We start from the raw sequence: 137194 nt of genomic DNA, 5'->3' as shown, positions 1-137194 counted from the left end.
GCACTGCACTTGGCAGGTGGTAAATGCTGCTAACAGTCAGCCGATGATGGTGATATGACTCGGTTCCTGTGGGCTCAGGTGGGGCATCTAGCCTGAAGGAGGGGCTGTGGGGTGAGCTGTCTCAGGGGCAGCACTTCTTGCCCGAGGCTTGGTCATTAGAACCTTGATTGAATATAGAGGAAAGTGTGCTGGCCCCAGAAGCAAGAGGCTTGGAACTCAGATCCTTACTCTGCCACTGGGACAGGTCTGTTTGTTTCCTGAGCCTCAGTGTTTGCATCTGTAAGATGGGAAGCCTTATACCAAACACACCATGGTGCTGTGAGTGTTAGATCAGATCAATGTGTGAAATGCTTATCACTTTACCTGGCATGCTGGAAGAGGCATTTGGAAAATATTAGTTCCCCTCCCAAAGAAAACAGGTAGGAGAACCCTGGGTAATGTATCACACAAGATTCCTCTTTAGAGTTTGGGGAGAAGTTGGCAGTGGCAGCACCAGGAGCTAAAAGAGATGGGAGCAGGTGGAGAAATCCGGTGAGACAATGGAAACTTTCATTTTCATTCACTGAGCAACTGGACAAGAACTGTGTCTGGCCCCTGGGCTGGGTCCTGAGCAGATATAATCTCTGCCAATGGGAGCTCCCAGACTGGAGGAAGCTGGGTGAAGATGTCCCCTTAACTGAATACCATGTCAAGTGTAGCTATAATGGGGGCTGAGGGCCCTTTAAGCCGGAGAAGGTAGGGGTTTTGTTTTGTTTTGGTTGGTTGGGGTTTGACAGACAGCTTTTATAGAAGACATTTTGGTAGGACAGGTAGGTTGAAGGGCATGCCACGCGCAGGGAGCTCATGGGCAAGGGGACTGGTGGGGAATTATGAAGAGTGTTTGGTAGACTGAATGTTGGTCTAAATTTCGAAGTTTTCTTCCCCAAAAGGAGGCAAGCCTGAAACTCTGCTCCATCCCCAAGGGTTGCTTAGATCACCATATTCAACCAGATCAGAATTTTTTCTGGAGGAATTTCTTAATATACAGACCAAAGCTGTAGGACTGCACAGGGGAATATGGACTGCAAGTTCATCACAGGCCTTGGGAGGGTCCAGAGAAGGCTGTGGTGAGCCTGGGTAGGGTCAGCCTAGGCCTGGAAGTCTTCTTGGAAGAGGTAATACATATGGAAACCTGCCCTTGTGTCAGGAGAAAGCCAAGCTAAACAGATGATCATTTACTTCGTACTGCATATCAGAGCTGAGAGTTTCCCTCAGATTACTTCTCACTAAGAAGACAGGCCTCTTTTCAGGCATGGCAGTTCTGTTTTCCCCAGATGAGGATAATCAGCTTGTTTGGGAGTCAGGCTGACAGCTCAGGCAGCAGGCAGGGGCTGGGGGCGGGAGGCCCTGGGCTGCAGGCAGCTCTGAGGGAACCAAATGATGCTGCCGTCTGGGTGACAACCTGGGGCATGAGGGGGTTTCTCTTGGCACCATGGAGGAGTAGGCTGCAGGGCAATGAGCTCACTTACGTGAACCCCAGAGCCTGCCTGGCCGTCTCATGCCTGAGTCCTGCCACCCCTTCCTCCAAGAAAAGACACCCATCAAGATCTATGCTTGGAGCTATGCCAGGTCTTTTCACACCTCCTGCAGGGAAGGACCTGATGCCCCCTCTCCCTCCCCTTCTCTGGGAAGACATCCCTTGCTGATGGCCCCACCCATGTGCCCCCACAACCCTGAGAGGCCCAGCCTCAGACTCCAGCCCAGACAGGAATTTTCATGGACCCATCAACTGGGGGGCAAGGGGGGCACCTGCCAGACTTGGGGTCTCCATAAGCAGGCCATGGATGAGCCACTCTTCTGCTTGAGGGTCGGCTCCAGGCCCTTGTACTGCTCGGCACAGCTAAGCGCTTGACTGGAGAGCTTCAGTACTGAACACAGCAGGGCCGCGGACGGCTATCTTAGAATCACCTTCAGCAAAACAACCATATGTACCCTGAGGACGGCGACCTCGACCTCGTCTCTGCAGGTCTGTGGGAGGCCCCACAGCTGCTTCACCAGCTTTAAGGAGGCAAACCTGGCCATACAGCCTTTCTCAGAGGCTTGCACTTTCCCCTCAACCCAACATACCGTTTGATTTCCTGCTGTGTGGAAGGAAGGGGGTGGACTTGACTGGCTCCAAGGTCCCGCTGCCCCCATCTCAGCACCCCTTCTCTGGTTCCCCTCTCGAGGCCCAGCGTCCATCTCTCAGTGTTTGCTTATTCACTTCCAGGGCATCCAGATCTGGGAGATTTCCTCAGACTCGGTGGGTGCACATGCCGATGGTCCCAGGGAGCAAGGTTTAGTGGGGACCTTTAACAAAGCCTGAGGTCTTTCCGGAGGATGCAAATGGGAGAACTGGCCATGGAGACCTGTATGCCCCTGGCTGTGTGTTCTTGGGTGGTGGCCCCTGGAGGTCTGTAGAGTCCAAGGCTGAGGGGCGGGGCTCCTTGCTCTGTGCTGGTTCCCCCACCAGTGACCCTCAGTGTGTCCATCTGTCAGGTCTTCCCCCATCGGTGCCTCAGTTTCCCCATCTGCCTCCTGCATGTGGAGGAGGGACCTGCATGGTGTCCTTGCGGCCGTGGCCCCCTGGAGAGGTACCTCTGGGACCAGCGGCCATTGGCCCTCGGTAGCCATGTGAAGCAACTCTCCTTCTCCATGGTCTCCAAGGCAACACCGAGCTGCCTGCCAAGCTCGCTGCCGAGGGTTGGCTCGCGCACACGTCTTTAGTGCCTCACTGAGATGGCCGATGGCAGGAGCCAGGGCGAGGCCCAGCCTCACCAGCTGTCACAGGAGCAAATCGGACAAAGGCTGAGCGGGGTCGAGGAGGGCGGCGCCGGGGCAGGGGGCCTGGGAAAGCGACGCAGAGGCTGCGCTGCCCTCAGCCTGCCTCATCCTCCTAACACTGCCCTGTCAGTGACCCCTGCTTTCTAGAACACTGCGTTTGGAATCTCAGTTTCCCCATATATCAAAGGGATGGGGGCCAATCTGTAGCCCTTCAGACACTAATGGCCTGAGACAAGAGCCCAGTTGGGATGTCAGAGGTCTAGGGAATGGGCCCTGAACAGTCTCTGGACAGCTGCCCCAGCAGGACTTCAGAGGGTATATCTCTCCATGGCATTTACTAGACAAAGTCTCCAGGAGCATTTGCTCCAAGGTCCAGAAGCTACCCTCTGCTCCTCACTCAACACCCCTTGTGACGAGCCTTCTCCTAGCTGCCACTCCCAGGACTGGCAGGCTCTGGGGGCCAGATTCTTGTTTCTTAGAGTCACTCCTGCATTAAGGCCACTATCCCACTCCCGTTCTGGGAGGTGTGGAAGTTTGAGCTGGCCCAGGGAGTTGGGACCAGAGGGGGATGGACAGAGAGGAGAGTCTCCTACAGATGGTTGCCTTGGTATATGAATAGCTGGGGTGGCGGGAGAAGAGACCTCCCAGCATCTACAAGACAAAGACAGGGAAAGGAGGTGCCATCCCACCCCCAGCAGATTGCCAGGTTCAGAGCACAGAGGCAGGCATTCCCCACCCAGGCTGAGTGCCCTGGGTCCTGGGCCAGGCTTGGGGCACTAGAAGGGACCATCGCTGTTATGGAGAGTTCCACTGCGACTGGGCAGCTGACAGCATTAGGTCAGGATACTGCCAGCCCCAGCGGCCCCTTCGTGTGAAATAGAGAAAGACTCCTTCCCTCGGCAGACCTAGCCCCGCAGTGCATGGATTTCTCTCTCTGCCACGTGCGCAGGTGGCCATTGCTCAGGGCTGAACCTGAACTGCCATCCAGAGCAGCTGGCCAAGCAGCAATTGGAGAGGCAGTGACGCTTTGACCAAACCCCTGGAGAGTCAAGGGTGGTTCCTGGCACAGCTGTGTGGGGAAGGGTTGGAACTTGGCGTGAGGCTTGGAGGCTCAGAGAGAAAGGGCACTCGTTCCTTCAGTCCGAGCTGAGCACACTTACTCTGCTTGGCTCCCCTCAGGATGCTGGGAGGACAGTGGTCACCAAGACAGACAAGGTCCCTGCGGTCCCGAAGCTTACGTTTCAGAGTGAAGAAACAGACAACAGTAACCCAGGAAAACACCAGGCAGCGCGCAAAGACTTACACTCTGGGGATGGGGAGTGAGTGAAGAGCAGTGGGAGCTTGGAGGTGGGTAGAGATGTCTGACAGTCTCCATAGAGCCTGTCACTGAGGCCTGAGTAATGAGAAGGAAGGTGGGAGTGGGGTTGCTTCTGGCCTCTAGGGAGTAGAGGTCAGGAAAGAAAGAAAGTATAATCGCTTAGTCATGTCCAACTCTGCGACCCCATAGACTGTAGCCCACCAGGCTGCTCTGTCTATGGGAGTCTCCAGGCAAGAATACTGGGTGGGTTGCCATTCCCTTCTCCAGGGGATCTTCCTCACCCAGGGATTGAACCCGTGTCTCCCGAATTCCAGGCAGATTCTTTATCATTGGAGCCACCGGGGAAGCCCCAGTAGAGGTCAAGGACACTGTTAGAAATCCCACAAGGCCCAGGACAGTCCCCACAACCAAGAACTGTTTGCCCCAAAATTTCAATAGTGCTGAGGTTGTGCTCCCCAGGCTGCTGTTCTTTTTGGATAATCCAGGGCCCCTGTACTCACATTTGCAGCACTTTCTCTATATACTCTGGGTTAAAATTCTGTCTCCACCACTTGCCCAAAAAATATCTATGGTGCAGAGGCTGAAAAACTCTGCTGTAGAGGAAGAGTGGAAGCCTTGAGAATACTTAGACCTGCACGGGCCTAGGTAGCAGCCACTGGCCATATGGGGCTTTAGAGCATTGAAATGGGGTAGGCGCAGCTGAGATGTGCTGGGAGTGTAAAACACACAGTGGATTTAAGAAATAGTACAAAAAAAAATGTAAAATATTCATCTTTTAAAATTAATTATATGTTAAAATCATAACATTTTACATATAGTGGGTTGAATAAAACATTAAAACTAATCCCACTTCTTTTTATCTTTTATAATGTGGCTAGTAGAAAATTTTAAATCATATGTACAACTTCTGTTTGTAGCTCAGGTTATCATGTTTCTATTGGGTGGTGCTGAGTTGGACAGCGATGATATTAATTGCTTCCTATGTGCTGAGCACTATTCTTTTTTACATACACCATTTGACTTAATTTTCATAATGACTTCATCAGGGATATATTGCTATTATTTTCACTTTCCATGTGAGAAAGCTGTGGCTCAGAGAGGTCAATTAACTTGTCCAAGGGCACACAGGGAGTAAGTGTAGAGCTGATGCACTGGGTTTGTTTTGAACAGCAGGTGGAGGGTGATGCTGACCACTGAGTTGGGGAAGTTGGGGGAGGAAGCAGGCATGGAAGAGGACTCGTGTTCTGAGCGGTCCTGCTAAGCTTGAGATGACTGTAGACATCCAACCGGAGACACCAAGAAGGCAGGGGGTTTACAGGGAGACATTTAGGGTAGAGATACACAACTGGGGGTCAGCAGTAGAAAAATGGAATTTAAAGCCATAGGGGGCAATGTGACCCCGTAGAGAGGGTTTCTTAGGATGGAGCCTGGAGCACACCAACATTCGAAGGGGAGATGTGGAGAAGGAGCCCCAACAGGAGGCTGAGAGAGAGAAACAAGTGAGGCAAGAGGAAAACTAGACAGGGAAAGAAGTGATCTCAGGAAAGAGAGTGGAATCAGGCCGACCTGGGAGCCTGGGAGCCTCTGTTCGGTGGGAGCAAGACAGGAGGAGAACTCACTGGCCCAAGGTAAGACATCTGGGGGACTGGGCTCACCTGTGAGCTGGAGCCCTGCAGGCTGGCCAGACCCATGGGTGAGTTCCAGAACTAGACATCCCTGGTCCCTGGAAAGATCAGGGAGGGGCCATGCCAAGTGCCCCCAGCTAAAGTGAGAGCCAGGCCCTGGAGTGTGGGAGTGGGAGCCAGACAGCTCATTTTGTTTGGCAACCAGGAAGTCCTCCCTTATATCTGACTGTAATCCTAGGGGCTTCAAAGTTAGCCTAACAGTTCTTGGTAGCTCAGCTGAGCAGATGCCCTCATATACATCCTTTTTATGGCTGGAGACAGAAAATGCTTCTTCCCCCTCCACCTTCTCATAAATCCATCAGCCCTTCTCTCCCGGGCTACTACTGCTTCTTTTGCTCCTCTTTGCAATAGCCCATAAATTTAGCTCAGAGCTCAGAGTTTGGCATTTAGGACACATGGGGAGATATAGGTAGAAACTGATCTGAGCTTCCAGTGTCCTGTCTCTTGTTCTAGAAGCTTCTGGCCCCCAACCTTATTCCCACTGTCTCTTTCAGTTGATTTGAAAGTTCTCTGTGTCCAGGAATCTGTTCTCAAGAGCACTTGTTTCTGCTTTGGCAACCTCCTCGCTGGCACCTGGCTCCTGACTACAGCCTGACCTGGCTTCTGTTTTCAGTGTACCCACCCTGGATATTTCGGGCAGCTCCCGCCAGGAGCCCATGCCTAGTCTGGGCTCTCCTGCGGCTTCATCAGAGCCATCTCCCCAGTGCATCAGCCCCTGCATGTCCCCAGTCACTAATCTTTTCATCAGCAGCTTCTCTTCAACCGCATTGCCCACAGAACCAAATGCTTTGTCGATGAAAAACTCCTTTGGGGGCAAACACAGGAAATTAAAGACTCTGAGTGCAGTAAGAAAATCCATTCTTTTTCATAGATTTCTGCAGTCTGATTGCTTCGGCTTCTGCTGAGTGGCTAGGATCTCTTGGTTGGAGCTCACACCCAAGGGGCCTGGCGAGAGGAGGTGATATCGCCAGGAGAGCAGGGCTCTGTTTGAGATTCCACCATCCATGTCCATGCCTCTGGGGCTGTAGGGCTGGCCACCTGGTCAGCAGGATGTCCTGGGCAGGAGGGAGCCTTCAGGGCACCATCAGAGCTCACACCTAGAGTGGATCTACCCATGGCCAGCTGGGAAAGAACATGTTCTGCCAGAGGAGAGCTTTGTGACTCTGAGTGTAAAGTGTCCAGGGATGCGAGGGGACCGTGGCCCTATCTCCTAGTCCCAGTGGGTTAACGCTGCTCTGTGACTCCATGGCTCAGTCTGTAAAATGAGGGAGTTTGGATTGATGGTGTTTAAGGTCCTTTGGGTATATAATTGATGCAACAAATGCTAGTTGAGCTCTGTCCATGTGCCAGAACTTTCAGGAACCTCAAGCAACAGCTTCCAGGGCTTCAAGTCAATTGGCCTCCCCTCCCCTCCTGAGTCCGGCCACCGAGAAGACCAGATTCAACCTGCCGCTCAGCTCCCAAGCTCACTGGTCCAGACCTTTGGAAGTGCCTGTAACACCAGGGGGCCTCAGGGACACTGGGCTCAGGTGGGTATTGGGTATCTTCTCTGAGAGCCCCCGAGATTCCACCAAGGCCCTTCACTGTGGCTGGGCTCTGCACCCAGAGGAGGAGACTGGGTCACTGAGAAGGCATGCCCGGTGTGGAGTGATGGAAGCAGGGGATGCCCCGCAGGGTGGAGGCAGAGGGCAAGGAGACACAGCCTACATCCGGGACCCCAGCTCACCATCTCTGGGAGCAGAAAGAGGAGCAATGAATGCAGAGGGCCAGCAGAGCAGAATCTGGAGTAGGACGCAGGGAGCACTCTTCAGGTCACTCAGGCCCTGCCACAGGCCTGAGTGTGGGGACTGGGGGCTGGGGTTGCAGCTGGCCCTGGGACAGCCTCCCAACTCAGGGTTCCAGGGAGTGGCCCAGTCCAGACACGGGGAGAGCAACTCCCACAGGGTAGGACAGGCCACCTAGGCCCCAGGGGTGCAGCTACGGTCAAAGATGGTGGCTGGACAGCCTGTTAACATCAGGGTAGGGGCTCAGCATCATCTGCCCAAGCCTGTCAGGTCTTCTAGTCCCAGCCAGACCCGGGCTCCATCATCCCATTCATCTGTCCACTGACTCATCCAGGGAACATTTCCTAGTTGTCCTGCTTTTGCCGCTACCACCCTCACCCCCACTGTCTCTTGCCCAAGGGGCTCCTTCCCCACTCACAAGCTGTCGATGCTATTCCCTGTGGGCCCTCCCTTGTGTCAGACAATACTTTCTGGTCGTGTGTCTGACCTTTCACATTTTCTCTGGACACCCCAGGTGGAGTAACTGATTTCTCACCTTGGAGATGGTCATTTCAGGTGCTGGATCCGTAAGTCCTCTTCCTGCCAGCCCATAATATTGCCAGAAATCTCCTGGTTACAGGGAACTCATAGTCCTCAGATTTTACGTTTGTACCACACTGAACAGTCACTTGATTAATGTAAAGGAAAAAGAACTGATAGGCAGCTACTCTGGGTCAGGCCTTTTCCTGATTCATTCACAATTTCCTTTGTGTAATCCTGTCAACAGCAAACATAGCTAATATTTACTATTGGCTACTGCGATGGTCTAAGCTTTATGCGAGGTGATTTGCAGATGAAGAAGCATCTTCTGAAGGATAAGTGCTTAGTAACTTGCTTAGTGTCACATAATCAAAGGTTGGTAGCACTGATATTTGAATAGGTCTGGTGTTCCTTGCCACTTTCCACCTTGACCTCCCAGGACAAACATGGGTCACATGCTGTGGGGGACCCAGACGAGGGAAAAACATGTTTGATTTCAAGACAATGCTGCAGCTGGGACATCCTTCTGGGGGACTTCCTATCATGACCTCTACCCTCTCGAACTGCAGGCTCCTCCTGACCAAATGCTAAGGGCTTTCCCTTCATGGCTTTCACTGAAGTCAGGCGCGTTCTTCTGTAAGCATAGGGGTCACTTTCCCCTCTTTGTCTCTCTCCCTCCCTCTGTCTTCCACCAAACCTGGAGAGCAGCAGAGGTAGGGGAGATAAAAGGTGTTCATAAATCCTTATAATTTCATTACTGGCCACTTTGACGCTCACCAAAAAACTTACCGTCTTGGTAGGAATGAGTAGAACTAGGCTATTTTATAGAAGAAAAATAGGAGGCTCAGAAAAACAAAATGTCTGGAAAGAAAGGGAGCAGTAGGTACCCGGAGGGCTCCCTGTGTGTGAGCTCACAGAACAGGCAGCTGGGCCCTGCAGACAGGGAGCCCAGCTATGGCCACAGCCTTGGTGGAGTTCCCCGGGGCAGGGCCTCCACCCCAGCAGGGAAGGTGGAATTTCCTCCCTTGCAGCTTCTGGCCAGCTCAGCTGTGAGGACTGGAGCAGCTTCCTGAGTGGCGGCCAGGCAACCCCAGGAGGGAGGGAGGAAGGGAGAGATGAGAATCCATTTTGTCACTCCAGAGCCTGGTGACGTCGAGAGGGCTATTGCATTGCCTCTTTGCCTCTCCTTGCCTTGAGTCATGTAAGAACTGGGGTAGAGATGGCTGGGCAGTTGCTCTGTGTTGTCTGCTCTTTCGCTTCTCCCAGGGGGTCCAGGTGGTATGAGAGGGCCTGGAATTGATGGGACTGGAAGATGGATTCTTTTGTCATTCTCTACTCCTTCCCTTGGCCATCTCATCCATCCGCACAGCTTCATTACCATCCACACTACTGGTTCTCATCTCTGGCTGCACGTTAGTACCACCAGAGGGGATTTTTAAAGATGCCAAGCCCTGTCCCAGACTGAACAAATCAGAATCTCTGGGGTTGGGCCTAGGTATCTGAATTTGTTAAATGCCCTTGTGCAGTAAGAGCTGAGAACCACAAATTCGTTCTCTGATCATACTTTCTTCCAACTCCAATCTTTCTTTTAAGTTTCCCACCTGCTCCCTGGACATCTCTTTTTGTTTCCTTCCAGGAAACAACTTGCCCAAGTTACATTCACAATATGGACAAATCCCACCTCGTGCCACCTTGAAGCCTGTTTCTCCCCCAGGATCTCTGTCTTAGTGAGCTTGACCCCCACCATCCAGTGGGGTAAGCCAGTGACCGGATAGCAGCCCTGTCCCTTGTGTCCATATTCTTCATGTCCAACCTGTCGTTCTATGAAGATATGATTCAGCAGCTGTAACAGAGAGACCCAAATAGCAGTGCCCACACAAAATAAAGCTTACATAAAAGGGTGGGTGGAAAATTCAGGGCTGGCATGGCCACTCCATAATCACCAGAGGCCCTGTCTCCCTCTCAATCATGTCTTTGCTCTCCAGCATGAGCAGATTTCTTCTTTTTGTCCAAGATGTTCTCTTTAGTTCCCACTGTCATGTCCCAATTCCAGCCATCGGAAAGGGGCAAGGGAGAAAGGGAGGTCACAGCCCTTTAGGGCACAAGTTGGATGTCATTCACATCACTTCTGCTCATATCCCATTGACCTGAATCTAGACACAGGCCCACACCTGGCTGCAAGGAAAAGTGGGAAATGTATCTTATCGATTTCATTTGCTCAGATGGTCTCCGGCTCCTCCACTTCCTCTTCCACCATCCCCTTAGTCCAACCCATAATCTCCTACCTCATCTACTGCAAGAGCCTTCTAGTGGGTCTCCCCACATCCTCCAGCCTGGTTTTAAATGCAAATTAGTGATAAGCTTTAAAAGCAAACAAGACCAGATCATCTGTTCAGCAACTTCCCACTGCTCTCAGGATAAGTCCCAGAGGCCCTCATGATCTCACCTGGTCCTCTGGCCTCAGATCAAGCCTCTCTCCCTTGCTGTCTTCCAGCCATACTGATTTCAGCCCAGTGGGTTGAGAGCAGCTGGCTCCGTCTCTCTGTTCATGGTCCTGGTTCTTGTTGCTTTCTCTGCTGCAGTATTTTCTCCCCACCCTGACCCCCTACCTCCCCTCACTCCCAGCCCCGTCAGACCTTGTCCTTTAGAACCAAGATAAGTGGACCGTTTCTCTGGAAAGCCTCTTGGACTGCGTGGATAAGATCAAGCCACCTGTTACTTGGGCTTACTGTATCATTTTCTTTTATTTCAGTGTCACAGGTTGGATAATGTTGCTTGTGTGATCATTGTTTAACTTTGGTGCCCCTCATCTGACCCAGAGCTCCAGGGGGGCAGGGACTGTTGTGACCCCCGTGCCTGGCATGCTGCCTGGCCCACAATGGTCTTCACTAAATGTTGGCTGCCTGGGTGAATTATGAGGCATGGCAAAGTGTGAAGAATGACTCCCAGGTTTCTGGCTCACACTGAATACCAAATGTGCAGTCAGGGCCCAGGGAGGTGGGTGCAGATTGGAGTAGGATCCCGTGTGCAGTGTTGGAAATGGTGGGCCACGGATGTCAACTAGGCTGTTGGATAGTGACCCTGGACTTCCATGAAGATGTATAACTTGAATCAACTGACATTGGATTCTCCTCTTGGTTGAAGGTTATCATGGGTCAAGTCTGCCACAAAAGCAGTCATTTGGTGGGGGCGAAGGGTGGTAAGAAAAGGGGTCCTGGTCTTGTGTCTAAGTTTAGACGAGAGGAATTGAGAAAGAGGTACCAGAAGAACTCCTTAATGCAATTTTCTCTACTGAATTCTATTCTCAAAAGAGCCTGTTCGAGGCCTTAGATTGTCAGGGAAGCTGAGGGTCTGGGTAGCAAGCACAGCGAGCATGGAGGGGCTGGAAAGGTGGGGACAGCGCACACTTCTCACCACGCTCTACACCCATGAGCAGCCTTGTTCAGCAAACACATACGGGATGTGGGATTATCCATGAGGTGGCAGGATCCCCATGAGGCCTGGGGATCAGCCATGATGGTGGCAGTGGCAGAATAGCATAGCTGCTCTTATAGAGCCTCACTCATATCAGACATCACCCTAGGCGCCAGGCATAGAAACACATTTAATCCCTAAAACAGCTCCATGTGCCATTATTCACATTTTACAGCTGGGGAAACCATGTTCAGCTGCTCAGTTGTGTCTGACTCTTGGCGACCCCACGGACTGTAGCCCTCCAGGCTCCTCAGTCCATCAGATTTCCCAGGCAAGAGAAGTGGGTTGCTGTTTTCTTCTCCAGGGGATCTTCTTGACCCAAGGATCGAACCCACAGTCTCCTGCATTGGCAGGCAGATTCTTTACCACTGAGCCACCTGGGAAGCCCAGGGGAAACCAAGGCAATAAAAAAGTCAAAACAAGATCACAGCTACTTGGTGGCTAAAAGAAGAACAACTATAGCCCCTTTGTTTAAAAATGCTTAGAGACGTGAGATTATCTTATACAGTGAGGCTAGATAGTATCACTCCCCTTAGGTAGATGGGGAAGAAGATCTGGAAGCTGTAACACTTTCTAGCTGTACTAATTCTCTCTGTCATTCTCTTGCCCTTTCCCTTTTGCACCCATTATGACTACTCAAGTTTTCTCTGGAACAGGAAAAAACTAGTTTTAAGAAGACAGCTGGTGGGCTGTCTGCATTTCAGTGAAAGGTGAAGGGTGATCATGGCAAAGCTAACTTTCAGCAACCTGCTGGGATAATAACCCTTCACAGAGCTTGACAGTTTAAAAGGTCCTTTATAGAACTCAATCCTGTGAGATAAATAGTATCATCTATGAGGCACATATGACTCCAAGAAGTTAAATGACTTGCCAGGACCGTGGGGCTGGTAAGTTGTGGATCCATTAGAGACGTAAACTCTGTTCCCCAGACTTTCTGTCCGGAGCAGTTTGTTCTGTCTGCATCACTTTCTCCAGATGTCCAGCTTCATTCCCACTTGCGTCTTTCATTTTCCTGGTGGTACATTTTTCTTTTGCCTTTCCCTACCAGGTTTTCTTAAAACCTACTTTTGCTAAATGTCAACAGCTCCATGGATGAATGGCTAATTCATACTAAAGTGTTAATGACTGATAATGGCACTCAGCTATTCCCTCTCCAGAAAGTTTTATATTTTAAGACAATAATGATAACAAAAGCTCCTCTTATGGGTCTTGCCTCTTGGAGTCTTCACAAACAGTTCCTATTGATTCATCTTATTTTTTATTTCAGATCCACCGCTATCCTTCCGCATCTATGTCCACTGTCATAGTCCAATTCAGCCCTTCATCATCTGTCCTCAGGACTACCTCAGTAGGTTCTTAACTGTTTCCCTGCCTCTCATGCATCCTCTATCCTCCTCTCCAAATGATTCTGTTTAGCATGCCTTGCTTTAAACCCTTCCCTGGCTCTATATCCTCCATAAATAAGATCAATCTCTTGGTGTAATTCTTCCTACACATTGGGCTGGGACACGTCTCTCGGCAGTCAGCTGTCAGTCTCTGTGCCACCCAATTTCAGCAAAAACTGCCAAGCTCTCCAAGAGAGTCTTTTCAAGCTCCTTTCATGGGGCTGGAATGAGGGCAAGTGCCCTTTTCTACGTGCCTTCCTTTGGGAGCCCCCACCACAAACACATCCTCAGTAGTTTTAACATGTCTTCCTCATCTTCTCTCATATAGCTTGGAGGTGGTGGTGGGCTGATGTTGGTTAAATAGGTTTGAGGCTCTTCCCTTTGCAGTTACTGCATAGACAATGTCTCTGAATAGTTCTCAAGCGGGTAGAGAGTGGGTAGTGGAGGGTTTTTAATGTCACAATAACTGCGCAATGCCGTTAGCATTTAGAACTGGGGACTGGACTAATGCTTAATGGTGTGCATTTCAAGGCAAAGTCTGGCAACAAAGAAGAAGTAGCCTAACCAGGATGCCCACCATGTGAGGTTATGTGGCAGAGGTATGGGTTAGAAGCAGTACTGTGATCCAGATTAGACTGCAAGGCCTCTCCTCATCAGGCCAGAGCTCTTTGCACTGCATATTTCCTCTACCTTCCAGAAGAAAATGAGTCTCAGTGGAGAGATTTTTGTGCAGCACTGAACAGGGAGGATGGCCCAGAGGATAGAGGGTTTTTCCTTGTGACCCTCATATCTTGTGGTCATCTGAGCCAAGTGAGGCTGGACCTTAGTAGAGGAGCTGCCGCAGCCCCCGGAATATGGGTGATGGTTTCTCGCTTCCTCGTCCAGCTGACTGCAGCTCCAACAGGTTGGTGGGTCCATCTGTCCTTTCACTGCCTTACCTTCCTGGGAGTGAGCAGTGTGCATGTCAGACATTTTAAAGTGCCTAAGGCGGGGAGCCTCCAGTTCTGCTGGGCACCATATTGATGGGAAGGAGGTAGCTGTCCTTCCACCGTGGAGAAGCTAAAAGCAGAAGCAGGGAATACACAAAGACTCCAACTTATTTGTTATTTGGATTATTACAGAGTTCCTCCTCCAAAAGCACTGGGCTCATTAAGGAAAAACAGTGACCTATTCCAAGACACTAAAACCAGGCCAATCAAAACCAAGATGGTGAGTGACAGAAGGGCAGAGAGGTGTGCAGTTGAGGAAAGAGCAGAGAGGTTGGGAGACCTGCATGAGGCACGTGTCTATCACTAGACTTACAAATGTTCATCGATACCACCAACTTCATTTGTCAAGACCACCCAGGCAAGCATCACCACAGCTATCTCCACCTCCAATACCACCAGCACCACCTCTGCCGATGCTCCTCCGGCTCTCATGCCGCAGTTTGCATCTCCATCCCCAGCAGTGTCTTGATGGGGTCTGGTCCACCAACCTCCTTCCAGGTTCTTCTCATGTTGGAAAGAGCTCAGGTTGGAGCAGGACTACATCTGAACTGAAGCCCTTCCCACAGCAGGGAGGGGAGAGTCCACTTCGTCTGGGCTTTGACAGGGAGATCAGTCCGGGTCTTTTCTAGAAGACCAGCATGTTTTAGAAGCTGTTTCTAGAAGCCAGCATGCTTTAGAGATGTGGGGCTATTTTACGGTTTAAGGAATCCTCCTGGCCTTTGGATTATTTGAGGTGAATTCTATTTTCAGGGATCTGAGGACTCATGAAACATTGTTTGGAGGAAAGTGTAGCTGGGATCAGTGGCACTAGTGGTGAAGAACCCGCCTGCCAATGCAGAAGACATAAGAGACACAGATTCGATCCCTGGGTTGGGAAGATCCCCTGGAGGAGGGCATGGCAACCCACTCCAGTATTCTTGCCTGGAGAATCCCCATGGACAGAGGAGCCTGGAGAACCACAGTCCATAGGGTTGCAAAGAATCGGACAAAACTGAAGCTATTTAGCATGCACGCACGTAGCTGGGATCAGGGCTCAATCTAGAGGTTAGTCTGTAGCTGGGATAGGGGCTTCCTATGGGACTGGGACTGGGGCCTAATTTGAGAAAAGTTCAGGGTTCAGTGTCTAGCCCAGGTCAAAGGGCTGGCTGGGATTGAGTCAATATTCAGGGTAGAAGTAGTGTCCGGGGCCTATTAATTGAACCTCTGTTTAATATGCAGAATTTCTCATCAAGTACCATATAGTCTACCCTAGGTCTACCATTCTACCCTAGGTCAATCCATTTTCTTGAGGGATTCCTCCATTCTCTGCTCCCTGGCCACCTTCCCCCTTTTAGCCCTGGGTCTCCTGGGACTCATAACATAACCACTCTCCTGCTCTAGGGTGTGGACTTCAGAACAGGATGGGGCACCTGTCTGAACCCCAAGCACTGTGCAGCCCGAGCCTGCCTTTGGAGGGGAGGGCAGAGCCAGACCGGGGGCCCAGCCGGCCCTGGCAGCTGGATGGCTAGCTGTAATGGGACTAGGGCGGGCCAAGCCCAGGCCCTGCATGCTGCTTCAATCCCCTCCCTCCCTTTCTCCTCCTGCGTCCTCATTAGGATGCAGTCTTAGGCTCCACCTACCCGGCCTGCCTCATTGTCTCAGCCGGTGCCAGCGCCTAGCAACCCTCACAGGGGAGCCCTTTCCCACCGCTGTCCTGACCCCTCTCCCTGCCCCTCAGCTCTGAACACCAGCGCAACTTACGTTTGTTTTTATCACTGCAAAGAAGCCAACAACGCAGGGCCACCTGGTCTCACCGGATTCTCTCAAAGACCTGGTTCTGAGAGCCTCTTCTGAAATTCTGGGTGTCCTCTCCAAGATTCCTGGGTTCTATCAACAAATCTCAGATTACATTCTGAGCTTCCAGAGTTCCACTCTGGAATTCTCCAAGGCCTGGAGTCCATTCTAGGAATCCATGAATTCTAGACTTCCAGGATTTTATGACATAGGTTTCAGACCATTTCATCACAGGGTAGAGTTTGGTTATTATGGGACAGAGTCGCCTTGTGGTTCCAGAAGTGAAGTCTGTGGTCATGAATCAGGGTGACAGAGGTTAGAAGATGATGGAAGTTGCATCTTTATTCTCTTTGAGAATTTCTGAAGTACACAGAGAGACATGAAACCTCTGCCAGAGAAGAGAGAAGGTGAGATTCACTCATTGATTCAACAGCTGCTGGAATAAAGCAATGAGCAAAGAAAAGCCCTGCCCTCAAGCAGCTTCCATCCTCTTGGGGGAGACAAATAATTCAACAAATAGACAAATAATATGCAACATATTATTTGTTCCATAGCAGATAGTGATAAGTGCTAGAAAGAAAAAGAAGAACAAAGGAATTATTAACACTTTAGTGTATTTATTCTGTGTTAGACTCTGTTCTAATGTTCTTCTTATTTATTTTTGGCCACATCATGTGGCATGTGAGATCTTAGTTTCTTGACCAGTAGTCTTACCCAGGTCCCCTGCAGGGGAAGCATGGAGTCTTAACCACTGGACCTCCAGGGAAGTCTAATGATTTACATATATTAACTCTTTTACAATCATAATAATGTGATGCTACTGTTTAGTCTCACTTGATAGGTGAGGGAACTGAGGCACAGAAGGTTAACAATTTGTCCAAATGGCAGAGCCAGGATGGGAACCCAGCAGTCTGGCTCTAAAATCTGGGCTTACCCACTGTGTTATAACTCGGGGTCAGGAGCCGGACAGTGATGAATGCAGTGACATTTGACCAGAGCCTTACAGAAGGAGGGGCTTCCCTTGTGGCTCAGCTGATAAAGAATCCACCTGCAATGCGGGAGTCCTGGGTTTGATCTCTGGGTTGGGAAGCTCCCTGGAGAAGGGAAAGGCTATCCACTCCAGTATTCTGGCCTGGAGAATTCCAAGGACTGTATAGTCCATGGGGTCACAAAGAGTCAGACACGACTGAGCAACTTTCACTTACAGCGGAGAGGCAGTGATGCGTGAGGACCTCTGGGGAAGGATGCTCCCCTGTGGAGTAAGGTAGGTCCTGTCTCCCACGATGCACAACGTGTTCTCTGTGCTCTGGATCTGGGGGAAAAAAAAGGCTCCCATGGGGATCTGGTGGGAGGGGTAGGCTTGGTGAGATACTTATCTCTGTGGTCATGAATGACCTGACTGCCCAATCCCAATCAGATTCCCCTGCATCCTTTCTCTTGGTTATGCAGACGGGTCCCCTCCTTTCTAGAGAAGTGTCCCCAGAACACAAAGGAGAGAGCTAACAGAGACAGTCCCATGTGACAGGACTAATCAGCTTGCTACTTATGAGTAATTAGAAAGACCTCCCTGCCTTGTCAGGCTCTGGGTGGCCCAGTGTGATGACTTAATCCCCAGGGGAAGGAAGAGGGAGCGGCGGGCAGAGTCACGGGGGAAGGTGACCAAGCATCCGCAAGCATCTCCACACACATGGCCTCCTGGTGCTGCTCTCAGTCTATCCCACCTGCAGACACAACAACTCAGCATGGAAAACGGAGCCCCAGGGACACGGGGATCAACTTGAGCGAGCTTGAGTCCTGATTTATGATGGTGCCAGCAGCATCTTTGGAAAAATTACTTCGTCTCCCTGAGACTTGGTCTCTTCATCTGTAAACCTGGGGTATTCATCATTCCTAATCACACAGCTTTATGACAATTCAATGAGCTGGTAAAATAACCAAACGTGATGTCTGGCACACAATAACTGCTCAGTTAATGGCAGGACTTATTGTTGTTCCGACTTTGCCATCGGTTGCCTTGGATGACTTGAAAAAGTACTTTCTTTTCTCTAGTCTTGGCTTCCCCACATGCACATTGGAGGCAGGAGTTGGTGATGCACTTATTCAATTGAAAAATATTTCCTGAGCACTGATTTCACGCCAAACACTTGGATGGAACAAGACTGACACAGGTTGTTCCCTCTGAGATCTTTGGTCAGTCGGTTGTTCCCACCCCATCTCTCACATTCAGTCTCTAGATGACAGGGACCTCAGTAGATAGGACTGTAAGGTGCCCTGGGATACAAGCCCACACAAGTCCCTCCTCTCAGATGTGGACAGGACATAGAAATAGAATGGATTTTACTTTCCTGGTTAGGCTAGTTACACGGCAAAGGGGAAAGGATTTTGCAGAGGTTGTTGGGCTTCCCTGGTGGCTCAGATGGTAAAGAATCCGCCTGTAATGCAGGAGACTTGGGTTAGATCCCTGGTTCAGGAAGATCCCTTGGAGAAGTAAATGGCTACTTACTGCAGTATTCTTGCCTGGAGAATTCCCGGGACAGAGGAGCCTGGCGGGCTACAGTCCATGGGGTTGCAGAGAGTCAGACACGATGGAGTGACTAAGCACTCACACATGATGCTTTGACTTTAAATTTGTCACAAGGGAGATTAACCCAAGACAATTTGAGATAATCAGAAGAGCCCTTTAAGAGCGAGTCTAGACTTCAAAGACGGAGGCATCAGTCTCTCTCCTCTTGGCCTTCAAGAAGCAAACTGTCATGTTGTAGAGAGGACCAGATGGGGTCCCGGGAGCTGACTGCTCTGCCCTCAACCATGTGGAATAGATTCTGTCGACAAGCTTGGAAGAAGACCCTGAGCCTCAGATGAGACCCCAGACCTGACTGACACTTTGATTGCAGTCTTATGACACCCTCAGCAGGGGACCCCACTTGTACTCCTGCCCTAGGGGAACCATGACATAATCAATGTGCATTATTTTAAACTGCCAAGTTGGCGGGAACTTGTTACCCTGCAGTAGAAGCCTGATCTACATACCCCGCCCCTGAGTACCTACAAGGTCTTGGGTCAAGGTCACCCTGCCAGCTCTATCTTCCCAGCCCCCACTCAGGGCCCAGAGCCCCCAGCATCCCCAGCGAATTCCCAGCAGACAAAGCTCCCATCAGCCGTGGCAAAGAACTGTTTCATCAGCTGCCAACCTGCTCCCAAAGTTGGTTGTCAAAGAACGTTCTATTTGCCCTACTTTTAATATAATTATCAGCATCGTTTGCACCACACCGAGTCAGGGCTCAGCCCGTCACAGGCCCCCTATTATCCCAAGTTGCTTTTCTGGGAACGGCTGGATCCATGCCTCACACTTGCTGCCTCCTCCCACATGAATTATCTGTAATTTCCACACCTCCGTGCTTGCTTGCTGGGGTCCCGCGTGAAAGCCAGGACTTGCGCTGGGCCAGGTGCGCTGTTATTTTCCAGGCAGCCAAGTCAGGCTCCGAAGAAACTGGAACAACAGCAAGCAGGACCAGACTTTTTCTCTGGGACCTGCAAGGGGGTGGGGAGGGCCAGCGAGGGGGGTGGGTGTCCAACCCAGCAGGAGCTGGAGCCAGACTGAGGGCAGTGAGCAAGCAGCTAGCAGAGGGCAAGGCGTGAGCAACGTGGCTCTTGAACAGCAGCAGTGAGGCCCGTTTGTAGACTGCCCAGGAAGGGGCCTTTCTCACAGTGGAAGACCACACACCAACTCCAGGGTGTGCCAGTGAAGATGGGGAGGATGGACGTGCAGGGAAGAAAAGAAAGTCCGGTGAATAGAGAATTGGAGATGGAATGGAAATACGCATTCTCCTTCCACCAGAGTTCCCGCAGGGTATTCGGCTCTCGTGGGTAAACAGCTGAGTCCCTGGGGAGGGGACTACGGAAGGTGAATGGGAAACTCTGCTTTACGAGGCGAGCTGCCCGACAGTGATGAAGCTCTGCCTCTGCAGAGGGGCCCACTGCCTGGCTCAATTCTGCAAGAGAGAAAAGGCCTCTCTTGGTAGAGACGGTGTACTTTTGCCCGGCAGATCTGTGGATAGTGCCCGTGTGTGTGCGTGAGAGCATGTTTGGACCCTCGGCGAATGCACCTCTGGGCATACATCATGGGCAGAGAAGCACATGTGCGCCTGTGCCGTGAATACTCCCATGCAGCAATGCGTGCTAAGTCGCTTCAGTCGGGTCTATCTCTTTGCAACCCCCATGGACTGTAACCTGCTAGGCGCCTCTGTCCATGGGAATCTCCAAGCAAGAAAACTGGAGTGGGTTGCTGTGTTCTTCTCCAGGGCATCCTCCCCACCCAAAGATCGAAACCGTGTCTCATGTCTCTTGCATTGGCAGGCGGGTTCTTTACCACTAGCACCACCTGGGAACCACCCTCTCCACGCAGCAATAAGTATGTGTATTTGGGTGTGTGGGAGGCTTCCCTTGGAGCTCAGCTGGTAAAGAATCCTTCTCCAGGCCAGAGGCTGCAGTTGGGTACTTATGTACATGGGGGATGGAGATAGGACATTTGGCTCTTCACATGTATCTCTCACTTTTGCCTCTTTTTAAAAAACTTTTTATTTTGTATTGGAATACAGCTGATTAACAATATTGTGATGGTTTCACGTGAACAGTGAAGGGACTCAGCCATACATATACGCGGATCCTGCTGCTGCTGCTAAGTCACATCAGTCGTGTTTGACTCTGTGGGACCCCATAGATGGCAGCCCACCAGGCTCCCCCGTCCCTGGGATTCTCCAGGCAAGAACACTGGAGTGGGTTGCCATTTCCTTCTCCAATGCATGAAAGTGAAAGGTGAAAGTGAAGTTGCTCAGTCGTGTCCGACTCTTAGCGACTCCATGGACTGCAGCCTACCAGGCTCCTCCGTCCATGGGATTTTCCAGTCAAGAGTGAAGTAAGCCAGAAAGATAAACATCAATACAGTATACTAACGCGTATATATGGAATTTAGAAAGATGGTAACGATAACCCTATATGCAAAACAGAAAAAGAGACACAGATGTATAGAACAGACTTTTGGACTCTATGGGAGAAGGCGAGGGTGGGATGATCTGAGAGAATAGCATCGAAACAGGTATATTATCAAGTGTGAAACAGATCTCCAGTCCAGGTTGGATGCATGAGACAAGTGCTCAGGGCTGGTGCACTGGGATGACCCAGAGGGATGGGATGGGGAGGGAGGTGGGAGGGCGGTTCAGGATGGGGAACACATGTAAATCCATGGCTGATTCATGTCAATGTATGGCAAAAACCACTACAATATTGTAAAGTAATTAGCCTCCAACTAATAAAAATAAATGAAAAAAAAAAAAAAGAGAGTACTGGAATGGCGTGCCATTGCCTTCTTCCATACATGGATCCATTCTCCCCCAAACTCCCCTCCCATCCAGGCTGCCACATAACATTGAACAGAGTTCATGTGCTACACAGTTGGTCATGGGTGGCTCTCCATTTTAAATATAGCAGTGTATCATGTCCATCCCAAACTCCCTAATTATCCGTGCCCCATCCTTCCCTCCCAGCAACCGTAAGTTCATCCTTTTGTAAGTTCACTTGTATCATTTCCTTTTAGATTCTACATATAAGAGAAGTCATACAATATTTCTCTGTGTGACTTACTTTACTCAGCATGACAGTCTCTAGGTCCATCTATGTTGCTGCAGGTGGCATTATTTTATTTTTTTAATGGCCGAGTAATATTCCATTTTCCTTTTACCTCTTTTGATGACTACTCACAGTTACCTACACTTTCCACCTCCCAGGAAGCACCTCTTCCTTTCTAAGAGTTATGGTTCAGGGGACAGAACTCAGGACTTGAAATCCAGAGACCTGGTATGTGGTCCCATCTCTGATACTAATTAGCTTTTATGACTTTGAGCCAGTCATTCCTGATGAGCCTCATTTGCTTTCTCTGTGAAATGGGATGCTTAACCAGTCAAGTCTGCACTTAGAATTTAGGATTCCCAAATCAGTGACCCCTGGTCTCTTTCTCCTCCTCTGACAGTCCTCCCCTTGCTCACCCTCATCCATCACCATGCCCCGTGGGCATGGAACAGAGAGGACGCAGAACTCCTGAGCTCTGAGGAGCTCCCAGGAGGCTCTGAGAACATGCTTTCCTCCTGTCTGTGCTCCAGGTTTCTGGTGAGGCAGCTTCAAGTATTCTAGAGTTCCTGGAGAACAGTCTGAAAACCATGGGTCTAAGTAGCCTGGTGTTTATTGCCTTGGTTTCTTAGAAAATTTCAAGGGTCCTGGGGGTAGCTGAAAAGGCTTTGGAGGGTACTGGTTTATCCACTGAGGATGCTGCCCCCTGGGTGAGAGGGCACAAGCCTGCTTATGGAATGGTGTTCTCCCTGGAGAGCCCAGGCCTGTACCTGGATGTCCCTACAGACTGCCTATCTGCTGGAGAGGGGAGCTTCGGAGGCACTGGACTTGCCCTACGCACCATCATGGGACTGACCTTCCGAAGCCTCCCTGCTCACCCCGCTGTGTCTCTGGGCCTTCCAGGGGCCACTCCCTGATGTACTTGGGTCGACTCAGAGCCTCCCTGGCTGTCTGACTCCAGCATAGATGCAGGGGGTGACCAGGGGCCCTTCAGTATCAAACCTTCCCCGGAACTATGCACTGGCTTGCGTGAGAAGTGGCCCAGGGTCAGCATTTTGCTCCTTCATAGAAAGAAACCCAGACTCCATAGCCTGCCATGCAAGGCCTAGCACATTCCCCAGATAGGAATTAGATGGGCAAATGCATGGAAGGCAGTTACTTTCCCATCCTTTTCATGGCCCGGAGCATGTAGAAAACAAAAACATGTATATGAATAGTTCCCAGAGGAAGTAGAAGAGGCTGCTGACGGTTGCTGAGTGCACTGAGGAACGGTCCCTCGACACACCTCTCAGGGTTCCGGACGTGTGAGCATGCCACCTTGTGACCTGCACAAGGAAGGCGTTTAACAGAGGGCTTATGACAGCGGTTCTGAGCCTGGCTGCACATTACAATCCACTGGGGAGCTTAAAAAAAAACCCGTTTGCCCAGGCCTTATCACAGACTGTCTACTGATCTCGGTGGTGAGACCTAGGCACGGGGACATTTTTAAAGCTCCCCAAGGATTCTGCAGCACCGGAGGGTTGAGAAGCACTGGCTCCAGATAAGGTGAGCCCTCAGCAAACGTCAGCTGTTTATTGTACAATAAAAACGCCTCGGTGTCCTCGAATGTGCTGTTCTTCCTGCCGGCGCAGCTGGACTGGTGTGGCTGGCGTGGGGTGGGGTGGGTGGGGGCTGAGAGTCACGGAGGGAACCGGTGCCCAGGAGAGACGATTGCTGGGTAGGGCAGCCTGGCATCCATCTCCCTCTGCCACATCTCAGAAAATTGAATTAAAATCCATCTTTTTCAGCTGCTGCCCGCCTGGCTGGCTGGCTTGTGGAAGGGAGCTGAGGCAATGAGCACCTCAGGGGAGGGAAAAACTGTTGAGGAGACCCCAGTCTCCAACCCCAGGGGAGAGAAGGAAACTCCAGGGGTCCTCTGGGAGGAGTGGGTGGTCTCACGGGTGGTCCCTCAGCCTCCAGTCTCCCTGAATGAAGCCAGGCAGGCTGGGTGAGGAGGAAAAAGAAGGAAGTCTGGTCCTGTCCTTGGGGAGGCCCAGTCTGGGAGACCAGAATTGGCATAGCTCCTGCTGAAGGAGAACCAGGCTTGTCTGGAGAGACCAGAGCTGTATGCCTGCATGTGTGGAGAACAATCCGGGGCATGAGAGGTCAGCCTGCTCCAGAATGATCGGGGCTGTTAGCAAGGTCAAACAACACCAAACTGGGCACATGGACACAAACTTTAGTCCCCAGTCTAAGTGCGTCCTTGGGCTAGTCCTGTGGCCCCTCCAGGCTTGGGTGCTTCATTCATAGAGAAGGGGACTAGTCAGCCTTCCTGGATCCCAGCTCTGATGATGCTCATTCCTGTGGCTCATCTAAGCTGATGTTATTAGGTACAGCAGGGATTAGAGGCCATCTATAAGGACTGCAACACCTTGGAGAGAGTAGAGAGGTGCCCTGTCCAGAGCCAACTATAAGAAGTGTCCCTTATGGTGGACCCTGTGTGCCTGGCTTAGCGGGCAGCAGGCAGAGCAAGAGCTGGATTTCTACCCCTACCTGCTCCATGCTGGGCATGGATGGCACAGTGGGACCCAGAGCCCTGGCTGACCCCTAGCTGTAGTCAGCTAGAAGCCTGCCCTCTGGCTAGGAGCCTGACAGCAAAGGGGGAAGAGGTGAAGGGAAGGGATGTGAGTGGAGGATTGCAGGTTAATTCCTGTCCGCTGGCTGCCCAGGCAGAGGTGGGAAGGGATGCTCAACCTGCTCACTACCCACACCAAGCAAGACGCACATCTGGGACACAAGACAGAGAGCAGGTGTTCCAGAGCCCAGAGGGGGACCTGGAGTATGGAAAAGAGAGTAAACATTGAAACAAAGGCTGACTCTGAGCCAAGGGTCCTCATCTAGTGGCCTGACCATGGACATTTCCAAGGACAGCTGGCTTGCCGCAAGTGACCTTCCTCACACTTCGTGCCTCTAATGTCCTGAGTTCCATGCTTCCCTCCTGACTCTGAGACTGCTGTAGCCCCTCCTTTCTCCTCACGTTTCACAGTTTATAGAGCACTTCCACACACAGCATCTCATTTGATCTTCAAACAACTGGGTTGAAGACCGATGAAAGGAAGCTGCCAGGGGTCAGGCAACAATCTAGAAAGGGGTCTACTCAGGTCTGGAGAGAAGTCCCGCTGGTCTTGTCTGTCTGACTTGACCAAGGCACCGAGCCCTCTTCTCTCCAGAGGGGTCTCACTCTTTATTGATACAGATAAGAACTAACATCCTCCTCTTCCAGGAAGCTTTCCTGGACTGAAAGAAATGTGATCCATGCAGACCAACAATGTGGCATACCAGAGGGGGCCAGGGTTCACTGTGTTGTAGACAGAAACCATCAGTTCACTGAGCAGACTTTCTGGACACTCAGATACTTCCTTTAAGTTTCCCCTTATGGAGTCCTGCTCCATCCTCCAGTCCTCTCCTCCTCAGTTGGGCAAGAATTCCCAAGGAAAGGCTCAAGTCTCTCTCTCCCTCCTCCTCCTTCTTGAAGCTTCCTCAACAAGATGGCATACCCAAAACTCAAACCCACTTGGAAGGCGAACAACAACTTACTCGAATAAGGAAAGCCAGAGCCTGGTTGCAGAGCTGTAGGCTGGGGTATGGAGGGAGCTCTTCAGATGCTGACATCTGGGGTAGGATGGAGAAACCATGAGCAGGGGCAGGTGGGAGCAGTGGGTTGGCTGGTGGGGGTGGACAGAGGGTAAGTGCTTGGCATGGGAGCATGTAACTAACTGTTCTCAGTTGGGCTTTGGCTTTGCCATCAACTGGCTACCTGACCTTGACCCGATTGGGGTTTCCCAGGTTGCACTAGTGGTAAAGAACTCATTTGCCAGTGCAGGCGACACAAGAGACACAGGTTCTATCCCTGGGTTGGGAAGATTCCCTGGAGGAGGGCATGGCAACCTACTCAAGTATTCTTGCCTGGAGACTGCCATGGAGAGGAGCCTGGCAGGCTGTAGTCCTTAGCGTTGCAAAGAGTCAGTCAGTTCCCCTCACTAAGCCTCAGCTTATCCATCTGTACCAGGAGGAGGTTGAGCAGTATAATAACAGTTGTTCAGGCTCTAAGTCATGTCCAACTCTTCGTGACCCCACAGACAGCAGCAAGCCAGGCTTTCCTGTCCCTCACTGTCTCTTGGATTTTGTTCAAACTCATGTCCATTGAGTTCGTGTAGCAATAGCAATTAATTCATTAGTGAGGAAATAAAATCAGTGAAAACCTACTTAGTCCCGGTCTTGTTTAATGCTGTGAGGAGGTGGGGGGTGTCGGGGGAAGGTACTGTGATGCCCCTATACAGGGAAGTAGCTGAGGCTCAGAGACACCGAGTCCCTTGCCCCAGCTCACAGAGCTAACCCTGGCACAGCCGCGATGGGAGCCAGGCAATCTGACCCCAGAGCACTGTTGTTTTAAGCTGCTGGAGGGCTCCCCTGTAAGGCACCCCACCTCCCTTTTCTGGCCTTAGAGGGGATCACATTTGAAGACATTCAGACAGGCTCCAGGAAGCTAGCTGACGTTCCCAGGCCAGGGCTGTGGGGGCAAAGAAAAATCCCAAGGGGAGTCTGGCATTTGCCCTGTAAGGAAGGCTTCCTGGAGGAGGAGGAACTGGTTCTGACAGGGAATCAGAAGGACGTGGGAGGAAGAAGACTGATGGTTTCTCGCTCTGGGTATTTCGGGAGGGTTGAAAGGAGGGAGGTGAGCCCCGGGACTGAGTCCCGGAAGCCGGGCGACAGAGGGGGATTGTCGCCTCCGCATCCTCGCCCCCAGGTCTCCGCGCCAAAGCTCCTGCTCTGGTCTGCGGCGGGCGGGGTCCGGCTCCCCTAACCCCTCCCCCGGGCGCCCATTGGCCTGCACCCCACCCCCCAGCCTGCGAAGCACGGGGGGAGGCGGTGGTCGGTCGCCTCCCTCCTGCCCCCGGCCTGGCTTCGCTGTGGAGGCGGCGCCTCTCCGGCAGGGCAGACGAGGCTGGGCGGACGAGCGGCGCGGGGCGGGCTAGGGCAGGCCGGGGGCCCCGCGGTCGGGCCCCGGGCGGCGACTGACAGCGGCGGCGGCGGCTCCAGGCGAGCGTGGTCCCCGCGTGCGCACAAGCTCACGCCGCCGCGCAGGGACCCACGGACCCCGGCGCCCGGCGGACACACAGACGCGGAGATCCGGCTCTACGCGCGCTACTCAGCGCACGAGCTCCCCATCTCTGGGCGGAGCGGGGCGCGGACTCGCCGCTGGGCGCCCTCCCCGCGGAGCCTGCCCAGACCCGCAGCCCGCGGCCCCGCCGCGAGGCCCCTGGGTGAGCAGGTAAGCGCCGCCCAGCCGCCCTTGCCCCCCTACGCCCCGTCCGCCCTCCCCTGACTCCAGAACCTTCGCCCCTCTGGGGCCACGGGACCCCCTCCTCCAGCTCAGTTGTCTCCGCCAGCCGCGTCCTTCACCGACGGAGAGCGGGCCAGGGCCAGAGCGGGGCCAACCTCCCGAAACCTAAATGAAGCCCTCTCCCGCCGCTGCTTCCTTCCTGCGCGACACTCTGCCACCCTCCGTCCCGAGCCACCCCCCCTCCACCCAGTGTCTGGGATCGCGCTCCGGAGAGACCGATCCCTGCAGCCCGCAGGGGGTGGGATCGGCTAGCTCCCGGGCGCCCCTCCTCGTGCCAGAAGGGAGGACCCGGGGCAGGAAGGCACTGCGACCGGAGGGACCCAGAGGGACCTGTCTACCTACTCCTGAGGCAGACGGACGCGGCTACGCGGATCCGATCGGGAAGGCAACGCTGGAGGGTTCCCTGGGGGCTGGGTACCGCAGTCTTCACGGGGTGTGAGGGGTGGGCTCGGGACATGCTGTGTAGGGGGTGAAGTACGGGCCAGCGTATATAACGTTCCCGAGTAGTGACACCTTCGCAATGGTTCAAAAGAGCGTTGTCTCTGGGTTTCCCGCGGTGCAGAGGCAGGGGTCGGGATGCCTGGGTTTCTGCGGTTCCGCGAGGAAACGGTCCCTGGGAGCCTGTGGAAGAAACCTGTCGTCTCCCCTGGCTGGAGTGGGCCCGCCTGAGATGAGACCCCTGCCCGATTCCTTAAAGGCACAGGCTCCCGCTGCAGCTGTGGGAGGCAGGGGCTCGCAACCTGGGCTGGCAGGACCTTTGCAGGTTTGCAGGAGGGGGTTCGGGGCGGGTTTGGGGGGGGGGAGGCGGAAGCGGGGGTGGTGGGTTAGAAGCGGCCGGAGTGCCACTGGATGGAGCTAGACACTCGGGAGGGAGCCCAGCCAGGAACTGATTGTATTTCATGTGGAGCTGGGAGTGGAAGCTCGCCCCTAGAAGGTGCTGAGACCCCCTTTGAAAGCTGCTGGGGGAGGGAGGGTGGACCCCTGCCAATTCTCCAGAGGATTTCTATGCTTTTAGTACAGGTGCATCAGTCTCCTTATCTCCTCCAGCACCCTCCTCCCCACTACCAAAAGGAAAGACATGGCATTTGGCTTTTCCAGTGAGCAGCCCTGCCGGGGGGTGGGGGGGTGGGGGTGCAGCTGAGGAGTGAGAGGGGGCTACACAGTCAGAGAGGGGCAACTTTCCCTGGAGAGGGGCAGAAAGGCATTCTGAAGGTCAGGCTAGAGGCTTTTGAGTGGCTGTGGGCCTCTGGAGGGGTTAAAAAAACTATATGAGCCTTGGAGGGGTAGGGGGGAGTGGGGAGGAGCAGCACTCAGATTATCTCAGAAGGCCAGTTTGAGTTGGTGTTGGGTGCGGGTGGGGTTGGCAGAACCCCTAGTCCCTACCCAGATGAATCTGGGGCTCCTGCTGCCTTCTGACCTTGGGGAGGACAAGCAGAGGTGCCAGTCTGGACACCAGTCAAAATTTGAGTTTATAAATTAGAAATAGAACACACTGGGGCAGGCCCTGGCTGGATCTTCCAAACAGTTCATCAACAAGTGTGTGTGGGGTGACCAGGGAGGCAAACCCGCTGCCTTCCTGCCCCTGCCGTGGGTCATTCGTCCATGATTCTGTGCCTGGGACAGGATGTATGACTCTGCTCCTGTTTGCGATGAGAGGGAATGTCTATGGGGAGATTCCTGAAGGACCCTTGCCTACGTTCTGGGAACTAATCAGGCTGAAAGATCCATTGAGTGCTGTTTTCTGTCAGGTTCAGGTGGGCAGGGAGTTGATTGGAGAAACACTGGAATCCACCCCTTTTATGCAGCCACCCCTCTCTGCCATGCCCCTACTTTGGGACACCCCCTCAATTCGTGTTGAATAATCCAAATAAAACAAAATGGGGGTTTACAGATCAACATAGACATCTAGAAGACTAGGGGAGACAAGACTTCAGGCCACAGAGTGGCTTTCTTCCTGGGGATGTGGCCTCAGGTTATGTGTCCCAGGTATCCGGTCTCACAGATCTCCCTGACCAGGGCCGGCACTAGGTGGGGGACTTGTGCTGTCTGCTGGAGGGCAGAACCAAGGAGTGCCAGTCACAGAGCACAAGCTCAGCTCGGTGCCAGAGAGGCCTCGTCGCTTCCCCGAGAGCCACCCCAGCGTGGAGCCGACACTTGGGGGTGACAGTGGGTTTCCTGTCTGGGGAGGAGAGTGAGCAGAGATCCCATGTCGCACACAGGTAGGCCTGGAGCCCCTGGAAGCCTTGATTACCCCTGAATGGAGGAATCTATGAGTCTGGGGTCTGAATGGGCTGGGACTAGTGGTCTGGCTGCCTGGCAACATGCAGTCTGGAAACTCATCAGCTGCAGCATGCTTGTACTGAGCCCTGGATGCCGTCAGAGGCACGTGGTGGCAGCCACCCCCACAGTGACACACAGGGAGGCAGTGACACACCGCTGGGGTGGCATCAAGGCTTCCTGTGACACCTGCCAGAAAGCCAGGGCAAGCATGCAACAGCAGAGAGCAACATACGTAGGGACATGGGGACACACACACGGACATGGAGACACACCCTCTCACACAAATCTGGACACGCCTGGGGATGGAGGTGTCTGCTCCACGAAGATCACAGTCTTCCTTGATGAGTGTCCACGTGCACGGCATTGACACTGAATGGAGAAAGTGTGTGTGTTGCGTGAGGCTGGAGCGAGGGTTGGCAGGCTTTTTCTGCAAAGGGCCAGATAGTAAATTATTTTAGGCTTTTGCTGGCTGTACACTCCGTTGCAACTGCTTCATTCTGCTGTCATAACGTAAAAGCAGCCGTAGATGCTACTTATGCAAATGAGTGGAGCTGTGCGCTGATGAGCTTTATTTATGGCCACAAATTTGATTTTCACACAGTTTTCCTGTGTCATGAAATATGAGCCTTTTGATTTTTTTTCCTGACCATTTGAAAATGTAAAAACCATTTTGGGCTCCCTGACTGTATAAAAATAGGTGACAGGCTGGATCCAACCAGCTGGAAGGGTTTGTGATCTCCTGGGCTATAGGTTAGCAAAGAGAATTTGGTTTAAGAGGTGGAAGAAGGGAGGAGCTTTAGTCCTGGGAGCCCACAGTGCTCTAGGGGGCCCTGGATGCCTGTCTTCACCCTGCCTGGAGCTCAGGGTACCCATTAACGCCTGACTTCAGCATCCTATCCTAGACAAGCTTCTGCTGGGTTCACGTTATACATCTCCCACGCTAAGGACTCCTGGAGACAGTGTTCATGCCTGAAAATGAAAGGATATCATGTCACTGGACTCACCAAACAGGTCCTGAGCCCCTCTCCCATTCACCCTGTTGGCCAAGGACATGCCCACCTCCACCAGGAGGAAAACCCGCAGGGAGACCTGGACATGCCCCTTGTTTTCAGACAAGACTTCAAACTCACAAAGACAAGGATGAGACCTGAAACAGCCCAGGCAGGGGTGAGGGGTTTCCTCATCTAGGGCTGGTAGTTGTCAGAGGAGAGTGAGGCCAGTAGAGGTGGGTGCAGCCAGGCTGGGCTTCCTGGAGGTGGTGATAGGAGGTTGTATTGGCCTTGTGGAATACCTGGACTCTCTCATCCCAGCTCCATGCATTGCCTTAGCTTTCACCTTTCTCCCATGACAAATGAGCACCACAGAGGGCTGGCTGGGGAGTAAAACATAAGAGTTCCTTTGCGGATACCTGTGAATGTTCCAGCTTCTGATTTAAGGCTGTGTGGTAGACTGGGTCCTATTCAGTTTCTTCTTATCCCTCCTGTCCCCTTCTGACATTTCTTTCCTGCTATTTCCCTAGAGGAGGGGCCTGGGAGATCTTTCCCCACTTTCTCAAGTCTCTGAATTCTGACCTCCACTTCCCATTCCAGCTGCCCTTCCCTGCCCAGACCCCCATCTCCTCTACCTGGATTCCAGGTTTTCTGTTTGTGTTTTCTCTTCCACTCAGCTCACCAGCCTTCTGAGGAATACTCCCTAAATGAGAAGCTTAGCACCTCAGTCCCCTGCGTGAAACTCTTCAGTGCCCCAGCCCTCTCTCCTGTAACTAGGCTGCTGCGTCCCTGGCATCCCAGACTGGCACCGACCTTCCACCGTCTCACCACCCCCCACCCTGCTGGGTCCCTCAACACTCTTCAGTCACCTTTCTAAGCTCATCACTAGGCACCCCTCAGAGTTTTAGGGTGCCCACCGAGTGCCTGACTTGTGCCGGGTGCCAGTCAGAGCTGGCCCTCCCTTCCAGGGGTCAGCATCCCCTCCAGAGGGACGGCTGGTTAGCAAGAAGGGCAGTGCAGATGGCCACGCTCTCCATCCCACCTGCCCCGAGCCTCACCCCTGCCTCGGAGGTGCACAGTCACCCATCCGAAAACCAGCGCCTGCTTCCTGTTCCCGCTCCCCCACTACTGCCCTCTTCTCCCCACCCACCACCTCCCACTGTCTTCCATCACTTCCCGCCCCTACTCATGCCTTCCCCTTTCTTTTATCTTCTTCTTTATTTCCATTCTTCTCTCTTCCTCTTCCAGGCCCTGGGGGGCTGTCCCTCAGAGAGGATTCCTAGGACCCTTCAGGGATAGGAGATGCGCCTGGACTAGCTAGTGTGGAAGGGTTTGGCAGCATGACCTTGGGAAAGACTCTGGGTCACTTTGGGCCTCAAACCCTCACCTGTGAAACAGGACATTACTAACAATGGGCGGACTTCCTTGGTGGCTCAGACAGTAAAGAATCCACCTGCAATGCAGAAAACCCAGGTTCAATCCCTGAGTTGGGAAGATCCCCTGGAGAAGGAAATGGCAACCCACTCCAGTACTCTTGCCTAGTGAATCCCATGGACAGAAGAGCCTGGCGGGCTACAATCCATGGGATTGCAAAGAGTTGGATATGACTGAGTGGCGAACACACACACACACACGTGCTACCGGTGCCCATGCGTGCCCAGCCTTTCCTGAGCCCAGGTTCCCTATGTGTAAGAATAGTAGGAGACCTTTTCAGGGACACGACTTCTGTCTCCTGCTGTGCATAGGCCTCTGGGAACCAGACTTTGAAAGGGGAACATCTGAACGTCAAAGAAGAACATTCGCATTAATGATTAATCTGTCCATTGCCAGAACACCCCTCACTGCAGCATTGGGCACTGACCTTTATCAGCTCTGACCTTATTGGTGAGAAAAGAGGTTCTTCTTTCCCAGAAACAAGTTAAGTTCCCTCCATTTGAGGGGTGAGCTGGAGGGGCAGTGTTTCATCTTCCAACCTTCCCTCACTGGTCCCCTGTACTAGGAGGGAGAGGAGGAAGTGGGGGGTGGGTGCTGCTCAGGTTTCATGAGTAAATGGAGCTTGTGTAGAGAAAGGGAGATGAATGGTCCACTTTCTCTGGGTTGTTTTTGATCTGGTGTCCAGGCTTGGCACTGCCCTGTGATGGGGACGGATGCTGAACGGCCAGAGGAGATGCCAATAGGAGATGCCTCAACTCCATGAGGACAGAAGAGGGACCCAGGGCTCTGCAGCTCCACGGAGAGGAAGAGTGAGATGCTGCCCTCCTCCAGTGGGTGCTCCCAAGAGGCAGAAGAACCTGTGCTGCTCAGGGCTGGCCTGGAAGGATATAGTGGAAAGACATCAAAGCTTCCCCTGAGGGCCCTAAAGAGGGCTGAGCTCCCCAGCCCAGGGACTGGACCATCTCAGCAGCGAGGGCTACAGAGAGGGTCGTGCAGGGTTGGCCAGCGTGGGAGATGCTGCAGGGTCTCCACGTCCCCTCCCGCTCCATGCGGAGCCCAGTGAGTCACCGCTGGCTCCGGTGTGCTGACTGATGATGCCGTCTTCCTGTGCGCCCGGCGCGGTGGCTGCTGGGGGACACCTGTTCCTGCCCCAGGCCAGTCACTGGGCTTGTGGGTCCTGAGGAGGGCAGGCCCTCCCAAGTCTGGAAGGGGGAGCCGACTCCCCTGTAGTCTGCATGTTCGTCACTCATCTATTCCTGCCAGGCAAGGCTCTGGGACTCTCTTTTGGGTGACCTTGGGAAGTGTCTCCCCCACTCTGGATTCAGTTTCCCCACAGGAGGTTCAGTACCATGGGGAGGTGGCCTTCAGAGTCCATTTCAGGTCTGAAATGCTATGTCTGTCATGAATTCTTCCTAAGGAGGGTGCTTCAGACATAGAAATGTGGGTAGAGGGGTAGCAGATGGCCTCACTAGTCCCAGGGGCTGTGAGAGGGATTGCTATTAGGATACCCATGGATTCTGAGCTTGTCTTCCTTTTAGCAGTAACAGAGAGTGGTGGGAGCATAGGGATGGAGTGCACAAGCTTTGAAGCCAGGCTGTTTCGGTTCCCTCCCCAGTTCTACCACATGCTTGCTGTGTGACCTTGGGGAAGTCGCTTACCCTCTCTGTGCCTCAGTCTCCTCAGCAGTAGAGTGAGGATGATGACGGCATAGGTTTGGGGCAGGTGAAATGAGTTAATGTATATTTATTGTTTGGAAGAGTGCCTGGCATGTACTGAGTGTTTAATAAATGTTAGCCATTAGTGAACAAAAGTGCAGCAGACCTGATGTTCCCATTCTGAATATGACAGAGGGCTTCCCTGGTGGCTCAGATGGTAAAGAGTCTGTCTGCAATGCAGGAGACCCAGGTTCAATCCCTGAGTCGGGAAGATCCCCTGGAGAAGGGAATGGCAACCTTCTCCAGTATTCTTGTCTGGAGAATTTCATGGACAGCAGAGTCTGGTGGGCTACAGTTCATGGGGTTGCAAAGAGTCGGACACGACTGAGGGAATAACATGGGGGTAGAGATGACCGTAGGATGGTTAAAAAAAAAAAAACCTGAACACAGGTGGTAAGATAATAATAGTTAAAAAAAAAAAAAAGATAATAGTTAACTATGGATAGTCCTTATTGGGAGCCAGGATATACTCTACTGTCTATAGTTTATTGTTGTTTAATTGCTAAGTTGTGTTCAACTCTTTCGGGACCTCGTGGATTATAGCCCACCAGGCTCCTCTGTCCATGGAATTTCCCAGGCAAGAATACTGGAGTGGGTTGCTGTTCCTTCTCCAGGGGATCTTCCCGACCCAGGGATTGAACGTGGGTCCCCAGTGCAGGTGGATTCTTCATCACTGAGCACCAGCGAAGCCCTGTCTATAGTTATTAACTTACATGAATTGGTTGATGCCTCCTAGTAACGTCTATGAAGTAGGTATTATTATTCTCATTTAACATATAATCAAATTAAGGCACAGAAAAGTTAAGTGGCTTGCCTGAGGTCTTTAAGTTTAAAACTCTAGCAAAATGGTTCTCAAGTCCACCATACTAAATGTCAGTATGTAGTTTAATTGCCTTCAGATCAATTTCAAAAGCCGGTTTATCTCGGCAGAGCCTGGACCCAAGAGAGAGAGCCTGGGAATATCGGTGAGCTGGTCATCCTGAGCCACATGTGTGGTGGGGCTGAAAGAGCCAAGCATCCATCCTGAGGGAGGGGAGAGTCCAACCCCAGGCTGCAGTGGCCAGGCTTGACTGTGGCGCTTATGAAGGTTATTGACAACTTGGGGGAGTCCAGAAGAGGAAAGCAGCCTTGACAGGGAGCAGAGGACAGGGCTGGGAGTGGCAGACCCAGGAGTTACATTTGGAAGGGCTTTCCTGGGACAGAGGACCCCCCCGCCCCCGCCATGTGGTCCAGATGTATATGAGGTTTGGGGCAGGTGGCCTCACATTGTAAGCTCTAAGCGTTGTACAGTGGTCTTGGGGTGGGGGGTCTGGGAAAAGAGGTGGGCCTGGGATTACATCTTGAGACCAGGTTCCCAGTTGAGGTTGGGGAGGGGGATGATCAAGGCCTGGGAGCCCGCAGGTTCCCTCTCTCCATGCCTTGGTGAGTGATGTCTGTGTCCTGTTGGGCAGAGGGTAGACTGTAGTTGGGGAAGGTGAACTAGAGAGGGCAAAAGTGGGAATCAGGAACCCAGCTCTCGTTGCAGAGGAGGCCTCATATTGAGAGTATCCCCTCTACCCTGAGGCACAGGGTGGGGGTGGGGTGGGGGTTACACCTCTCTCTTGGTTCTCATATTGTCTGAGCAGCCTGGTGACAAAGCAGAGAGCTGGGGGATGGTTAAGCAGTTAGGCTGGGGCCTCTGCTCCAGCTTGTTTTTAATCCACTGCAGGGATAAGCATCCTGCAAGTCAGGGCTTCGTGGGTATGTGTGTGTGTGTGTGTTTGTGTGTGTGTGTGTGTGTATGGATGTGTTTGTCTATGTGTCTGTGTGTGCATGCTCATATACTCATGTGTGTGTACCTACAGTTCCATCTGAATCCAGATAAATCTGTTGCTTCTAAATAACTGAATGCTTTTGCAGAATGAGTGCGTCTGTGGTTATATGTGTTAATAATCCGATAAAGGTACCTGAAGATGTAAATCTCTGTGATGCATCTGCACATACCTTTGTTCTGTGCTCTGTGAGGGTGCCTTGGCATTTCTGTGAAGGTGTGTGGATTGTCTGTCAATCCCTGAAGGAGTCTCCACCTTCGTTATTCCACACTTGGGTGTTTATATTGATGCCTTCAGGTGGGTGCCCTGGGGGTAAAGGCTCTCTCTGTGGAATTGATGTGTCGTTATGCTCTTCTCTGTAGACCTGTTTCTGTGTGTGTGTGTGTGTGTGTGTGTGTCTGAGAGAGAGAGAAAGAGAGCACCAGTCCTTAAAAACAAACTCCTTCTGCTTGCCTGCTGCCACGCACTTGCCCCCTAGAACAACCACAACGGGGCCAGCCACTTGCTCTTCTTCCAGGCTAACGCTTTTGGTTCTATTAAGTTAAGGTTAAAGCAGAGGCTTATAATCCTGTCTCTGCATGAGAATCTCCTGTAGAATTTAAACAACACTGGTACCTAGGCCCAGCCTGAGGGAATCAGACTCAGTTGGGCAGGGGTATTTTTAAATGCTCCTCAGCGATTCTGCTGGACAGCCCAAGTTGAGGACTGCCATGGTGGTTGACGGAGGTGTGGGGGGCACCAGCCTTGTCCTGGGTGGAAGCCTCTCTGACCCCAGGCCCCATCAGCCGTTGCTCCGCATTGCAGCACATGCAGGAGACTCAGTCCAGATATCGGAGTCTTCCTGCCTTAGTAGCTTTTCTGAGCCCTTAGTCTCCAGCATCTGCTGAGGCACTGTGGGCCCAGCATCCTCTCTTCCAGCCAGTTGTGTAGGAAGCACCAGCTGTCCGAAGACAGGGCCTTGGCCTCCCTAGGGTTAGTGGAGATGACGGATCCCCCTGGGGACCACCAGTGCCAAGTTGTGCCAGAGGCAGCTGGTGGCCCCAGGAGTATGGAGGGTTCTGGGAGGGGGTACAGAGGCTGAAGCCTGTGCCTGGGGTGCTGGGGCCAGTGTTTCCCCAGCCTGCCCAGTCCTTCTTGACCTGCAGAGGAGAGACTGGGCCAGCATCCCTGAGGCCCCTCTGGCCTTCTCAGAGCATCTCTTGGGGATACCCGGGCCCCCAAGTATTTCCAAGTCACCCCCAAAAGGCAGAACAGCAGGTAGGTAGAGAAGGTCCCCCCTTCCTTGAACCTTCCTAAAATTGGTTTTCTTTCTCCTTTTTGGGTGCTTATTTGTCACCAGATTGAGATTGAAGAGGTGAGGAGAGGAGGGAGGTATGAGGAGGCAGAAATTCGGGGGCACAGAGGGCCCTGGAGTGATTGCTGCTCTGCCCATTGATGGGGGTGTGCAAGGACTCATGGTTGGGATGCAGCCCCTTGAGTCTCCCCATGGATGCAACCCCGGCACCTGTGGGTTAGTGGTGGCCCTGATATGGACCTAGTCAATATTTTTAGTAATAATTTAATAGTAATAATAACTTTTAATTACTGTTTAATACTTCATTGTGTGGCTATGCAGGGGTCTATTAACAGTGCCTGCCTGATGGTTGGCTGCCCCATTTTTTTTTTTTGCTGTTGATGCTATTTTAAATGATGCTGAACATTCTTGCATATGCTTCTTTCTGTACAAGTGCAGTTATCTCCCTGGGATAGATACCCAGATGCCGAATTGCTGGCATGCAAGGCATATCAACTACTCATTGATTTTAGAAGCAGACCAAACTCTTCCTCTGGGCAGGTGCTGGGGCTCCCTCAACCTCCTCACTCGACCCCCTTTGCCCTGTCTCGTCCCTGGGAGCTCTGACGGGGAGATCCTCAAGGTCTGAGCACATCCTCCATAGCATCATGTTTTGTCTGTTGCATTGGTGATGGTTTTATCCTGGAAGCCAAGTGGGCTGAGGCAGGGTGAAAGGATGCTATGTTTGCTGGGGACCAGGCTCGGCTGCTGGAACAAAGCGGCCCTGTATGAGCCAGTGAGTTGGAGAGAAGAGCAGCTCCTTGTCATGTAGCAGCCGGCAGCTAGGTGGGCCTTCAGGCTGGCAGGAAGGCTCAGTGCCTTGGGGCCCACTCCATCATCCTGGCTGCCGCTGGCGAGTTGTTCCCCATCCCTCAGGTGTTATCCTGACTGATCCGTCCAAACAGGGTCTGAGGTGGGGGAAGAGCAGCAGGGGCAAGCACGTGCTGCCTTAGGGATAGGTAGTATTGAGGTGGCACGTGTCATGTCACCCACATTCCATAGGTGGGAAACTCATCACATGCCTGCACCCAAGAGCAGGAGGGACCCAGAAGTGTCCTCTCCGGGGGGGCATGTATGTGCCAGCTAAAACTTTGCCCCTGTGGAGGGAGATCCAGGGACACAGTCATCTGCTGCGGAGGAAAAAGCCATCCAGACCATGCTCGTAGTCCAATGGGCACCAGGGCCAGCGGGTTCCCTGCTGTGGCCCCAGTGCCCGGTACTGAGCAGGTGCTCGGCAGCTGCTTGTGTGTTAGAAGAATAAAGAACCGCACATACAAAGGCATGGACGGGGGTACCCTTGGAGGCTTTGCTGTGCCTAGGGGAGAGGGACTGTCCCTGCCCCTCCTGTGCCACCGAACCTGCGGGACTTATGCTTTTCCTTTCTTTCTAGCCTGTAGACACCTGGGGTTGAGCAGTGGCGGCTGTGAATGACAGGCGGGCGGCACTGGCCTGAGCCGCCTTCCAGGCTGAGAAGCGTCATGGCCAGCATCACGCAGGCCTCCCTGGCTGCTCTCCTCCTGCTGCCTATGGTAAGGACCCAGGACCCGCGCTGCCCCCCGCGCCCGCGTCCCCCCGCCACCCCCATGACCAGCCAGAGCCCCAGGCTCACTTGAGCCCCCACCTCAGATAACCTGTGTCTTTTGTGTCCTTTCAGCCAAGCTCAATTCGCATGGCTGGTATCTCTGCCTGTACCCCCACTGGACCATCCCACACCAATGTGTGCAATAAAAAGCGTGCTTCTTCCTCAAGACCGTGTACCAGTTTGACAAGAAATTGTTACATAATTTACAAATTGATTATGATAGTAATATATGTGGGCTTCCCTGGTGACTCAGATGGTAAAGAATCTGCCTGCAATGCAGAAGACCCAGGTTCAGGAAGATTCTCTGGAGAAGAGAATGGCTACCCACTCCAGTATTCTTGCCTGGAGAATTCCATGGACAGAGAAGCCTGGCAGGCTAATAGTCCATGGGGTCACAGAGAGTCGGACACGACTGAGTGACTAACACACACACATTTGTGGCAGCCTTTAGAGTTATGTAGTATACAACCTGCTCAACTGTATTCACGGGCCCTCATGAGGGCTGCAGAAGGCAATTTTGATCCTGGTTCCCAGCCTACTAGTCTCTGGCAGGCTAGAACTCAGAAACCTCTCCCTGACCAAGAGGGATAGGGTGGACGGTTCCCAGGCGTTGGCCCCCTGCTCTTCTACCTGGGAATTCTGACCAGCATAGATGCAGCTCTCTGCAGAGCCCTGGATGCCAGTCCTGCCTCTGGCCTGCCTTACTGTGTGACTCCAGAAGAGCTCAGCCCTTTCCCTACACATCTGTGGACAGTCAGCACTAGACTGGGTCCCTGAGCCCTGCTCTTGGCAGCCTGCGATGCCTGACACCTGCCTCCACACTTGCCAACATCCCCTTGTGAAACCATCCCTGCCCTGGAGTTTTAAGCAGAAGTGACAGCATAAGTATGCCACTGTCGTGACAGCATTCATGGGCTTTGAAGTTATTTGATCCTACACTTAAATCCAGTATCTGCCGCTAACCAGCAGGCACTATGACCTTGAGCAGGAGTTGTTTTTAACTTCTTTGAGCCTCAGTTTCCTCTTTTGTAAAATGGGGCAGGAGTGAATGAGCGTGGTTAGTAAGCACCATGCAGTGCTATCACTGTCCTTCGCCTGCAGCTCCTGGGCCCCCGGTGGAGAGGAAGGATGAACTCTCTCAGCCAGCTCTCTCCTCTCTCTCACCTGCTGCTTGCTCCCCTAAAATGCAGTCATAGCCTCGGGGTCTCTGGAGCTGGACTGCATGAATTTGAATTCTGGCTGTTCAGTCTACTAAGCTGTGTGACTCTGAACAAGTTTCTTAACATCTCTGTGCTTAGGTTTCACATCTGTTGAATGGGAAATGGTAAAAATAGTGCCTACTTTGTAGTACTCTTGATATATATGTATGCATGGATAGGACAGAGTAATGCACGCACTTTAGTATGGTGCTATCTATGTATTTGCTAATGTTATGATAAAATGTGGAAACAGAGCCAGGGAGAGGGGTGGGATCTGCCCGGGTCCCACATTGAGCTGGTAAAGTGGAAGAGTCCTCATGGCATTTGTGACAAAGCGGAGGCACCGCTGCTTCTGAAATCTCTCAGTCACTGTCCTCTTCCTGCTTCTTTTGCTCCCCACCCCCACTGCCCCTGAGGCTTAAGTAGCCGGGCTTATCAGTGAACCTCCCTGCTCCTCACCACCATTTATCCCCTGTGTCCCCTGCAGGCCACCGCCATGCACTCCGACTGCATCTTCAAGAAGGAACAAGCCATGTGCCTGGAGAAGATCCAGAGGGTGAATGACCTGATGGGCTTGAATGACTCCTCCCCAGGTGAGGATGGTGGTGGGGAGGGCCATCACCTCTGGCACTTCTAAGGTCAGCCTTAGAACTGATGTCTCTGCCTCTGGCCACCTACAGAAACTGGTGGAGGATACAGGCCCCTGGGTCCTTCAGAAAGCCCTTTGGGGCGATGGAGCCCTGGATCTGCTCTGGGCAGTGATGCTGGGGTTGCCCTCCTTAGGGATGGCCTGCCTGAATGCCTCCCTCTGAAAGGGGCTATTCCAGGTGACTGGATGTGGCCGCCTTCTCTCCCATGGGGGCCGAGAATGAGTTGGTATCTGGGTTGAGCAGCCAACGGCTGTCAGAGAGCTCATTAGCAGGCAGCCTGGGTCTCGTGGCAGAAGGGACACAGCTGTTGCTGGTGGCCAAGCTAGAGAGCACCTGGTTAACTCAGAGCGTGGGGTGTGGGATCTTGCCCATCTCCTCTGCTCACTCCATCAGAGGGCAGAGAACAGGGTGGCAGAGGAAACCCAACCCTGTGTGTGTCTGGTGCTGCTGTTCTGGGGCTGCTACGAGCATTGGGGGCAGGAGGCTGCTTCCTTAGGCTGGATGGTGCCACTCATTGCAGGACATTTAGTGGCCCTAGCTCTCCCATTAGATGCCCCTAACACCCCCTCATCTCAGTGACAGCCCCCAAAGCCTCACATTACCAGATGTCCCAAGGGAGTGGCATGGCCCCTGGCTGCTAACCAGTGGTCCTGTGTACCCTTTCCTCCTCTGGGACACTGAGGCCCATAGAGCAAGGGCACCGTGACCCCAGCAGAGCCAGGAGGAGGGTCTGCCTGGGAAGCTGGGGACTTGAGAGTAGCAGGCATCACTGGAGAACTCAGACTTTCCCATGCCTCAGTCACTGGAAGGTGGGACTCTCTGCCCCCTCTAGAGGGATCTACTTTTCTCTTTGGTCCTCCCCATTCTCAGGGAGCTCTTCTGAGTACCATTTATTTAAATACTTGGTTAGCCTGCAGATCAGTTAATTGTAATGGTCCCTCTGGGCTGAACTCCCTAGCCAGTCAGCTCAGCGAACAGTAACTAGTAATGGAGTCCCTCCCAGCCATGCTGGCCTTTCCCTCCAGCCAAGCTCTTGTTCAGCCCTGCCTGAGGCCAAAAGTGGATCTGAGGCCCCACCAGCCAGGGAAGCCAAGGCAGGGGCCCAGATGGGCACACAGTTACAAGAGACCCAAAGAATAGCCGATCCAGGCCTTTTGTCTAGAGGATGGGAATGTGGAGCCCAGAGGGCAGTGATTCTTTGGAACTGTGGGAATAGGGAGTGTCAGGCTCAGGTGGGCCTGGAACCCAAGCATCCTGTCTCCCAGCACAAGGCCATTGTTCCTGAATCACAGAGCTCAGATATACTTGGGACTGAGCGGTAGGAAGCCTCAGGTAGGGACAGGTAGAGATGGGAGGTGGGGTGGGGACTGGGCCCACAGGTGTGCAAGTGAATTGTGCCCGTGGAGCCCTGGGCAGGAGGAGGACAAGAGGCCCTGCCTGCAAGGGTATCCTGGCAGAAGCGTGAATGTGGGCGGGGCAGGTGTAATGATGGGTGCCACCCAAGAGCGGCAGGTCAGAACCGCTGGGAGGGGCTCTTACCCCAGGTGTTCTCAGGAGAGGACAGATGAAAGGAATTCTCTGTGGGGAAGGATTCATGGAGAAGGTGGCATTTAAACCAGATCCTTGGTCCTCACACCTGGCTGCGTGTGCCTCAGGCCAGGCAGCTTTTAGGAAAATGTAGCCAAGACCCAATCCAAACCAATTCAGCCAGAACCTCAGTCTGTCATAGTCGCCATGATTTTTAAAGACTTCCCAGGCGATTCTGATGAGAAGCTAGGCTGAGAACCCTTGAGTTAGGCCCTGGGGAGGGGTAGCTCTTGAGGGTAGGTGAGAGCTGAGGGATGGCTGATTGGGGAGAATGTTCTAGGCTGAGGGAACCACAGCAGCAAGAGGCGGATGGGGAAGGGGAGTGAGCAGATCCCTATCTGGAACCCTGGATTGGAGTCGGTGGGGGTGGGCTAGAGGGAGGTATGGCTGAGGGCCAGGGAGCAGGAATCTGTATTTTGTGTGTCCACTGCCACTGGAGCTGGACGGAGGAGGGGATGGCACTGGGGGTGTTTTCCCCCAAACTACTATCTCTCCAGCTTTTCCCAGGATACCATCTGGACCTCCCTCCTCTAACCCTGCCTCGGGGACCCTGTGAGTTAGGTCACCCTCAAACCTGAACTTGAGCAAGGGATCTCAAGCCTCTGGAAGAATTCCACTGACCCACCCACCGGCTCATTCATTCCCTCACTCACTCATCCCCTCGCCCTCTCACTCATTCAGCTCCCACGACGAGCTGGCACCTTGGGTCCTGCCTGGTGGAGTGCGGGCAAGGTCAGGGGAAGGATGGGGGCCTGCCGAGAGAGAGGTTCACACACTGATAGCCCTACCTGTAGAGTTCTCCTGGGGAGTGTGGATACATCTCTAGGGAATAGGTCAGTGCAGTTCAGACCATCTGGGAAGGCTTTCTGGAAGAGCAGAAAGGGGTTAGGGACCAGATTTGGGCCTTGGAGGGCAGATGGGGAAGCCAAGGAAGTTCCAGGTGGGGGCTGACCATAGTAAAAGTAAGAAGGGGGCAGTGAGTATGGTCAGAGGGAATTGTGACAGCTGGCAGTCAGATGCCAGGGGCCAGGTTCTAAATCATTACACATTCACAATTGCATAGCATAGCTCATTTAAACCTCACCAGCCTACTAGCCGGGTAGTATTTTCCTCCCATTTTCTGGATGAGGCTGTACAGACTCACAGAGGGTAGGTCACTACCTGTTACACAGGTAACACACAAGTTACACAGCCTGGAAGGGTGGAGCCAGGACATGCCTTTGATCGTTCCAGAGTTCTTGCTCTCCGATCACTAGACTGCATTGCGGCTCAGAAAGGAGGGAGGAGTCAGCCCCACCCCCGCATCCCCCTGGCTGCGGTGAAAGGTCACAGGGCAGAGAAAGTTGAAATGAGGCTGGAGAGAGGACTTGGGAGAGAGGGGAGCCTTACATCTGCACCCCTCACCGCCCACCCCCCTGAAGGCCTGCAATTTTCTTGGCTACTAAAGGCCAGAGGGTGTTTGCGTTTCCATTGGCCAGGCTGGCTGGGAGGCCCCAGCCTCTAGTGACCTGCTTGGCTAGGTCTCCCAGGCCCCAGCTTCAGCCTTGTGGAAGGAGAGGGGCAGGTAGAGGGCAGGCGTGAGTGTCCAGCTCAGCTCACTTCAGGGGTCCTTCCTGCTGGCTGAGGTTGGAGGAGCCCCACCTTGAGGGTCCTTCAGAGCAGGGGGCCTCTAGGCACTCCAGTGCAGATGTCCTGGGAGATATCGGCCATCCTATCAGCTGCCAGAGCTTGGGCTTGACTCAAGACTCAGGCTGGGTCCTCGGGGCATCCTCAGCTTCAGGTTAACACGCTTTTGAACCATGGGTAGCCATTCATCCCATCGCGCCTTATAGAGCTTCCGGGAGCATTTAAAGATGCTGATGGTCAGGCCCTCCCCACAGCAATGTGGGGAGTATTAGGGCAGCGTGGCTTGTTGAGAGTATGTATTAAAAGCCTCTCAATGATTCTAGAGTGTATCCAAGTTTTAGAACCACTGGTTTGGTCAGAGAAGACCATCCTCCAGGGTGCTCATGTCAGCTCAGGCCAGAGAGCAGTGCTCAGGGTCCAGGCAAACCCGTCTGGGAGCCAAGAGTCCAATCTGACCGTAACCAAGGGCCAGCAGTTGTGCATTCTGGTATTGATATCTGTGCCTGGGGTGAATGAAGAGAGACCAGCTCTTCTGCTACACCCCTTCTCTGCACCTCCCTGCCCCTTCTGTCCCAAGCGTGTACGCTATGCATGGAGCATTGGTCAAGGGTCAGCCAGTGTCACTGAAACACACCTGAACAAGGAAATCTGTCAGCCTCTTCCAATGACTGTGAGTGTGAATTCACGACAACACTTTTATATATGTTTTTATGCTGATGGCTGAGCAGTAGAGAATCCACCTGCAGTATAGGAAATGTGGGTTCAATCCTGGATCAGGAAGATCCCCTGGAGGAGGAGATGGCAACCCACCCCAGTATTCTTGCCTGGAGAATCCCATGGACAGAGCAGCCTGGTGGGCTACAGTCCATAGGGTCACAAAGTTGGACATGACTAAGCAATTGAGCATGAGCACATACTAATATTTATATATTTACTACTTGTGGGCTTCCTTGGTAGCTCAGCTGGTAAAGAATCCACCTGCAATGCAGGAGACCCTGGTTCAATTCCTGGTTCAGAAAGATGCCCTGGAGAAGGGATTGGCTACCCTCTCCAGCATTCTTGGGCTTCCGTGGTGGCTCAGACGGTACAGAATCTGCCTGCAATGTGGGAGACCTAGGTTAGATCCCTAGGTTGGGAAGATCCCCCAGAGAAGGGCAAGGCAACCCACTCCAGCATTCTTGCCTGGAGAATCCCCATGGACAAAGGAGCCTGGCGGGCTACAGTCCATGGGGTCTCAAAGAGTTGGACACAACTGAGCGACTAAGCACAGCATAGCATATTACTTGTACGTCCCCATGATCTTTTATATCCAGTAAAGTGAGTGCATTGGAATGAGGACACTGGTTTGTTAGAGACGAGAGGTGTCTGTGGCATGTTGTAGCTGTGTAGCTGTAGGTGGGGGGCTCCCAGGTGGGCATCTGCATCCACTTAAATCTTTACTCCTCACTGATCCCAGGATACCCACCCCCTACCCCCAAAGAGAATATGGGATGGTAATATATATAGTGGCCTTCAGAGTGGAAGCGGAGGGACAGTGATAGGCTGGGGAGGGGCATTGGAGCTCGGCAGAGGGCTTAAGCGAGTAGAAAATACAGGGAAGATCATGGAGAGTGAAAGCAAGTTTCTGACTGGGTGGTTTCGTCCGCACCATCCTTGGCAGGTTTTTAAGGATGTTTATTGGGACCGTTGTTGAGGCGATATATTTAGTGGTTTTGACCCTCATTCCAAACCCCTGTGTGCGAACTAGATCTTGCGACAACACCAAGTCCGGCTTCCTCGTTGTGACGCGCGGAGAGGCCGAGGCCAGAGGTGGCCGTCACTGGCCAAGTCACACCGAGGGCCGGAGCCAGCTCTGGGACTGGCCCCAGGTCTGACGTCCCAGCCGGGCAGTGCTAGGAGACAGGGAGACCAGACACAAGGAGAAAGGACTCCTGTGCGTGGGAACCGGAGTCGCCTCTCTGAAGCGTCCCCAGGCCCACGCAGGGCACAGGCACCGCCCGCTGGGCTGGCCGCTTTATTCTCTCCGTTCAGCCCAGGCAGCCCTGCCAGCCCCGGTGAGTCCTGCCAGCACCTCTTCTTTGTGAGGCTGCGGGCTTGCATCAGTCTGGAGGCCTTCCCTGCATTTAAGTGGGCTGGTCAGGTGTGGTCCTCCTTGGGGGTCCCCCGCCCCATACTCTGGAGGAGATGGAAGAGGGAGGCCAGCAGTGGCTTTGGCATGAGCAGGAGGAAAGCGGCTTGGAGGAGACACAAGCAGCCTGTTCATTGCTATTCTGACCCAGCCGCTGAGGCCTGTCCAGGGTGCAGAGTGCATATCCCAGCCTCCACTTCCACCCTCACCAGGAGAGCGGCCTGAAGGAGGGAGGGGGAACCTCTGCAAGGCTGGGCCCAGGCTCGCCATTCTTGGAGCAAGATCAGCTTCTTGTCTGAGCCTCCCAGCAGCTCTGAGAATGAACAGACTCCCAGCAAGGGGGTCTGCAGGGACCCTCCCTCTGAGGAACTCACTTCCCAGATCTGACAAAGGGTTCAGTTTCTGTCCAAACCTGTTTCCTTTTGGTCCTGTAGTTCTCAGACGTAAGCCTGCATCAGAAGTTGCTGGAAGGTTTGTTAAAACCCGGATTGCTAGGCCCAGTGATTGCTGACCCAGTGGATCTGATGGGGCCCGAGTATCCGTACCTCTGGCAAGCTCCCAGTGGCGCTCCTGCTTGGGGGTCCACACTTTGAGGACCACTGACACCCACAGAGAAGGGCTGCGTCTTTAGTCCTCCCTCCACTCCCCTAGCGCTGAATTCACAGCTGGTCCTCATTTTATGGATCAGCAACATTGGCTGTAAAGTAAATTTCAGTATGTTGAATCATTTTTTACCCTTGAATCATGTGCTGTGATGAGGGACTTGTTCTAACAATACCCAGGCACCCTCGGGCAGCTTCTCAAAAGAGGGGACTGCGCCTTTGTGTGACTCCCCCTGGTCTCACAAGTGTTGAACGCTGTGTGGAACCGGATGGAATCATCGCCATGACAACCCGAGATTAGCTCCTTATTTTGTTCCAGTCAGGGCTAATGGCTCTTGCATTCTCTCTCCATTCAACCTGCCCAAGTGGTCTTTCCCCCTCCTGCTGTCACAAGGCACTGTATCTCCTTGGCCGCTGTGCGTATCAGTGTCTCGGTGGGAGCAGCTCCGAGAGTGTGCCCACCATCACCGCCCACCCCAGCAGAAATCCCTCTGGGCCTGAATTCTCACCGAGTCCCCATCGAGGCTTTTAGTGGGATAGACTGAGCCAGGAAGGTGTAGGCAGGCTTCATGGAGAATTGGGAGGCTTGGGGTGTCCGAGTGGAGAGTTCTCCCAGGGAAGAACACTGGTTCTGGCTTCCTCTGCACGGGGAAGAAGAAGACGGGAACTCTCTTGACCCAGAAACCACGTCTGATGCACTTTACTGTCTCCTCCTTGAAGCAGAGTTCCTTTGGCTGTGTCATCAGTATCTTCCAGTTTTCCTTGTGTTTTTGGCCACCTTTCCAAGTCTTCTTTGCCAACTTCTCTTCTGAGTGGTGACCTTCCTTTTGTTGGGGCCAGGCCCTAGTCTCTTCTCTCTTTTTTTCTTCTCAAATCTACACCCTCTCACTGGACATATTATCTGGGCCCATGGCCCTACATAACTTCCTTGTGCTGACCGCTTCTTGTTCTCTTCCTCCAGTGGCAATTTCCCCTCTGAACACTAGAATGTTATCTAACTGCCTATTTGAAATCTAGTTCTGCTTGGCTGTTTGCATCATCTCAAACTAAACACACCCCAGATGACACTCTTGAGTTCCAGCTTGCTGATTCCCTCCACCACCTGCCTCTCATCCAGCCCTCCCCACTGTGGCTGGTGGCTCAGTCAGCTGGCCATCCAGACACTCAAACCCAGGTGCCATCCTTGATGCCTCTCTCCCCTTCACTGCAGAAGTCAGGGTAGCCTAGACCATGGTGCAGTAGCAAATGAACCTTAACATCTCAGAGACTTAGTACTATAACGTTTATTGCTTGCACATCACAGGCCAGTGTGGTGGGCAGAGTGGGCAGGTGAGTTTGACTCTACTTGGTCCTTCAGAGCTCCATCTCGGAACCTGCCACACTGGATATGTGGCCTCCAGGGATGCTGCAGAGAGGGGAGAGAGAGAGAGTTTGCGGAGTCTGCAAGGGGTATTTTTGAGACCCATTTGTCATCCCCCGCCCCACTCACCATGAGTGAGTGCTCAGTCACATGAGATGGATGAGCATGAAGGGTCCCTGGCACACTCACCAGTTGTGTCCAGCCAGTCTGTCACCAAGTCCTGCCTCCAGACCTTCCTACACAGCACTCCATTCGATCTTGGCTGCCATCGCTCTTCATCAAGCCCCACCACCCTCCTCCCAACTGCTGCCACATCCTGACAGACGTGTCTTCATGTTTGCTTTCCTGCTCTTGAAGTATATTACCTTCCCACACAGCCAAATCAGGCCACGTGCCTCCTTGTCTTAAAACCCGTCTGAGGGAGGTAGAATAATGCCCCCATCAAAGATGCCCACGTCCTCATCCCCCAAAGCCTGTGGACTGTGTTGCCTTAAAAGACAGAAGGGACTTGGCAGGTATAGTTACATTAAGATGGGTGAGTAGCCTGGATTATTCAGTATAATCACAAGCATCCTTATAAGTGACAGGAGGCAGCAGGAGGGTCAGAGGAGAGAGTTTTGAAGATGCTATGCTATTAGCTTGGAAGATGGAGGAAGGGGCCACAGGGCAAGGGATGTGGGTGGGCTCCTGAATCTGGAAAAGATAAGAGAACAGATTCTTCGCTAGAGCCTCCAGAAGAAATGCTGACACTTTGACTTTGGCCCCTTTCTGACTTTTGACCTCCAGAACCGTGAGACAAGAAATTGGGTCATTGTAAGCCACTAAGTTTTCTGTGTTACAGCAGCAACGGGAAAATGATACACCATCCAAGGTCTTCTTCAGCATTTGGCATTAAATCCAGATTTACTCCCGTGATCATAGACCATAAGCCCTGGGCAAGCCAAGACCAGGGGTGCTTATTCAACCCACTTTTGCTCTTCAGTGTCTGGCTCTTAATAGACACTTAATACTTCTTGAATATGTGAGTGAAGAAGAGGGAGGGAAGGAGAAAATGAGAAGATGAAAAAAAGGCAAAAGGAGGAGAGGGAGGAGGAGAAAAGGCATCTTGAAATCTTCCAGCCACAACAGCACTAAGCTTTGTTGGGGCTGGAGTCTGGAACAGATGGGGAAAGAGAAACTGGACGTATTGTGTGGGTGTGGAAGGAAGATGAATTGTCGTCCTTATTGAAAAAAAAAAGGTGCTCTCAGGAGCCCAGACCCAGTTCTCATCTCCCTGGAAAGTGTTCTTAGGAGCACTCGGCTCCGAGGCTCCCGAGGCCAGAGCCGACCCATCGAGAATGGGAGAGAAGACAGACCCCATCTCCCTTCTCATCTGGGTCCAGCTGAGAGGTGATAACTGTAGGGAAAATGTGCACGAGGCATCCTGGGAAGCCCTGAGGAGACCTGCGTCTCTTTTGACCCCAGTGATGCCAGCCAGAGGGGTGGGTGGATGGCTGAGAGCTCCCTATGGATCGGGGACATTGTCCCATAAAGCAAAACTGTTTATCTATTCACAACATTTCCGACACCAAACGTGTGCGTTTTCCATACCAAGCAATTCTCCAGTTTTCTATGGACACTCACTGGATGTCCCTACAATTTAATTCAAATCTGACCCTAACTATCTAGAGTTAGCACAGACCCTACAGGTGAAGGTTCAGTTTCAGGAGACTGCTCCCCCATTTCAGATGCCAGTTGCACATCGTGGGTCCTCACACTTAAGGTAACCCACACTTCAGTCTGACTTGGCTACCGATCAGGGGTTCCCATGGCCTCCTTCTCACACTCAATAATTTGCTATTGTGACCCACAGAACACGTTTACCAGTTTTTTTATAAATGAACCAGGATTTTATAAATGAACAGCCGGATGAAGAGGTCCATAGGGTGAGGTCCAATAGAATCCCAAGTGCAGGAGCTTCTGTCTTTGCAGAATGTGCCACTCTCTGGCATGTGGATATGTTCACCAACCCAGAAACTCTCCAGATCCCATTGTTTAGGGGTTTATGGATGTTCCATTATGTAGGCACGATGGGTTAAATCGTTGGCCTTTGATGATTAACTCAATTTTTGGCCCCAACATGAGAGGTGGGGCTGAAAGTTCCAGTTCCTTAATCCCACAGTTGGTTGCCCTGTGGACCAGTCCCTATCCTCCAAGAGCAATGTCATGAGCATACACTCAGGTATGGCTGAAAGGGGCTTATGAATAGAAAGCTGCTCCTCTGACACTATCACTCAGGTTGTTCCCAGGGTTTTAGGAGCTCTATGCCCGAGTGCCGGAGAATTGACGCTTTTGAAATGCGGTGCTGGAGAAGACCCTTGAGAGTCCCTTGGATGGCAAGGAGATCAAACCAGTCAATCCTAAAGGAAATCAACGCTGAATATTCATTGGAAGGACTGATGCTAAAGCTGAAACTCCAATGCTTTGCCACTTGATGCAAATAAACTGACTCATTGGAAAAGACCCTGATGCTGGGAAAGATTAAAGGCGAAAAGAGAAAGGGCCAGCAGAGGATGAGATGATTAGATAGTATCACTGACTCAATGGACATGAGTTTGAGCAAACTCTGGGAGATTGCAAAGGACAAAGGAGCCTGGTGTGCTATAGTCCATGGCGTCACAAAGAGTCGGACACAACTTAGTGACTGAACAGCACCAAACAGTCAGGAATCCGGGATGAAGAACAAATGTGTAATTCTTATTATATCACAATATCATAGTCTCACAATATCAGAGTCATTGTGATTTATTATATCCCGATATCAAATTTATTTTATCACAATATCATAGTCTCCTAAACCCAGACACTAGACTTGGGCCCTAAAGTTTGGGTTCTACTTTTAGGCTTCCTACATGCTCTGGTGCCACAGGAATTATCCCACTAGGATCTTCAGTCTATGGAGGGAAGGCAGGCCAGGAACCAGGAGGGCTTGTAGAGCATGGTGGGCCATGGGGCAAGTGAGGGGACCTTGGCAGATGCCCTGTTGAGGATGTCTGTCCTGGCATTGGGGCCAGGGAAGGCAGCCCCAGCCTCCTGGCCATCCTTCCCAGATCCCAGCAGGTCCTGAGTGACTCTCTTCCAGATCTGAGCTCTAATCATTCAAGGAGTTGGGAGACCACTCAGTCGCCCAGCCCTTGATGTGCTCAATGTGAAACTGAGTCAGGCTGGAGGGTGTGGAGACTTGCCAGAATCATGCTGTGAGCCCTTGGCAAACCTCGAGTTTGTGACACCCTGTCGATGTGGAGGGGGTGCCTGTCCTTTCCCTCCCACTGCCCTCAAATGAGAACTTCTCATATTTGTTTTCTCCCCCACTGTAGCCCTGGGCCTAATGGGTGCTGGTACATGCTAGCTGCTCAGTAAACAGTTGTTGGGAGGATGGATCCCTCACTGCCTCCATGTCTCAGACCTTCAACCTGGGAACCCTCTCCCATTGTGCCACCTACACCTGAGCCCCTCGGCCCTTGTGACTATGTTCCCTCGCTCATCTAACAAGTTCTGGGCCTTGGGAACATCAGCTGGCAGAAGCAGCTGGCTGTGCCAGGGCCTAATGTTCCACATTAAGGAACATCTGTTGGCGAGGGCTCCCAGGGTGTGGGCCATACACAGCCACGCTCCATGGCCATCCTATGGTCAGTATGGGCCATGTTGCCCAAAGATGTACTGTTAGGTCTCTTCCAAGGACATGTTGTCATGACTAGCCACGTGTAGGGGGGAGTCCTGCTGTAATGGGTGGACAAGAATCATCAGTAACAGGCTTGGGGCCCATCTCCCTTCATGTGGCCCTCAGAATCGTCATCATCTTGGTTTGTCATCCTGAGAGCTTTCTGTGATGCTTCTAGCTCCCAAATGCAGTCATTCTGGAAGCAGTATACTATGGGCTACTGTGACTGCATGTGAGTTCTGAAGTTGTTGTTATTCAATTACTAAGTTGTGTCTGACTCTTTGTGACCCCACGGACTGCAGCACGACAAGCTCCTCCGTCCTCCACTGTCTCCCGGGGTTTGCTCAAACTCATGTCCATTGAGTCAGTGATGCTATCTAACCATTCTAAAGTAGCCAGGTCTGAATTCTAAGAGATAGGGTTTTTTTTGCACATTGGCAACCTTGTATGCTTTCTGATCTCAACATGACCCGAAAGTCAGCCATCGGCCCCAATAGAGTGGCTGTGAGCTCAGGAGGCCCACCCCAAGCCCCCACCCCTGCCCAATGCCTGCCAGGCTTCCTCTGTGTCTGCCCAGTGACCTTCCACTGGCCTTGCTCACCTGCTTGGGCTCTATTTCATCTCTCTGCCTAGGTCTGTCTCAGGGGAATGATTCCCAGGGATACCTAAGTGAAATAATGAGATTAGTGGTAATAACAATGGTGACCAGGCACTGAGTGAGTCTGCCTTTCTTCCGACAACTTTTCATGTATGAACTCATTAATCCTTCCCACAGCCCTGGGGGTGGGACAGGCACAGGCTGTCTTGTACCTGGCAGAGGAGCCCTCCAAAGTCCTGATTTAGAGCCTGATCAGCCAGGTGAGGTCCCTTTCCTGGAAGTCTGCACTCTGCCATCGGACACACCACATATTGCCTCCCATCTCTGCCTTTGCCCCTCTGTCATGATTATATCACTGTATGCACTTCCTCTGCCCACGTGGAACACGAGGCGTTCCCTGCTCCTCTCATGTGTCTTTTTCCTGATTGACCTCTCACCCCGTGGCCTCGCCCATGCCCCATGTGCTGGAGTATAGAGCAAGGACCAGGCTTCAGGGATTGTGTTAAGGAGCTGAGGTGATAGGGCCACTGGCTGGTGCTCACCCATAGTGGTGGCTGTGTGACCTGGTCAGATATTTCTTTGGAAGAGCTTTTGGTCACAGGTATGTGGGGATGAGTGAGGAGACCAGTGGGGAAGCTGTAACCAGGATCCTAGGGAAAAGTGGTCTGCTCTTGACCAGGTGGAGGTGCAAGGATAGAGAGTAGGATAAGTGAAAAGTGAAAGTGAAGTCACTCAGTCATGTACGACTCTTTGCGACCCTGTGAACTGTAGCCTACCGGGCTCCTCCATCCATGGGATTCTCCAGGCAAGAATACTGGAGTGGGTTACCATTTCCTTCTCCAGGGGATCTTCCCGACCCAGGGATCAAACCCGGGTCTCCCGCATTGGAGGCAGACGCTTTAACCTCTGAGCCACCAGGGAACACAAATATTGGACTCTCAGACCAGCAGGACTTGGTGACCAATTGGCTATGGAGCACGAAGGAAAAGGTGACAAGTGAGAGTGATTCCAGGGCTCCAACTGAGGCTGAGGCAGGAGATCAGGTTTTGTAGGAGACGCTCAGTTGAGTCTTGGACAGGCTGGGTGTGGATTGTCTTGGGCCTTTCAAGATGGGGATATCCAGCAGGCACCTGGCTGTGACAGGCAGCCCTCAGGTTGTGCAGGAGATATGCTTGGGAGTTGCGTGTATAATTCTGTCAGGAAGCCCTTGAGCCTGGTTCAGTTCAGTTCAGTTCACTGATTGAGGCGTGTCTGACTCTTTGCAACCCCATGGACTGCAGCATGCCAGGCTTCTCTGTCCATCACCAACTCCTAGAGCTTGCTTAAACTCATGTCCATCGAGCCGGTGATGCCATCCAACTATCTCATCCTTTGTCGTCCCCTTCTCCTCCTGCCCTCAATCTTTCCCAGCATCAAGTCTTTTCTGATGAGTCAGTTCTTCACATCAGGTGGCCAAACTATTGGAGCTTCAGCTTCAGTATCAGTTCTTCCAATGAATATTCAGGATTGATTTCCTTTAGGATGGACTGATTGGATCTCCTTGCAGTCCAAGAGACTCTCAAGAATCTTCTCCAACACCACAGTTCAGAAGCATCAATTCTTTGGCACTCAGCTTTCTTTATGGTCTCTCATAAAGAAGGCAATGGCACCCCACTCCAGTACTCTTGCCTGGAAAATCCCATGGGCAGAGGAGCCTGGTGGGCTGCAGTCCATGGGGTTGCGAAGAGTCGGACACAACTGAGCAACTTCACTTTAACTTTTCACTTTAATGCATTGGAGAAGGAAATGGCAACCCACTCCAGTGTTTTTGCCTGGAGAATCCCAGGGATGGCAGAGCCTGGTGGGCTGCCGTCTATGGGGTTGCACAGAGTCGGATACGACTGAAGCGACTTAGCATATCCGTATATGACTACTGGAAAAAACATAGCTTTGACTATATAGACCTTTGTCAGTAATGTCTCTGCTTTTTAATATGCTGTCTAGGTTTTCTTTCTTTAATTTTACTTGCTCCTTGGAAGAAAAGCTTTGAGCCTGTTGATCTCGTCTAAGATGAGTGGAGCAAAGGGCCGAGGGCAGGACAGATGCAAGCCCCTGCATTCAGTCAGATGGGGCCCAGTCAGTAAGGGCGATGAGGTCAGTAAGGTCAAGAGGCCTCCCAGTGGAGAGGAGTGATGAAGTCAGACGAGGGGTGAAGCATGAAGGGGATGTGAGGACAGAGTGACAAGGAGTGCAGAAAACAACACCAGGAGGCTGGTAGGGGCTGGAAGGAGAGTGGGTACAGGGGTAGGAGGATCTACTGAGTGCCCCAAATCTGAAAATCTAGCCTTCAAACTTGACCTCTTCCTCCTCCTGGGCAGGTCACGTGCCATGAGTCACTGTCTTAAGGATTCCTAAAGAGCTCTGAGTTTGTCCTTACTCCTCTCCATCCCTCGGTGCTCACCTGATCTGGGCGTGTGTCCCCACCATGGTGGCCTCTGAGGGGGTCCCTGCGTCCTGTCCCTTTGTGCTCCGAGTCCTTTCATAGTCCGGGGACTTGGCTGTGTAGGTCTCTATCTGGCTGACTCTGCTCTCCTCCCCAACCCCATCTGACCAGTTTGTGCTCCTCCTTCAGGTTCCTCCTTCATTTTCACTCCATCTCTCTGCTCCAGGCCTGTCCTGAAAGGCAGTGGGTGGCCGGGGCATGGGGTAGTGGTGGCAATGGAACATCCTCAGGCCAGCCAGTTCCTGCCTCTCCCTCCACCCAGGAGGTTGATCTGAAGCTGGACCTCACAGTGATGTGGAGCCTGGGGGTGTGGAAGAGCTTGTGCAGGGTGCTGTGTGTGTGTGTCCTGTGTGTGTGTGCTCCATTTGTGCTCTGTGTGTGTCTATGCTCTATGTGTGTGTGCTGTGTGTGTGTCTGTGCTCTGTGAGTGTGTGTGCTCTGTGTGTATGCTCTGTGTGTGTGTGTATGCTCTGTGTGTGTCTGTGCTTTGTGTTTGTGAGTACTATCTGTGTGTGTGCTGTGTGTGTGTGCTTTGTGTGTATGCACACTCTGTATGTGTGCTCTGTGTGTGTGTGCTCTGTGTATGTGCTCTGTATGTGTGTATGCTCTGAGTGTGTGTGCTCTGTGAGTGTGTGTGCTCTATGTGAGTGTATGCACTCTGTGAGTGTGTATGCTCTGTGTGTGTGTGCTCTTTGTGTGCTCTGTGAGTGTGTGTGCTCTATGTGTGTATATGCTCTGTGTGTGTGCATGCTTTCTGTGTGCATGCTCTGTGTGTGTGTGTGCTCTGTGTGTGTGCATGCTTTCTGTGTGCATGCTCTGTGTGTGTGTGTGCTCTGTGAGTGTGTGCATGCTCTGTGTGTGCTGTGTGTGTGTGCTCTGTCAGTGTGTGTGCTCTGTGTGTGTGTGTGGGGACTACTGGATGTGCTCTCACCATGGTTTTCATCCCCACAGGGTGCCCTGGGATGTGGGACAACATCACATGTTGGAAGCCCGCCCACGTGGGTGAGATGGTCCTCGTCAGTTGCCCCGAACTCTTCCGGATCTTCAACCCAGACCAAGGTGGGTTTCCCCCGGGCCTCTTCAGGCTGCACTCAGTCCAGCCTGTTCCCCCAAGTCAGACCCCAGGCGTTCTGGGGGACAAGCACCGAAGACCGGGGGCACCCTGCGGGGAGGTGGTTCCCGTTTCGGAGCCCTGTGCTGGTGAGAGGAAATCAGGGACCCCTGTGCACAAAGGAACACAGAAGCACCCTTCACACACAGCAAGGCCCCGTAGAGGCACGTCATTGTGCTGGGGCAAGGCTAGGCGCTCGGATGTGGGCTCCATCACGTAACCCAGCTGGGGACCTTGAGCAGGGCAGTCACCCCTCTGTCCCCCCATTTCCTAGTCTATCAGATCGGAATGTGGAATGGTGACTGGGAGAATTTAAGTGGAAATCCCTTAGCAGGACTGGGTGCAGCTTGATGGGCAATTATAAGTGTGAGCTGATGTTATCACCATGATCACTCATACAGGGAGGCCCAGGTGACTGCTCTCCATGGGGAGGGAACTAAGGGGAAAGTGTTCGGAGGGATCTCTCCTTTGGATGTGAGTCTGGTGGGTTCTCCAGGCCTATTTCTGCCTTGGCAGAGACTCATTTGCCCCCAAAAGAAGGTTGGTGTCTGCTTTTAGTGAACATTGACACTGGGAGGGGCCTGGAGCCAGACTGGGCCTCCACCCCGACTCTGTGGGTGTCCCAGGAAGCAGGGTGGCAAGCTGGGGGTCGCTGAGTTAGGCTGGGCAGAGGGAGATGGAGGGACTGGGCTCCAGGCAGGTGATGTACTGAGAACCACACGTGGACCACCGAGTCCTGGGTTGGGGCCTTGGTTTGAGGAAGGAGGGTAGGGACCCCTGCAGGGACAAGAGGGTCTGAGACACTTGTGTGGCCACGCACGAGTCCCTTGAGATCTGGGCCTCAGCTTCCTCCCTCACCTGCCTAAGGTCTTGGGGAGTGTCCGTCTAGAAGTAGAGTCTCCAAGCTGCGTTTCACTCCACTGTCCTCTAGCCCATGTGTCAGAGGCAGAGGCAAATGTTTTCACACCTGAAAGCCCAGCAGCCTTGTTTCTGCCTGCAGGGGAGTCTGCGTGGAGGAGGAGGTGCAGGGAGATGGAGGCAGTGTGTTGGGGATGCCCGGCCCCATCTCTGGCTCCCCACCCAGGACTAGAGAAGGCCGGGTCTAGCTATGCTGTCCCCATCTCACCTCCCCGACTTTCTGTTTGGGCCCGTTAGCCATACCGCCCACCTCCAGAATCTCAATCCAGGCCAGTCCAGTTAAACTCTTCCATCCTGACAGTGGCGTGAGGACTGGATGCAACCCAGAGTAGAACGGGAAGTGCTGAAAGGAGAGGCACAGTGTGAATGGTGGGGCGTCAAGTGGGGTGGCAGCCCGGTGATTCAGCCCCGATTTCTAATTCATTCCTATAGAGACCAACTTAATCACTTCCTCCATTCACGTACTCCTTTCATTCAGTCATTTATTTAAAGTTGACAGAACATCTACTCTGGGTCAGGTACCGTGGCAGGACTACTTTTCCACCACGCACAGAAAAGGTAAAATGAATCAGCAGTAAAATAAAATTTTCTTAAGATATGCTTTCTTTCAGATTCTATGCCTCCCTCTGGCAGTTGCACAATGAATGTGTTATTTACACCTGCCTCTTAATGGTTCATTAAGGCAGGGCCTTTTAGCATCTCCATTCACAAAGTTAGACTTGACTTAAATACTTAGAAAGCTGAGAACTGCAGTTTTCCTTTTATTTCCTGGTTCCCAGGGCTGAATCTCGTGCTCATTGTAATAGTTGCTGCTTTACAACTGTTGGAGATGCAGGAACGCGATCTCGCTCCTCCTTTGGAATGCCTCTCTTTCTCAGTAACTGTGCCCTGTTCTTGCAGGAATGGTAGAAGTCTCTAGTAGAACAGTAGAATCCCAGCTTGTAGTTCTCAGGCCTCTGGGGCCCCAGCACAACCTCTCTTCAGAGTCTGGGAGTGGGAAGGAGGAGGGCACCATCAGCAGGGCTCAGAGAGCAGATTGACTTTAGCCGAACTTGCTCACCTCTGTGTTTTCTCTCTCGCTCTGTTTCAGTCTGGGAGACGGAAACCATCGGTAAGAGGAACCTTGGAGAGGACAGACTGCTGATTATCTGTCCATCTGTCCATCTTCCCATCCAGCAGGAGCCCAGCTGACTATTAGGAGTGGGTGGGGGTGGAATGAGAGGTTCATCAGGGGCTGGGCTCATCCCTCCTTTCCCTGTCCTCCCCCCTTGGCCATCTGGAGGCTGGGGAGACACAGGGAGATGGAGAGATGCAGCCCTTCCTTGGTCTCAGGGTGCTCACGGGCTTGTTTGAGAAGATGGGACTCACCTATAGAGGGCTCAGCAAGCAAAGACATCTGTGTGCTTTGGCATGAGCTTCTGTGTGTGTGAGCCCATGCCGATACTGACATCCCCAGGGCCATGGAGTCAGAATGCTTGGCAGGCTCCGGAGCAGAAGAGACCTAACCAGGTGACATGCAGGCAAACTAACGATGGTGTCAGGGAAGTCTTCCTGGAGGAGGTGACGTGTCAGTTGGACCTTGAAAACAGAATTTTGAAAAGTAGAGGGAAATGGGAGTTCATTGCTAGCAGAGGATTCAGTCTAAAAAAAGGTGGAAGTGGAAATAAAGAATTGGGAGAGAAAGAGAAAAATATGTCTGAGGAGAAAATCTTTGGAGTTTTGGGGTTCCTTTGATGGGAGCGGTTTGTGGGCTGAGATGGAGGGTTGAACACCAAACGAAAAACCCAAGCTCAGAACCCATATTGCTATTTTTTGTCCTTTTTCCTGAAAAGAGCCGGTTAATGAGCTTTTTTTTTTTTTTACAAAATAGAAATAGACTCAGAGACAGAAAACAGACTTATGATTATCAAAGAGGAGAGCGGAGGTGGAGGTAGAGATAAATTAGGAGTTTTCCACGAACATATATGCACTATTTTATACAAGTTAGACAAACAACAAGGACAGACAAAAAGAGAAAAGGCCAGTCACCCTCTTCCAGTCCTCTCTCACTCCAGAGGTCCTCCCCTCCTCCGGACAGTGTCTCATTTCCATACCCTGTCGTCCAGTGGGGAGAACTGAGTCATGAGCCACCATTAGCATCATAGAAACACAAAGCAAATGGGATGGCCCTGGAAGGTGCAGTGTGTATGTGGCTGCTCTGTGCGACGCTTCCTCTTGGCTGAGACCCCACCTCCCCCAGCCCCCCATCTCTAGACTAGGGGCAGCTTTGACCTTCCAGGAAGCAGAGTAAGGAGTGGATAGCCCTGGCAAGCTGATGGTCAGGTGTCCTGACTCATGCCCACGTCTGTTTTGCAGGAGAGTTTGGTTTTGCAGACAGTAAATCCTTGGATCTCTCAGGTAAGAGACGAACTGATATTGACCATGGGCTGGCTGGAGGGAGGTCGTCTAACCTGTAAGGTCACAGGGAGGTAACCTGTGAGCTTGGGGACCCCCTTCCAGGATGGGCTATGCCTCTCTGTGGCTCTGTGATCTTTGTTAGCTCACTTTCCTTCTCTGATGAAGCTGTGGATTTTCTCCATGGAAATTTGCATGCAAGTGCTCAGACAGAACACTGCATATAATTTCAGGGAAGGACAGATCTCAGTAAAAGAACTCCTTTGATGGAGTTTAAATGGCCCGTGATAGCTTGGAGCTCCCACAAGTAGAACAGTGGTTCTCATACTTTGTGATCACAGTCACCTGTGTGCTAAGTCACTTCAGTCATGTCTGACTCTTTGTGGCCCTGTGGACTGTAGCCCACTAGGCTCTTCTGTCCATGGGATTCTCCAGGCAGGAATATTGGAGTGGGTTGCCATTCCCTTCTCCAGCACAGTCACCTATTGGGCTTGTTAAAACAGATTCCTGGACCTCGCCCCTGGAGTCTCTGATAGAGCAGTCTGGGTGGGGCTTGAGAATGTGCATTTTGGCCAGTCTCCCTGGTGATGCTAATGGGCCCGTCTAGGGAGGGCACCCACTTTGAGAACCTCTGCCCTAAGATTCTGTGCTTCTATGAAGTTGCCGGAGCAAAACAGCCTAGTGAAGTAGGCGCAGCCACTGGAGGGTGTTGGCAGTCTGGAGAGTACTCCATCTTCCGGAGATTTCTATCAGAACAATAGACTAGCAGATTCATGGAATAGTTCTAAACAAAAAGGTTTATACTTTTCTGAGCCCACACTATATTTTGAAAAGGGTAAGAAAGAAAATAAAAGAAAGGAAATGGCTTGTATCTCCAGGATACTTTTTAAAAAAAAGATGTTTTTCAGCGCGGCTTCCCTTTCCTCTTCCCACCACCCTGATGTGGGCAGAGCAGAGAGGAGACCCAGGGAAGGGAAGGGCTTGGCCACTGCCATGGTCCCCTAGGACGTGCAGACTTTCTGAAAGAAATGTTCAGAGGGACTTGGAAGGAGGTTGCCAGCAGCAGCCTGAAACAGATTTGCTGGAAGAAAAAACCATTTGGCATTAAACTGTGGGACAGAAGTGACCTTGTCTCCCTGGGTCTGCTAGACGTCCTCCTTGTGCTGGGTCACATACTACCCAGAATCTGAGCTGCAGTAAGAGACCAGTCTCCCCGCTTTGGGCAGAGCTCTCTTTATGGCAGGATCACTCACCCTCTGCTGCTTCCCAAAGCCCCAGGAAGTGCATTTCTGACTCTTGGTTGAAAAGAACTGGCCTTGGATCTTCCAACTCAGTCAGAAGGACATGAGGTTGGAAAAGTGTTGGAGTCGCCTGTGTTGGCTGCTGCTCTTGTCCCTGTCCAAGTTCCCGAGAGATGGCCTTGGACTCTGAGCAGGGGTTCTTCCAGCAGTATGGATGCTGGAGCCCCTTTTATGCAGATGTCTCTTTTTTATGATTTCCTGGTCCCTGAATCCTGTGAAAGGAAGAGCCACCCCCAGGTGTCCTAATACACCAGGTAAACTCCCAGGAAGCCAGTCGGGGAAGAGGGGTCAGCCTGGGGCCACACTTAGGGGCTGGGCTGAAGGCAGAGGGGGCTGCTGCCTTTTCCCCTCCCCTAGACATCATGGTTCACCCTTAGACAGTCAGGAGCAGAGAGGATACAATGAGCAATCATTAAAGGCTAAAAGGCCCCAGGCAGGGTGAAAACCAGACTGGACTCCACTCTGCAGCCAACAAATGACTCCTGCCTCCTCTGGTGTCCTACAAAATGGCCTTTAAAGTCAAGCTAAAGAAAATGAAAGTACATTAGTGATAGGAAACAGACCTCTAAACTTGAAAAGGCAGAAGTCTTTTTTTTTTTAGCCTGAATATGTATCTTAATAAGATCTGATGCTAGGTTAATGGAGGTCTGGTCCTTGTTAATTAAGCAAGCCACGTGCCCCCTGGATACCGTGGAAGCTGCTGGAAGGCCCAGAACTCCCAGTGAAAGCCTCACCTGGAGCTTCTCCAGATATGACGAGAGCTCCTGCCACACCACTGCCCAAGGTGATTCCTGGGCCAGGAACTCTGGGCCTGGAATCTGCATCTGTGATCCCAGGTCATTCTTGTGCTATTCCAGGGCCTCCAGGAGAGGGTCAGGCCTTTTCCTAGAGGGAAGGAGGCTGGATTCATCCTGGCTCAGTCCTCTCATTCCTTGTTTAGAGATCAGCTTTCATTGGTCCCCCCTGCATCCCACGTTCTTAGTATAAAGGCTAAGCAAGTATTATTTTCACTCGGACACTGGAAGATCTCATGAACCTGTAGCTGCCATGCTTCTCAGATGGACATGTGGATTTCCAGGAATTTCTACTTAAGGAGTAATAGGCCATTAAGAATTTTAGACCCCTCTTACATCATTTCTGTGCCTCACCATGTTTTTGTTCTGCTGCAGACATGAGGGTGGTGAGCCGGAATTGCACGGAGGATGGATGGTCAGAGCCATTCCCTCATTATTTCGATGCCTGTGGGTTTGAGGAGTACGAGTCTGAGACTGGGGACCAGGTGAGTATCTGCTGCCCTCCTAAAGGTGGAGGGGTGGGCCCGAGGAGGCAGGTGGAAGCACGTGTCCCCCAGGGGCCCTGACTCCTGATGAAACTGCAGAAACTCGAGTCCCCAGGCAGCATTCATGAGTGCCTGCGGTGTAGCCAGATGCATGCTGGGCAGGACTTTCACTCACTCATTCTAGGCTGAGAAACAACTGTCTTGCTGCCTGAGCTCCTCTGGCCCCCACCGCGTGTCCACCATCTCCCTGGTGGCTTTTCCAGGACACCTGCCTTTCTGTGGTCCAGCCATTGTAGGGTTAACGCGGGGCTCAGCAGGGGGCCCCCTGGATCCTTCTCCAGGCTAAAGGCTGGCTCATTCTGGCTGGTCAGTGCTCCTGCACTGGACCAGCATGTAGCTTCTGCGCAGTGCAGATGGACAGAGGAGGAGGTGGCTCAGTGGGAATGGGCTTGGGGAGCCTGGGGTGGTGGAGGAGCTGATGGGGGAGGGAAGGAGAGGTGATCAACTAGAGAAGAGGGGAAGGAGGAGCTGGGTAGCATGCCCAGAGGTGGGCAGGCCTGGCCTGGGAGACTTGGTGCCGTCCCCGGGGGCCCGGGGCAGGCCCCACATGGAGCCCTGCATGTCTTGCGCTCTGCTCCAGGATTACTACTACCTGTCGGTGAAGGCCCTGTACACAGTTGGCTACAGCACGTCCCTCGTCACCCTCACGACCGCCATGGTCATCCTGTGTCGTTTCCGGTGAGATTCCTGACAGCCTTCAAGCGACTGCAGCCCACTCCAGCACAGAGCCCTTGCTCTGCGCCTCCCACCCCCGCCTCCTGCCCTGGTGTCAGCCCTGGAGGTCTCTTGTAAGGCGTTTCCCCCACCCCTACGATAAGAGATAGGAAACTTGACCCCAGAGAGGACAACTGACTTGTCCAGGGCCACACACAGCAAGCCAGACCGTGGGCAGTAGACCTACGCCCCTCGCTTTATCTTCCTGGGATAGGTGGGGAGAGGTCACAGGAGGGCGCAGTATGGCCTCCCTCCCTCACTGGAGGAAGCAGGTGGCGGGGAGTCTGGGAGTGAGTGAGGCTTTAGAGAGCTGGGAAGAAGGGGTGGTCTAGGTGGACGGCCCCCTTGAGACAAAGCTGTGGAGTCAGCCCGAAGCGGACCCCAGCGTGGAGGGTGGAAGGCTGTGGGGTTCCTGACCTCAAGGCGTCTGTCTTCCCCGCCTGTGGGTGTAGGAAGCTGCACTGCACCCGCAACTTCATCCACATGAACCTCTTCGTGTCGTTTATGCTGAGGGCCATCTCCGTCTTCATCAAAGACTGGATCCTCTACGCTGAGCAGGACAGCAATCACTGTTTTCTCTCCACTGTGAGTGTGCTAAGCCCTGCCACGATTAGTCCTCCCTGCAACGCCCCGCTGTCCAGGTGTTTTCCTGCAGGTTGAGGTGTTGGCCCCCGTGAACACAGAAACCCAGGGATGACCATGAGGTTACTAGCAGCCAGTGAGACCCCGGCTTGACATCACTTCCTGTTCCTTGGCCTGTGGGTGTACTTGGCAGAGCAGTTGAGGCAGGTCAGGTGGAGATGTCAAGTCCCACTTGACTAAGGAGGGAACTTGGCTCAGAGAGAGGACTGGCTTGGTCAGTGGTGCTTTGGCCCAAGATGGAGCCAAGGGGCTGATTGACTGGGGTTCCCTCCATACCACCTACCCAGTTCTGATAGCTTTGGAAGTAAGCAGAAAAGACAGGCCTTGATGGGGGCAGGATGAGAGAACAGCCCAGAGCCCAACGCCTTGGCCTGAAAGGGCACACGTGGAGGCAAGTGTCTATGAGACTTCTGGGAGGGCCAAGGGTACCCTATTTACCTATGTGATATCTGAACCCTTTATTGTACCAAGGAGGCTCCTTCAGTATCCTCTTTATTCTCCTCATCTATGGGGGCTGGGGAAGAGGCAGAAAGTGGGGCTGGGGAAGGGGCAGAAAGCGGGGCAGAGTGAGCCTGGCGAGAAGAGAGGGTTCTGTGTGCACCCCTTGACCCCACCCCATCCCCATCCTTTTCTTACATACGCAGAGCTGCCTCCATGGGCAGCTTTGATTCAGACTCAGGATGCTGCAGTTTTAGATTCTGAATCCAGGAATGTTGAGTCTTTCAGACCCGTGGGATGTTTAAGCCGGAGATGCCTAAGCTAAGGGCCCTCAGGATTCCCCCTGGTCCTGCTGGGCTGGATTTTCAAGGTTCGATGGGGACTTGCGCCCCCCTCCTCTTCCCCACTCGCCCTGCAGGTGGAATGCAAGGCCGTGATGGTTTTTTTCCATTACTGCGTCGTATCCAACTACTTCTGGCTGTTCATTGAGGGCCTGTATCTCTTCACCCTGCTGGTGGAGACCTTCTTCCCTGAGAGGAGATATTTCTACTGGTACATCATCATTGGCTGGGGTAGGTCTCTGATTGTGGCCTGGACAGGTCCTTTGTCCCGCCATCCGGGAGTATCGGTCAGAGGAGGGAAGCAGAGGGAGGTGCTGCCCTGTCTCACAGCTATGGCATACTGCTGAATCTTGGATACTTTCTTGCTCTTCTCCGTGTAGAGAGCTGAGGGAGGGGATATGCTCAGGGAGGCAAGGTAGCCCAGGGTCTGAGGGAGATATGGACCCCCAGAAGGCCTGGGTATGAGGGACAGTTAGGGTCCCCAGGACACCAGGTCTGAGAGGGAGATACGCCCCATGGACCAGAACCCCTTGTCTGAGGGGTCCATTGGCCCCCGGAAGCCCCAGGTCTGAGGGGGATCCTGGGCCTATTAGTTTTCCTGTTATCATAGGGCTCCTTTTCTTTCTGTGCAGGGACGCCGACGGTGTGTGTGTCCGTGTGGGCTATGCTGAGGCTCTACTTCGACGACACAGGGTGAGTACATGCTCAAAGCCAGGGCCGGGGCCCCAGGCAGCCTGTCATTAATGCCCTGAACTTCATGTTGACTGTCTGAGACAAACCATCCGACGCCGGGCCTGGCTACACCACCAGCCCTGGGCACTGACTATGCCCTGAACCCACTGTGGCTGGACCCACCCGGCCACATCTCAACTGGGGCCCAGTGAGGGAGCGCACAAGGTTTCAGAGCCCTGCTCTGCCTCTGGGCTCCACTCTGAGTGACTGCTCTCCTTTCAGGGAGGAGGGGAGGAACATTGAGGCTACGATAGCATCCCCAAGAACCTGAGGTCTCAAGGGGGAATGTGGCCCTTGCCCAAGAGCCCATCAGTGCCCTGACTCCTGGGGCTCTAGTCGCTGCCTTGATAGTGGAGCAGAAGAGAGGACCAAAGCACTGGGACCAGGATTGGGCTTGGGGGTACAGTCCCTCAGCACTCCTTTCAGCCAGCCCCCCTTCAGAGCCACAGAGGGGGACATGCCACCCCGTTGTCTTGCACAGCTCCCCGCTTCCAAGCATCATCTCTCTTCTTTCTGCCTGTCTCACAGCTGCTGGGATATGAATGACAACACGGCTCTGTGGTGGGTGATCAAAGGCCCTGTAGTTGGCTCCATAATGGTGAGTGTGCTTGGGACAAGAAGCAGGAGAGAGACAGAGGTCTGGGCTGAAAGGTCCGGGGGAGGAGAAATAAAGTGGTCACCATGCAAACCCACCTCCTTTATCACGGCTGCGTTATATTCTGCAACATGGATGTACAAGTTTTTTAGCTATTCCTCTAGTGTTGGACATTTGTCTTTATTCCATTTTACCTCATTATGAAAGATGCTACCATGAAGAGTTCTGTGCATAGTTTTGAGAATGTGTGAATATTTCTTTAGAATTAATCCCTAGAAGTAGAATTGCCAGGTCAAAAAGGATATCCCATATCATTGTCTGCACTTGTAGTTTCAATCATTTAAAATTTTGCACAGCTTTGTGGGAGATAATGTAGCTCATTGTTTTAATTTCTCCACATTGCTTGTGCAGCAAAGCAATTTTTTAACACATTTATTGACAATTTGCTTTTTTTCTGGTTACTATCTGTTTATTTCTTTGCTCATTTTTTCTAGTTCATTTGTTATCTTTCTTACTGTTTGATACTTACTTACTGCTTCATTTGTAACACATATTGTAGATATAATTCCAGCATTGCGTGGTTTTATACAGTCAGACCATCAGGCCTTTTCATCATGAATTCTGAGGCTTATTTCTTATTTCTGAAAGTCTTTCCCAACCTGAGAATATAAAAGTATTCTTAATTGTTTTATAACAATTTTATAAATTGGATTATTACATGTATGATGGGCTTCCCTGGTGGCTCAGATGGTAAAGAATCTGCCTGCCAATGCTGGAGACCTGGGTTTGATTCCTAGGTTGGTAAGATCCCCTGGAGGAGGACACAGCAACCCACTCCAGTATTCTTGCCTGGAGAATTCCATGGACAGAGGAGCCTGGCAGACTATAGTCCATGGGGTCACAAAGAGTCAGACACAACTGAGTCACTAACATTTCCACTTTCTTTACATGTATATCTTTAATCCATCTGAAATTTTATTTCTCTGATCTGAAATGATATCTAATCTTATCAAGTTTTTTTTCCCCAATGGATAGACATCCCACCCTCTAAATATTTTTATTAAATAGATCATCCTTTCTCCATTATGTAGAATTGCAACTTTATTGTAAACACTCGATGTACTCTACTTGTGTTTAGCTCCAGACTTCCTACTCCATGTTATAATCTATGCAGCTGTTCTTTGGCGAGTACCCCATAGTGCTGGTTACCATAATCTGGCAGCATGTTTTGATATCTGCTGTGGCTAATATTCCTTACCTTATTTTTTCCCTTCAAAATTTTCTTGCACATTTACTTTTTCACATGGACTTGCACATTTGTCAAGTTGAAGGAAAAAGACTGGTTGAGATTTTTTATAGGAATGCCACTGAATTTATAAGCAAATTTGGAGGAGAAGTGGTTTTCTTAAAATACCGAATCTTCCTTTCCAAGAATATGGCATGATTCTCTATTTATTTAGTCTTTCTTACGGAGTCATTTTGTATAGTGTTTTTTAAGTTGTCTTGGTAAGTTTACCTTTATGGTGCCTTTCAGTTTGTGCTCGTATGTAGGAATTATTCTTTTGTTGTATTTTCTAGTGGGTGTATTTGTGCTGGTGTTTAGGGAACCTATTAGTTTTTGTGTATTTTTTCCTTTCTTGGTTACCTTTGAAGCTCTTTTATTGGTTCTTATCCCTTTTCAGTTGATTCTCATGGAAAATTATATAACCTATAAATGAAAATATTTTTTCTCCTTCATTTCCAATATGTATACTGTTTATTCCTTGGTTTTGTTGAGGGTGATGTTTGCTACACTTTTGGGCGGCTACCCTTCACCGAATTAGGAAAGTTCCTATTTCTGACTTGTTTCAGTGTGTATTTTTTAAAATAAGGAATAGATGTCAACTTTTATCAAATGTGTTTTGGAGACATTAATTGCTCATTCCTTTAGTGATGAACACTGGTAATATTCCAGTTTATCTTCATGATGAACAATGCTGCTGTGGGTATATTTGTGCATACCATTGAGTATGTATGAATGTGTCTTTAGAATATATCTCCAGGAATAGAATTTCTGGGACAAAGGATATATACATTTAATATTTTCATGGACATCAAATTGCCCTCTACATGTGGAGTATAAAAGTGCTCATTTCTCATGTTTTCATAGGTGTTTTGACTACTGAACTGTTCACCAATCTTATGGGGATAAAGATAGCTCATTGTTTTAATCTGTTAATGTAACAAATATTGGGCTTCCCTGGTGGCTAAGTGGTAAGGAATCTGCCTCCAGTGCAGGAGATGTGGGTTCGATCCCTGAGTTGGGAAGATCCCCTGGAGAAGGAAATGGCAACCCACTCCAGTATTCTTGTCTGGGAAATTCCGTGGACAGAGGATCCTGGTAGGCTCCATTGGATGACAAAGAGTCAGACATGACCTAGTGAATAAACAGCAACAATAAATGTTACTGGATTTTTTTTTTTTTTTTGCACTCTTAGCATAAAACCTTTATGGCCCTGATCTGTTTGTCCTTTTAATGCACTGCTAAATTTTTTGTTTGTTAATATTCAGTTTATAGCTTTTGCATTGTTCTTTGTAAGTTCTCTGGTTTTAGACATGTGCCTGATCATGTGTGTGAATATGATTTCTGTCCTTGTCTGGGTTTTGTAGCAGGGTTTTGTTCACCTCATAGGTAATTTGGGAGGTTTTCTTTTTATTTGCTTTTAAATAATGATGTAGCATGTAAATTCTATCTTCTCTAAAGGTCTTATGAAACTGGCTGGTCAAATGATCTGGGCTGGTGCCTTTTAATACACGCATCTTTGATTACTTTTTAAATTTTTCCTGAGGTCATTGTGCTATTCTGATTTCTACATCTTGATTTGACTTAATTTATATTTTACCATGTTGTCTGATCTTTTTCCTTGTGATGATTCAAAATACTCCACACATCTGTTGTCTTGTCCTCTTTCTCATCCTTCAATTTGTTTAATTGCATTTTCTCCTTTTGGAGGGACTAACGTATGCAGTTAGCAGTATTGACTGTGCTAAATTCCAAATACTGATTAGATACTGAGCATGTAGTAGAAGGCAAAACTGACAGAGGCCGCCCTCCAGGAAGGCCCTTTATCATTCTGCTTGATCTGTGAAAGCAAAACAAAACCAAAAATTTTATATTTATTGATTATCTACTTTTTTTCTTATTTCTTTAATGAATTTTTATCTTTAACTTCCTTCTTTAAAGGAAATAGAAATTAAACTTGTGGTACTCTTTCCCTAAATTTTGATTTGAATGCTTAATTATTTTATTTTCAATATTTCTTATCTTTTAATAAGTTAGTGTTGGTCTCTACCTTTTTTCCTTGAGCCCTGCTTCACTTCAGCCAGGCGTTGCTGTGTAGTCCCCATTGTTATGTTCCTGTTAGTCACTCAGCCATGTCCGACTCTCCGCAATCCCTTGAACTGTAGCCCGCCAGGCTCTTCTGTCCATGGGGATTTTCCAGGCAAGAATACTGGAGTGGGTTGCCATTCCTTTCTTCAGGGGATCTTCGCAACCCAGAGATTGAACCCAGGTCTCCCACATTCTTTACAGGCAGATTCTTTACCATCTGAGCCACCAGGAAAGCCCATCGTCTCTATTTATTTACTCCCCGCCTGGTCTTTATTTATTTACTCCCCTCCCTCCTGCTCGCTCACCATCCACACAGCTTCCTACTTTGTTTAGAGAGCTTTTGTCCCTGACCTTTGTCCGAAGGTAAATGCTATTGCTATTCAAAGGCAGTCCTTTAATCAATAATCCTTATTGTTCTCCTTTCTGGTTGTCCGTATTCAGTGACTCTGAACTTGGAGTTTTTCCAGAGGACAGCTCTCACCTCTGCAATAGCCTCTTCTCTGTTTTGCACTGTCGTTTTTCCATCATCCAGACGCTGTTTGTTCCGTCTTTTCCAGAAATTACTCGCTTTACCGGCTCACTCATGACAGTTTTTGCTATTTCTCAGTACTCTCATGGAATTCTTTTCATCCCTCTCTTCTGTGGTTTCAGTGACATGGAGGGAGGCAGGGAAGGTGAATGAGTGTTCTCATGCTGCCGTCTTATGTGTACTTATAATGCTGCCATTATAAGTCTAGATGGGATCTTGACTGATGGGGAGAGGGCCTTGTTGAGGGAAGAACAGCCAGTGTGGTGGCGGGGGTGTGCAAAGTCTTTGCTCAGAACCATGTTCACTGCTTTTTCTTTGCTTCTCAGGTTAACTTTGTGCTCTTCATCGGCATCATTGTCATCCTTGTACAGAAACTTCAGTCTCCAGACATGGGAGGCAACGAGTCCAGCATCTACTTGTAAGTACCACTGGGTGAATGCCTTGGTTAAATTCCAACAGCTGGGTGGGCCCTGCACTCAGGACACAGAAGGAGAAGGCCTGGGCATTGCTAATTGGGTACCCTAGCATGGGCATTGGCAGGACTTCTTTTGGATTAAAGTGACTTGAAAATATAGTTGTCCATCTATCCTTCAACCAACCCAGGAGCCCCTAATCCTCATAGTGATAACATGGAAATGAGAGAGAAAAAGATGGACAGATCCTGTGTCTTGCTAGGAAAATCAAGATGGAAAAGGCAGATTCCTTAAGGTAGTGAGGGCGGGTCTTGGTGGATTAGAAATTGGAGTTGTTTTGGGGATCTTGGTTCTCAGGGGAGCTCATGACTGCTGCTGGATACAGTGTTGCCTGAAGTCCCCATTCCCAGCCTAGTGGGTACAAGTTGCTGAGTCCCCACTAGTGAGTGAGTTGGGCAGACAGTCTCCCTGGTCTGGGTACTGGAAGAGAAATTCTCTTTGCACCTTCTCTCGGGGCAGCTCTACTTCTAGGTCTGGTCATCTTCCTGCAACTGCCTCCTTCCTGGGCAGAGGAACAGCTGACATGTTTGGGATTGATGGTGTTCGGGGGCAACCTCTTACCGCTGAGTGTAGGGTTTCTCCACTTCCACAGTTTCTTTCCTCACAGTGTCTCTGCAGCCAGGTCCCTCACAGCTTATCCCTGCTAGCTCTGTCTCACCCCTCTCCCAGCCCTCCACCTAGGCTGAATCCGACCAAGCATCTTCCATCTCACCCTTCTTGCCTTGTAACCATGACCAGCTTGGTGTGTGGGCTGTGGGCGCACTTCTGATGCTGGGGAGGCAGTTTGGTCCCCTGTGGTTGGCTGGAGGGGCCAGAGAGGGGCAGACTGATAACAGTCTGTGCGGTGGAAGCCCTCTGTGTTACTTCCTCGGTTTGAGAAGAGAGCAGGCTAGAAGGAACTTCGTCAGAGACCCCAGCCTGGGGTTCAGAACCTCGATGGCTGCCCAGAGGACAAGTGGGACAGCAGAGAGACTCCAACAGAGGCTTCCCCCACCCAGCCATTCTCCTGGAGAGAAGAAGAGGCAGGAGTGCTTGGGAACTAGCCCCGGACCCTTCTCTCAGCCTCCTTGAGACTTCCCTGGGTCAGTGGGGCTTGTCCTTGGTCCCTGCAGTCAGTCTGGGACCTCTTCCATGGCAGCCCTTCCCTGGGAGTGGGGATCAGTGCAGGGCCTGGCTCAGTCAGGCTTGTTTTCCCTGCATGTAGGATAATTACACTGACCGCTGCTTCCTCTCCTTTTTCTGGCTATCCATTCATTGTCTTTTATTTTTTCATGTTTTTGTGAACATTTACCAACCTTTGCTTATATGTGTGTGTTACGTAGTAGAAAATTGTTCATCCACATAAAGTCCCCTGCACTGAGGTGCTGCGCGGGCCAGCTCTCTGCAGGTAACTGGCCTGGAAGGATCATTCCTGCCCTCGTCTCCTGGAGCCACAGAACAGGGCCCTGCTGCTCCCCCTACCTTCTTGTCCAGCGTCAGAGACCACGTCCTTGTCTGGTCTGTTTCTCCCACTTGAGGGTGGTTTTGCTCCAGCATTAGCAGTTAGTTATCTCAAATGTCCTCTGAAGCTGGCAGGGAGCTAAGTCAGCGTCATCTCTCCTTTGAGTTCTTAGCAACCTTGGCTCCCCTCCTTGCCTCCCTGCCTCCTTGATTCCTAGTAGGATCTGTTTCTTCTTCTGAGGTCCCTGGGACTTGTCCTCCTGGGGCTCCCCTAGCTTCCTCTCTGTCTGTGCGGGGACACACACGGACTCAGCTGCAGCCTGAGTAAGGACACTCTGCTGACCCCAGAACATTCTTTACCCAGGGTTTTGAAGGTGTATTGTAGACTGGGAGCCGTGGAGTCCTATAAGACCTTCCGAATGCATGGATCAGAACAGTCTATAATTAACACAGGGTTTATACACTTAAGTACAAACGCTTAAAGAACCAGCTGCAAGCATACCTCATTTTATTGTGCCTCACTTTACTGTGCTTCACAGATACTGCCTTTATTACAGATTAAAGTCCTGTGGCAACCTGGGTCTGTGTTGAACAAGTCTGTCGGCCCCATCTTTCCAATAGCATTTTCTTACTTGGTGTCTCTGTGTTATATTTTGGTAATGCTCACAATAATTGAAGCTTTTTTAAAAATTGTATTTGTTGTGGTGATCATTGATCTTTGTTACTGCTGTGACTCACGGAAGGTTCAGATCATTAGTGTTTTTTAGCAATAAGGTGTTTTTAAATTAAGGGATGTACATTTTCTTAGACATTTTGCTATTGCACACTTAACAGGCTATAGGATAATATAAACATAACCTTTATATGCACTGGGAAGCCACAAAATTGATGTGACTTTATTGCAATATTCGCTTTATTGCGGTGGTCTGAACTGAACCCGCAATATCTCAGGGGTATGCTTATAGTTGGTTTGCTCTTATTGTGTCAAAAATCCCCATGAAACTTCAGCAAATTCTTAAAAATATTTTTTTTTAGAGAAATCTAAGCTTGAGCTCATCTCAAGCCCTAAAGATTAAACCTCAGGAGGATGTGGTCTGTAAGCCAGGTGGGATGGCTGACATAGGACAAGGGGGATCAGTTTTAAGTGCAGCTGCATGTTTGAGTGTTGTCAGGGTCAAGGAGACTCTATTGGTGAATGTAAGGGGTAATCAAAGCGGCCATGCTGCCGAGAATGGTGGAACATTTAAAGACACTTGCCATTCATTTAATGCCCACAGACACCCAGTAAATCTGGATTAAATATAATCCCCATTTTACAACTGAGGGAACTAGTTATCAATGAAGCAGGATGAATCCAGTGGGAAAGAATGAAGCCGTAGCTACAGTGCAGGCAGGCAGGCATGCCCTTGACTCCGAGCTTGCTTCCACCATCATTCCTCCACTCAAGGAATTTATAGGCAAGATGATAATATTAAACAAGACTTCCTGGAAGAAAAGGCCCCAGTGGGTTCCAGCCTTGTACAAAACTGCCCTACCCGGACTGCTTTGAGCTGGGAGGTGTCTTCTGCGGGGTGGGGAGAGGAGGGGACAATGGGGGAATTCAGAATGGGGCAGGATGTGATGGGAGAGGGAGATTTCAGAACTGTGTCTGAATCCCCTTGGTCCCCAGAGTTATGTGTTGGGCTGAGATCCTTTCAGATCTGCCCACAACAATTTTCTGGTTTTTCCCTCTGTTCCCAGAACAAATTTAAGCCTGGGAGTCCCCAGGAGGAACTGAGAGCACCTCCTGCCCATGCCCACAAACCCACACTCACTCTTTTTCCTGTAGATTTGTTCCAGCTGCTCAGATGATGACGTTTGCCTCCTCTGGAGACCAAAGTGGTCCTCCAGACCCAACTCAGAGGACCTGCTGGGGGCTGGGGTTCCTGCAGGGGGCAGCAGCCCTGAGCCACCTCCACTCCCACTGGCTGCTGGGAGAAGGAGTGGCTGGGCTCAGAACTTGGGGAGTGGCCAGGCATGGAGTGTGGGTCTGGGTCCAGGTTAAGCCTGTGCTTAGGCTCAACGAGGTTTGAGGACAGCGGTTAGGGCTCAGCCCCATTCTGGGGTCAGGGTTAGCCTTCCTTTTCTTGGGACCAGAGTTTACCTCTGTGAGAAGCTGACTGGCTCAGAAAAAGGAGGGTGAGGTTTCTGTGCTGAGAGCATCTCAGGCCTGTCTCTGCGGGGAGCTGGCTTTATTCCCAGCGGTCTCCCCATTGCAGATGGGCATTGAAGCCGCCTCTTGAGTCTGGGTCAGGGAGGGAAACCTCATCTTTATTCCCCTCAGGGGCCCCACAGAGCAGAGCTTCATGGCCCCTTGGGGTAAGGGAAGGAGGACAGACTCTGTGATGTAGTACATAGCTCAGCAGGGCTGTGACCTACTCAGTGTCAGAGGCACAACATTCGCCTCTGAAGACAGACTCTTCCCTGTCTAGGCAGAAGTGCAGCCAGGAAGCTCTTAGTCCAGGAACTCAGCCCACAGCCTGAGGCTCCCAGTTCACATGGGGCTCTGTCTTCTCCTTCCAAAACACCCTCTCCCCATCCTCTAGCTAGGAGTACCCTATCCTAACAACTCCTGTTCAGTTCAGTTCAGTTCAGTCGCTCAGTCATGTCCGACTCTTTGTGACCCCATGAATCGCAGCATGCCAGGCCTCCCTGTCCATCACCAACTCCCGGAGTTTACTCAAACTCATGTCCATCGAGTCGGTGATGCCATCCAGCCATCTCATCTTCTGTCATCCCCTTCTCCTCCTGCCCCCAATCCCTCCCAGCGTCAGGGTCTTTTCCAGTGAGTCAGCTCTTCACATGAGGTGGCCAAAGTACTGGAGTTTCAGCTTCAGCATCAGTCCTTCCAGTGAACGCCCAGGATTTACTTTAGGATGGACTGGTTGTATCTCCTTGCAGTCCAAGGGACTCTCAAGAGTCTTCTCCAACACCACAGTCCTGTTATGGATTGTCAATAGGGAATGGTTGCCCCCATTTCACAGGTGGAGAAACTGAGGTCCAGAGAAGGAAAGTGGCAACACCTAAGATCAGCAAGTCAGTGGCCAAACAAAGCCTTGTTGAGCTCAGGTCCCCAAGCCACAGGTTAGGCACGAGGCCCAGGGGGATGACAGGTCCTCAGTGGTGGGGGGAACGAGGGAGGTCAGGGAAACTCCAAGATCTGCTGAGTTGGGCTTCTGGTTGGAGTTTCAGTGTGGTGGGGAATGCTTCTCTGGGGACTGGGCCAGGCTCTGAGGGGGCACAGCATCTTAGCAGCAGGAGGGACCCTATGGAGAATGTTCACTTCAGGTCCCGACATTCTGTGGGCCTGCTGTGTGTCTAGCGTTATGCTGACCAGTAGGATCAGTAGGATGAGATAGACAAGGATCCTGCCTACAAAAGGTTCCCCTGCAGGGGTTTCTGTCTAATATCTGGGGGCTACAGTCCAGGCAGCCTTACATACAAAAGGCAGTACAACATGTGTGGAGTTTATTTAGCTTGAGACCAAATCAAGTTCAGAAGAAACCATGTGCTACATCCCTGAGTTATAGATGGCAGTGCTTGACCTTTCTGCAGACACCCAGCAAAGCTGTGGCAGAACCAGGCCTGGGAGCCAGGGCTCCCTGACCTCCAGATGTGGGTGTCAGCCTTGCACCCACTGTAGGGGTCTGTTGCCTTCTGATTCAGGCTGACAGTGCTGCTCTCTATGCCGCCTCCACCTGGTATCCTTGTCTGAGTTGCTTATCCTCCCTTGGATCCAAATCAGAACTGAGCTGATCATCCCACCCAGGTTAATCTCTTCCTCTTGATTGAATTTCTTTTCTTTTTTTTTTTTTCACTAATTGTAGTGACTTTTCAGTGATTTGGACATTTTTCTCATGCCTGTCTCTGGCTTTTCTGCCACACTCTTTCCTTTCGGTTTCTTTTCATTGGATCCTTTTGAACAGTCACTGGAGGTTTGGGGGAAGGAGGGTGTTTGGGAAGAAGATCCTTTAACTTCATCCCTTCTCCCGGGAGCTCTCCCAGGCATCAGGTGTCCCCTTTGATCCACCCTCCCTGCCTCCCCTGTAGAGACACACATCTTTACTGGGGTGTGATTTCCCAGCTTACTTGTTGCTAAATGGCCTTTAGCAACATTTGAAGAAATCAGAGGGCCTATATTTACTGTATGCAGGGCCCAGAAAGAATAGGGACAACTTGGAAACTCAAGGAGAAGAGGTCTCGGAGGAGAACAGCTGAAGCTTTAGAGTTCGGGGTGAGAGTTTAAGCCTGGTATGTATGAAGTGACCTGTGAGGTTTGGGCTCTCAGGCTCCCTGACTCTGAAATTTGTGGCTCACCTAGGCCAAGGTTGAGGGGTGAGGCCACTTGCCGTAGGCGAGAGTAGTCAATGTTTCAATCTGGGCAAGGTAGAGAATAGATTTAAAGACTAGAATGGCTTCCATTTCTGAATATCCAACTAAGCTCTTTTAATTATTGAGAAAAACATACTTAAGTGTCCATCTGTCTCTTTGTACATGAAACAGACCTTTGATATTCACTGAGGCACATGAAGAAACTTCTCAGATACATGACTTCCTCACAACAGTGTTCTGGAACTTTGATTTGCAGGGGGATTGCCTAAGGATTTTGTTGAAATGCGGATTCTGAGGCAGTAGGTCTGAAACTCTGAATTTCTGCATTTCTAAGAAATTCTCAGGTGATACTGATGCTTGGTCTGGATAGCAGAGCCTCATACCATCCCTCATCTGTAGAAGGATCTAGTAGCACCCATCTCAGAATCTGGCCTGAAGTGAAAGATGTTGTTAATTAAAGGAGAACCACACACCTGACTGAGGCCGGGATGCTGGGTGGACCTCAGCTTGCCTCATCTATGATGTGTGATTCAGCTGTCCACCTCAGCAAAATGATGTGTGAGGGACCTTCAGACTTACTCTTACAGAGCTGGGATCACACACTCCAAATCCATGAATGCCACAGGTCTGGGCTCTTTGGGCGTATCTGTTCTCATTTGCATCAGACCCCTGCAGGTCTGTCAGTTCACCAGCAGCTACTAGGAGCTCTGCCTCACGGTGCCTGACGAGGCTGTGTGAAATGGGCCTCTCCTTTGCAGTCTGACAAGATGACACAGCTCTTACTCCATCTCTTACATGTTTGGCAGGGATGGGGAAAGAAAATGGGTTGTGCCAGCCCCAGGATAAGCAGGACTGAGAGGGGCTAGAAGAGGTGGAAGTTGAGCCTCTCTGAGGAAATGACTCTGAGGAGACAGAGGTCTGTGTCTCCCCCGGGGACAGGTAGAGCTGGACAGGCATCCTGGGACAACCTGTGGATGGCTCCTTAAGGTGACTCGTTTCTGCAATCAGTGGAGCAGAGCCCGAAGGGTGTCCCCTCAGCCCTCAGTCCCTGCCTGTTGAATTTTTATGAAGAAGTCTAGCCAGCGCTGTGCAGTAGAACCCTCAGCAATGTTGGCAATGCACCCAATCTGGGAACCACTACCCACCTGTGGCTGTTGAGCTGCTGCGGTGTGACTCAGGCCACTCAGAAATTGGATTTTTCATTTCATTTCAACTTACATGGTGTATGTGTAGTATTTATCACATGCATCTTCTCCATCCATCCTACCTCTTCTCCACTTAGGCCCACACTGAGGTGCTCAGGGTTCGGTCAGAGGAAGGGGCTGGCAGAGGAGGGAGAGGGTGGAGGGATGACCAGTGGATGTTCCAGTTGGTTTTCACAAGCAAGCCCACAACTGGCCTGATTCCAGCGGTTTCCAGCTGCCTGTCTTGCCATGGGATATCTGGCAAGGCTATGCCCCGAGCCTGGAGCTAACTCTGGAGACCACTCCTGGTCCCGTGTTGAGACCCAGCCAGGCCCCACTTCTAAACACACAAGTTCTCCCGTGAACCCCACCACCACCTTTTGGTTTCCCAGTGTGAGTGCTCACGTACGCCTGTGTCTGTGTGCACACGTGTATGTGTAGGGGTGTGTGTATTTCTATGTCCAGAGCTGACCGCATCTCAGCCCTCAGCTTCCTCCATGTGACGCCCCTGCTCCGTCTCTACACCCCAAGCCGCTCCACCCACCCCGTGAACCATATCGCTCTAAGTTCCCACCTCAGTTTCTCATAGCCCAATGCCCCCAGCTGACAGAAATGCTGATCTTGTCACACCCAGCAGCTGCGTGCAGAAATGCTACTGCAAGCCACAGCGGGCTCAGCAGCACTCTTGCAAGATGTCAGAACTGTCCACCATTACTCTGTAAGTGTGCGTGGCGTGGCTGTGGCCGGGTGTGCTGGATGGGAGGGGGACGCATGCTGCTGCCGCCTCCACCTGCAGCTCCTGTCTGCCCAGGCTGGAGGAGAGTGGGGAGTGAGCCTGTGCCTCCAGCCCTGAGCCCTTGCCCGGCTGTTGCATGTTGACATCTGTGCGTCTTATGAGTTCTCTGCAACCCTGTGGCCTGGGGTGTGAGGGGAGGTGGTGGGGATGGGGCTGTGGACGTCATGGGAGCAGCTGGGGGGTGTGCAGCTGGTTCTAAGGAGGAAGCAGCTTGGAAGCCTCTGCCGATGCTGCTTCGACTCGTGGTCTTCCTCCAACCCCCCACTTCTCTGGGTTCTCAGCCTTTGCAGCTGTCAGATTATTTCTAAGAGCCTTGAGCTTGAATTCACTTAGACTGTCCTCTTGCGGGGGGCGGGACCCTCACCCAGGCACCTCACTCACACTTCGCGTGCTGAGTGACTTACTCCCCACACAAGCCTTTGAGATGGGTACTTGTATTATCCTCTGTTTACAGATGAGGAAACTGAAGCACAGAGGTGAAATGACTCACTCAAGGCCAGTAGTTGGCAGGGCGAGGAATTGAACCCAGGGAGTCCTAAGCACTAGACCCCGAGGCATCTCTAGCTGGAGCTTCAGCCCCTATTTGGAAAGCCCTTTAAGTGGGGGATCCCACTGTCATTTGGGTGTCTCTGGCTGTAGGAAGTTCTCCCTTGTGTTTCTTAGGCCTCTTCTGCCCATCGATGCCTCCTTGGGGTAGGAGGACAGAGGCTAAGGGCCTGTGTCACTGTCTCTCTGGCTTAATGAGATCATAGGGTGATTCTGTGACTCTCCAAAGAGGGGTTCTAAGGTTCAAACCATATGTCCCCATTCCATTCCTCTGGTCCCCACTCTGAAGGACAGAGGTCCTCAAACTCTGAGACCCAGGGCCTTCCTCATCCACCTCCACTGCTGCATCTATCAGAAGGAGTCATTGGGATGCCTGGGTCGCTGGCAGAAGTCCCTCATTCTTTCTGGGCCTTCGCAGAGCTGCAGGGGAGGGAGGGCAGGGCCCTTGGGTTGCACTCTGGGATGCTAGGGGCTGGGAAGCGCCCGAAGGCTTGTTTCTCACATACTGAACCCATCCCATCCACTGCCACCACAAATGCTGGAGAGGGTTGGCCTTTTGATTTCCAGGGCTTTCCTGGTGGCTCAGATGGTAAAGGATTTGCCTGCAGTGTGGGAGACCCAGGTTCAGTTTCTGTATCAGCAAGTCCCCCTGGAGAACAGAATGGCAACCCACTCCAGTATTCTTGCCTGGAGAATCTCATGGACAGAGGAGCCTGGCGGGCTACAGTCCATGGGGGTCACAAGAGTCAGATATGACTGAGCGACTAACACTTTCACTTGTCACACTGCACAGACAGATCCCTGGAAACAGACCCATTTGGGGAGAGGAGACAGGAGGCCAGCTGCCTTCCCTCCTCAACTTCTTCAATTAAGCTGCTCTTTAAAGTAACCTCTTTAGTCAGGGTCACAGAGGGGCCCTCAAGATGTCCATGCTCCTGTGTTTCCAGACCGCTTTGCTTTTCATTCTTCAGCCAACACTCCCTGCTGTCCTCTGGGGCGAGGCTCTGGGTGCCTGGAGATGCGCAGGACCCGGGCTCCCAGGTCATGCCCAGTGTCCAGGGCCCTGAGGTGTATCATCTCAGGCCTGTGTGGTTGTACCTTCATGGATGCACACTTTCTGAGCACGGGCCCCATGCCTGGCAGGTGCTGGCCAGGGTAGATGACAGATAAGTGAAGCACCACCCCTGCCATCAAGGAGCCACTTCTGAGAGAGGACAGAGAGAGGAGAGGGGAGGTGAGAGGCCAGGGCGCTCTGAGACCACGGCCGGGCTCTGAGTGGGGTCCTGTTGGCCCCCACTCTGGTCCAGGCACCCCCAGGCTCCTGCAGAACCTGCTACCTGTGAGCATGTGGAAAATTGGTGGGTGCTGGGCCGTCGAGGGGCTTTTTTCCAGGACTGAGCCGTGATCCACCTGGAGGTCTCCCCAGGCTGTTCCTTCCCCTTTCTTAATGTACCTCCCCTCTGCTTCTCTCTCTTCCCCTTCCCCATCCTTTCCCTCTGAGTAGGCGTCACTCAGACTCTGTGGACTCTGCTTCTCCTGAAAATCTGGAGCCCTCACATTCAGTGGAATAGTCTCTCCCAGAAAGGCTGGGGTCGGGAAGAGGGAGGGCACCTGGTGTAATTGCCCCAGATTAAAGGGCTGCCCCCATCTCCTGCTGCCCACCTCATGGACTGACCTCTGCCAGGAGAGGGTGAGGCTGAAGCTCAGAGGGCCCCAGGAGGCAGACTGCACCTGCAGGGTGGGGCTGGCTCTTCCAGGAGGCCCAAAGAGAACCAGTCTGCTGGGGTGGGTGGAGATGAGGTCCCCCTCTTGGAGACCCTCTGGGTGCCCCCCTGCCCTGGGCAGGACCCACAGGAATACACGTCACCATGCCTCCTCTTGATGTTTTCCCATGGCTTCTGCACCCCACCCTCTCAGACCACAGTCCCACCCCACTGGGCCCAGGAGCCAGATGCAGTCAGAAGAACCGAGGAGAGCTGGCCGCAGGCGGGTAGTGATGTTCCTAGGGCCGTTTCTCTCTTCCCTGTTCCACTCTCACCCCTGCAGAAAGCTTTCTTCACAACCTCTGACTCAGTTTCCCAGGTGGCAGGTTCCTCCTGCTAGATGGTGGTTGTTTACGTTCAGAGTCAGTAAATCCTTCCTAGCATCCCTCCCATGAGTCTCCCTCTGTGCTCTGCCCTCTGGGCCCATATCCTCCCAGTGGTCAGCACCTCCCCACCCCTCTCCATGAGGATCCCTGGCTAACCCCAGACTCAGAGAAGCTGACTGTCTCTGTGGTCCCCTAGGGCTGCTCTTTCCAGGCACAGAGAGCTTCCTTTCAGAGCTAAAAAACGTTTGTTTTGCTTGAGGATGCATCATGTTGTCTGTCCAAATCCTACTGCAGGATTTTGCCCTGACTTCAGTTTTGCAGAGGGCTTCACACCTCCCCAGAGAGGTTTCTGTCAATCACATACTCACCTGTGCACGTTCAGTGGTTCCACGGGACACCGGTGTGGCCTAGAGGGATAGTCACCCCGCAGACTGAGGGAGGCATCCCCAGAACTTCCCAGGAAGTTCTGGAGGCTGGGGCTCTGTTGACCATCTCCCCCAGGACCCACACCCTGGGAGAGAATCCTGAGGGCGTCCATGGGCAGGGGCTCCAGTGCTGGGGGAGAGGATGGGCTGAGACTGTGGTTCTCTGCCCTGCACGGCTCCAATCCCAAGCCCTGGCAGCCCCCGGAGCAGACGGCTTGCTCTCTCCTGACAGACGGCTCGCCAGGTCCACCCTGCTGCTCATCCCACTCTTTGGAATCCACTACACGGTCTTTGCTTTCTCCCCGGAGAACGTCAGCAAGAGGGAGAGACTCGTGTTTGAGCTGGGGCTGGGCTCCTTCCAGGTAGGCGTGGTGTGTGTGTGGTGTGTGTGTGTGTGTGGAGGGAAGAGCTTGTGGGGAGCCAGGTCCCTGGCCTCTGCCTTGTTGGTGGTCCTAAGTCATTAACCTAAACTCAGCTCTGAGTTCCCCCTTCTGGAATAACAGTACTAGATTAGAAGAGACCTGGGAGGGCCCTTCGTACTATCTGCCCTCTAGGTTTCCGTGAGAAGACATGCCAGTGCTTTCATGTTGCTGGTGATCTGGGAGTCCTGAGCCAGGCCTCCCTTGGGCCATCAGAGACAGCAGACAGCAGCTCCCTCTCCCTCAGCGTTAGCCCTGGGGATGGGTGGAGTGTCTTCAAGAGACCTCTCTGTCCACATCTGACTTCCTCCTCTGAGTCCTGGAGCTCTGAGTTATCCAGGTCGAGGTCCGCAGCACAGAATCTGGTCCCAGGGAGCTGAATGAGCTGAACAGGGGGATAAACACACAGTTACATAAATAAGTGATCCAGGGAATAAGAAAACTGGAGGACTAGTAAGTCCGTTCTTGAAGGAATCAGCAGACAGGGCTGTAAATGAGTGAGTGAAGCAGAGTGAGTCAGTGCAAGGATGCATAGTGAGTACGTGAACAGATGGGTGCATGAGTGGGTCAGTGAAGGCAAGGTTGGCTTCCTTGAATGTCCCTAGGATACAATGCCTCTCCCAAGCCCAGCTCGTTAGAGGAGTATTTGACCTCGATAGTTGAAAAGTTATTCTGTGTATCTGACTTGATTCTCTCCCTCCTCCCATTTTAACTCAGTTGTTTTACCTCATCAGGTTCTTAGCCTGGCAAGGCTGAGGGGTTTATTGGCAAAGCCCCAGACTGGGAGTCAGAGCCTGGGTTCCTATCTCTTTAGCACAGGAATTCTAAATGCACAGAATATAAATCAAGAATATATGTAGAAGAGCCAAACACCTACTAGGTACCAGGAACTGCATGGTGTTCTGTGTGTTCCATGTACTAAGCTGTCTGGCCAACAGAGTGGGGAGGTGGTGGAGGATAAAGACAGGGCTGTTCTGTCCTGAAGGAGTGCTGCCCTCAGGGGGCTTGCAGGCTGGCTTGGGAGCCTGGAGAACACTTTGGGGTATGTGGGGAAGGCCTCTTCTAGAAAGTGGGACAGAGCTGGCCCTTGAGAATGGGAAGGATTTGAGCAAGGGAATGTGGGATCCAAAGCCAGGGCTGTGGGTGAGAGGGAATGCTGCCACCAGCCACTTGGCTTCAGGGGTGTGGCCATCTCGGTGGAGAACTTTGATTGTTTTACTGCAGGCTTCTGGGCAGGTGCTTACATCTCGGTCAGCTTATTTTTCTGCCTCCTGGTGTTGCTCCTGCTCCTGCTGCCTCCCACACACCCCACGTGGGAGGTTCCTTGCTAGCATTCTCAGGTTCTGTTTGTTCTCTCGCCTTAGGGCTTTGTGGTGGCTGTTCTCTACTGTTTTCTGAATGGAGAGGTAAGTAAGATCCCGGCTTTCTTAGCCGTGGAGGTGCAGCTTGCTGGGGAGCAGACAGGAGTGTGACTGGCTGGCCACACAGGGTTGATCCTCCAGACCAGGGCTCTGCAGACTTCCAGCACCTATAGGAGGAGGATGACAGCCTCCCCCCAACCCCACCACCTTTCCTGGTGCCAGATTCCCTCCCAGTTTGCTGAGGCCCAGCCTCAGGAGCAGAGACCTTCCCATAAATGCATCAACTTCTGCGTGCAAACCCGCCTGGGAGGGCTCACCCTAAGACAAACCTTAGGAAAGGTGAACTAAAAGTGAGGAAGGACAAGGCCACAGGAAATGGTACCTACAGTTCATGAAGCTGCTCTTGGGCAGGGGTGCTGAGCAGGGAGCTGTCCAATACTCGACACTGCCCCAGCACGCCAGCCTGCCTGCTCAGACCTGTCCCCTGTAGAGTGGACTTGATTGATTCTGGGGAGAGGCCTGGAGTCTTCTAGTAATACTCCCTTGTCAGGCCTCCTGCTTTAGCCTGTTAGGATGATGTTTTGAGCAGAACCAGAGCAGAGATGCTGAGATGGGAGAGGGCGTTGAATGGGTGGGTGGCTTTGGAGAGTGGGCAGAAGTCATTGCACCGAGCGCTTGGGTCTTGGCTGCATGACTGTGGCAGGCTTCCCCTGATTTTGTATCTGAGAAATAAGACTTTCTCAGACAACCTACAGAGGGGTTAGATGAGGATAAAGAGAGACAGACAGGGCCCTGCAGGTAGCGGCTGCGAGAAACAAGAAGTCCAAGCAGCTTGTCAGGGCCAGTGGTGGAAGTGGGAGCTGGAGCTGGAGGCTGTGGGTACTGGTGCCGCACAGAGGTGTTGGCTGGAGGAGGTTGGCATGTGGACTCTGACACTGGGCTTGCCCCGCATGCACCATACTGAGAGCAATGTGTTGGGAGTTCACCCAGAAGGGTGCTTTATTTAGTGATCCTCAACCCTAGCAGCATATTGGAATCCCCTCGAAAGCCTTAAAACATGTGGGAGCCCTACCCCAGAGATCTGGGTGTCACGGTTCAGGGGAATGGTCTGGGCATCTGGGTTGTTAAAGCTCTCCAGGAGATCCTCATCCACAGCTGCTGTTAATGGGCGTGCCCTCCTGGGAGGGCCCCAGGGTGCCCAGATGGGCGGGTGGGGTGTGAGAGGGTGTCCACCCGGAAGTGACCGCCTGAGTTGCCACCCGCAGGTGCAGGCGGAGATCAAGCGGAAGTGGCGGAGCTGGAAGGTGAACCGCTACTTCACCATGGACTTCAAGCACCGGCACCCGTCCCTGGCCAGCAGTGGGGTGAACGGGGGCACCCAGCTCTCCATCCTGAGCAAGAGCAGCTCCCAGATCCGCATGTCTGGCCTCCCGGCCGACAACCTGGCCACCTGAGCCCACCCTGCCCCCTCCTCTCCTCTGTACACAGGCTGGGGCTACGGTCGGGTGCCAGCCCACGCATGTTGTGCCTCTTCTCTCCCTTCGGGCAGGCCCTGGGCTGGGCGCCTGGCCCCCCGAGGTGGGAGAAGGATGTGGGGCACAGGTGGGTGTCTAGCCTCCCTGTTTTGGCGCTGGCCCCACCCACTGTGGGCCCCTGGGCCCTGACCCCAGACATGTAAATACTCCTTAATTTTGGGAAAGTCATCCCATCCCTCCCCCTCTCCTCAGGGTCCCTGCTAACCTCAAGCAGGTCCCCAGATCCCCCCACCCCATCCCCACCAGCCTCAGTGATCGCCTGGCCCTGCGTGGGAGGCCTCCCAGGAGCTGAGGCTGCTGACCTGGCTTTGGGGGCCTTGGGCTGGGGCCTGCCTGACAGCTCCCTCCTGCAGTGTCTGATTCTCAGTCTGGACTCTGAGTCTACTTGCCACCCCGTGGCCCTTTTCAGGCCTGGTCCAGTCCCCCAGGTTACCGGAAGTCCAGCTTGGGTGGCCAGACAGCTTTTTGGTGCCGGCAGACCCACGCTTACCCAACATCTTGGTGTCCAGCTGTCCAGATGCCCAGCTCCTGGGCATCAGACAGTAGGAAAGCTCCAGGGATGTACCATTCAGAGACTTCAGTTTGGATGTAGCGCTAAGGCCAGAGAAAAGTTCTGGTGCTTTTCATTTGGCCCAAGAAAAAATTGCCAAGATCCAGAAAAGTGGATGTGAGTGGAATTCTGCTGCAAAGAGCTTGGAGGGATCCATGAAAGAAGACATTCCCCACCTTCATTATTTTACCCCGACTCCAGGTAGGCAAGGGCTCTTCTGGAAGCTTCCCTCCTCCCCTTCCTGTCCCCAGGCATCACTTGCAGAAGTTTGAGAGACAGATGCCTCAGAGAATCTGCTCCCCAACCATACCTACCACACAGAGCCCCCAAGCCCTCCCCTTTCCCATTTCCCTTGAAGTCAAGCCATTACTAGGATGAACCAGCCGCCTTCCTGTGAATTCTGAAGCACCATACACCTCCATGTGCCCAAGTCCAGGACTGGGGCTCCGCTTCATGCCCGCTCACCTTCATGGACCATGAGGAGCCCCAGTTAGCCTCCGACTTGGGTTTAGCTACTGAAATCTTGAGACCTCTGCAGAGACTTCCCTCTGGCCACTGAGTCAGCATGGACGCCAGTGTGTCCTAGGGCTTGAGGGGGAGCTGGGAAACCCCACCCACCATGCCTGTTAGCAGAAGCTGCTGATGGGAGGGGTGACTGCACCCTGACTCCTGTCCTGATTGTCTAGCTGCAAGTTACCGGACCACGGCCTGAGAATTTAAAACGGGGCAGAGCCAGGTTCGGGGAAGGTGGAGTAACGTGCTAGAGCGCCGTGGCCTCTATGTGGGACCCGCCTCACTTGTATCAGCTTGTGGGGTTGCTGTCCAAGTGTTTTGTCGGCTTGTTTTGTGGTTGTGTTCTGAAATGCTTGGAGAGTTTGGGAGGATGGGGAATGTTGCTTTGCTTGGCTTTACGAAGAGGAAGGGGCCCAAGGGGCTTAGGGACCTGTTCCTCAGTGCCTGTGAAGTGACTAGGGAAGGGCTTAGTGCTTGCTTTAGAGATGAGCCCCATATAAAGAGGGAGAACCGGCCTGCTTGCCCTGCCCGGGCATACTTGGCAACTCAGGCTGGCCATGGGGTATGTGGCAGCCCTTCCATCCTGCACCTGCCTTGTGACACCCTTCCCTTTGTCTGAGTGCCTCGTGTATTACCGGAGGGGCTGTTCTCTGGCCACCTTGCATTTAGGGCCCTGTTGGGAGACCTGTTCCTGTCAGGTTGGAAGGATTCACAGGCTTCAGTTCAGAGAGACAGCATCTGTCCCACTTGGGCTCAGGCGGCTGACATTGTGGACGTAGCGCTCCCTGTTCTGGGCCTCAGTTTCTGCATTTGTGGGATGAGGTGGCTCCCAGGGCTTCTCCTGGCTCTGTGCTCCAGTAATTCTCCGGTTCAAAGCCAAGGCGGGTAGAAGGGCACTCATCACTGTTGTGTGTATCGCCTATGGTTCTGACACGTCTGTGTTTGTGTACGTGTGGAGGGAGGGAGGAGTTCTGTATATTTTCTCTTTCTTAGAAAAGGGACACTTGTCCCTTCCATTTGGACCCCACAGTGGAAGCTGGCGGCCCGGAGGGAAGGCTCAGGCCAGGGACAGTCGGGCAGGCTCCTGTGGCACCGTATGCAGACTCCTCCGTGTCCCGGCCGGGCCAGGGTGCCACGGTTGGATGGGCAACAGCTCCCCCCAGATCCTAGGAGCAGTCCCTGAGTGTGGACCCTGTTTCTTCATCCTCATGCCCACCAGCAGGCCTGTTTCACCATGAAGAGGAGGCTTTGATTTTATACATCTATCATCACAAAACAGCAAAAACAAAATTCACCCCGAATCCCCATGCCAGGCTGCCACCTGAGCCCTGAGCCCACATCCTCGTAGAGGCTCCAGGTTCCTGTTGGTTGGTTTTTCCCTCTGAACAAATGCCTGCCAGCCTTGCGAGCAGAGGCAGTTGATGTATTTTGACTGCTCCAGGAGGATAGGCAGCTGTCCTTCAGGGTCACGGCAGTGGGGGGATAGTGTAAGGTCTGGGTATAACCCTTCCCTCTCTGACCTTTTTTTTTTTTTTCTTTCAAATTTGTATAATGGGCCAAAAGACTAGACAGTTTGTGTAGCCCACTGGATCTCTGAAATTCTTGTCGAAACACCAGCTATCTACTGGGAATGGCTCCAGGCAAAGACTGCAGTCTTTGCCTGGGCCTGGAACAGGTAGGGATCATGTTGAAGGATGAGGGGCTGAAGGGCCTTGGGAAGGGCCAGGCTGGAGAGGAGCAGAGTTATCCGACTCCATGTCTCTGTAAGGGGGCTGTTTTTTTCTGTGCAATCCTGAAGGACAGAACTTGTCCAGGGGAGGCTGTTTTCCTTGGGATGAAGAAACGACTGTCCCCTCAAGGAACAGGCAGTGTCAGGAGAGAGACTCCAGCCCTGGGGGAGACGGGTCGCCAAGTAAAGGATGCTGAGCCTGTCAGGGAGCCTGTGAGGAGTTGGAGAGTGGTTATAGGGGTTCAGGGCCTCTCTGGTGTTTCCCAGCATGACAGACTTCATGACTCCCCACCATGCCTAAGGCCAAGCCGCCTTCTCTGTCTCCGTGGGCAGCTCTGTGACCCTACGCGACACACCCAGTGGCCCTCAGTGATTCCATCTCTAACCCCCACCCCTCCCTGAACCAACTTCCCTGGGGTACAGGACCAGAGAGCTGGAGCCAGGCTCAAGGCTCGAAATACTCCCAAGTCCGTCATCACCCACCAAGAGTGCTGACTCACCGCCTTCACCTGACACTCTCCCTTCCCAGGAGGAAAGCTTGAAGAGGCTTTCTTTGTAACTCTCTGAGTACTCTTGACCCACTCAAGGCCACCCTAGAGTCAAAGCAGGGAGTACTTCATCATAAATTCCTGCTTGGGGCCCAGTGACCACGGATGCCTGCTGGAAGAGCTCTGAGCCGGGAATAGGGGACCTGGGCATCTCCTGGCTCTGCAGTTGATCTGCTGTTTGGCCTGGACTCCTTCCTCATGTATCTCTGGGGAGACTCACAGAGCACTAGAGCTGGGAGGAAATCTGGCAATCTGCAGGTCAAGCCTCCCCCTCGGGCTGCTGAGAAAACACTGACAGGTGGGCTTAATGTGGTGCCTGTGCCGTGCTGGGACCCAGGATGCTTTACAAACCCGAGTGGGGAAATGGGCCTGCTGATGTGTGTGCCTGCCCTGCACGTGAGCCAGAACAAGACACCCAATAAAGCTTCTGACCAGAAAACATTCAGCCTTGCGCAGGAGAGGGACTCTGGCTATGGAGGTTGTGAGGACTCCAGACTGCCGGAGGAGCGTGGAGTCGGTGTCATGACGGGAGACCTGTGTTCCAGCCTGGCTTCACCACCTGCCCTGTGCTCCAAGGCTGAGCCTTTCTGGGCCTCTGCTTCTTGATCTGAGAAACGGGAGGACCTGATTTTCAGTCTGACCCACAGGTCAGGAGTGAGGTTCAAGTGAGATGCCTTGCTGTGTAAAAGGGAAACTGCACAGATGTGAGCTCTTTCTGGGGTGAAGACCTCTGAAAGGGGGACCCTATGCTGTTTGTCAGCTGCTCTGAGCCCTCCTGGATTAACCTTTGCCTCATTTGTAAAACCACCAGCACTTGGCGGGGGGTGGGGGGTGGGGGTAGGGGAAGGCCAGTGGGCTCTGATGGACACAGAAATTCCAGGTTTATTCCCATCAGCTGGTAGGTTTTTCTGGAGATAGAATGAGGAGACTCCCAGTTGGGTGATGTCAGTGTTTTCATGCCACCCCCATGAGAATCCTTCAAGGATCTGGGACATCCTTCAAGTAGGCTGTGTGCCTGCCTTTCTCCTTCCCCTGAACTCGACGTCCTGGGATGTGTCCATGCTTGGCCTTGTGTGTCTTGTCTTATGTCTGTCTTCTGTAGCTTTGCCCCTGTGAGGGCTAGAGTGGGGACGCCACTGGCAGCCCAGACTTCAGGCTTGCTGTGGGGGTTGCACCCACCTGGGTCTCGTCTCTCACAATAAAGATAAGCCCCACAGACCTCACTGCTACTGCTGTGCTCACAGCCTTGTCCGGGATTTTAAGGATGTCAAACTGCTGTAGATGACTCAATAAACGTCTTCTCATTTTTCGTGGTGGCTGTAATTGGCAGATGTGGAGGGCGGAGAGGAGGGGAGGTGGAAGGGGAGGAAGTGTGATCCCCCAGAGGAATCCAGTCTTCAAGGTCCTGTGGCCTTTTCCAGTGAGCTTAGAATGGACTTGGAAAAGTAAAGTCCTGACCTCAAAAGGACCTGCAAGGATCATGCAACCTGAGCGGAATCAAGGTCACTTGGATGTTTTGGGGGCTCCTGGAAATGGAAGCAGCCTACCTCACAGTCCTTCTTGCCGCATGGCCTTTATTTGTATGTTTTTTTTATGAGAGTGGCCCCCGAATATCCCCAAAGATTGCCTGAACTGACGCTTCATTAGCACTATAGGTAACCACAGGTTGCCAGAGTCCCAACCCCTAATGTTTCTGGGCGCTTCAAATCATCAGCCCCGCCAAAACAGATAAGCAATTCCATGGAACCCCCATTTCCTTGAGTTTCTATTGATTTTCACAAGTTCCAATGCCCATAGTTATATTAGACTTTTTAGTTTCTAACAACAGAAGGTCATGTTGGCTGATAAATCAGAAAAAGAGTTCAGCAGAAGAAATATCGGGCAGCTTGTAGAATTCTTTTGAGGCTGGGGAAACCAGAAAAGGGTCTCAGGCCTTCCTGTCTCCTGGAACTGACGGCAGAGCTGTTGACCGCTGCTGCTGCTCTCAACCCAGGGATGGCTCTTCCGTGCTGGGGACCAGCCTCACGGTGACCAGTTTTGATAGCAAATGGCTTTGCTGTCACTGTCTCTAGCAGCTTCAATTCCCCATCCAACCCCTTTGCCTCCAGTTGCTCATGTCTGAATCCAAGTCTCACATGAGTCCATCAGACTGGCTGTGTTCTCTCTCCAATGAGGCTGGAAATTTGACTTTTCTGGGTTCTACCTTGGGGAGGTCAGCCTCATGTATCTGGAGAATTTCTAGATTTAACAATGGTGCTTAAAAGTCCTGAAATGATAAATGCCTACCACCACAGGCCTGAGATCTGTGGCAATTGCAGAGCCAGCTCCCTCCAGTGTTCAGGTGGGCCACTCTGAGGAAGTCAAGTCAACGGAAGGATAAATCCCAACCCACCTGCATATGGTTCCTACAACCAGACAGACTCCTCGCTGAAAGCTCCCAGGTCTCTGGTGGGGGTGTGCCGCACAGCTGGGGGGCAGGCTGGTTCTGCTGTCTGGGGTCACCCCTGCTCTTTCCTCTCCAGGTCCACACAGATGATTCTCCTAGAGCTTAGAAAAATATTCTCACCGATGTGACCATGATGCATTGAGACCCTACGTGTTTCATTCTCAGAGAGAGGTCACACTCAAGAAGTAAAGGCTTGAATTCCATCTTAGACTTGAATTTCTTGGCAACTGTGAAGATCACCCAAAGACTTAGTTCAGATGAGCACTTATTAAATCCTATTTCCTCTATCCATTCCCCCCAGTTGATCAACTATTCCAGCTCTCTTTTCTCCCAGACCCAGTAAAGTGTACCTTCAACCCTAGTTATTCCTGATGATGCTCTCTGCTCCTGGTAATATGAGCAATTCCTTTTGGGAACTCAGTGGTTCTCAAGTTTTAGCATGCATCAGAATCACCAAGGAGGTTAATAAAATACAGATTGCTGGGCCCACCTTCAGAATTTCTGATCCAAGTTTGAGCTAGGCATGATAATTTGCAATTGTAAGAAGCTCCTAGATGTTCTACCTGTTCTACCTGAGGACAGGAGCTGGGCATCTTAGCCCTTTTTAGGAAACCTTGGAGCTTGACAGTGATTAACTTCCCCCTAAGGGGAGGACAAGCAGGAACATCCACAACATGAACTTTAATTGACTTTTTCTTCCCAGGCCACTGTTTTAAGGACCAAAAGCAGAAATCTCCAAGAGAAAATCAGCCCATGAATGTCCATTTATTTTCTTTTTTCCCATTTATTTTCTATTAAAGTAAGTATAAAACCATCTCTGACTCAACTAGGATTGAGTTCAGTATGCTATAGCAGAAAAACTCCAATGAAAAGTGACTTTGAGAAGATAGAATTTAATTTTTCTCACATCAAAGTAGTCCAGAAGAGGCATTCCAGAATTGTACAGTGGCCCTGTGGTCTCTCCAAGGACTCAAGCTTCTCCCTTTCTGCTCCTCCATCCTTAGCATATGACTTCCAGGCTCAAGGCACCTCATGGTCCAAGAATGTCTCCTGGAGATCTGGATGTCTCCAGACTCAGGGGAGAGTAGAACAAGGCAAAAGGTCCTTCCTTCTAGTTTTTGAAATTTTCTTTTTGGAAGAAGCCTCACATCTGCTTACATCTCATTGGTTCACAGTTAACCACACGGCCACATTTCAACACAGGTGATGGTATGCCCCTCCTAGGAAAACTTGGAGAGAGAATGGATGCTGGCTGGAAAACAGTAGTTTTGCCATAGTCTCAAAACCCCAGGTCTTTCAGAATTTAGGTGGTGGTCACTGAGCTCGTCCACACTGTGAGAAACTGGAGGCTAACTGAGAACTGTCCCACTGCGAACAAACTGGAGGATGCAGTCTCCAACCTGGACCAAAGAATACCTCGCGAGCGTCCCCAGTCAGAATTGAGGGAGCTGCTTACACCCACTCACAGGAACCTACTCTGGTGTGAAGTGTGAGGCATGAGGGCATGTTTGTGTCACTTCTGGTTTCCTCCATCCTTCTTTCTCTCCCACGGCTATGTTTCCTGAGTGGATTCTGCTCCCTTGTGGCCTCTACGTTATTTCATCTCTTTTTAATTTGGAGGATCATCACAGTGATGATGTAGTTCAGATTTTTTTTTTTTTTGGTCTTTTAATTTTTGTCAGTTGTCCTCGAGTGAACCCAACTTAGGAGCTTCTGAACTTCTCAACTATCTTAGACTGCCCCCTGGTGGGTGCCTGTCATAGCCATTCTTCTGATAACATCCCCTTCCCCTCTCCCCAGCCCAATGCTAGATATAAGATTAAGAATTGGATGTGTGAAACTCAGTCATCAAGAGTTCTTCTAACTTTTAGGATGTGGTCTTGTAGATGCTCATATGAAGATAGTTTTTCTTGGCCTCTTGAATGGCACCCCACTCCAGTACTCTTGCCTGGAAAATCCCATGGATGGAGGAGCCTGGTAGGCTGTGGTCCATGGGGTCGCTAAGAGTCGGACACGACTGAGCGACTTCACTTTCACTTTTCACTTTCACACATTGGAGAAGGAAATGGCAACCCCACTCCAGTGTTCTTGCCTGGAGAATCCCAGGGACGGGGGAGCCTGGTGGCCTGCCGTCTATGGGATCACACAGAGTCGGACATGACTGAAGTGACTTAGCAGCAGCAGCAGCAAACTTCTATAAAGCATAGGCTTGGGGTGTCAATATTTTTAGAAGGAGGATGGTGGCAATAAGGCTTGTACCTTTCATTTACTCAACAAGAACCTGTTGAGCATCTAACTTTTCATTCACCAATTATTCCTTGACCATCTACCATGTGCCAGGAGCTGTTCTGTCACTGGTGAGCATCACTGGTGAGATGAGGGCCCTGTTCTCAGGAACTTACATTCTAAGTGTAGAAGAAAAGAAAAGAGACAGTTTCAGATAGAGGGAAACGTTATGAAGAAAATTAAGCGGCTAGGACCCACCCTAATCCAGTATGACCTCATGTTAACTCATTACATCTTCAAAATCCCTATTTCCAAATAATGTCACATTGATAGGTTCCTAGAGTTAAGACTTCAGTGTGTCTTTGGGGGGTGGGGTGGGGACACAGTTCAGTGCCCAGTGATGGGAAAGAGAGTCTGAAGCTTCACAAACTTCACAATGCTTTGACTGAGATGATATGGAAAAGATGGGGGTTGATGATGGATATGTGGGGCAAGATAGAGTGACAGCCTCCTCTCACCCACAGTCACCTCCTGGCACCACCGATGGGTTTCAATAATAATAAAGGAAAAACATGTATTAGCCCTAACTCACCCTGGCCCTGATTTGGTCTCTTTTTGAGTATTTCTCATGGAAATTGACTGGCTCCTAGTATTCCATCGCCTGCTAGATCACAAGCCACACAGCAGCATCCAGATCCTTAGAGGGCTCTGCCTCAGCTGGTGAAGCAGGAAGAAGTTCATTCAAGCAGGTTGAACACTGACCTTCTCTCACTGTTCAAACAACCCCAACTGTCAGAGAAACTGAGAGCCCATTTCCAAGCAGAACCAAAAGCAAACCAAAACAATGTTCTGATACTCACATACACTCGTGGATGCCAGAAGACGCATATAGAATCATCATTCACATCTTTTATTCTGACTTACATAGACTCTCTTAGGGATTGGGAGTGATGCCTCAGCTTTAGTTGGCTTATCCCCCACAAACTCAATGGAAAGCATCTTTGTTCTGGAGCTCAGGGCTTTCTCCCAGGCCACCCCACTCAGTCACTCTCCTCTCTCTCCCCCTTACAGACATCCCTTCCTCCCTCATCCCGGGTCCTTCCTCTCTAGATCAAGTGATCTAGACTCAGGTATGGCTGGGTGGTCGATGTTTTCCTTGAGCTGATATTTTTTTGGAGCTCCTTTCTTTTGAGTTTCCCTGACACTTGGGAATTTTCTGTGGTTTTATTCTCAACCTTATTCTCTTTAGACACTTTCTCCATGGGCAGAAACATCCATTCCTATGCGTTAACCTTGATCTCAGTTGGTAATCCTGACTGTTTATTTACTGGTGCAGGCAGGGGCCGGTGCAGTTAGTACCATGGAGAGAGCTGAGGGAACTTGGCTCCAGCACCACAGACAGTTCCTGGACACTGTACCTACTTGAGAGCAGATTGTGGCCAATTTATCTTATGTGAACAAAGACACATCTAAGTTTTATGGAGCCTGAAACATGTAATTTGGGGAGGTCTTCTTTCATAAAAAATGTAGAATTTTAAATTCAAGAGTAGGTGTAACAATGAATTTTTTTAGAAAGAGAAGAGTTGACAGCTATCATAAATATCACAAAATCCAGAAAAATAATTTTTATATTAATTAAAAATTAATTAAAATAATTATTAAATTAATTAAATTTGTATTAATTAAAAATAATATTTGTGTTAATTATAGTTTTAACCTACTTTTTGGCAGTATATTCTTTGACTCCATCCTTTTTGGACAAAAGTTTTTATATTGTTTTCTAGACACATAATTGAAATATAATTCAGTCATATGATTAATCAAAATATGTGTTTTATTATTCATAGTTTTGACTCAGCACCAAGAACAGAATCCTTCACCTAAAATTTTATATATCTGATGACTGGAAAATTTTTCCAAAGCCTGGCTCTATATATGTCAATATTTGTGTCTCTACCATTACTCAGAGTGCTGTACACTGTAGAATATTCCATGTTATGATCTCTGCCCTTCTGTCTTTGTATGTAATGCTAAGTGGAATGTAGGATATTAATAGTCTATATGATGAAGTAATAGTATACTACTTAATTGTAACCCAAACTAAAGGTTATCTCCAACGTAACTGCCCCTTAGCAGATCTCCCATGGTCAGTTCAGCACTACCACACACGTGAGATGGTGTTCAGTGTTCGGTCTCTTGTCGCATATTGTGTCTTGACTGTTAGAGCCATCTGATGCAGCTGCAGGAGGGGTTTGGCAAGTTAACTTTTCCATGAGACTTTGCTCTTAGGCTTGAGTGTTAATGATGGGGAAAAAAGAGGAAAGGAAAAAAAAATTAGAGGCAGAGAAATTATAGCAAAGACTTCTTCACTTTCTTCCAAACAGCTTTTCATGAGCTCAAATCTGGTTAAATGCCTCTTTAATGTTTTTCCATACAATTCTGTACTGAAGCCACATTGAATTCTGAGCATTTGTACAAGAAATATTAATGGGACATCTACTAGGGTTTATGTGTTTTAGATGCCTGGGACTAAAACTGTGAGTTAAAGGTAAGAATTTTTTTTCTTATCGGGAATACATTCTAATCAAGAAAGCAGAAAATACATAAGCAAACAAATATGTCCCTAAACTGTTACTATGTATGCAATTTAGAACAGACGCCAAAGGCTGACTGGGAGGAGGAGGGGTCTGTTAGAAAGCACCCCTCACCCCATGCTCCACAGGGCAGATGGCAAGCGGTTTCTTCACATGTGAGCTCATCCCAGCCTCCCAGGGGTTTATGATCTAAAAGTCACCTGATGGTGGCAGGACAGGCAGCTGATCACTTTGCAGTCTTTATTGACCCCGGTTATTACAGGCAGTTTCCAGTACCTTTAGGAACCATGAGCCTCTCTCACCAAAATCCAGGACTTGTCCTAGCCTTCCCTCTTGTTAGAGAGCTGAGTCCAGTGAGCAGAAAGGGCTGGGTGGGAAGAACTGGCAGCTGGCTCAGGGAAGGGGCTCAGTTAGGAGTCCTATCTTCCTCCAGGATGGGTTGGGTCAAGCCCAGTGTTGGTAGAAACCATGGAGAGTCCAGTCCGCATCCCTGCCTCTTGAAGGAAGGAAGGGAGACTGCCAGGTTGAGAACCAAGCTCTGGATGAACCAGTGGGGATGGTGGTGGAAAGGCCTTGCTGGCAAAGGGACTGGTCCTTTATCAGTCCTTATTTTCTCTCAGGAAGGAACTTTGCTGGAAAGCAATCCTTTTGCTGGAATGAAAGTGATGCAGAGTAACAGATGAGTTGAAGATTCAACAGGTTTTGTCTTTAGGCAAGTGCAAGGAAATGCTGCCTTATTGACCCACTCAAGCACTCAGAACACTGGCTCCAGCCCTGGCCCCAGAATGTCTGCCTCTTTAGCTTCGACCAGAACCCCAGGACCAGCCATAGCCCATCACTGAATGCAACCACACACCAAGGTTTCTGCTCTGAGGGCCTATGTGACGCCCAGGCTGCACCAGGCCTCCCAGTGACCCGAGACCTGAGGCTGGGCCCTGGCCCACAGGTAGGCCATGTGGAAGCACGCAGAGGGGAGAGGATAGGCATCATGGGCTCTGCAGACAGCCAGTGGTCCTGCCTCGTCATTCATTTGCATCACAAGCACAGAAAAACTGAAAACAGGTCCTGACACAACCAGTCATTTAACCTAAATTAGGCGAGGCAGCAGCAAATATAAAAGGCCTGGGAACCAAGAGCCAATCCTTCCCCATGCCAACTAAAATGTCTGCGGGCGAGATCTCCCATCTTGATTTGTCCTGGTGAAAAAATCGGTGCGCAGGTCTGTGCTGCCCTCTGTCGGTCACTTGGTTATTGGCATGGGCAGCCTTTCCCTAACCTGGAAAAGGCAGGAATTCTTCCCAGCACCGAGTGCTCTGCTCACCAGGCTTGTTTCCATACAGTGACTCATAAATGAGATCATGTGGGCAAGAGTAAGTTAAAATATTTACTATAATTAACATCAGGTGGAAAAACTTATATCTTAAGTCTCCTGTGGAAAGAATGTGGCCTAGAGAGATTTCTGAAATGGGTTTAACCCTCTGCATTCCCTGCAGATGAAGCATGCTGCTGCTGCTTAATTGCTTCAGCTGTATCTGACTCTTTGCAACCCTATGGACTGTAGTCCACCAGGCTCCTCTGTCGGTGTAATTTTCCAAGAATACTGGAGTGAGTTGCCGTGCTCTCCTCCATGGATCTTCCCAACCTGGGATTGAACCTGGGTCTCCTGTATTGCAGTTAAATTCTTTACCACTGAACCACCAGGGAAGTAGGTGCGGCATACCCTTTTTTTCCTGATCATACAGAAAATTTATTTATTTATTTCTGAAGGTCACATAAATATAAGAAATATGTTTTGTGTTATTTAGGAAGTGAATATGTGTCTAAGAATTTTCACATTTCATTGTAAGCATGAGTGGTCGCATGTATCCATTCATACCTTCCTCAGATTTTCAGTGAGATGTTTGACATGTCCTCCCGCCAGTGCTCTGGGGAGCACAAAAGTGAAAAAGATAAAGATGTTGGTGTCGAGGAACATCTTGTTTGCAGGAAGTTAAGAAATATCTAAAAGAAGGCAAGCAGAGACATCTGTCCAGACGCCATTGGTGCCCGGCTGGTCTCCTGGCCAGTCCAGCTGCTGCAGGTGTGGGCTGCTAATGGCACACATCTGTCCCCTCTCCAGATGCTCACTGAAGGATGCCTGAGGGGTAACACTAACCCCACTCCATACTTCCTATCCATGGTTGCCTGTGGCGGGAGACTGATTAATGTAGGGGTTCCATGGCCCAGGCCCCCGAGTGGAATAGCCTCTGTGGTGCAGTGTACACTGCAGGGTCAGGAGGAGGCTGACGCTTCTGAAACAACATTCTTGCCTGCCTCCTTCCTCTTCCCCTCCCTGCTTTCCTCATCCCTCTCTAGCTTTTCCCCAGGCCAGCCATCCATGAGTCACTTGCTGAAGAATCTCTGTTTCAGGCTTGACTTCTTGGGAATCTAGACAAAAACATGTGCTATCAAAGAGGCCCAGGAAAGATGATGTCTAGTGTCAGGATCAGGGAAAACGTGCCTTGAAGATTAGTTGAGATTTGAGCACACTCGAGCTATTCGTTCATTCCACAAACACATATTGACAAGTGCCTTCCATGATCCGGGCTCTCTTCCAGGCCTTGGGGACACAGCAGCAAATATGACAGTCTTGTTATCACTGGCACTTACATCTGATGGGGAAGGAAAGAAATAAGAACACAAATAATGGACGATTAGATGAATTCAGGTAAGTCCAGCAGTAAAAAATAAAACATGACAATGTCTCCAGCTCTCTTTCCTAGCATTCTGCAAACACTTATCCAGTGGTTCAGATTTCAGTCAATGTCAACTCCCACTGAGTACACTTGTTGTGGATGGTTATTTTAAACCTTAGCATTGACCCCAAACATTTTTTCAAACACTTCCAAAGCCTGCATTTGGGGTCTGGGAGCATTCTTTAGGCTTTCCACAATTGAAGCCTTGAAGAGTTTCATTTAGTCTGATTTCAGAGCAGAGAGTCCCCTCTAGAGGACCGGGAATGCTGTAACTGTAGGAGGCAAGCCCCTGGTGTTGCTGGAGATGAATACATGTAACTGCCTGACAGATGGTTCTGGGGATGAGAAGTTGGCTTTCCTGGGAGCTCAGGCTTGATTGTCCTGCATGACTCAGGTCTGTTCTCTGCACCAGTGTTCCAGGACCACCTTTGATCCACTGTGCCTTCCCAAGGCCTGTAGCCTTAGGCGCTAACATCTCCTCTTTCTGGCCTATGAGGTCTCCCCAGGCAGATAGTGTTTGATTCATCTTCCTGTGTCCCAAGGGCACAAACAAAGCCTGTTGCACAGCTTAACCAGTGACATTTGTGGAAATACGTGAATTCCAGGCCCCTTTTAAATCCGTGCCTTACTATCCATGGTCTCCTATAGCCAGGCCATCATCCTTTCTCCATTCGACAAGTCTCAAGCCCTCTCTAGCCACCGTGCCTTTGTGCAGCCTGCTTTTCTGCTCAGAGGCTAACTGGGTCACTGAAAGGAACCTCTGGGCTTTTAGGGCAGCCAGGCCTGCCCTGGAATCCTAGAGCGTGACTTAGAGCAGATGACTCCTACAGACACCTTACACCCAGTGTCCACTCCTGCCTGTACATAGTAGGCCCTCACTGTGTGTCTTTCTCCAGCTCTCCCATCTTCTACCCAGTCTGTTTTTGAAATGTCCTCTATTTTCATAACCAATCAGCATCTACCTTTCAAATCTCACCCCCTTCACAAAGCCTCCCATGATTGCTGTGACACAGACTGACCTTAGAACCAGTTATTTTTCTCTAAGTTGCATGGGACAGGCTCTTCCCAATGCTGTGGCAAACACTCCTATGAAAGCCAATATTCCTTTTACATAACGCCGTGGGTGTTAGGCTTTCCTGAGTATCCTGATCCTTCTGTTTCTGAGAACAGAGTTGGATGGCAACTGCAAAGTCCCTGAAGTCAGGCATAGGCATGTGACACACCCTGGCCAATAGACTGTAGCAGAAGGGAGCCGGGCCACTTTGCCACTGAACTTCACAGAGTCCTGTAAGATTTGTCGTCTTTGTGTTCCCTCTGCTGGAGCAAACAATATGGACCTACAATTTGCATTGGACATAAACTTGGGCTGTTTTAAGTCACAGGGATTAACCCAGAGATGCTCATTTCTGCCACCGAATGTAGCTCATAATGACTGAAGCACCCATTTTAGTCTCCTAAAATGAAATTAATAGTATACATGTGTGTCTATATGTATATGTGCTGTATTGCGCTTAGTTTCCCGGTTGTGTCCAACTCTTTGGGACACCATGGACTGTAGCCTGCCACGCTCTTCTGTCCATGGGATTGTCTAGGCAAGAATACTAGAGTGGGTTGCCATGCCCTCCACCAGGGGAATCTTCCCAGCCCAGGGATCTAACCCAGGTCTCCCACATTGCAGGCATATTCTTTACCATCTGAGCCACCAGGGAAGCCCCTATATGTATGTATATCCACAAGTCCCATAAGAGTTAATGGCTCAGTCATATCTGACTCTTTGTGACCCCACCGGGCTCCTCTGTCCCTGTTCTCCAAACAAGAATACTGGAGTAGGTTGCCATTTCCTTCTCCTGGGGACCGTCCCAAACCAGGGATCAAACCTGGGTCTCCTGCATTGCAGGTGGTCTCTACTGACTGAGCTACCAGGGAAGTCCTATATACCCATGTACATATACATACACATATACATATAGTATGCATATATATTTATTTAATTTAAAGGAGTTATATAATGGTCTAGCTGCAATATGAGGGTGAAATAAAGGGGCACTAAACTGTAATGATACATGTTCAATAGTAAATGCTCTCAGCTGACACTAGCTGACAGAAAGAGGGAGATGCTTGTCCTTATCCCTCCCAGCACTAGGAATACAGCAGCTGCAAACGCAGGCTCTTCGAGTTGTGCCAATGACTCAGACACCACTGGCGGTACTATTGTCGTTGACATGATTATCTAAAAATAGGAACAAATCTCAGTAAAGTTTTTGGTGAGGCTTTAATCCTCCCTTGATTAACAAAGCAGTTGGCTTCCTGAGAAAATGCAATGTATTTTGAAATTACAGTCCAAATACTTTGTGTTTAAGTATAAACAGGAGTTGTGTTCCTGGTCCAGGTTTAAATGTAACCTACAGCCAGCCCAGGTTTTAAGTAAAAGCCTACATGTTTTGCCTACATAACAGAAGGCAAAAGGTCTGTTAGGATGCTGGAAAGTGGTGCAGGATATGGGACAATTCATTTTTAGTGTGCACCTGCCCTATGTATTACAGGATGTCTACTGTCCCTGGCCCCCGCCCAGTAAATGCCAGTTACACCCCAACTCCAATTGCTATGATGATAAAAAATCCACCCCCCTCACCCACCTAAAATTTCCAAAGTTGCCCACAGATGCTGGTTTTTCCCTCTGTGTTTCTGAAGGAGTCTGTCTTATACTTTTTCAGAATCCCTACCACCCAGCATTGATTTATTAATAGTTAAAAGTAGATTTCTCTTAAAAATCTGTTGAGCTGATTTTAAAAGCTGATTCTGTTAAGCTGATTTCTTTCTTAGCACCTGCTGCATGATTAACCTGACCCTAGCTCAGTTGGTAAAAAATCCACCTGCAATGCGGGAGACCTGGGTTTGATCTCTGGGTTGGGAAACTCCCCTGGAGAAGGAAAAGGCTACCTCCTCCAGTATTCTGGCCTGGAGAATTCCATGGACTGTATAGGCCATAGGATTGCAAAGAGTTGGACATGACTGAGCGACTTTCACTTTCCATGATTCTATCTCTGATGGCAGCACAAGGACCTGTGATTCAGGGCTGGATATGCAGATGCCCTCAAATGCCATGGATGTTCTGAGTGTCCCTAACTTTTCCTTGTTTGGTTGTTAGAGTTCATCACACAGGTCCTTCCCCATGATCATCTCTGCAGTTCCCACCCCATCTCAGTGCCTTCCCATTGGCCCTAGTTTCAGATGGTCAGACTGGTTCAGGAGATGGTGGTCCTAGGGCTGGGCTGGCTCAGCTGAGACTAGTCGTCTGTGGTAAACAGGCGCACATTGCAGGCAGCTCATGTTCTTCCACGCTTCTGGAAAGGATGGCGCTCCCAGACCCTTGTGGCCCTCTTTGCCTTCCTCCTCCCTGCGACCCACCATTCACCGTCCCTGGCCGACCTCAAGCTCTGCCTAGGCGATCCCCTCCTGCCTTGTCTTCCACGGCTGCACCCGAGAGCGAGATTCAGGAGGTACCTCAACCAGGTCCTGCAACACTTCAGCCACTCACTTCCTGTTGGCATTGTTTTGGAAACCAGGGGCTGATCTTGAGGATAAGTATATCTTGACCCCCATTTCCTAGTGTTGGGATTCTCTAAAATACTGATTGACAATCTGATTCCTGGAAGCTCTGTTCTCTGCTCTTCAGTTCCACAAATCATGCTGTATTGTGGCCTCTGGGGCTTCCCTGTTGGCTCAGATGGTAAAGAATCTGCTTGTGAATGCAGGAGACCCAGGTTTGACCCCTGGGTTGGGAAGATCCCCTGGAGAAAGGAATGGCTACCCCCTCCAGTATTTTTGCCTAGAGAATTCCATGGACAGAGGAGCCTACAGTCCGGGAAGTAGCAGAGGGTTGGACATGACTGAGCGACTGAGTATACATACATCGTGTATACATGTCAATATTACTCTCTCCGTTTGTCCCACCCTCTCTTTGTTAACTTTTCAGGTGACCTTTCGGGTGACTACTTTCTTGATCTCTGCTTCTGAATGTTGCGTCTGGTGGGTGGAGTGCAGAGCTTATCTGTTTCTTGTCTTCAGACACCAGTTCTGACTGGCACTCCACGATGGCAACAGGCATTATTTCTGGCAGACAGCAGGGGTGGGAAGGAACTAGGGGTATCATCTCCCCCCATTTATTAAATTCCTCTCTGGCCAAAATATTTTCTGCCATATTTTCACTTTGTGAAACATGATTCAACTATATTCTGCTTATAGGAGACACAGTTTAGGTTCTAAGAAATAAGCAGTTTGAAAGTAAAAGAATAGAAAAGATGTGCTATACAAACGCAACCACAAGAATTCTGGAGTGGCTCTACTGATATTATCTAAATAGACCTATAAGGAGGGGCATAAAAGGGTCAATCAGGAAGACATAACAAGGATAAACGTATGTGACCTTAATAACAGAATATCAAAGTATATGAAACAAAATTGAAAGAATTCAGGGAGAAAGAGACAATTCAGTAATAGTAGTTGGATATCACAATACTTTATTTTTTAAACTGAATTGAATTTAAATTTAATTTGAAAATGAAAAAATTATAGTTGATATACAATATTATGTAAGTTACAGGGGTACAATATAGTAATTCACAAATTTTAAAGATTATGTTCCATTTATAGCTGTTATAACAAATTGACCATATTCCCTGAATTGTACAACATATCATTGTAGCTTATTTTATACATAGCAGTTTGTACCTCTTAATCCCTTATCCCTATATTGACCTGCCTCTCATCCCTCTCCTCATTGGTAACCACTAACTTGTTCTCTATGAGTCTTTTTATTATATTCTCTCATTTGTTTTATTTTAAGTGATATATCATACAGTACTTTGTCTGATTTACTTCCCTTAGCATAATACTCTCTAAGTCCATTCCTGTTTTCACAAATGGTATTTTTTTTTAAATGGCTGAGTAGTATTTCATTGTACACACGTACTACATCGTTATCCGTTAATCTGTTGATGGACACTTAGGTTGCTTCCATACCTTGGCTATTGTAAATGTGCTGCTATGAACATTGGGGTGCGTGTATCCTTTTGAGTTTTAGTTTTATTTTGAATTCATTTTACTAGGTGTGTAGTAATATCCACTAAAGTTTTGATCTGTATTTCCCTAATGAATTATCCTGACAAACAATTTTAAACATGTTTATTTGCTATTCATCTCTTTCCTTTGGTTAAATATCTGTTTGTATCTTTTTTCTCCTAAAATTGGGATGTTTTCTTATTATTCAGTTGTTAGAGTGGTAAAAAACACATATTTTTCAAACAAATCCTTCATCAGATACATGATTTAAAAATGCATTTCCCAGTCTGTGGCTTGTCCTTATTTTCCTAATAGCACTTTTAGAAAAACAACCAATTTAAAATTTTTATAAAGTCCAATTTATCAATCTTTACAGTTATTTTTACTAATATTATTTTCAGAGGGATTTCATGCAGAAGGAAACGGCTTCTGAAGGATTTTGTGCAGGTGAGAAATATCTTAAAAGAGATATAAAAACAAAAATTGGTCTGATAGTAGACAATGATATAAGTTGCAGTCCAAATAATTCTAGAGTAAGAAAAATCACCTGTTACAACAAATAAGGTATGAAATAAAGAACAATTTTGGTAAGTGTAGGAACGACAGGAATTGTAGTTTATTAAAATTTTCTCTCTCTGCTTAACTAGAATGTACTAATGCTTACATAGGGTTACTCCAGGCCAGGGTGGGGTGACTCCAGAGGGAAATCAGGAGTCCTCTGAGAGGCGGAATGAGGAGGGCCAACTTCCTTCAGCCCATCTGGTCCATCCCTCAAATGTCTTTTCTTAATGATTTCCTATTCAGCCAGGAAATATAAATTTTCTAAGATGTAATTTAGCAATAATACTTATGAGTTAGCTACAACTGTATCACAAATCACTCCAAAAGAATTTTAAAACAATCAGCATTTGTTTAGCTCATGATTCTGAAGACTGGCAATTTGGGTTGAAATCAATTGGGTGGTTCTTCTGGTTTCTATTGGGCTTCTCTGGTGGCCCAGATGGTAAAGAATTTGCCTATAATGCAGGAGACGCAGATTCAATCCCTGGGTCTGGAACACCCCTTGAGAAAAAGGAATGACTACCCACTCCAATATTCTTGCCTGGAGAGTTCCATGGACAGAGGAGTCTGGCAGGCTACAGTCCACAGGGTTGCAAAGAGTTGGACACAACTGAGCAACTCCACTTTCACTTTCTGGTTTCTACTGGGCCCTCCCATGGATTTGTGAATGACTTTGCTCATCTTAGGGTTCTCCTATGTGTCATGGTATTCTGCTGGGATGATTGTCTCTGCTCTGTGGGTTCTTATAAGTTCCAACCAGGCTGCCTGCAGCTTGCTTGGCAGTCGGTAGGGTTCCAAGAGATGGAGGTGAAGCACACAAGGCCTTGTAAGATCCAGACTCAGAATTGGCAAGTGTTTTCCACTGAGTTTTAGAGGGACAAAACAAGTCAAAGCCAGCCGAGGCTCAAGGAATGAATATAGGGAGAAGAGTAATTGTGACCATTTTTGCAGACAACCTATTTCAGTGTCTATCTGATGTCCTGATATAAGGTCATTTTTGTGACATTTCTTGGGATGAAAAGCATCTTAGAGATCCTTTATCTGAGAGTTGATGGTGAAAGGATTATTTCTAAGACAGACTTTTATTACACTCATTATTGCAGGACCTGGGGCCCTTAAAAAGAACCAGAGTTAAGATTTAAATGGGAAATCCCAGCTCTTGTTGTTTGCCTTCCACAAGGGTAAGAAACAGCCACATTATTAAGTGCTGTACTTTGCTGCAAATATTAAATAACAACAATTGACCCTCTATGGGATTTTCCACTTAGTTATTTACTGGAAGCTGTTCCCTGTAATTTCCAACAGTGCTGTTATCTATGAGATTATCTTTCTTTTAGCTGCACTGGGTTTCCAGTTGCATTAATACAGCTTAATATCTCTTCCTGTTGCTTCTCTAATTAAAAGCTTGTTGGATATCCAAACAAGAACTATTATATCCTGGCACTAGTAATAAAGACTGCTAATAATCAGGAAGAAAACATCAGAAAGGGACAACATCAATCAGACATGAGTAATCTTCTGATCAGGCAAAGATAAGGGTGCAGGGGTCTGGGGTGGATATAAGGCAGTGATAGGGCTTCCCTGGTAGTTCTTTACTGTCTGTATATGCAGACAGTAAAGAATCTGCCTGCAATGCAGGAGCCATGGGTTTGATCCCTGGGTCTGGAAGATCCCCTGGAGAAGGGAATGGCTACCCAGTCCAGTATTCTTGCCTGGGAAATCTATGGACAGGGAAGCCTGGCAGGCTACAGTCCTCAGGTGGCAAAGAGTCGGATGCGAGTGACTGAGCACTCATGCGACAGGGCAATAATATAGCTCTGAGAAGCCAGCCTCCCAAGGGAGGGGCCGCTGCAGGCGGGAGACACCCAGTGGGCAGCCAGAATATAGTTCAGATGCCCTATTCTGAGCTGGATGTGTGAATCCTGGGTGCCTGAAGAATATCTCATGTCTGCCTCTCCAATCACTTACATCTCCTTTGTTGCTTCCCGAAACTCCCGCCTTCCTCCCCTCTGGCTGCCTTTGCCGGCATCAGTCCCACTAGTTACAAGAATCAGCCACAAGATGGCACCAGCTATTCAGATTAAAGTGCTATATTGGGCCGGCTCTGTGGGTCCTTCCTCAGAGAAAGAAGGCAGGATCTGAAGACAGCTTCCCTCTCTGCCTCTGTCATTCATTCTCCGACGTTTCCCTCCATCTTCTCACTGCATCCCAACCCCATTTAAAATATAGGTTTATTCCAGCAGCAATTTTTAAATGATTCTGAAGGCAGAAAAGAATGTGTGTGTGTGTGTGTGATGGAATGGGGTGGTGGGGAGGGAGAGGGAATTTGTGGGCCCTCTAAGGACATAGAATCAACTCTGGACAAGAAAGGAGATAAAACGGCAACTACTCACTACTCTCAGCTCTCTTGAGCACCTGCACTGGGCTGTTCCACAGGTGCCTCTCTTGTTTCAAAAACTTGACTCGTTATTTCCTTCTGCCTTCCTCTCCAACCTCAATCTTCTCTTTCTAGTTCCCTCCTGATTTATTACACTCTCATAACCCAATCATTTCAGGAACCTCAAACTTATCCTATTTTCTTACACAACTCTCATCCTCCTATTCAACTTGCTACCAATCACCCATTCACTTCGCATCTGCCTCCTCAGTCCTCCCATCCTGTGCATTGGCACGGATTGACGCTGCTCTTTGTCTGATCACCTGTGTGTTTAAATGTGGCTGTGCTGTTGACACTGGGGATTCAACAGTAACATCTAACCTGAAATCTTAAAGAGGAGTAGAAGGTAGCCAGGCAAGTGTGGGTAAAAGCATTCTTAACAGAGCAATGGATCCCAGCCGGGAACAAGAGGAGATTTTGCTGCATAGGAATCTTTTGGTAATGTCTACAGGCATGTTTGGTTGTTACATCCTGGAGGGAGGGGGAGGTGGTCCTGGCATCTGGTGGGCAGAGGCCAGGGATGCTGCTGACCATTCTACGACACACAGGACAGTCCCCAAGACAAAGAATTATCCACCCTCAGAGGTCACTAGTGCTGAGGCTGAGTACCCTGTAAGAGAAGCAGCAGCTGAGGGGTGAGAGAACATGACTTTTCTAGGCACTGGAAGGGTTTTATTATGATGGGAAAGAGCGCTGGGGAGAGGTGGCCAGAGACTCAAGTGTGCAGATTGCACTCAGGAGTTCAGACTGTCCCCATGTCTGATGGACAGTTCTCGAAGCCAGTGGTACCACTGCAGACTTTATTCTCAGGGTCACTGAGAGCCAACGGTGGGAACTTTGGAGCCTCAGAAATATTTAGTGAGTGAATAGACCCAGTTTCAGCCACTGATCTGAACCAGGCCTTCTTGTCCAGGCCTCGTGTAGAAAAAATATTGCTATGCTGTGATCCTTCCAAAATAAACTAGAAGTAATCATAGTCGTTCTTTTCCTTAAACAAATAAAGAGATGAATTAAACTTACATACCAAAGCACTGTTCTAAGCTTTCCCTAAGATTTTTACCTTTCATCTACCCAACAATCCCTATGTAACAGGAATGATTATGTTTCATAGCCTTGTTTTTTCAGATGAGGACACAGAACTTGAAAGAGTCATCTCCCAAATATAAGACAGCAGGGATTTAGGAAGGTCCCTAAGTCGTACTCAACTCTTTGCGATCCCATAGACTGTAGCCTGCTAGGCTTCTCTGTCCATGGGGTTTCCCAGGCAAGAATACTGGAGTGGGTCCCCATGCCCTCCTCCAGGGGATCTGCCAGACCCAGGGATTGAATCTGTATTTCCTGCATTGCAGGCAGATTCTGTAACCACTGAGCCACCAGGGATGCCTCATAGTAAGGCCCGTATATGTTAAATTTTAGGAGATACTGCCAAATTCTTTTCCAAAGTGGCTGGCTGTGCAATGTAACACTCCCACCAGCAGTATATGGAATTTAAAATTGCTCACCAACACTTAGCATCAATCTTTAAAATTTTAGTTATTCTTGTGGGTATATAACAGTATACTTCATTATGGTTTCAATTATTCATTTCTCTGTATAATAATGACACTGAGCAGATTTTTATGTATTTCATTGGACAGTTTGGATATTATCTTTTTTCAAATGCTGGCTCAAATCTTATATCTATTTTTCTATTGAGTTGACAGCCTTTCTTATATTGATTTGGAGGTGTTTGCAAAATATCTTCTGGATACAAATCTCTTGATAGTTATATATATTCGATAATATCTTCTCCAACTATGTGACTTTCAATTTTACTCTCTTAATAATATAATCTTTTGATGAATAGACCTTCCTAATGTCAGTGTAGGCCATCTTACTAATCTTTTTCTCTTGTGTACTTTCTCTTGGTTACTATCAGGGTTCTATTTAAGAAATCTTAGTCTATCTGATTTTCATAAATGTGTTCTCCTACATGTCTTTTTAATGCTCTTTTAAAAATCATTTACATTTAAGATTTTGATTCATCTCAAGTTTATGCTTGATTATAATGTGAAGTCAAAGGCAACGTTTATTGTCTTTCCATGTGGCTATTCAGTTGACCCAGCAGCATGGCTAGGATTTTGACTGAAATTCCTTGGCATCTTTAGGTCCATTTGGGAGTGAGTAACTGACACCTTCAACAGTGTTGAGTCTCCCAAAACATAAACACGATAATATTAAGCCAATTATTCTTTTTTAAAAAATATTTTTCAGTAAAATTATATAGTTTTCAGTGAAGAGATGACATCTTTTCTTAGATTTGTTTCTGGTATTTAGTTTTTTGATACTTTTGAAGATGGCATAATATTTTAAAATTGTACTTTCTAATTTTTGTTACTTAATTATCTGTAAATTTTAAAATATTCTACATGTAATCAGGGCTTCCCAGATGGTGAAAAGAGATGTGGGCTGGATCCCTGGGTTGGGAAGACCCCCTGGAGGAGGGAATTGGCTACCCACTCCAGTATTCTTGCCTGGAGAGTTCCAAGGATAGAGGATCCTGGAGGGCTACAGTCCATGGGATCACGAAAGAGTCAGATGCTACTGAACACACACACGCACGTGTGTGCATATGTATACACATATACACACATATATTATATATATATGTTATATATAATAATATATAATATATTACATATAATATATACACACACACATATATATACATATATACACACATATATATGTGTATGTATATATAATATATGTTGCTATCAACAGAACTTTTGAGTTTTAAACTTTAGTTTTTAAATTAAAATTCTGTTTTTTCTATTGTACAATTTACAGTTCCCTAATTAAACCTACCATCTTGTCGCTTGATTTCTTGAACACCAATAATCACTTATTTTCAAAACAGTGTCTGATAAAACCAGTATTGAGTCACCTGTGACTCAGTGTCTGTTACCTGTTTTTCTCCCCCTCCACCTCATGATTTAAACCATCTGGATTTTATTTTCTGATGTAGCAACAAGTTTTTACTAAGTCCTTACATTGAATATAAAAATATTTTGGAGATGGTCTGGATGGTGTTGTCTATGCCTAGAAAGGGTTTGTTTTGCCCTGATAGACATCCAGGGTAGGATAGAATTATGTCAGTCCAGTCAGGTAATGAGTTAATTTGAAACTAGTCTTCAGTCTCTGTAAGGGATGGACTATTTTCTGGGTTCATCTCTACTTCTACAACATAGATCCTTTAGGACTGTCAACTGAAATTCCTGGGTTTTTATTAGGACCCCTCCTTGACTTGTTTTGCCCCAAGTCTTATGGAAGTGTAGGAAATACTTGCTCAGTCTCTCTGTTCTTAGTGACCACTTGTGAATCATCAAATTCCTTGATCAGAAAAGCAGTATGAAATTAATGCCAAGCTCACCTCATTGCAAACTCATTCTTTCCAGGATTTGTTTTTGCAAATCTTCACTGTTTTGTAGCTATTCAAGAACTTTCAAATACATATTTTAAAAGCATATTCCAAGTGTTGTTTTTGGTTGATTTTAGTGGGAAAGTTGGTTTGAAACCAGTTACTCTGTAATTATCAGAAGCATAAACCTCTAATTACTAATATTTGAAGTATATATCACTGTCCTGGATGGGATGTTTAATAAGGTTTCCGTGGAGAATAAGTATGGGTTCTGTATCAAGGTAGATTTTTCTTTATGATTCAGGATTTGGTATATAAATTCATTTTACTTTTGTCTTTTTTCCTATGAGCTGGATAGATATCTGTAAGGTTTTTCTCTGTATCCACTGCTACAAAGAAAATGTTTATGGTTTCCGTGTTTGCATTTCCTGTTCTTTTTACTTTACAAAGACTTCTGGGGAGATGAAGGAAGAAATTCTAACTCTATAATGCTATCTTCAAATCAGAAGTCTGATCTCATTTTCATTTTAAATGAATCACATTGGCTTTTGTCTGGAACACTTTATTTCAAATAGTGAAAGATTGGAATAAACCTAAATGACGTGAATACAGAATGGTTAAATAAATTATGATAAATTCACATAATAAAACATCATAGCCATTAAAAATAATTAGGTGGCTTTCTATGTAATGATATGGAACTATTCCAAGATGTATTGAATGAAAATATCAAGGTGTGAATATGACATTACTCTTACAATTTGTGTTTAAAAAAATGTATATATACTTTTCATAAATGCATTAACTGTCTGGAATACATACAAAAACTAGTTAAAAGTTACTATTTTCTACAAAAGTTACTTCTAGGGAATGAGACAAGGTTACTGAGTGACAGATTCAAGGCAGACATTGAACATATCCTCTTGTATGTTTTGGATGTTGTACTATGGGTATGTATTACCTATTCAGAAATGTAAGTACACTATTTTAAAAAATAAACCATGCATTTTCCTATTCTCTAGTAAAATCATTTTCATTTGTAGACTTTACTGACATGCTTATTTCCTTTCATTATTTGCTTTTCATCATACATATTTTATATAATTGTAATCAGAATTTATTAAGACATTTTTCATATTTTATAGTCTTCAAAATTATTTTAAAATTTTGCATAATATTTTGTTTAGCTCATGTACCATAAATTTGCTTATCTTTTCTCCAGTGTTGGTCATTTATATATTCACATGTTTCCTTATCATGTGTAACAAAGTAATAAGTGTCTTTGTGAATGTATATTCATTTGGTCTCTATAATTATCTCTGATACTTTATGGTTATTTGGTAGGGCTGAATGAAAATAAAGTAAGCACTACATGGAGTAGATAAAAGGTCAGAATTGATTATAGATGATCCTCTAGATACCAAGGGTAAGCATAGTGATTTTCATTCTTTTTTATATTTTCATTCTTTTTTAACATTTATCTATAAGGGTAAAACAAACAGAGTTGTTGCTCTTGAAATATACATACAGTGAAAATTGAGCTCATAGGAAATAATGCACTTAAAGAATCATTAATTATTACCTAATTACTTGCACCACTGTGGCATGGACAGAAAAGTGCTCTGCGATGATGAAGTTGTCAATTACAGTTGATAATTAAGGGGCCAGGTGCATGTTTAACTTAACAAGATAAATATCTGCCCAGATGTTGTTTGTCTGCTGCTTCATTACCAGGTAGGTTAGAAGATTTTCATAAACTAGAAAGACTATTAAATTCATAACCTTGCTACATCAAAAAATCTTTAACAAATCTGTTACTATAGCCAATATTCATTTAAATAGGCTGTCCCTCAGACTTCCTGGAGAACTGAAGAAGTATGTGTATGCAATACCATATTTGCAAATTCTCAGTGAAATGGCTATTTGAACATAAAATAGGGCTAAAATATGACTATTTTGGAAACTAGAGAAGATGCTTTCCCATGCCAGAAACATAAAGGAATTTTATGCAAGATTTAAAATGGCAGATTGTAAGAAGACGACAAAGGGCCAGCCCATGTTTAGGTCATTCCCCAAACCCCAAGATCCTTGTAGGTAAGAGATGAAGATTTTGGTAGAGTTACAGTGAGATGTCCTCAATTGAAGGGGGAGGTGGGTAAGAAATGACTGCCAGCAGAAAACATGGAAGTCAGGTCATGTCACTCTTGTGTTAGTTTGCTTGGGCTATCATAACAAAACACCGCAGACCGGGTGGCTCAAAGAACAGAAATTTGTTTTATCAGAGTTCTGGAGGCTGGAAGTCTGAGATTAAGGTACTGGCAGGGCTGGTTTCTCTTGACACCTCTCACTGGCTAGCAGATAGCTGCCTCTGCCTCTGTCATCACCTGGCTTTTTCTCTGTGTGTGTCTCAGGTGTCTCTTCCCCTTCTTATAAAGACACTAGTCATATCAGATTAGAGTCTCATCCTTATGATTTCATTTAATATTAATTACCTCTCTAAAGGACCCTATCTCCAAATACAGTCACATTTAGTGCTTCAAAATATAAATTTTGAGGGAACATAATTCAGTCTATAACACTCCTCTCTTTAAAATCCTCCAAAGGCCTTAAAATGACCTGAAAAGGCCCATATAATCTGGTTCAATGTACAGAGGGTTTCTCCCAGGGTGTACAGAGGGTTTCTCCCAGGGTGGGGACATGGCTTGGACCGACTCAGGGGCTGTAGCAGAGAAAGCCACTACGTGCTTACTACTCTGTGGCCTCTTCCTTGCACAAAGGACTATGACATTCCCCAGCCTCCTTTGCGGTTAGTCTGGGGCCATGTTGTCAGTGAGCTTTGCATGGAAGACACACAAACCACATCTAGCTGGAGGTACTTAAGAGTTCTCTTCTTTTCCTCTCCTCCCCTGCACAGTGACCCAGGAAGTGCTTTGTTAAGAAGCAAAGCTACAGGGATCCTTAAGGTACAAATTGTGAGAGGTTTCTCTTGAGCACTATGGACTTGCTGAAAACTTTATCTGAGTGAGAAACAAATTTTGAGCTTTGTTACCATAGCATGCCCTTCCCTGAGGACTCAGCTGGTAAAGAATCTGCCTGTAGTGCAGGAGACACAGGAGATTTGGGTTCAATCCCTGGGTTGGGAAGATGTCCTGGAGGAGGAAATGGCGACCCAATACAGTATTCTCACCTGAAAAATCCCATGGACAGAGGAGCCTGGTAGACTACAGTCCACAGGGTAGCAAAGAGTCAGACTCGACTGAGCAACTAAGCGTGCATGCATGCACGCACTATAACATAACCTCACCTCATTGAAGTGAGTCAAATACTATAGTGACTAGGATACATTCCCCAGAGATAGAGAAAATCCAGGGGAATTCTGATGAATCCAGACTGGCTTTACCTGGACTAATCAATGTGGACAGGAGGATGAGTTAACTGGATGGGTTGAATTCTGTGCAGAGTCCTCTGACCAGGGGTTGGGTCTGTTATAATAATGTAAAATTAATAATCTTACATTAAGAACAATTACAGTAATCTCTGGGAAGTGTCTGGAGTTGTACACATACAGCTACTATTGGGAGTCATGAAGATGTCCCAATTTGTGGCTAGTTAATTAAGGCAAACAAGAAAATGATAATAAACATGAATATAAAAATTAACGTTCTTTATTGAAAATAAGCAAAACCAATAAACAAGCCCAACAGTTATTTCGCTGAAAAAGTAAAATAATTAAGTCTTTGGCTGATTTTGTCAAGAAAAAAGAAAACACAGAGACAGAGTTAGAAATTAGAAAAGAATATTGGCCATCAAATTCAAGGGGAGCTGATTAATAATCATATGTTTGAAAAGTTTTATGAAATATGTGCCTTTTTTGGAATGTGACAACATAATCTTGAAAAATCATATATAATAATAAGTGGAAGGAAATTGCCAAGAAAGTTTTGGTAAAGAGAGACAAAAGGGAATGTCTTTATTCATTACTAAAATATACAAAATAGTAATGATTAAGTTATACAGAAATTACTGGGCTTGTTCTTATTGTAAGATTATCAATTTTGTGATTTTAATATTTATCAGTAATAACCACATATATGATTATTGAGTAAATTGATTTATGATCATTTTATTTTTACTACATATCTTCTCTTTTAAAAACATCATTTGTATTTCATTTTCTACCATGTTTATACTTTATAATTCACTAAACATTTGAAATTGCGTAATTTCAGGGTTCATGGCTAATCTACCTTTCCTACCTCTTTATTATTTTTAAGTTTTTTATTTAGTCCATTTTTCACCATAGCACTTATCATTACTTCTGTGTGTGTATGCACACACACACACACACACACACACACACATATATATATATAAAATTTTTGCCTAGTACTTTGTTAATATTCATCAATATTGTTATGTGTAGTAATATTTTATTCATTTTCATTACTATATGGTATTCCATTAAATAAACATACTATAACTTATCCATTCTACATGGATAGACAATTGGTTATTTACAATTATTGTGGCTATTATGAATAGTGTTTCTATGAATGTCATTATATATATATATACATATATATATATATCACACATAAGCATACATTTCTGTAAGGTATAGGAATAGAGTTAACACATAATAGTTTATTGGTAGTGGAAAAATGCAACCTTTTTCCCAAAGTGGTTGTACTTCATTTTAGAGCAATCTAGCAGATGTGTAGTGACATCTCATTGTGGTTTTAATTTGTCCTGCCCTGATTACTAATGAGGTTGAGCTCCTTTTTATGTGTTTGTTAGCCACTTGAATGTCTTCCTTCCTTAAGTTCCATTTCAAGGCTTCCAGTCTTGGTCAATTGACATTTTCTTACTGACTTAGGAGTCCTTTACTTACTCTGGATGTAATAGTTATTGCAAAAAACTGCTTCTCTGTAGCTTACCTTTGATTCTTTTAGTGATCTTTTTTGATAAATATAGTTTGCTTTATTTTTGGTGTTTAAATCTTTTCTTTAATAGTGATGTTTATGTCTCTTTTAAGAAGTCTTTTTTTTCTGGGACACAAGAGCCAATCAGATGGTGCTCCCAATATCCAAAACAGTTTGAGCAACAAAATAAATAATGATCATAATGGATTATAACCCACAGAATAAAATAAATATTAACTCACACTGATACAAATAAATCATTGGCTCAATTAAAAAATGGGAAGATTGATAGCTCTTCCTTATATTGCAGAAGAACACTAATTTTAAAATGTAGAAGATGGGACTTTCCTGGTAGTTCAATGGCTAAGACTCCATGCTCCCAATTCAAAGGGCCCAGGTTAGATCCCTGGTCAAGGAACTAAGATCCCACATATTGCAACTAAGCCTGCATGCCCTGAAGACTCAGCTAGACAAAATAAATAATAAATATTGAAAAATGTAGAAGACATAAGGCAATAGAAAGTTATCATTAGACAAACACCATAATGTTTACTGTAAGCAAAGTCTCCAATGGATGCTAAAAACAGTGGATGAAATTTGAGAGGAAACAGGATATTTGCTTGTCTCAAAGTATTTTCCCCAAGAAATTTATTGATTACAAAGGGAAAAGAGAGTGACTTTGTAGTGACCTAGTAGACACCAACTTAATCAGGGAATCAGTTAACAAATAGGTAGACATACTGACACCTTGATAACCCTTGATATGATGCATTGAAAAGAGAACATTATCACTTCTAAGTGTTTTTATAAAAATGGATAATCTCAGCATAATCATGAGAAATTACCAGACAAACCCTACATGGTAAACTTCAGACAAAACAACTGACCAGTTCAAAATGTCCAAGATCATGAAAGACAAAGAAAGAATGAGGAATTATCACAAACTACTGGACAATAAATGGACATGAACCAATGGAGGATCCTGGAATGGATCTCAGAATAGAGAAAGGATTTTTTCCCCCCTCTTTGACTTCAGTTCTATCTCTTTCTGCCATGACATGTACTATGTACTATGGGCATCTTGCTAGCTAGTAAGCTTTAAAAGAGCAAGAAGTATTTATGTTTAGTTTTCTTAAGTAGCGGCAGTGTCTATAGTACCGGATCTAACACAGAGTACTGAGCAGTCACTCTTCATAGAATCAATAAATCAATAAGTGAATAAACACAGTTTTAGCTGACAGGCCCTTCGTATGCATTATCTCATTTGGTTCTGTTAAAATAAAGTTCACTTGAAAGGGGAAATGCATGAGGTGTCCCACTGCTGCATTCAAGTCATCCTACCAATTGTTTATACAAAGATTTAATAACAGCAACGAAATTAAGAGTTTAGGATTTTTGTGTTCTCTGCAGAAGTGAAATGCCCTTCTTTTTCATACGTGAATGTGAATTTGTCTTCTCTCAACTCTGTTTTTACCATGTCATGTGGACACTCTTCTGTCTTGCTTGGTTTAAAGCCCCTTTATTCAGAATTCTCTTGCCAGTGATGTCTTCCCAGTTTCTGTTAGATGTACTCCCGCCAGTAGTCATCATGTTGGCATTGTAGGAGGCACCTTAAAATCCAGTCCAGCTGGTTACTTACCTCAGCCTCCTTTCTCTTCCAGACTCAAAACTTTCTAGGGAGGAGGAGATGAAAACACCACCTGAATTCCCTTCTGTTTTCCACTGAGATTCCCTGAGGTTGCACTCCGCGTTTCTCCCAGCTCTGTGCTTGTTCTCTGAAATTGTGTAAGTGAGAGGAGTCCGTGGGTTTGAGGTGCTTCGGTAACTTTTCCTCACAAGGTTTATGCACAGACTGTAGGACAGCCGATTTTACTTCTTCAGGGTCTTTGCTTTGGCCCCCTCCGGGGCTGCCCTTAGCCCTTCACCCGCCCCATGGAGGGTCACACCTGCCACACCCCATACTCCTCTCTCACGCAGCCACAGTCACACAGAAGCAGCCTGACTTCAGACCTCCCGCTGGTTTGTAGTTTGACCTTGAAGAAGTCAGTAGACCTTCTTTGACCACCTGGGAAATGGAACTTACTTCAGAAAGAGAATAGTAAACTGAGAGTTGTGGAAAAGCTTAAAAAAAAAACACAAAAAACCCAGCAGCTAAATGAGTTAATTATGCTAGTGTTTCTCCACCCATTTTGTTGATGAAAGAGCTTCTAAAACATTACCTGTCAATCTGATCCTTCAGATAAAAGACTCTCCCTTTGGAAACCGTCATCATGTGAAAATGTGAGGGCCAGTATCAATATTTATTAGGGAATGCCCACCCCTCCTGTCCTGTCGTATCATGGGTTTACAGCACACCAGTTATCCTGAGCTCCCTAAGCTCTTTTAAGGATTGTGCTGAAATTAAACTTGTCGGCTCTTCCTTGGGAGAATCGCAAAGTTTCAGGCATTTGTGTAGCTGACTTGCCTGCAGAAGTATGGAAGCAGGGTTTTGTTTCTTTTAATTTCAAGTTAGCAAAATACTTCTCCTTTTATCTCTCCTGACCTTGTCATTCCTGGTGATTAGTATTCAAAGGCCAAATTTCTCTGGGAATGGCTGCCATCTTCTGCCACTACATAGGTCAAAAGGGAGGATGAGATAAACACTGCCATCAACTGATGGGAGAAATAGAAAGCTTGACAACTGGAAGAAATTAGACATAGAAAGGAATAAGAAACAACCGTGAAAGGAAGAAAACAAACTTTATTTTCTTAAAATTAATTTTAGAGAAAGATTAGGTCAATCAGGAAAGTTAAAAAAGCTCAGTGCTCAAAGCAAGGAGCAGCAAATGAAATGATGGTCCACGTGAGCTGAAATTCATGCCAAGACAGATTTAGAAAGAACTAGGAGAGCTTGTGCCTAAAGGGAATGCAGAGATACATCAATAGTCAAGTGTGTTGGGCTGTATTAGATACAATTCCCATTTTTAGAACTCCAAGAATTTCTTAGGGACAGAAATAATAAGTGCAAGTGGATGGATGAAGTGAATAGACCAAGGATGTTGATGTTCCTTCTCTGACCTGGCCAGACTGCACCTGGAATGCTGTGCTTAAATCACAGGACCACTGAGATGGTGGTGGTCTAGAAATCGTGTTAATGAAGAATTTTGAAGAAATAGGAAAGTTTGATTTCAAGAGGGATACTTAAGGCCATGGAGGTATCTCATAGCTACTTCCAAATCTTTAAAACCTTAGTGAATTAAATAAAAATCTGAACACCAGCTCACAGCCCATCCTGTACATGGAGCCTGAGATGGGTAGATGAATATGGACATGTGCTGCTTTCTGGACACTTCTCATGCGGGAAGGAAAATGAGACTGATTCTGCATGCTTCTAAAGAGACACTGGTGACTCAAAGACAGGAATATTTCAGTTTAATAAAAGGAAAATGGCCTTTATAAACACACCTGTCCCAAGATGGAAAGAAACAAGTCTTCCTGTTGTGTGACCTCACGGTAGGGTAGCTTTGGGTCTCATGGCAGGGTAGCATGACCCCTAGTTGTCCTAGGGGAAACATTGAGCAGACAGGATGACCCCATGCTTTGGCTGTCCTTGGACTGGAGTCTCCATTCCCTTCCATTTCTCATTAATCTGTGTTTCCAAATCTTAAGATTTAGGAGGAGAAAGAGAATAGAATAGCCAAGTAATAAAGGAAGCATAGGTTGAGTTAATTAAAGTGTATATAATAATGGCAAACTTTTATGCGGTGCTAGCTTATCTTCTTTTCACAGCTGAGGGAACAGCCGAAGTAACTCGCCCAAGGGGCCACAGCAGGTCAACTAGCCTGGGAACCCAGACTCATGCATTAGCCTCTGGGCGGTCCTGCCCCATTTACTCACACCTACTGTCGTTTCCTCACGCAGACCTGCACTTGTATGCCTGCGGGAACGATCCCAGCAAGGATTCTAGAAATGTGTTTTGTTGCAACTTGTATAAGCTTATAGGAATGCACACCAAACATATGAAGCTATGAAAATATGAGGAACTGGGGAAAATTATTTGCAGCCAGAGTTTTTTTACATGGAATACATGTGTGTGTGTGTGTGTGTATGTGTGTGTGTGCATACCACTCTATGAAAAGATCTGAAGAGTCCTGAGATTTAGGTTCTCAGAAAGGTGACACATTACCTCACAGAAGTTTATGAAATACTGCTTTAAGACCTCCTCCAGCTTCTGTGCAGAGAAGAAAGCTGGAACAGATAGAAACATTCATTCACAAACAGGAACCAGCTAGTTTAAGAAAGAAAAACAAAACAAAGCAAGACAAAAATACTCTTAACAATTAAAGTTATTAAACCAATTCATTCTGATTGTAGGAAGCATCTAGATCTAACCTTTGGGGATTCACTTTACTAGGTGTTTCAGACTCTGTAAGGAGGCCCTGAGTGGATGTTTCTTTTTCCCTAAAGGAGCTTGAGAAGATAGGAAGAATACAGCATCTGACTGGGATGGAGGGATGAGGACTCCTCGCCGGCTTTTCTTAAGCACCCCTCCCCTAGAGTTTTGCAATATTCAACAGGGAAGTCTCTGAATGATCATTTTGTTTTCACAAACCTTCATTTCTCTTGCCTTCGATCCTGGCCTAACACCATCAAGTACTACAGAGCTGCAGAAACAGGCAACAAAATGGAAACCACAGAGATCAAAAGCAGTCACATTTCCAAGCACAAAAACTCATCTGTTTCTGAGCATCCAAAGCCACTCTTTCCGTTCCCGCTGAATGCTTTTGATGTCAGCTAACTGCAGGAGTGAGCCTTGCATAGTAACGGCATACTTCTCGGTACTATCTGTTGTGATTGTTTTTTGGCGGAAAATTTCTGAAAAGCTATTGGGAAAAGGGAGGGTTTGGTTTTATTAACTAGTCTCACATTAAGCATTTAATGATTACATTTCTATATTTCTGTTAACACTACATAAAATACCAGTACCATCTTGCTGTTTTATTAACAGTCCATTCCCTTGCAGGAAACGACCCAGAAAAAAGAAATAAAATCAACACTTTCTACTAATGAAAAAAATGACTTCTATTCTGACTCAGCTTTTTTCCCCACTTGCTTAATTCTCAAATCTGCTTTGGAAGGACAGTCTCTTTGCCTAAGTGTCCAATATCACTCTACATTAACTTGCTATAATCTCCTTATGTAACTTGCTTGGGCTTCCCAGTGTGGCTTTCCCAAACTGAGGTTTCTTAGTTGTTGTCAGCAAAGGTTTGTTAGCTATGAGCCTGTAGATTAGTGTGTACTGGTTCTGTTGATTCCTTTAAGATGCTAATAAGGGAGCAGTAATGTTAAAGAACACACCTGCTAATGCAGGAGATCTGGGTTTGAACCCTAGGTTGGGAAGATCCCCTGGAGGAGAAAATGGCAACCCACTTCAGTATTCTTGCCTGGAAAATATCATAGATAGAGGTGCCTGATGAGCTATAGTCCATGGGGTCCCAAAGAATTGGACATGTCTGAGCACATACACACACAGTTTGATTGATCTATGAATAGTTTATCACAGTTTATAAACTGCTTTCAGATTCAGATCTCTCCTAATCCTAATGAAACATGTGATTGTCTTTGCAAAAATGTGCAAAATATATATATATATATATATATATATATATATATGTTCATTTTCTCTGGCGAACTCTTACTAACACATTACCTCTATTCTCTCTCTGTCTGTCTGTTTCTCCTGGTCTCTCTCTCTTATCACTCCTCTCTGGAATTACATTTCCTTCCTACTAGTGAGTGAAGTAACTGGGACCTCTTTTCCATTAAGGGGAGACTCACCTCATACACTCACTGTATGGCTGGGGGGCTTCCTAGTCCTGATCCTGCCCTACATTCTAAGAGCCAGGGTCAATTTGTTTCCTCAGCACTTATTTGTTGACTTTTTTGGTTGTATCAGCCTTATAGACGAGTGACCATGTTCATTACCTATGGGCTGAATTGGCTGGATGAGGGGTGAGGAGAGGGTAGCCTACGGTTATGGGCCAACAGTGCTAGTAATAATGGAAATCACATAGCCGTTGTCCTTACTGTATTGGCATCAATTTAAGAAAGTCAATTTATTTTTTAATAGACTGTATTTTTTAGAACAGTGTTAGATTTATGGGAAAACTAATAACATAGTACATAGTTCCTATACACTGTACACCCAGTTTCCCATTAGTAACATTTTACAACAATATGGTGTATTTGTTATATGTAAATATATTTGGTATATTAATTAGTGAACACATATTTGTATGTTAGTATTAACTAAAATCCATAGCTTACTCAGATTTCCTTGTGTCGTTGATGTTGTTTAGGCTCTAAGTCATGTCTGACCCTTTGCAACCTCATGGACTGCAACACGCCAGGCTCCTCTGTCCTCCACTATCTCCCAGGGTTTGTTCAGATTCATGTCCATTGAGTCCATGATGCTATCTAAGCATCTCATCTTCTGCTGTCCCCTTCTGTTTTCTCCTTCAATCTTTACCAGCATCAGGGTCTTTCCCAATGAGTTGGCTCTTCTCATTAGGTGGCCAAAGTATTGGAGCTTCCGCTGCAGCAGCAGTTCTTCCAATGAATACTCAGGGTTGATTTCCTTTAGGATTGACTGGTTTGGTCTCCTTGCAGATTTCCTTAGTTTTTACCTAATGTCCTTTTTTCTGTTCCAGGATTCTATCCAGAATACTATATTACATTTAGGTATCATGTTTCTGTTGGCTTCTCTTTGCTATGACCATTTCTCAGACTTTTCCTGTTTTTGATGACCTCGAATGTTTTGAGAAACAGTTGCCAGATGTTTGGGCATTTGTCTGATGCTTTCTTTGTGATTAGACTGGGATTATATGCTTTGGGAGGAAGATAGTAGAGGTAAAGTGCCATTTTAATTACATCATTACCAAGGTACAGTCTATCAACGTGATTTATGACTGTTGACATTCACCTTGATAACTAGATGAGTCAGTGTTTGTCAGATTTTAGCACTGTCAAGTTATAATTTTCCAAATCCACTATGCACGGACCACAGCTAAGGAGTAGGGAGTTGTGCTTCTCCTCCCTGAGGGCCAGGTATCTACATCAGTGATTTGGAATTCTTTTGTATGGGAAATTTGTCTCTTCCCCCACAGAAATCACTTTTCAAAAACTATTAAAGCAATAGTATAAAGGCTTTTAAAGGAAAGCTATGGTATCACTTGTCCACTGTTACTAATCTGTCCATCTGAGGCATATATTGTGAATCCATAAATCTAAACCTAAACTCCATAAACCCAAACATAAACCTAGACTACATAAACCTAAACCTAAACTCCATAAACCTATCCATAACTCCATAAACCTAAAATTCAGTTATGGCTACAGATGTGCCAGGCATTGTGTGAAAAAGCTAAAGGGTAAAGAATATATGTGGTTCTCAATTAGTGGAGAAATGTTGCATGAATCACTGGGAAAATTTCTAACTGGGCTCTGAAACCTCTGGGGGCAGCCCAGAATAGGCAGGTAGAGGTAGAAACAGATAATCACATACAGTATGGTGAGAACTGGTGATATCAACGCAAAGACAGTATACAGAGTGTGTGCTGGGGGCCCTAAGAAGAGAGTGACTTTCCCTGGGAACATCTGAGGAGGCCCCAAGCGGGCAAAGGTGGAGACACAGCCAGAAGTGGTGGTTGACCAGAAGTGCTTTTAGAAAGATCAGGAAGAGGAGGAGGACAGGAGGGAGATGACTGGGATGGTGATGCCAGTGAAGTGAATGAGTTTGTGACAAATTACCTACCCTCTCACTCTGCCCTTTGTTTCCTAGCTTTGTTACCTCTTGTTGCAAGGATGTGAGGTAAGGGCCACAAGTGAACAGAGCTGAGTTCATCAGACTCCACAGTTCATGGCAATGAACATCATTGGTCCACATGAGGCATCTCTTTGGTTTGGTTATTATTAATATTCCAGCTCCCCTTCATTGTTTTCTTCTTACGGCACATGTGCGCATATTCAGGCTCTGTCCTTTCAGTGTACTCTCCTAATATTCTTTAAAAATAGGTCCTGTTGTTTTGAGTTTGTCATTTTAAAATTTACTTAGTAGAATTTCATGTTCTAAATCTAACTATTTCTTGCTTTAAATAACTTTTTCTTACTTTATTTTCACTCAATAATGTTTTTAAAATCTATCCAAAGTGCATACACAATTTAGTCCATTATTCTCACTGCCATATTGTATTTCTTCCTGCTTAAACTCCTATTTTATTTATTCATTGTCCTGTTGTTATTGCCAATTCCTTGTTTCCCCTAAATGTTGCTACAGTGAGAATCCTAATAAAAGTCCCCATGTGACAATGAGGGAACTTCTCTGGGTTACACACTATTATTATAAGTGAAATTGCTTGACTTTCTGTGTGTGTAAACAAATACTTACTTTGATTAAATATAACCAAATTGCCATCAGGATCACCAAAGAACATGATGCTGAATTCAAATGCCAGTTCTAAGTCATCCCTTAATAATATTTGTCAGAATTATCGTTGCCCATCTTTTGAATTCCTTTTCATTTTGGTTTCATTAAATGAGGTGATTTCCCCTTTCTTCACTGGCCACCACATATTTCCATTCTCCCTTGCCTTTTGCTGACCTGTAGATAGGGGCTCTGCTTATTTAACTTATATGCAGAGTACATCATGCAAAATGCCCGGCTGGATGAAGCACAAGCTGGAATCAAGATTGCCGGGAGAAAAATCAATAACCTCAGATATGCAGATGACACAACCCTTATGGCAGAAAGTGAAGAAGAACTAAAGAGCCTCTTGATAAAAGTGAAAGAGGAGACTGAAAAAGTTGGCTTAAAATTCAACATTCAGAAAACTAAGATCATGGCATCTGGTCCCATCACTTCATGGCAAATGGATGAGGAAACAGTGAGACTGTATTTTCTGGGGCTCCAAAATCACTGCAGATGGTGACTGCAGCCATGAAATTAAAAGATGCTTGCTCCTTGGAAGAAAAGCTATGACCAACCTAGACAACATATTAAAAAGCAGAGACATTACTTTACCAACAAAGGTCCATCTAGTCAAAGCTATGGTTCTGCCTGTAGTCATGTGTGAGAGCTTTTCTCTCATTAAGAAAGCTGAGCACCGAAGAATTGATGCTTTTGAACTGTGGTGTTGGAGAAGATTCTCGAGAGCCCCTTGGACAGCAAGGAGATCCAACCAGTCAATCCTAAAGGAAATCAGTCCTGAATTTCATTGGAAGGACTGATGCTGAAGCTGAAACTCCAATACTTTGGCCACCTGATGGGAAGAACTGACTCATTTGAAAAGACCCTGATGCTGGGAAAGATTGAATGTGAGAGGAGAAGGGGACGACAGAGGATGAGATGGTTGGATGGCATCAGCGACACGATGGACATGAGCTTGAGTAGGCTCCGGGGGTTGGTGACGGACAGGGAAGCCTGGCGTGCTGCAGTCCATGGGGTCTCAAAGAGTCGGACACTACTGAGTGACTGAACTGAACTGAGATGGGGGCAGCCCTGGAAATCTGCTCTAGCAGACTAACAGCCTTCTTTTCACTATTTGTATGCAGGATGGTGGGTGTGCTCATGCATTTCCCTGGCTGTTAATACCATATCCATGTTAGTGCCTTCAAATACATAAGCACAGCCCTGATCTTTACTCCAAACTCCAGACTCACTGGAGCTAACTGTTAGCTAACTTTAGCTAACTGTTGACTCAGTGTTTCCATTTGAATATCAGCCTGACTTTCCCATGACAGGTCCAGGGATGATTAAGGCAGGGACCTGGAAACACATGCTGATAACCATCTTGTTTATCTCATTTTGAATTTGAATGGAGTCTTCTCTCCTTGCAATAGATTATTGGTTTTAGAAACTCAGAATCACTCTTTTCCCTTGGATGCTTTGAGCACTAAAGAACCCTACTCATCTTAAGCACTGACCCAGTCAAAGCACTTCTTCGATGCAGACTGGGAGTTCTTAGAGTAAGCAGGCCACCATTTAACAGGAGCGCTTCTGCCTGGGCAGGTCACTATCGGGAACCAGAGTCCCTTAACCTCTGTCCCCCCACTCTGGGCCTAGGCATTTAGACTTGTCTTTCTCAGAAGGTGGTGCAACAACTTCTCTTGGATATTCATCTGGAGTCTTCCTCCCTTCAGACATCTACGCTCAAATATTGGCTCCTCAAAGAAACTGTCCCTGATCATCTGAACAAAAATAGGCTCCACCCACACCATCACTCTGCCCACTTAGCCAACTTTACATTTCGTTATGTAACTGTCATGATGGTATACATTTTCTGTCTTCCTCACAGGAATGCCTACACCATGATACCCAGACTTTGTTGTTTTTTGTCACGGTATTCCCTACACTTGGCATACTGAGATCAGTGAATAAATGCTATTATTTGGCAGCTTCTATGCATGACTATCACGAGGGAACATCCACAGTCTTTTTATATTCCACTTCTGTTTTTAGCTCTTTTTTTCTGCTGGGGTCACTGTGGGAACCAGGATGGCTGGGTGAGGCCAGAAAAAAATCCAGACAGAAGGGCGGGGAGGCCCCCATTGTGACTGTGGGACTATTTCAGCTCGAAATGCTATTCTGATGGAAAGTTTGACCCTGAGTCCTCCAATGCATTCTGAGCACGTGGCTGTATAAAGTGCCAGAGTTCAAGCTCTTGGGAGTAGATGTCTTTGAAGCTAGGAGGAAAATTTATAGAATTCGGATCATATGCTGTTTTCCAGCTTCAGTTACAAATGAGTTAGCAAAACAAAGTTTAAAGTTCCCAGCTGAGCATTTAAAATAAAAATAGAATTTTTCAGGGAGCATAACAAGAAGGGATAAGGAAGTAATGAGCCTTTTCTGAAAAATGGCATGACAGAACAATCCAAGCTGGTTGCCCAAGGTAAGTGGAAATTTGTGTGGGAAATGAGAAAACTCTGGCTACTGATAATCTCCTTCCTCTTGCAATAATATGAAGTGAGATGGTCAGGATATGTGCTTTAGATTTTATATTCAGATCTACCCTAATCCTAATGAAATGCCTTTACTTGACCACAAATATTTCTTCTCCTCTGATGCATCTAAGGGCTGACTGGAAGGGACTTTAACAATGGCTATTTTAACTCCATGGGCTTCCCTGGTGGTTCCGTGTTAAAGAACCCGCCTGCCAATACAGGAGACACGGGTTCAGTTCCTGCCCACTCCAGTATTCCTGCCTGGGAAATCCCATGGACAGAGGAGCCTGGCAGGCTACAGTCCATGGGGTCACAAAGAGTTGGACATGACTTAGTGACTAAACAACAACAAATTTTAGCTCCATACCTTAAAAGTTTATTTTCTTGTACTTTTGTAAGTTAAAGGGAGGATTTATAATATCTTGCTCATTCCATTACTGGCCCATAAATGACTGATTGTAAGAGGTAGCACGAACCAAATAATTCTTATAAGTGACCTAAAGCATATTTTTGGGAGGGACAACAATCAGAGCTACAAGTCATCTGATAAGGAAGGTTGTGTAGTTACAGCGAAAGGCTTTAGATGCTATTCCTTCTGTTTCCAAGCTTGTTGCATCCTTGCGCCTGGGAAGGATATTTTGCCCAACATGGTGAACTAATCTCATATGAGGTCTACACATATGTCACTTTCTTTGTGCAGCCTTCCTGACCATTGCTTTTTCCCCAGATAGAGTTAGCTGCTTTCTTCTCTACGTTGGCACAGAATGTTTTTTTCATGCCTCTATTGTGGCCCCACCATATATTGTAAACAAGAGTTTATCTTGATTTGCTAGATCATTGTCACCAAAGAAAGTGGCCTAAGTTTTCTTCATTCTTGTGTTTCTGGTATTTAGCACAGTGGCTAGCCCAGAAAGTGAATGAATGAGTGAGATTAGTCTTCTATTATGTATATTGACCCCACCTCTCTGATTTTATGACCACATTCTCCCAAGGCACAATGTAATAATTTCTGATGCTGTCCCCTTCACCCATGGATGGGGTCATTGCAGTGAAAGTCCTCTGCAAGTCTTAGGGGTGAAACTGCATGGAGCAATCAAGTTGTAGAACCACACTGACTCCTCCTGATATGACTGATCACTGACGCTAGTACACTGCTGTGTGTTTCCTTCCCATTTTGTTGTCTTCCCAGCAGATCCCAAAGGCTAATTACTCAACCTGCCCCAGATGTAGAATTGTGGTTTGACAGGAAGCCTGGATCCATTTCTTGGTGCTCTCTGTCTGTCTTTGATGGCACTCACATTCTGCTGAGATTGACCATCAGCAGCAGAGCACTGCTCATCCTGCTCTGTTGAATTAATTTCCCCTGCTGTTTGGAGTCTCTGCCTTCTCAAGAGAGTGACCAGATGTCTCTGAGAGCTTCTGGCAGGCTTGGCATCTGAAGACAATGCTATCTCTCCCAGTGTACCTCCATCAGGATGTCAGGCCAAGCGGCTGGAGCAGGCTCTATGGCCTGCCCTGAGTACGGGGAAATTTCTAACACCATCTGAGTTCTCAGATGTCTGTCTTGGGCCTAGTAAATCTGTACTTGTTAATTTATCAACGGGCCTTTAAAATAAACTAACATTCCTTGCTAAGATCATCTTGTCATAGGGTGGAGACATAACTATGTCAGGTTTATTCTCTTAGAATCATGTGTTTACGAAGTAGGCATAGATTATGTCTACAATGGGTTGGTCTTGTGCCTGGAATGAAAGGATTAAGGTGTACTTCTCAGAATAATACCAATTAACATGTTCGTCCCTGTTAAAATTGGAGAGTGGACAGTTATAAAGTCCATTTATTTACCAACCAAGTCAGCAGACTATTACCTTGGCAGTTAAGCTGATTTTTGGTTTCTTAATTTGAAAGCTATGAGAAATTACTAGTTCATTGGAGGAGTTATTAAGTGTGTTTCTATTGCTCCTAAGATGCTGTGTTTTAGAAACCTCAAGGCCCAATGGCACACACATTGCATGAAGCAGGGCAGCAGGGGCCCTGACTTCTAGCCCTGCCTCTGCCAACATCTAGCTCTGTGACTTTGGACATGTCACCCCAGCCTTCTGGGCTTCATACTCAACTTTTGGGAGTGAGAGTTCCTTCCATGTCTAATAAATCAAGCATGGGGAGATCGTTGGGCAGATTTTCTGCCCAAATCTGTGTGTCAGCCCCCTTCTTTATGTAATCTGTGTCAGTCTACATTCCTCACTGTTCCTTCCAGCAGCCTGGATGTTCCTACTTGCGCCCATGTATGTTCTTTCACCTGGATTCTTACTTATCCATAGTTAGATCAGTCATTCATAAAAATATTATGGAAATTTTCATATGAATATTTTTGACCCTTGAACAGCTCAGGGGTTTGAGGCATTTGACCTCATGCAGTGGAAAATCTGAGGCTGACTTTACAGCTGGCCCTCTGGATCTGAGGTTCCTCTGTATTGTCAGTCCCGCATCCGTGGATTCAACCAAACATGATCGTTAGTACCATAAAATGCATTTATTGAAAAAAATCCATGTATAAGTGGGCCTAAGCTCTTCCCATGTTTTTCAAAGGCCAACTGTATACACTAAATAGAAGAGTAAAATGAATTTTCATGAACCTGTCACCCAGCTTCAAAAATAACCAGCACATGGCCAATCTTGTTTCAACTGTACCCTTAATAGATTATTTTTATTATTTTTGAAACTTATTTTATTGAACTATAGTTTATCTGCAATGTTGTGTTAATTTTTACTGTACAGCAGAGTGATTCAGTTATATTTATATACATTCTTTTCCTTTATGGTTTATCACTAGATATTGAATAAAGTTCCCTGTGTTAGACAGTAGGATCTTGTTGTTTATCTGTTCTCTATATAATAGCTTGCATATTATAATCCCAAACTCCCAATCCATCCCTCTCCCCTCTCCCCCTTGGCAACTACAAGTCTGATCTCTACGTCTCTGAATCTGTTTCTGTTTTTTAGATAAGTTCATTTGGGTCATATTTTAGATTTCGCATACAAGTAATATCATATGGTATTTGGTATCATATGGAATTTGCCTTTCTCTTTCTGACTTACTTCACTTAGTATAATAATCTCTAGATCCATCCATGTTGCTGCAAATGGCATTCTAAGAGAATTTTTAAGCATATCCCAGACGCCATACTGTTTCATCCATAAGTCCTTCAATAAGTATCTCTAAAAAAAAAGACTCTTGTAAATCATAACTACAATACTATGACCACACCTAACAAATGAAAAGTCATTTTTTAACATCAAGTATATATAGTTGATGCTTAAATTTCTCCAACTGTCTTATAAATGTTTAAATACTATTTTATACTTGGTTATTCAAATCAAGATTCCAACACAGTCCAACATTCTTTGAATGTATAGATTAAAAGAGATTTAAGAGACATCCCAACCAAATTCAATGGGTGGACTTTGTTGGAATCTTGATTTGAATATCAACTGGATCATTTGTCCTATAGAATTTGTTACATTCTGCTTTTTGCTGATTGTATGCTTAACATGTTCTGCTGTCTTCCGTATTACTCATAAATTGGTAGGTCTACAGACTTGATCAGACTCAGGCTTGAAATTTTGGGTCAGAAGCCTTCACAGGCAATGTCAAGAACCATATCTTGGGCACTGAGCCCTGGCACAGTTCCTGGTGTACAGCGGCATGAGACGCATTTCCGCATCAGGATGTGGAACCCTTCAAGGTCCACCTCACTGATGTGTGTGTGCTTAGATGCTCAGTTGTGTCCAGCTCTTTGTGACCCCATGGATGGTAGCCCACCAGGCTCCTCTGCCCATGGGATTCTCTAGGCAAGAATATTGGGTGGGCTGTCATTTCCTACTCCAGAGGATCTTCCCGACCCAGGGATCAAACCCGGGTCTCCTGTATTGCATGCAGATTCTTTACCATCTGAACCATTAGGGAAATTTTTAGTTCACTGATATTTTCTTATAAATAATTTTTTGCCTGGTATTTCAGCTTTTTACATAGTGGTGCATGAATCAAGGCAAATTGGAAGTGGTCAAACAGGAGATGGCAAGAGTGAATATCAACATTTTAGGAATCAGCGAACTAAAATGGACTGGAATGGGTGAATTTAACTCAGATGACCATTATATCTACTATTGTGGGCAAGAATCCCTTAGAAGAAATGGAGTAGCCATCATAGTCAACAAAAGAGTCCAACATGCAGTACTTGGATGCAATCTCAAAAATGACAGAATGATCTCTGTTCCTTTCCAAGGTAAACCATTCAATATCACAGTAATCCAAGTCTTTGCCCTGACCAGTAATGCTGAAGAACCTGGAGTTGAACAGTTCTATGAAGACCTACAAGACCTTCTAGAACTAACACCCCAAAAAGATGTCCTTTTCATTATAGGGGACTGGAATGCAAAAGTAGGAAGTCAAGAAATACCTGGAGTAACAGGCAAATTTGGCCTTGGAGTACAGAATGAAGCAGGGCAAAGGCTAATAGAATTTTGCCAAGAGAATGCACTGGTCATAGCAAACATGCTTTTCCAACAACACAACAGAAGACTCTACACATGGACATCACCAAATGGTCAAATCAGATTGATTATATTCTTTGCAGGCAAAGATGGAGAAGTTCTATACAGTCAGCAAAAATAAGACCAGGTGCTAACTGTGGCTCAGATCATGAACTCCTTATTGCCAAATTCAGGCTTAAATTGAAGAAAGTAGGGAAAACCACTGGACCATTCAGGTATGACCTAAATCAAATCCCTTACAATTATACAGTGGAAGTGACAAATAGATTCACGGGATTAGATCTGATAAGAGAGACTGCCTGAAGAACTATGGACAGAGGTTCATGACATTGTACAGGAGATGGGAATCAAGACCATCCCCAAGAAAAAGAAATACAAAAAGGCAAAATGGTTTTCTGAGGAGGCCTTACAAATAGCTGTGAATAGAAGAAAAGCAAAAGGCAAAGGAGAAAGGAAAAGATATACCCAACTGAATGCAGAGTTCCAAAGAATAGCAAGGAGAGATAAGAAAGCCTTCCTCAGTGATCAGTGCAAAGAAATAGAGGAAAACAATAGAATGGGAAAGACTAGAGATCTCTTCAAGAAAATCAGAGATACCAAGGGAACATTTCATGCAAAGATGGGCACAATAAAGGACAGAAATGGTATGGACCTAACAGAAGCAGAAGATATTAAGAAGAAGGGGCAAGAATACACAGAAGAACTATACAAAAAAGATCTTCATGACCCAGATAATCACGATGGTGTGATCACTCACCTAGAGCCAGACATCCTGGAATGCAAAGTCAAGTGGCCTTAGGAAGCATCACTATGAACAAAGCTAGTGGAGGTGATGGAATTCCAGTTGAGCTAATTCAAATCCTCAAAGATGATGCTGTGAAAGTGCTGCACTCAATATGCCAGCAAATTTGGAAAACTCAGCAGTAGCCATAGGACTGGAAAGGGTCAGTTTTCATCCCAATCCCAAAGAAAGGCAGTGCCAAAGAATACTCAAACTACCACATAATTGCACTCATCTCACACGCTAGCGAAGTAATGCTCAAAATTCTCCAAGCCAGGCTTCAACAGTGCATGAACCGTGAACTTCCAGATGTTCAAGCTGGATTTAGAAAAGGCAGAGGAACCAGAGATCAAATTGCCAACATCCAGTGGATCATTGAAAAAGCAACAGAGTTCCAGATAAACATCTACTTCTGCTTTATTGACTACGCCAAAGCCTTTGACTGTGTGGACCACAACAGATTGGAAAATTCTGAAAGAGATGAGAATACCAGACCACCTGACCTGCCTCTTGAAAAATCTGTATGCAGGTTAGGAAGCAATAGTTAGAACTGGACATGGAACAACAGACTGGTTCCAAATTGGGAAAGAAGTATGTCAAGGCTGTATATTGTCACCCTGCTTGTTTAACTTACATGCAGAGTACATCAAGAGAAACGCTGGGCTGGATGAAACACAAGCTGGAATCAAGATTGCCAGTAGAAATATCAATAACCTCAGATATGTAGATGACACCACCATTATGGCAGAAAGTGAAGAACTGAAGAGCCTCTTGATGAAAGTCAAAGAGGAGAGTGAAAGTGTTGGCTTAAAATTCAACATTCAGAAAAGTAAGATCATGCATCCGGTCCCATCACTTCTTGGCAAATAGATGAGGAAACAGTAGAAACAGTGAGAGACTTTATTTTTTTGTGCTCCAAAATCACTGCAGATGGTGATTGCAGCCCTGAAATTAAAAGATGCTTGCTTCTTCGAAGAAAAGCTATGACCAAACTAGACAGCATATTAAAAAGCAGAGACATTACTTTGCCAGCAAAGGTCCGTCTGATCGAAGCTATGGTTTTTCCAGAAGTCACATATGGATGTGAGAGTTGGACTATAAAGAAGGCTGAGTGCCGATGAATTGATACTTTTGAACTGTGGTGTTGGAGAAAACCCTTGAGAGTCCCTTGGACTGCAAGGAGATCCAACCAGTCCATCCTAATGGAAATCAGTCCTGAGTGTTCGTTGAAAGGACTGATGCTGAAGCTGAAACTCCAATACTTTGGCCACCTGATGGGAAGAACTGACTCATTTGAAAAGACCCTGATGCTGGGAAAGCTTGAAGGCAGGAGAAGGGGACGACAGAGGATGAGATGGTTGGATGGCATCACCGACTCAATGGATATGAGTAAACTCCAGGAGCTGGCGATGGATTGGGAGGCCTGGCGTGCTGCAGTCCATGGGGTCGCAAAGAGTAGGCATGACTGAGTTTCTGAAGTGAACTGAAACTTACGAGCAAGGTTAGTATTATCACTCTAGAGATGAGGAAACTGAGGGAGAGTTTCAGAATTTCCTCCAAAGAAACTTTTAGGTGATGCCCCAAACAACTGGGATCAGTTTCCAATGTCGAGTCCTTCCCTATGGCAGTGAGCCAGCCCTGTAGGTAATCCCACTTCTTTTCATCCTCTGTGAGAGAATTTGACTCGACTTTTCCTTTTGAACCTGGAGTGCTAGCTTACTTAAGTGCCAATAAAATTTTGCTATTTGCTGAAGTCATTGAGTGTGTAAATTCAGGTTGGAAAGATGCCTTGAGAGCTGCAGTTTAGGAGGGATTGCAGTATCGCAGTTAGGGAAGGCGGCTATGAATGGAATTCTAACAGTGACTTGCCAGCTCTATGACCTTGGATAAGTCACTTAACCTTTCTCCGCCTTCCTAACTCATAATCCAGTGCATGCTAAATGAAAGCAATGAAGTGCCTAGCATATAGGAAGCAAGTGTTACCTGCTACTGGTTTTAAATTATTGTCATCATTATCCCAAGGATTTGAGTAATAACCAGGAAGACACAAATAAAAAGCTTGAAGGTAATTTATTTTGTATCTCCTCTTGTGAAAAGGCCAATCCCCTTTCCCTTTAACTAGTCATTTCTTTTTCATAGAGGATCAGAAGTACTGAGGTCTCTCTCCACCCTCCTCCCGCCACCACACACATTTTAATTAAGGTATCTTTTGAGAAGGAATACTTTAATCCAAAGTGATCACTTTGATACTCAAAGAGACACATTTGGAGGCTACTTGGCGAGGGGGAATTAAAGACGGGGGAGCTGAATAAATAGCAAGCAAAATGTTAATGTTTTGGCTTTGTGGTGTCTGCATCTGAGAGCACTCGCTGCAGATTTGTTGGCCGGCTCCAGCTGGAAGCTTCCGCGGCTCCTTTTGTGTGCCCGAGAGCCCTGGCTGCGGATTGCCGCGCTGCCCCTAGGCGTCAGTCTGATCCAGGGATTGTCCGGATCCGTGCCGCTCCGGACGTGAGAGGAGCCGGGCGCCAGGTCCACGCGCTTCCCAGAACCTGCGGGGCCAGGAGCAGATCTCTGTGCATCCCCAGCCGCACAGAGGGGGCATCCCGGCGACCCCTGCCGCTGCGCGCCGCCCCTCTGCCTTAGTCCCTCCCGCGGTTCTCCTCCTGAAGACGTTTTTCCGAAGGCAGAAGCCGTCAGATTTTTCTTCAGCATCCTGAGTGGCTGGAGTTAGCCTCAGTTCTTAATGGTAAAAAGCAAAAAAAAAAAAAAAAAAAAAAAAGGCTATAGATGATTTAGTAATATTTTCTAATAAACTCTAATTTTTGCTTGTGCTACATTCACCCTATTGCATCCAAGAGTCATAATATGTTAGAGCTGTGAGAAACCTTACATACATTTTATGTCAACCCTTTATCTACAAAGAAACTGAGGCCCAAAGGAGAAAAAAAATAAACAGCCCTAGTTATCACACTTGACATCTCAACTGAAGGTTATTTCCACTGTATGTGAACTTGTTAATTAAAAAAAAACTTCATGAATGATTATTAATTTTAAATACCGTGAAATGATTGAAAAAGTGAGTTGGCAAGCATAGAAATTAAGCTAGTTGCAGATTAAATTAATCAGTTGCAGATTATCTGTGTTCTAATGGGGATTGGGTTATGGAGGCAAAGTGTTACCACTAATAATTTGTGAGGTCCTAAATCCTTAAACTCTCTGTGCCTCAGTTTACTTGTCTGTAAAATGACAATAAATTGAGAGAATTCACTTTTTTAAAAGTTCCTACAAAATAATCCTGTAAATATTCAGTGAGTGCTGCTGACATTATTTAATACCAGTGGAAACATTGGTATTGCATTTTCAGGGAGAGATGGGACTGCCCTGGTTCATCTTGCTGCTACTGCTGCTGCTAAGTTGAGTCAGTTGTGTCTGATTCTGTGTGACCCCATAGACGGCAGCCCGCCAGGCTCCCCTGTCCCTGGGATTCTCCAGGCAAGAACACTGGAGTGGGTTGCCATTTCCTTCTCCAATGCATGAAAGTGAAAAGTGAAAGTGACATCGCTCAGTCATGTCTGACTCTTCGAGACCCCAGAGACTGTAGCCCATCAGGCTCCCCCGTCCATGGGATTTTCCAGGCAGGAGTACTGGAGTGGGCTGCCAATGCCTTCTCCACTGGTTCATCTTGGGAGCAGTTTTACTCCTTCCAGTCTGCCCCCTACATGACTGCCAGAGTGATCTTTAAATACATGTTGTGAGTCGCTTCTCCCATCCCAGTATGAAAATGCAATGTCCAACTAAAGCAGAAGGAATGTCCCTTGGGAATTTGCTGAAGGAGCCAAGAGTAGGGTGATAACAAGCAGGGTGGCAGGTGTTAGAAAGAAAAAGTCTGTCCCTGGACACATTTTCAAGGAAGAATTATCAAGATTTAGTAACCCTTTCAAGTTCAAATTCCAAAGGAACAAGACCTTAATGCGAACTTTGGATATTTTATTTCTTGCTCTGTGGTTCAGTTAGCTGTATGTTGTTCATACTCAGGTCATCCTAGAGGACAGAAATTCTCTCCCCAACCTCCACTTTCACTTCATGTGCGAGGGATGCTTATGAAAATGCTTGCTATGGTGTGAATTGCTGGACATGATGCTTACTGCAGTCTTCTTCTTGTGAACTATCTTGGGTACCTTTCTTTCTCTGCAAACACCATATATAAATAGTCAGAAAGTTAATACAATAGACCACTGCCTTTAGACTTTTCTGTCTTCTTTTTCCATTGATTTTTCTACATTTATGGTATTTGAAGATATTGCCATGTACATTTTCCTCCCATTAGTACTTAGTTTGCCTTTGGAGAGGGGCTAGCATCTAATCCTTTCTTGCAGTTCTGGGGATATTCAAAGACAGTTATCAAGGCTCCTGGATTCTCTTTCACAGATCTCCATCCATCTTCATGGAGCATGATTCAGAGTCATCATTATCTTGGTCATTATTACTTCTATATCTCCAATTTGTAAGCATCTCTGATCACTGCTTAGATTTTGGTACCCAGAATGAACCGGGAACTGTGGATTAGATCAGATTTTCCCAGAGAGCTAGTTTATCCCTTGCTTTATTCTAAATACTACACTGTCTTTAGCACATTCCAGGAATGTGTCTCTCAGAGAAACATTTTGCTCTTGAATTGTGGATCTTGTGGCAAAATTAACTCCCAATTTTTTCACATCAAGGGTCATTGAGCCAAGTTATTCACCACTCCCTATCCAGTACTTGTTTGACTGTTTTGAGTTCAGAAACTGGATTCTGTTCTTGTTTCATTAACACCAACTTGTTCATTTTGCAGACTGTTAGACTCTTTGGCTATATTATGATTTCCTTGAGGTCAGATACTTTGTCTCAAGTCTGCTTCTAGTGGCTGCCCATCACAGTGCATGGCATTTCATAAGTGCTTAATAAATGCTTGTGGAATAAAAGAATGAACCTATTGAAAGTCTTTGAATCTTTAGTTTCTTATTCATAATTTTTACAATATTATTTGTAGCATGCAAATATGTTACATGTAAATATACTAAACTGTTCTTCCATGTTTTCATCCCAAGTCAGTAATATTTTGATTAAGACAGAGCTATATAGAACCTAACTAGACATCATCTTTCATAAAGTTTAATAAGAATTGTAATGACAATAATCAACACCTCTTGCCAGGGTTAATAAATGTACCATATATTTATTTCATTTTGCTAATTCCCAGCTAAAATGTTCAGATGCTGAGCACAAGGACTTCAGGAAAGTTTTGCTGAATACTATGATAAAACCAAGATATAAAAATATATCCATGGCAATCCTGATATTCAAATGTAAGAACCAAGCATTGGAAATGAAGTCTGTGTATCCTAACTTGAATTTTAGTGATTTGCTGTTTCCTTAGGCAAATAGCTTACCATCTCAGTGTTACTACTGCCTCCTGTGAGAAGTGTGGATAAAATAGTGCTATACTATTAGGCTGTTGTGTAGATAGCACAGTGATCCACATGAAGTGTTTGGCATAATTCCTGGCACAGTGTCATACTTAAAAATGCTAACTACTCTTATTATTGCTTTTATATGGCCAGCTATGAACCCACTCAATTGAATTAGTATCCAATAAATTGTGCATTCATGCAGTCAAGTCTGTTTTGATTTTTTAAATTAGTTAGCTAGTTTAATGTCCTATAGCCAGAAACCATGGTTGGCTCAATTTTTATCATATCAACCTTTTTTGTTTACTTGTTTGTTTTGTTTCTTTGCCTGGAAAAGACAAAGACCTGAGTGTGTTTCTTATGAGCAGATGCACGTGTTTGTTTAAGCTGGTGGCACAGGGTTGGGAAGAGAATGAGGTAGTAAGGCCAACAGAGAACCTTGTAAATACAGGTCAGGCCAATGCAAAGAAAGTGTGCTGGCTAAATCATTTGTGTCTCAGTGATTTGTGAAAACAAAATGCAGGGAGTTTTCTCCATCTATCAGCAAGATAGTTTACACATATGGCAAAATGTCCAGCATTTTTAATGCAGTTGTATAAATTAATAAAGTTTAAAATCCAACATCAACCAAGGTGTGGTTACTTGTGTAGTGTGACCTTTTGAGTTTTATGGTGTGAATCTTTCTGTTGCTTTAGTTGAATGCAGGTCTTGATATCCTCATCTGTCACAGGGGATAGTTTCAGGTAATTGTTAAGATGTACTGGTCCTAACCATGTCATTGTTCTAGATTTTTCCAAATTGTCTTTATGGTCTTGATATTATTTCTCAAGTAAGTACATATGTTAGATATTATTAGCTCAACTTTCCAAAGAGGTTGACTGATTTGTCCAAGGCCACACAGCTAGTAAGTCACAAAGCAAGGTCTGTTGGACCCCAACAGTCTTTTTTTGTTTGTTTTCTGTTTTCCCCTTTTGCTCTGCTAGCCTCTTCATGACATAATTCTGCATTCTAGGAGATCTCAAGGGCCTCTTCAGCTCATTCAGTGAGCTTTGAGAATGCCTTATGAAAGTAGGAGTAGTTTATATATTATTAAAAAGAACAAAAAGGTCATATAACTTCTTGTTTTAATCTCTGGGACAAGTAGAACCAAAGAAGTTGGCTATCAATTATTCATAAACAGCCATTAATTACCTTTTGGCTTTTGAGGTTTGATTTTCAGTTACTCAATTCAGAATTGATTTATTAATAATTTAATTAATTCAACAAATATTAATGAGGCACTTATCACTTGCCTGTCATTGTCCAAAGTGCTGAGGAACTACTCTGATTAAAAAGCCTTCTATAGAGTTGGATATTGGTCTAAACTAAATACTTTAATATCATCATTGTAACTTAAGTTCTCACTTGATTGAAATATTCTTTATCCCTCTAGCATAATTTATATATGTGTATATCTATCCCTGAAGCATGGTTAGTCCTCATCTTGTACCCACTTTGCCAAATCCTGCTCCTTCTTCATGGACCCAGAGCCACCTTCCCCTTGAAAACTTTCCTGACCACAAGGCTACAGGTTACAAGTTCGTCCTCCTCCTCTAAACTTCTATTTGGTGTCGAGAATACCTTCTTGTCCCTAAGAGCACAACTGTTGAATTTTCATATTTCAAGGGTTCTTAAACTGGGGTAAGCCCAGAGTCATCTAAGGAATTTTAATAAAAATTCACGTGCTTAGACTTTATCTCACTGAATATTTGCTGATTCAATATTTCTGGCATTGGAGCTTAATTATGTTATCATTTGAAATAGCTCTCTGAGTGATTCTGAAGTCTGAAACAGGCTAAGAAATCATAGCCTTGTATTGATGTCAAGAGTTATTAAGGAACCCCTAAATTTTATATGCAATATTATATGCAATGTTATATAAATTAAATTTATGTGAAATATTATAGTATTACCTCTTCCACTGGATTTAAGCATGTGGAAACACTGTGATTTTAATTCTTTGTATTTTCCTAATTCCTAGCACAATGCTGAAGGAATACTCAATAATCACTGAATGAATCATCAGTTCATGGGACTGACCCTGTTTCTTCTTCTTTCCTAATGCACTCAGAAAATTTCAGGAGTGAAGTAGGCAGTCTGACACCTAAGTCTGATGTCTTTAGAGACAAACTCCCTGACCCCCGCCTGTGTAATAGACGCAAGGGTGATTTGCTTGCTTCTGCTTTTCTGCCTTCTGATCATGGTAGAACAGCAGTTCACATACCCTTGAAATTATTTGCATGATGACGTGACTTAAGACTCATGAGTAGAGGTGAGGTGTGTCTCTCCCAGGCCGGAGCTCTGAACTGCTGTTGCAGCACCTGCTCGGGTCCCCCCACCCCCTTGCCTGGGCGACCAGTAATGCTCCAGGTACGGAGGCTCCAGGACGTGACCCAGGGTCCTTGAGTGAGGGGGTGTGGAACAGACCTTCCAATTACCCATTTGGGATGTGTAGCATGAGCAAGAAATACAGCCTTGTGGTGACAAACCACACACATTTGTGGAGGTTTTATTGCTGTACCTTGACCTCTTTTGACTTAACCAGTATGGGCCAAATCCATATGAATTATTTGTTGTATATATTAGATAAGGTTTTTCAATTAAAAAAAAGTGTATAAACTTGAACTATTTCTAGGAAGGAATAATAGAAACAAAGCCAAAAGCTAAGGCCTACTATAAAAAATTAAGGAATGTGGGACTAAAGTAATGTTTTTGTCCTACATGTTCTTATAAAAAAATCAGTATTCTTTTCACTCGGTTACATAATGAGGAATTGTTTGGTAAGAGGGGTAAATACC

General features: G+C 48.1%; 1 protein-coding gene across 3 annotated transcripts; it reads left to right on the top strand.

Annotated features, from left to right (window-relative positions):
• Positions 1-26214: 26214 nt before the first annotated feature.
• Positions 26215-87522, top strand: ADCYAP1R1 (ADCYAP receptor type I). Of its 3 annotated transcripts, none has more exons than XM_043463263.1 (17): positions 26215-26662; positions 37687-37825; positions 39565-39670; positions 54762-54869; positions 56930-56950; positions 58195-58236; positions 60704-60813; positions 61454-61551; positions 62040-62172; positions 63086-63239; positions 63641-63701; positions 64269-64338; positions 68561-68652; positions 76337-76420; positions 79791-79920; positions 81342-81383; positions 82604-87522. In XM_043463263.1, the coding sequence occupies exons 2-17, from the start codon at positions 37724-37726 to the stop codon at positions 82790-82792; spliced, it is 1542 nt and encodes a 513-aa protein (XP_043319198.1). In that variant the 5' UTR covers positions 26215-26662; positions 37687-37723; the 3' UTR covers positions 82793-87522. The 3 variants fall into 3 exon arrangements, with proteins under 3 accessions (XP_043319198.1, XP_043319199.1, XP_043319201.1); XM_043463264.1 differs by having other exon boundaries at positions 26307-26662; positions 76340-76420; XM_043463266.1 differs by lacking the exon at positions 76337-76420 and having other exon boundaries at positions 26307-26662.
• Positions 87523-137194: the final 49672 nt, after the last annotated feature.

The sequence above is a fragment of the Cervus canadensis genome, chromosome 3 (assembly GCF_019320065.1).
Source record: "Cervus canadensis isolate Bull #8, Minnesota chromosome 3, ASM1932006v1, whole genome shotgun sequence".
Classification (NCBI taxonomy): domain Eukaryota; kingdom Metazoa; phylum Chordata; class Mammalia; order Artiodactyla; family Cervidae; genus Cervus; species Cervus canadensis.
This window is presented reverse-complemented; position numbering and strand designations above follow the sequence as displayed.

What these genes read in the sequence shown, in the direction of transcription:
- ADCYAP1R1 (XM_043463263.1), top strand. Translation starts at nt 37,724, where the DNA reads ATGACAGGCGGGCGGCACTGGCCTGAGCCGCCTTCCAGGCTGAGAAGC. An exon ending in TAAATCCTTGGATCTCTCAG is followed by an intron (nt 58,237 to 60,703) that starts GTAAGAGACGAA and finishes GTTCTGCTGCAG; the next exon opens with ACATGAGGGTGGTGAGCCGG. An exon ending in CTGTAGTTGGCTCCATAATG is followed by an intron (nt 64,339 to 68,560) that starts GTGAGTGTGCTT and finishes TTTGCTTCTCAG; the next exon opens with GTTAACTTTGTGCTCTTCAT.